This window comes from Neomonachus schauinslandi, chromosome 10, assembly GCF_002201575.2.
Source record: "Neomonachus schauinslandi chromosome 10, ASM220157v2, whole genome shotgun sequence".
In the NCBI taxonomy this organism is placed as follows: Eukaryota; Metazoa; Chordata; class Mammalia; order Carnivora; family Phocidae; genus Neomonachus; species Neomonachus schauinslandi.
This window is the reverse complement of record NC_058412.1, coordinates 87,430,563-87,555,819: the sequence shown is the minus strand read 5'-3', so window position 1 is coordinate 87,555,819 and position 125,257 is coordinate 87,430,563. Positions and strand designations below refer to the sequence as shown.

Sequence of the window (125,257 nt, the reverse complement as noted above, 5' to 3'; positions counted from 1 at the left end):
TCTTTCTTTCTTTCTTTCTTTCTTTCTTTCTTTCTTTCTTTCTTTCTTTCTTTCTTTCTTTCTTTTCTTTCTTTCCTTCTTTCTTTCTTTTTCTTTCTTTTGTACTTTTTCCCCCTTGTGCAATATTTCAAACAAACAAAAAAAAATGGTAAACAAATATATATACATCACCCAGCTGTACCATATTTAAACATATTGCTATGTTTGATTCTGATTTTTTTAAAATATTTTATTTACTTATTTGACAGAGACACAGCAAGAGAAGGAACACAAGCAGGGGGAGTGGCAGGCAGAGGGAGAAGCAGGCTCCCCACTGAGCAGGGAGCCTGATGCGGGGCTCGATCCCCGGACCCTGGGATCATGACCTGAGATGAAGGCAGACACTTGACGACTGAGCCACCCAGGCGCCCCAATTTCTGATCTTTTTTTAAAGAAACAGAACACAACGGATATAGTTATTTCTCCACTTCATTCTCCTTCCCCTGCAAAGGTAACAACCATTTGGTATATATCACCCCATGCCTTTTTTGTGCTGCATATGTTTGTATCCCCAAATGAAACAGTATTATTTTATTTTCAAATCATATAAACTGCATCATACTCTACATTTCAGTCTGCAATTTGCTTTCTTTTTTCACTTAACACTACAATTTTGAATTTAATCCATGTTGGTATATATGGCTTTATTTCATTTATTTATTTATTTATTTATTTATTTATTTATTTTTTAAAGATTTTATTTATTTGAGAGAGAGAATGAGAGAGAGAGAGCACATGAGAGGGGGGAGGGTCAGAGGGAGAAGCAGACCCCCTGCTGAGCAAGGAGCCCGATATGGGACTCGATCCCGGGATTCCAGGATCATGACCTGAGCCGAAGGCAGTCGCTTAACCGACTGAGCCACCCAGGCGCCCTCATTTATTTTTAATTGCTTTATACTATGTCATTGTATGGTAGTACTACAATGTATCTGTTCTCCTCCTGTTGGAAATTTAGGTTGTTCCCTTTCTGATTGTTATTAGAAAAAATACTGCAACAGACAGGAACTTTCCCTTGCTTGAGTTCCCTAGAGCCAAAGCTAACCAATTCCTGGGATCTTATTGAAATGCAAATTCTGATTCAGGAAGTCTGGGTGGGGCCTGAGATTCTGGGCTTCTAATAAGCTCCAAAGTGATGCTGATGCTTTAGGGTTAAAGACTATCATCCACTGGGGTGCCTGGTGGTGCAGCCGGTTAAACTTCCAACTCTTAGTTTTGGCTCAGGTCCTGATCTCAGGATCATGAGATCAAGCCCTGCTCCATGCTTACGACTCTCTCTCTCTCTGTCCCTTCCTGCACTTGCACTCTCCCCTTCCCCTCTCAAATAAATAAATAAATCTTAAAAAAAAAAATAGAGGCAACCTCTTGAGTAGGGTATGTATTGAGAAGTGGAATGGTTGGCTTAAAGGGTATAGGTATCTTCAACTTCATTCCATTTTTCCAAATTCCTTCCATAGTGGTTCTACCTTACACCCTTTCTGCATGACAGTTCTCTTTGCTTTACATTTTTTCTTAACACTTGGTGTTATAAGAATATAAAGCTGTTTAGATGATTATATAGTTTTTCTCCATACTGGATTGTGGTATATTATATCAGATTTTCTGATTTTGAAGCAGGCTTTCACTGCTGAGGGAAGTACCTTACTTGAATTTGCTGAATTTGATAAGCTATCATTAAGGATTTTTAACTCTAGTTTAACAAGTGAGATCGGCCTATAATTTTGTTTTCTTGTACTCTGCCAGTCTGATTTTGGTATCAAATTACATTAAACTCATAAAGTGAGTGTTTCTTTTTACATTCTCTGAAACAATGTATGTTAGAAAGTATCTGTTTATGTTACATTTTGTTTGTTTTGAGAGATTACAGTGTTTTGGGGAAAGAACGACTTTTAATTAACAGCTCAATTTCTTTAAAAAAATTTTTTTAATAATTTATTTATTTATTTGACGGAGAGAGCAAGAGAGCACAAGCAGGGGGAGCAGCAGAGGAAGAGGGAGAAGTAGGCTCCCCGCTGAGCAGGGAGCCCAACATGGGGCTCGATCCCAGGACCCTGAGATCATGACCTGAGCTGAAGGCAGATGCTTAACCAACTGAGCCACCCAGGTGCCCCAACAACTCAATTTCTTGAATGGTTATTTGGTTTTTAAAGATTTTCTATTTTGGCAGGCACAATGGGAAACCTGCTTCTCCTTCTCCCTCTGCCCCCCCCCTCCCCCGCTCATGCTCACTCTCAAAATAAATAAATAAAATCTTTTTAAAAAAGATTTTCTATTTTTAAGTCTTTTTCCCCTTAAAACATTATCTATTTAATATTATTTCTCAAATTGTTACTGTAAAGTCACTATATTGTTTTTGTATAATTTCTTATCACCATCTTTAAATTTACTATATTTCTAGTTTGATTTGAGTGACTGACCTAGTTTCATTCAGATAACATGAATTGATGAAAAATCTGAATTATAAGATGTTATAAATGCAATTCATTTCCATGTATAAACTCAAGCTAGGCTGACAAATTTCTGCTTCCACATAGGTCCCAGTGTTAATGACTGCCTGCAGCTAGGCTGGGGCATGAGAATAAGCAACTGTATCACAGAATTTTCTGATTAAAATGACCTCAAAGTTTATCCTGTCCAACTTTCCACTCAGTTCAGAATTCTCTCCTCAATATCCTACACTAATGGTAGTACTCGCCTTGAATGAGAGGCACATGATGATGGTTTACAGTCTTCACCTACCAATGTTTCCTTTAAATACTCCTTTACTCTGTTCATTTGCTTACCAAAATATCACTGCAGCATTAGTTAAGAGCTTAACTTCAGTGCAGCCCAAATCTGAATAGATTTTCTGTGTATACCCAAGAGATAAAGATGTATGCAAGGGCACAAGGAGAGAGTGAATCTGACCAGTCAGCATAAGAATTACACATGTCTAGACTATACTCATTAACTACCTCCCCCTTCCCCCCCAAACACACACATAGGGAAGGAAAAGAAGAGCAGACCTCAAGTAACATTCCCCAGGTAACTTGCAGATGGCTTCAGAAGGAGACCTGAAGGAAAGTTTAGGAGATTGAAAAAATGTTTATGAAATGTGCGAGGTGGATTGAAAGCATTATCAGGGTGAGGTGGGAGGCAGGGAGGGCAGTGGCGGGAGATGAGGCCAGAAAGAAGAAAGTGGACCCCGGAAGATTGTGAAAACCTTGTCAGTCCAAAGCCTAGGAATGGCATGGTCAGGTGTTTCATTTGCAAATCTCCCTCCAGAAACGGTGCCGCGGACTGGCAGTGCGCACATGGAGACTGAACAAGCAAGCATCTTAGTGAAGCTTCCTGTGGTATCCAAGCTGTAACAGGTCCTACTCTCATCTCTGAAGCCTTAGAGTTAAGGTGTCCTTAGGCGAGAATCTAAATACTAGCTTTTTTTCACTTTTTCAATATCTGTATTAGGTATAACCCAGTAAAAACTGAATGAATTATTTTAGACCAAGGAGAGAAGATAGCCTAAATTAAAGAAAAGTCAGATACCCCAAAATACAGAAGGAACCATTAAGTTGGAGTTACACTGGGGAATGTAAATGGGGTGAAATGAGTAGTTTTTACTTTTTCCCCTATCTGGTTCTATCCTGTCATTTGTTGAAATCGTGAGCATACATTACATTTTTTAAATAAAAATAGTTAATAAATTAAAGCAAGGCATTTTTATTCATTTGAAGCCTATATGTTGTTAACTGGGTGTCAAAGTTATAGGAGGTGACTCATTTTTAAGAGCAATTTGCAAACAAGGGGCAAATATCCTTAACGATTCTGTTCTTTAAAACATATAAATATCACCCTTTGTAATACAGCAAAGGCAAGTTAATTTCTATTCCAAAATGAGTTATCAAAATTCAGAGTCATTGGGTTAAAAATTGGAAAATTTATGGCAAGGAAAATGGATGATGTATTGCTGGTTTCCTTCGAGGTTGACCTTTAATCTTATGATTGTGGAAGCAGCAAGCCTTCCATTAAAGCTTAGTGCTCAAAGTGGGAGGAGAGGCTGGGGAGAGGGGAGGTGAGCCTGAAAAAAGAAACATAACCATACCCTATACATTTTAGCAACTCTATCATTCTGAGCTAAGAAAATAATCTTTCTCAACCCAAATGAATTTTATCCTAGGCGAGATAGAAAAAAACTAAATACCTAAAAATCTAGTTTTAATCTTTTTCCTGTGCAGCAATATCAGGTATTAAATCAGTATTTGCCTCAATCATCACTGCTTGCCTGTGGTTTTTGTTTGGTCTCTTGTACAGGGACTGTGAATGTTCTACATCATTTCTACATCACTAGGTGGTAGCCTTGTAAGCTTATGGCCAGTTGACTATAACTTATGTTCCCAGAGAAGTGGCATAGTTTAGTGCTTACCACAAACCCAAGAACTAAGTTGCCTGAGGTTAAGACCAGGCTTTACTACTAACTAGTTTTGTGAACTTGGACAAAGAGCCAGTTTCTGTATCTCAATTTCCCATCAATAAAATGGAGACACTAGAATCTAATGGGGAGGAAGCTGGGAGAATTAAACAGCTTACTTCTTATTAAGTGCTTAAAACCTTGCCTGGCACACACAGTAAGCTTCCTGGAAGTATTAACTGTTTTCATACAGCCAAAGAAAACCCTTTGCCAGGTTGAGAATCTCCTTAGTGCAGACTCAGCATGCAGCCATAGGATTGAACTGATGACCATAACCAAACCATTGCCTCTTGAATACACACTTGTTATGGACTGAATGTTTGTGTCTTCTCAAAATTCATATGTTGAAACCTAATCCCCAATGTGAAGATATTAGGAGGTAAGGCCTTTGGGTAGTGATTAGGTCACGAAGATAGAGCTCTCATGAATGGGATTAGTGCCCTTGTAAAAGAGACCCCGGAGAGCTCCTTTGCTCTTCTGTCATGTGAGGACACAGGGAAGAGACTACTGCCTACATGAAGCAGGAAGCAGATTCTAACCAGACACAGATTCTGCCAGAACCTTGGTCTTGAACTTCCCAGCCTCTATAACTGTGAAAAATGAATTTCTGTTGTTTATATGCCACCCGGTCTGTGGTATTCTGTTATAGCAGCCCGGACAGACTAAGAGAAAACTCAAGGATCACATTTACCAATATTGGAAACTTCTGGACAAATCTCAGGAATTCAGATCTTCTGAGAGACCCATAAGAGTATTCTAACACATGCTTCTGGGTTCTTTCATCAGAACAGCATAAATTTGGGTTAAAAAATTATATAATGCTACTTCACTGGATAACTTACTTCATTCAAAGTCAGGCCAGTTTTAGTTAAACCTTTGGTCAGAATGGATATGGCCTAGAGCAGTGTTTATCAAGACAGAACAGTCACAAAGGCGCTTTAGATCTATTTTAACTTCTCAGGTGCTCCTATAACCTCTGATTAATTCCAAGGGCTGTGTTGGGCCTCCTGAGACAGTCCATGGCATGTTTAAAATGATTATTAGTAAGTCCTCTAAGCTAAACTTCACCTCTCTATTCTTTTGCTTTTTGGGGTTACACAAAGTAGTCATTTGTATACATGATAATCCTTAGAATATTTAAAGTCAGTTAAAGTAGATTCTCCTAGGGATTATGTACTTGAATTAACTTGTAAGGTAAAACTTTCTTATAATCAAATTTACTCATGAAAATCTTTTAAGTTGCTCACAAAGTAAAATCCTATTAAAGCTGATTTTACCTCCTGGGTTGGAGGATTGTTCTTTTGGCTGGTCTGTAGATGAAGTGGTTGGCTAGCAGTTAGGAGCCAGATCCCATGAAAAATACTTACCTTTATTCATTTGGCGTAAATGCGTATCATTGAAATTATCTATATGATGTAATACTATGAAATATTTTAGTGTTTTCCACTAAAAAAACAAACAACAACACCCACTTATCTTCAACACACCAGGCATTGTGCGAGGGTGGGGACTTGTCCCATATTCCTCACCAATAAATGTGGAAAAAGAGACAATTTTTTAACTGAATGGGGAAGCCACTCCTAAGATGAAACTGAGTTTTAAAGAGAAGATTAAGGAGAAAAAAGTATAACGTGGAAGTGATATTCTTCAGAGGAAAATAATCAGATATGACACAAACAACTCTACTGCCAAATCTTGAAAAATGAGTTCACAAAGTGTCATTTTTCAACTTAACATCTAATGTTATTCATGAAAATTTGACTCATCTCTGAAGGAACAATGGTTTGCAGTAAATTCCCAGAATATTTTTTAGGATTAACTTCCGGGAAACTCCAAATAATTGCCATTTATTTAGCCAAATACAGTTTTTCACTAGGACTAATTACAAAGATCTTCAAGTGGACTGTTCAATGAATCCTTCTAAGATACGTACTTCTAAGGAAAGAAGTCATTCTAGAAACAGAAACTAGACTTATTTAGTCCTTCAGTTGTACGGGAAAATATTTTATAAGTTGTCATAAAGCAAGAGTGACAACAAAAATCCCCAGCAGCAATGATAATTGGATCTTCCCAGGAGAGCAACGGCAGACAAGTACATCAAAGCTTCCCACATATCCCTTTGACATCTGAATAGAGGTGAATTTTGTTAAAATAAAGATCTAAGTATTTATTTGGTGAGGAAATGAGCTCACTAATGATCAAAGCTTAATGGATATTGAAGAAAAGAGAAAAAGGCATTCTTATACCTTTAAGATCTGGTCTGGGTAGGAAGGGTTCAGGTTAGTTGGTGTGTGCATGAACTATACGTTTTTTGTTTTTGTTTTTTTTAAAGGTAGTGGTGAAGGTACTACCTTCTGTCCAAGTTGATTCCTTCATCACTGAAGCCAAACTACAGTAGTTTTGCCCAAACTCGGCAATTTGAAGTGCTGAAAATATTGTAGAAAAGCACTGAATCTTAAAATCTTACTAGCTGCCATTTACTTCGTGACCCTGAATAGCCATCAACCTTCATTCCCTTATCAACTTTAAGGGACAGGAAAGGGATTATATAAATGGAAACTTTGAAAAGCGTTGTGTGAACTATAAAACACTACACAGTTAAGAAGTATAAAGGACTACAATGATTTAGACAATTCAGAGAAAAAATGTAGTGTGAACCTTTTATTTTGACGAAACAAACTTTTACAAATTATACACTCTATAAACTCCCAAAGTTTCACTCATTTAAAAAATAAGAGACAAGGCATCCTGGACTCACAAGATTTCAGTCATGAATAAAATAGTACCAGATTTTCAAGTTATATAAACTAGCTGCATTTTACATACCGTAAAAGTGTAGAGAATTGTGACCAAACATTCACTAGTTTCAAGTGTACCTATAAGAAACACATGGATATACTTGGGTTGTCTACCCTACACAGTTTCCTATCAACAAACATCTAAGTAATTGACATATATGGCAGACACAACTCCACAAAATCAAATTACACAGATCATTTGCTTTTAATAATCTCAATTTGGAAACTGAAAAATAAGAGGAATGTAGAGTTTAAGTAGATGAAAATGCTATACTTATTGCACACAAGCACATAATGACAAGGAATGTTAGAAGTAGTTCCCCTCAGGAATGATTTTTGAAAATTTAGTTTATTGGAAAATTTAAAATCTTTAGTGTGAAAGGCAGGTTAAATGAAGTATTGACTCAATCTCTAAAAATCCGGTAAATTATAGATTTTGTGTAATTAGTTACTAATATAGACGTTTTGAGATTAATACTGACTTTAATAGAACATTTAGATGGCTCTGAAGTATCTACTTTTTATAGTTCACTTTGGCTTTATATGTCAATGAAATATAAGATTCCAGGGCGCCTGGATGGCTCAGTTGTTAAGCCCCTGCCTTCGGCTCAGGTCATGGTCCCAGGGTCCTGGGATGGAGCCCCACATTAGGTTCCCTGCCCCACAGGAAGCCTACTTCTCCCTCTCCCACTCCCCCTGCTTGTGTTCCTTCTCTCACTGTGTCTCACTCTGTCAAATAAATAAATAAAATCTTTAAAAAAAAAAATGTCAGATTCCTTGGTGGGAAGTTATATAGCTTGTTCTGCACTAGATACAGGTAATGTGTATATGATTCCAAACAAATGACTGCTTTTCACCTTCAAGGAACCTCTATTTATACAAAATTAGACTGTTTTTATCCATATGTATGGATAAAAGTGCTTCTCAAACGTACCTAGCCCACTTCCATAATCCTAAAAAAAAAAAGCACACAAATGGATAATTGTTTCTATATTTTATGTGAATATTTTTGATATGTCTTTAAACAAATTCAATTGCTATCTAGAAAGGTTGACAAACTTGGTACAAATTTCTCCGACTTGGGAAAGTAAAGATCTAAGAACTCTCTTTAAGTCTCCAGTTCTGCGCCATTTATATACTGGTTCATTCACATTTATACACATCTTATGTACCTCTATGGGCTGCAGGTACTTACATTTCAGCAGTTAGGACACCAAAAAAAAACTGAGAGATAAGGACTTGTTAGAATTAGTCTCCCACAAAGTTGTTTTGAATCTTGTTACAAATTGATTTAATACGCTTGTGAGTTAAATTTTATATTATATAGACGTTTACCCTAACAAATTTTAATGAAATGTGATTAAGAACTACACTTAACTCTGTAATCTTAATGAAAGGTATTTTTCACTTATATACAAAAGAATTCAATAGCCAGCAGCATTTAAATAAATAGTCCCATCTCTTCTCTTTTCCCTTTTATAAAGTGCTATTTTTAACTGGGTAGATTTACTATCCAGCTTTTCAATAACTTCACTGTACGTCTCTAACAAATTCAGGGAAACATTGGAAAATTGAAAGTCTTTAGTATTATAAACATTTGCAAACATTGCTACAAAGCACAGACTATGAGCACAATGAGTGTACTTTATTAGTAAAATAAAAAGTGTACCTTATGTGAGAATCATTGATTTAATAATTACTCCAATTTTTGCTAGTCGTCTAAATCAGAAACAGATTCTGTAGGCAATTCACATCTAAGTACCACCAAATAGGGTCAAGTCAAATAGAACCAATGGTTATATGATCCCTAGAATTAAAACTCTGGCAAATTTAGACTTATAATAGCAAAACAAATTAGTGAGAATCAGAACCAAAGGCAATGTTTTACTTAAAAGTACCATAGGTTGTTAAGTGTTCTCTTTAAATAAAAATTTGTGTAGTTATTAATAATGTACCTTAACACTGAGTGCAGTGATACTAGAGATAGTTAAGAGGAAACCACACCATAGATTACCTCAAAAATGAATGTTGCCTGTATCTTTAGTTCAGTGATTAAAGTTGAAATTGCTTTTTAAAAAAATAGTTGAGCACTACTTACAATACAAACAGGATACCATTTTTATTCACATTATTCTCTAAATAGTATTGTCGCTTTTCAACTTTGACCTGACCTTCAGTAGTATTTTAAAAGGTAAATGCAATTAGTAAAAAACAAAAAACTAGAGCAGTATGTAGTTTTGTTCACACTTACAATTTCATTACAACTTGCATTTCTTGTTGCTCTTGGAAGAGTAATCACTTTTAAAAACAGAAACATGAAAGTGCAATATTCCTTATTTTGCATGGCATCCAGTAATGGTAAAATCAAAGGAACCCTCAATCATCAATTCTGTACACCCAATTTAAATACATTTCCAGTCCTCAGAAACAGGGACTCCAGGGCGGAGGGGTGGCATAGGGAAAAGAGGCCTAGGGCATGGTTTGATGAAAAAAATCACTGGAAACCTACTTCACACAGAATGCTAGGGGGAATTCCTCCCACCCATTCCAACTCCCCAAGTAATAATGCAGAATTTAGCCTCTTTTCTGGTCTCTCTTCCTTGCCTACACTGTGTATTCTATTCCTGAAGACCAATAAACCTAGAATTTTCTAAAAGGAATTATTTTTACCCAAATACATTGGACTTCGGCCTCAGTTTGAATGAGGATGAGTGGCCTTTAAGAGGCCGGTCCTCCTCTTCCTCCTCCCCCTCCTCCAGTGGCTGCTCCGGGTCTCTGAAAGACGGTGTAGTGTGGATGATCTGGGTGCGGAAGCGGATTTTGTTGAGTCTGGGTTTTATTCGTCCACTAGAGCTGCCGGGGCCCTTGCGACCTGGATCCTTTGCTTTGGCTCCAGCCCATCCCTCAGTCAAGTGGTGGTGGTGGTGATGATGGTGATGATCCCCTCCATCCTCCAGAACATGTGAGAGTTTGTAGGTGATGAGGTGTGAAGGGAGCACCTTTGAAAGCCTCCAACGCCCACCCCCGCTGCCAGTGGCACTCTCTCCATCGTCCTCGTCCAGGGCTCCCACCAGGTTCTTGATTTCCTCCGCGATGCTCTGACTCAGGTACTGAGAGGCCTTTTTCCCACTGTAGTCCCTGATGTCCACGTCTGCGTCGTAAGCCCCCACCAGCAACTTCACCACCTCCACGTGCCCGTGCATGGCAGCTAAGTGCAGGGCAGTGTAGCCTCCGCTTGTCCTGGCGTTGATGTTCACTGCCAGCTGGTGTTTGTTAGCGAAGTTGACCAGCATGGCCAGGAGCTCCTGCCTGCCGTGCTTGGCGGCCCAGTGCAGGCAGGTGAAGCCAGTGATAAAGTCTCGCTTGGCGAGCAGGCCGGGCTCGCAGGTGAGCAACCCTTCCAGGCTGTCCCACTTGCCGTCAGAGGCTGAGAGCATCCAGGCGTGTTCTAGAGGGTCCAGCGTCACTGAACCCCCGCCGCTGCTCTCCTCCTCTGCCGACGACGAAGCGACTGATGCGCTGTCTGAGTCGCCCCCGCCTTTGCCGCGTAGTCCCCCAGAGGAGCTGCCCGGGCTGCTCCCCCCGGGACAGACGCTCCTCTTCAGCTGCGGGGAGCTGCCCATCACAAGGTCCCGGAGGTTCTGGCGGGTAGACCTTGGGGTGGTTACGCCCCCGGGTGAGCTGCCCGAGTCCATCTCGCCGCAGCCGTGGGGCGGGGGCGCCAGGTCCTCGCTGGGCCCGGGGACCGGTCCCCGGGGGGGAGGTTGCATGTCTCGCCGCGAGTTTTTCCTCCGGGCACCGCCGCTCAGGGGCGGCCCGTTCCGGCTCTCGCCCGCCGCGCTTGGCCGCCCAGGCGCTGCGGCCGGGGGCTCCTCATCGCTCGGCTCGCAACGCGGACTTGGGGACGCCTCCGGGGACGCCGTCTCTGCGCACAGGCCGCTCTCCCGGGTCTCGACCAGGCCGTCGGGCGCCCCAGGGGCGCAGCTGCTGGACTCGGGCTCTGCAGTCACCGAGATGCTGGGGAGGTCCCGTGGGGGCACGGCTTCGGACGGTGGGGCCTCCTCCAAGAACCTCTTCTTAAGGTGCACGTACTTAGAGCCGTCGGCAGGGTCGGTGCGCACCGTGGCCACCGCATTGACCAGCTCCTTGAAAAGGGCGCGGGCGCGGGTGCGCTGCTCGGGCTCGCCGCCCAGGGCACCCCTGAAGTGCCGCACCAGCTCGGCGTGCCGGGCCCGACCCCCGCGCTCCAAGAGGAAGCGCAGCACGGCTTCGGGGCTGAACTCCGCCGGCCCCTCCATCCTTGGCCGCGCTGCTCGTCCGGCGGCGGGCGGTTCAACCCGGCCCCATCTCGGCCGGCTTCCAAACGCTGGCTTCTGACCGACGTACAGTCGAATCGGCTGGCTCCTCAGGGTCCGTGCCTGGCTGTCCGCGGCGGGAGACGCCACCACCGCCTTACTGGGGCCGCGCCCCGGGCGAACACGCCCCCGCCGGCCCCGCCCCCGCCGGCTGCACCCCGCCCCCGAACCCACCCACTTCCGGTCCCCGCGCTGGCCGCAAGCTCGGCTCCCGCCGGCCGCCGGCGGGCACGCCCCCTCCCCGCCCCATGGCCCGCCCACTTCCGGCCTTCGCGGGGGCCCGCAATCAGTGCGCCCGCCCGCTGCTGTCCGCTGGCCGAGGTTTGTTTCCTCGCATTTTCTTCCTCAGGTCCCGAATCACCTCCAGTCACCCTCCCCCTGCATGGATTTGTCGTTCTATGAGACGTCGAGGGGCACTCCTATGAGAGGCTCGCTTCGCGCGCCCGCTTAACGATTTGGCGCGGTTAATGGCGCGCGCCCCGCGTAGTGGGGGCCTCCGCCCTCCGGCTCTGCGCCCTCGCGTCACTGAGGCCACTAGGCTTGGCTCCTCCCCTTTCCCCGAACACCCCCTCCATGCTACCCCCCTCCCCCAGCGGAGGCTGGTCCCGCCCGTTACACCCGCCTCCGGCCCGCGCCTCGCGCGTTCCACCCGTTCCGGCCCCCCCTTTGCTCCCTTCGTGGTCCGGACGCTCGCTCGGGGGCCGGGGCTGAGACCCCCGCTTCACTGGGACCCCCGCCTTCGCTCAGCTCTCGCTCGGGACCATGACCTCTGAGGTGGCGCGGCACCTGGTGAGTCCCGGTCGACCCCTCAAGCCCCCTCCGCTGCTCAGCGCTGTCCCCTCCCCCAAGGGCCCAACTCCCAGGACCCCCGCCCCGTCTTTCCCGGGGTCCTAGCGTAACTTCCTTAGCCCGGGGCTCAGGGCCGGCAGCCCAGTCCCGGCAGCCCAGTCCCGGCCCCGTCCAGTTCAGGCGGCGATTGTGAGCCGCGCCCCTCCCCAGCCCTTAACTGCCCACTCTCCGGGCTCCCGCGGCCGGCTGGTCCAACCCGGTTGGGGATGGGGGGATTCTCTTTCTCCTGCTGCAGCGGAGGAGACGCCCGGCGTGGCTGTACCTCGCCTCCAGAAGCGGGGCCCAGGGCGGACCCCCACAGCTCGCGGAGAGCGCGGTGCTGGAGTGGCTGGAGGTTTTTTCATTGCTTCCCTGTCTCGCCAAAAGTTAAATCTGAAACTGATTGTGGGTCCATCATTTTTATAACGGTTTTGGACGCACAGAGCAGATTAATGCAATAGTAGTGTAATATTTTATGGTTGTACACTCTTCCCTGACTATACTCACTGGAGCCCAGATTCCTTGGACTTTCAAGAAGCTCCCTCTTTTTACCAACTGTGCGCTTGTCCAAGTTGTCCTCCATTAGGATTTGAGCTTTTTTTTTTCCTTTGCCTTGGCACCCTTGAACATTAAAAGAATGTAAGTTTTGTTCAATGATTTGTTCAGTGTTTTATACTTTTAAAATCACTTAAATATTTACCTCATTTGATAGTAAGCCAGTGGTTCTCAAGGTGTGGTCACAACTATTTTCATAACAATACCAAGCAGTTATTTGCCCTTTTCACCCCCTTTCTAAGTACACATTGAATTTTCCAGAGACTGCATGAGGTGGGATGACCTCACCATTCTGAGGGCTAATGTGTGTACTTGTCTTCTAAAAAAATTCTCTTTTAATTACTAATGCTGTAAATATTAATGTTTGTAATCCAGGTAAGTGAAAGCTCTTTGGGGGCCTGAGACCAAAATGTTTGGGAACTACTGGTCTAAGCAATCTCCTAAATTAGTTTAGATAGTAGGAACAGAGTTCAGATTGTAGCCATAGAGGTAAGGTGATGTGTGGAAGTTATACATCGTTTCTTTGATAGAGCCTGGATAAGGACTTTTCTCCCTGATACAGCCCAGGTCTCTTTCCACTTTTATCACGTGTTTGGAGAAATCTGTTTTTCTGTCTGAACTGTGCTACAGTTGCTTGGTGTGCGTATGTAGGTGAGGAAAATGTATTTTATAAACTCTGATTCAGAGTAATCGTCAGAATTAAACGTGGGCTAAAGAGAGCACTTCATTTAATTGGTGTTGGATTTCTTGTCAGTTGCTGTACTTATTTTGCAATAATGCTACCTTTATTTTCTAATTTAACTTTTTATTTTGAGGTAATTGAGGATTCAGATGTAGTTTTGCAGTTAGTAAATAATAGAGATCCCCTGTACCCTTAATCCAGTTTTCTTCAATAATAACATCTTGCAAAACTGTAGTACAAGACCACAACCAGGACATTGCTACTGATAACTGTGAAGATAGAGAACGTTCCATCACCACAGGATCCCTCAGGTTGTCCATTTATACCACATCCACTTCATTTCTACCCCACTTCCTCCTTAACCCCTGACAACCAGTAATCTGTTTTTCATTTCTATAATTTTCTCATTTTAAGACTGTTATATAATGGAATCACATAGTATGTAACCTTTTGGGATTGGATTTTTTTCATGGAGCAAAATTCTCTGGAGATTTCGTCCAGGTGGTTGCATGTGTCATTAGTTTGCTCCTTTTAATTGCTGAGTGGTATTCCATGGTATGGATGTACCACACTTTGTTTGAAGGACACTTAGTTGTTTCCATTGTTGGGCTACTATGAATAATGTTGTAAACATTCCAGTACAGTAACATGTCATGTCATATAAGTCTTCATTTCTCTGGGATAAATGCCCAGGAGTATAGTTGCTGGTTCACAAGGCAGTTGCATGTTTAGTTTTTTTGTTTGTTTTTAAAAAGATTTTATTTATTTATTTGTCAGAGAGAGAGAAAGAGAGAGAGCAGGGGAGCGGCAGAGGGAGAAGCAGACTCCCGGCTGAGCAAGGGGCCCGATGCGGGACACCATCTGAGGACCCTGGGATCATGACCTAAGCTGAAGGCAGACGCTTAACCGTCTGAGCCACGCGGGTGTCCCGCATGTTTAGTTTTGATGAAAAACTGTTAAAATTGTTTTCCAGAGTGTCTGCACCATTTTACATTCCCACCAGCAATGTACGTGGGGTCAGTCTCCCCACATCCTCATCAGCATTTAGTGTTCCTATTTTTTATTTAGACATTTTGATAGATATGTATGTATGTATGACAGGTATGTGGTTTTAATTTGCATTCTCCTAATGGTTAATGATGTTTAGCATCTTTTCATGGGCTTATTTGTCATCTGCATATTCTCTTCAGTGAAATGTCTCTTCATTTCTTTTTTTTTATTATGTTCAGTTAGCCAACATATGCAAACCCATGACCATCATTAGTTTTTGATGTAGTGTTCAATAATTCATTAGTTGCATATAATACCTAGTGCTCATCACAAGTGTCTCTTCATTTCTTTAGCCCGTTTGCTAATTGGATTTTTTTACTGTTGATTTTCAAGGGTTTTTTTTTCTTTTTTAAAAATTTGTCTGGTGCCAGTCCCTTCTTGATACGTAGTCTGCAAATGTTTTCTCTCAGTCTGTTGTTTTTTTTTTTCTTGTCCTCTTAAAAGACTCTTTTGCAGAGCAAAAGTTTTTAGTTTTGATAAAATCTGTTTTAACAATTTTTCCTCCAATGGATTATACTTTTGGTGTTAAGTCATAGAACTCTTTGCCTAACCTTAGATCCCAAACGTTTTCTCATTTTTTTCCTAAAAGTTTTATAGTTTATTATTTTACATTAAGCCCATGACCCGTTTTTTTTTTTTTTTAAGGTTTTGTTTATTTATTTTAGAGAGAGAGTGTGAACGGAGGAAGGGGCAGAGGGAGAGGGAAAGAGAGAATTCAAGCAGACTCCCTGCTGAGGGTGGAGCCCCGCTGCAGGGCTCCATCTTATGACCCTGAGGTCATGACCTGAGCTGAAATCAAGAGTCAGACTCTTAACTGACTGAGCCACCCAGGAGCCCCAAGCCCATGACCTGTTTTGAGTTAGTTTTTGTATAAGGTTTAAGACTAGATCAAGTGTCATTTTTTGGCTTGTGGGTGCTCCAACACCATTTGTTAAAAATGCTATCTATCCTCTGTTGAATTGTTTTTGCACTTTGTCAAAAAGCAGTTGAGTATATTTGTGTGGATCTATTTGTGGGTCCCTATTAGCACACAGCCTTGATTCTTGTAGCTGTATAAGTCTTGAAATAGAGTGGATTGGTACTTCTCACTTTTTTATTTTTCTTTTCTTTTTTTTTTTTAAGATTATTTATTTATTTTATTTATTTAAAAGAGAGACAGAGATAGCAAGAGAGAATACAGGTGGGGAGAAGAGGGAGAAGCGGGAGAAGCAGGCTCGCCACCAAGCAGGGAACCCGATACGGGGTTCGATCCCATGACCTAAGTTGAAGGTAGATGCTTAACCGACTGAGCCACCCAGGTGCCCCTATTCTTATTTTTTCAAAAATTGTTTGGTTATTCTAGTTCCTTTGCCTTTCATTATAAATTTTAGAATATTCTTGTCAATATCTACAAAGAATTTTGCTAGGATTTTGATAGGGATTACATTAAATCTATCAATTTAGGGAGAATTGAAATCTCTAGTATGTTGAGTCTTCCAACTTACAGACATGGTGTCTCTCCCCATTTCTTTATATTTTCTTTCATTTCTTTCTTCAGCATTATGTAGTTTTCAGCATACAAGTCTTGCATGTTTGATTTACACCCCTTTCATTTTTTTAAGCAATTGTAAATTATATTTTTAATTTTATCATCCCTATATTCATTGTTAACATATAGAAATACAGTTTATTTTTGTATATTTATCTTGTGTCCTTTGACCTTGCTGAATTCATTTATTCTTGAAGTTGGGATTCCTAGTGGATTCCTTGGGATGGTCTTCATAGAAAATCATGTCATTTGCACATAGAGACAGTTTTATTTCTTTCTTTCCAATCTGTTTGTCTTTTCTTGCTGCCTTATTTGTGCTGCTTAGGACTTGTAGCATTATTTGAAAAAGAGTGGTAAGAATAGATGTTCTTGCTTTGTTTGTGATGTTGAGGGGAAGGCATTCAGTCTTTCATCACAGACGCAGATTTTTTTTGTAGATTTCTATCAATTCATGAGGGATATTGGCCTGTAGGTTTTTTTGTATTGTCTTGGTCTGGTATCAGAGTAATAATAGCTTCATAACATTAATTGGGAAGTGTTCCCTCCTTTTCTTTTTCTAGAAGAGTGTGTGTAGAATTGGTGTTAATTCTTTTTTAAATGTTTGATAGCCTTCTTCAGTGAAACCATCTGGGCCTGGAGGTTTCTTTTTTAGAGTTTTAAAATTACAGATTTTATTTCCTTAGTAGTTATGTGGCTATTAATATTATTTCTTATTGGATGAACTGTGGTAATGGGTTGTTTGATGATCCATTCCTTCCCAGTTGTTAAATTTATGTGTATAGAGTTGTTCATAATATTCCCTTTATTATCGTTTTGATGTCTTCAGGGTCTGTAATGATGTTCCCTATAACATCCTCATAGGGTTAATTTGTGTCTTCTTCCTTTCTTGGTCCATTTTGCTAGAAGTTTGTCAATTTCATCTTTTCAAAGAACCCGCTTTAGTTCATTGATTTTTCTCTATTGTTTTTGTATTTAAATATAATTTATTTATCATCTTACCTTTATTTATTTATTTTTGCTTGTTCTCAGTTTCTTTTGCTCTCCTTTTTCTCAGTTTTTGAGGGTAGACCCGAGATCACTGATTTGAGACTTTTCCTCCTTTCTAATAAATATATGGACTTGGTGGTGTGAATTTCCCTCACAGCATGGCTTTAGCTGTGTCCCACAAATTTGGGTATGTTGTATTTTCATTTTCATTTTACCTTTATTTTTTAAAGAGCTATGTTAAATCTCAGTTGATAGGTTTTCAGACTTTTTTTTTAAGAGGAGAGAACATCAGGACTTAGGGAAGTTTCATATTTTGCTCAGGGAATTATAGCTGGTGATGGTGAGATCTGCTCTTGGCCATATTGTTTCTGCCACTGTCTCCAGCATTGTCCCTTATTAGTAATTGCGTAAATGTTATGATTCAAGAGATCTTGACTGTATAGTTATTTATTGCTGACTGCAATAGTAGATCTTGAAATAACGTTGACTATCTTTTCCTTTCTCCTGAGAAAAGCACTTGGAATTTGCCGCTTTTCCAGATTGTCCTTACCAAAACTTTTAAATGGTGTCTGAATTTTTTCAACTTTTATCTGCATTTGTGATTTCTTCTTTCAGCTGTAATGCTTCTGAACTCTTTTATGTTTCTTTTTTAGTTATCCTTCAGTGAAGAGAATGTATCTTAGAGCCTTTCCTCATTTGTTTTATTTTCTGTTTCGAAGTTGTGATTCTTAATTTTCTACTTTCATGTCCTGGAATTAATTACCACCTCAGTGCCTTGTGTATTTCCATTTCTCCATATGGAGAAACATCCTTTTTTTCCCACTGATCCAGATCCTATAATCATTATAGGATAATGAAAGACCAGTTTCCTGTCCCACCTTCTCTGAAGCTTTCCCAGAGAATCCTAATCCTTGACAATCTGTCATACTGCTCATTTGCCACTTAGTCATATGCTACTTTGTAATACCTCCTAACTTACGTTTTGTATTGTTACTTAACTTTTTGCATCAATTAAGTTTTAATGAGCCTTGCATTTTCCCCCTCTGTCTGTCATTTTCCCCCCTCATGATCTGTCTTCAGGAAGAGCAACCTTTAATATTCTTTGTATCCTTCATAGCCAGGATTATATATTGTTGAGGACAGATGTTGATTATTCTTTATATGGAAAATAAGTTCACCTTGAATCATTTTATTCTTGTTGAATGTTAAATGCAGAAATTATAAATTCTTACAGGCAGCCAGGAGCTATTTATTGGTCTACATTTATGCTTTCATGAAGCTCCACCTTCCACCAGGCTGGACACAGATAATGTCATACCTTTTAGGCATTCCCAGACCGGTTTTGATCCTAACAAAGTCCCAGACTACCTATTTGTATTGGTATGTACGTATGTATGTATGTATATATGTATGTATTTAATTTAGTGTGTGGGAGAAGAGGAAGGGCAGTACTTTTAAAATTTTATATTTTACTACAGAATAGATTTCCTCTCTTCAGGAATATGTATCAACCTCCATTTTTAACCATATTAAATCTGATTTTCTCTGCTTAAGATTTTAAGTACTTCTAATACAAAATACCTGATTTTCAAAGCTCTCTCAGAACTTTGATTTTACACTTTCTTCTCATATCTGGAAGGAAGTTTGATGCTTTATTTCAAAAATTTATTTAACACCTTGTAATATTTGTTATCTACTACTGATTTGAAGATCACGGAAATAGGAATCACATTTCTTATAGTCTCAATAACATAAATAAAAGATGAAAAACTCATTTTAAATACCTTAAAAATAAATATGATTTTGTAGACTGGGACATAGCACTTAGACTTTGTTAGTATTACTTTTAGTAAATATGCATATTTTGTTCCAATATTCTTTTCTCAGCAAGTCTTGAGATTTTTCACTGAGAATTTAGCTGAAACAGTTCATTCCAGAACATGACATTTTGAGGGTGAATTTTGTTCGCCAACCTTATATATTTTGGCACCCCCCCTTTTCCTTGTTTGCTTTGCTTAAATAATGTCGCATCAAATGTACAGGTTTCCCTTTGGCTACCTACAAACCTTATCATAGATGAATGAAGGTGTGTGATTACAGTTTTACCTAGTTAGAAAAGTCTTGAGTCCTGGATTTTCTGCAACAGTGCCAGTTATCTTTCTAAGTACCATGATCCCTTTAGACCTTGTGTTTAGAGAAACATGGTTACCATATTCTCTCAGTAACCATGAATTGACTACCTTGGGAATTCTAGAATTTTCAGATTTCTTTCAGTCTGTTTTTTTCAGACACTAGACAGTTTTAAATTATGGAGTAAATAAATTGTCAGGCCAAATTTTAAAAAGTAAACTGGGTATTGAGACTAGAAAGGAAGGTAAATTCAAACAGCATGTGAACGATTTTTGAAATTCACCCTTGGGGATATATAAACTGAGGAGAATGACCCTAGGCTTTAGAATTTCACTCCCACTTCTTTCTGTTACAAGGGAAGATGCTTGGAGACTCAAGTGAGAGAAAGTGGTAGTTTCTCTGATAAGAATAGGGGAGAGCTAAGGCTATAGAGTCTCTGTTAGAGGAGAGGGATAAAGATAGACCCTCTCAGCCATGTTCCATTTAAGGCTGTCCCACATCTTTTTCCATTTAAGGAATCCTACATACTCTGATGTCTAGGCCTGAGACAACTGACAGAAAAGTATACAGCAGTATAGTGGAGATTGCAGAGTAATCATTTCGTTAACAAAAGTTGTGTTCCAAAATCCTTATGACCAGAGGTAGAAATTATATAGGAGGCCTAGGGTTATTTGCTGGGATGTCAGACCAGAGTAATATATTAAATTGAAATATAAACTAAAATGATGCTGTATGTTGAACAAAGTAATATATACATAGGAAGAAGAAGGGGCCATGGTTAGGGGAAAGGAGAAGAGACAGTTGTGTTTGAGATTTGGGTGTGGGGTGAGACCAGGATGACCCAGCCCTGCAGGTCCTTGCCAGGTATGATGGGTGCCTCAGCCCCTTCAAGCTAGTTTTAAGCAGCCTAGTGTCACATGACCAAGGGGTTTACCAAAGAGAAGATGGGAGAATCGTCAGACATCTCTGATCTCCTTTCCCCTCTCCTCTTAAGAACCAGGTCAAGTTTATCCTACTCTCTGTGTGGGCTATGCTTATAGAGACACTAAGGAGTCCTGTTGTTTTGGTTAGCCTTATATGTGTAGAAAGATATTTTGTGAGTCATCTGTATGCTGGTTTTTTGTTTTTTTTTTAAGATTTTATTTATTTTTTGACAGAGAGACAGTGAGAGAGGGAACACAAGCAGGGGGAGTGGGGGAGGGAGAAGCAGACTTCCCGCTGAGCAAGGAGCCCTATGTGGAGCTGGATCTCAGGACCCTGGGATCATGACCTGAGCCGAAGGCAGATGCTTAACGACTGAGCCACCCAGGCGCCCCTGTATGCTGTTTTTTTCATAGACAAATATAAGTTGTGCTCAGCAATATTTTGCCTAGTTGTATGTATACTCTATAGCTGGAACATTACTTTGAGCTGTGGATTAAGCCAGAATTGCTCAAATGATTTTTGAAAATCAAAAGATGTCTTTGTTATAAAGGAGTTTTATTTTAAGAGGTGTTGTTAACTAGGGTGGTCCTGTATATGTGGATGAGAAATTGTCCTCTTTGACATATTCATAGCTAGTACTGCTCAGTATGCAGAGCAGTGAGTCAGGGCTTCAAAAACAAAAACATTGAATTATCCCCCCCCCTCCAGTATGATCTTCAGCATTTTCCCATTTATACTGCATGAAATCCACTTATTCTCTTGTGAAAGTATAGCTAGCTCTGGGAAGTCAGTGGGTAAGTATAGCTAGCTCTGGAAAGTCAGTGGGTCACTTTCCTAACACCTAGTGAGGTCTTGGGAATCCAGAAAGGGAATCCATTAGGAGTGAATACGGGTGGGCAGTTTTGATTTAGGGCCAGATTGGGGGAAGAGACTGGAGTGGGAAAGACAGCATGGGAGAGCGCTGCAAAAGCAAGGTGGGAAAAGACCAAATGGCAATCATGTCCTGTCCCAAGGTTTACCTAGAGTAGTAGTTCTCAACCTTTTATTTTCGTTATTGCCCCTTAAGGTGAAAAATTAAATTTAAATCAAATTTTGTTAATAAGAGATTTAATCAGTCTTTTAAAATTAATCTAATTAATTGAATAACTTTAAGTTCTCCCTGATAAGAGGAATTCAATACCAAAGAATAATTCTTTTAGGTAGGTTGAGCTTAGGAGGGCTACAAACCATTGACTTTGGGGTTTTTCATGCCCCAAGGGCTGATTTCCACCACCTTTCTGTGGGTTAGGTAATATCTCCACTACAAATGCATGACCTAGAGTTGGTCTTTCTAGGAAGAGGGCAGCAAATATGCTTTCTTCTTAGTTAGCTGCTGGATTTGAAAACTTAGTCTCGGGCTGTAAATTGTTTGTATATCATAGGTAAATAAATAAGGCATTTGTGAGCCTACTCAGGACTGAACTCCATTTATAATATTGTTTCTATGGAAACTGTATTCTAAATTCAAGAAGCTTATTACTGAAATGAACTTTTGGAAAATACAACCTATTTGTAAGATTATGATTTGTACTAGTTTTAAGTTATATAGTGAAGAGTTTGCAAGAGTTCAATATTGAGCTAAAGAAGAGATGGCTATAGATTAGAAGAACTGGCTATATATTTTAGGTAGGAAGAAGATTCAGTATCTCAGACTCAGTCTGTATACTCAATCTTAAAATAACATGAGATACCTTTTAATTGTATTTACTAATCATGAAAAAATTCCCTTTAAATTTTTTTAGGTATAGTTGTAAAAAACTAAAGGGAACTTTAGCCATTACTTTCAACTTCTTTGGACATATTTTTACTTCTTTTAGTGGTCTAATAATTTCTAAAGATCTTTGCAAACATTAACGTATTCAAGATGTGTTTTTACATTTTTTTTCCTAAAGATTTATTTATTTATTTGCCAGAGAGAGAGAGAGAGAGCATGAGCAGGAGGGGCAGAGGGAGAGAGAATCTCAAGCACATACTCTCTGCTGAGCGTGGAGCTCAGTTGGGCTCAGGCCTGGATCCCATGACCCTGAGATCATGACCTAAGCGGAAACCAAGAGTCGGACGCTTAACCGACTGAGCCACCCAGGTGCCCCTCAAGATATATTTTTATATGGATTTCTCCTTTGCTGCTTTGAGTATATCCACCGGGATAATTGAATGTTACCAAATGCTAAGGTGCTTTCCCTGTGACAAGTACTTAGGTTGTATTATCACATTTATCCTCCTAACCCCAGGAGCTCAATACTGTTATTCATTTTGGGGGGTATGAGGGTTAACTTTCTTAAATTTTACTGAGAAATCTTTTTTTTTTTTAAAGATTTTATTTACTCGAGAGAGAGGCAGAGAGAGAGAGAGAACACAAGTGGGGTGAGGGGCAGAGGGTAGCAGGGAGCCCTATGCAAGGCTTGATCCCAGGACTCCAGGATCATGACCTGAGCCAAAGGCAGGCACCCAACTGACTGAGCCACCCAGGCGCCCCCAGAAAAATCTTGTTTTGTTCATGTTTTCATTGTACCTCCTTGTCCCAGACCCTCATACAGGGCTTTGGCAGTTACTTTGTGCTCCAGCAGTTTGCATCTGTTGCCACCATAAGCAGTTAATTCTAACAGCCTTCTTAAGCCATACATTTATACTGATGTCATGTTAACTCTTCTCTGCTGTGACATGGACCATTGAGATCATTTCTAGGGCTCTCTCTTTTGGGAGAAGATAGGCTGCTTGTCATATAGTAACAGAGATTCTGTTGTATAGAAAAGAAATATAATTTACAGTTTCCACATAATTCTGAGAGCCAAAAGAACCTAATGCTGAATTGTAATTTGAACAGTTGGAGAGAATATTTTAATCTCCTTTTGCATTTGCTTATTTTGGTGTATATTTACTTTTTTATTGCTGCTTACAAATACGTTGTCTTAATTAGTTTATCCTCAGATGTTCTAAGTTTTTGTTAGCTACTGCTTTCCCATGTATTGATTACTTATGTTTAGTTAGCAAATTTTGTTATAACTTCATGAATTAAGTTTTTTTGTTGAGGTATAGTATATGTGTAGTGAAATTTACCCTTTTTTTTTACTATAAAGTTCCATGAGTTTTGATGAACACAAGCAGTTGTGTAACCATAACCATAATCAAAGATATAGAACAGTTCTATCACTGTCCAACCCCCTATTCCTTTGTGCTTCTTTGTAGTCTTTCTCCTGATCTCTGACAATCACTGATCAGTTTTCTGCCCCAATTGTTTTGCCTTCACCAGAGTGTCCTATGTATGGAATTACCATAGCTTTTGAGCTGGCTTCTTTCACTGAATGTAATACTTCTGAGATTTGTCCCTGTTGTTGCATGTTCCTTTTTATTGCTGAGTATTAGCCCATTGTATGGATGTGTTAACAGTTGAGTTTGTTCATTCTTTCTCCATTTGAGGAACATTTGGGGTGTTTCCAGTTTTAACAGTTTTGAATGAAGTTACTAGTTACATTCACATACAGGTTTTTATATGAATATAATTTTTCATTTCATCTGGGTTGATATCTAGGAGTAAGATTGCTGAGTGGAATGGTAAGTGTTTATTTAATTTAAGAAACTGTCAAACTGTTTTCCAAAATGTTTGTACCAATTTGTATTCCCACCAATACTGACTGAGAGCCCTTGTTGCTCTGCATCTTTACTGGTGTTGTCAGTTTTTTAAAAAGTCATTTTGATAGGTATGTAGTGATACCTCGTGATTTATTTGGCTTTACCTAATGACTGATGATGTTAAGCATCTTGTCATGTTCTTAAAACTTTTTTAAGTTAAGTTATTGTGTAATTATTGAGTTGTACAAGTTTTAAATATATATGTATTTCTCATATAAGTCCTTTATGAGATAAATGACTTACAAATGTGTTGTCAAAGTATGTGTCTTGTGTTTTCATTCTCTTAACAGTGTGTTTTGAAGAGCAGATGTTTTTTAGTTTGTTAGGTTCAATTTATCATTTTTTCTTTATGGATCACGCTTTTGGTGTTGTAGCTAAGAAATTTTTGTCTAACCTAAGGACACAGAGTTTTAGGTCTACAATCTATTTTGAGCTAATTTTTGTATATAGTACAAGGTTCCTTTTTTTTTTTTTTTTCCATATGGGAGTCCAATTGTTCCAGCACCATTTTTTAAAAAGACTTGCCTTTCTCCATTGAACTGCACCTTGTTGGAAATCTCCCCCTCTCCCGCTTTGTGCTTTGACTGCTCTGGATCACATCACTCTCTTCCCTTCATAACATTGACCACACTCTGCTTTCCTCTTTAACTGTCTCCTCTTCACTAAGCTCCTTGAAAGTAGGAACTTTTATATGGGACTGAGGATGGAAAGGGTATCCAGGCAGAGGGAATGACAGTTGCAAAGGGCCTACCTGTGGTGGGGTGGGGCTTTGGCATGTCTGAAAACATGCCCGAAGTGGGGGCATCAAGAACAAGGTGAAGCTGGAGAGATAGAGATAGATGGTGGAGAGTATGGCCCAGGGCAAAAGGATTGCCCTACAGAGGGAACAGGGCATCATCACAGCATGATATTCCTCTTTGTCAGTAGAGATGAAAGAGGAATAATAAAAATTTTCACCTATTTATTGCTTGTGTCTTTTTCCACAGTTCCCCAGAGTTCCTCCCACTGCTTTTCTTAGGTTAAGATGGATTAAGCCTTCCTATGTATTTGTTAATTTAGTCAGAATATAGTAATATTTTACCAATTTTACATGTGACCAAACTTCCCAGAGGGGATTTGTGGGAGCTTTGTTTCAAGGTTTACTGTCATTAATGGACACCCCTTGTAGTGTGGAACCTATTATCATAGCATATGCTTTATGCCTGTCTTCCCCTAACTGGAATGGAAGCTTCCTGATGGCCAGGACTTTTTTCTATTTTGTTAAGTTATACTTCCCCTGTACCTAGGACAGTTCCTCGAACATAGTAGTCATTCAATACATACCTGTTGAATAAATGCATTTTTATAGATATTTGAAAAATACTTACTTCTTTTTTTCTTTTAGTCTTTGTTAAATTCACATAAGTGAAGGGGTGCCTGGGTGGCTCAGTAGTTAAGCGTCTGTCTTCGACTCAGGTCATGATCCTGGGGTCTTGGGATTGAGCCCCAAATCGGGCTCCCTACTCAGCGGGAAGCCTGCTTCTCCCTCTCCCGCTCCCCCTGCTTGGTTCCCTCTCTCGCTGCCTCTCTCTCTGTCAAATAAATAAATAAAATCTTTAAAACAAATTCACTTAAGTGATAATATTAATGGATATCAAGAAAAAAAAGAGTCAGACTCTGTATATGCTTGTTCATATGCGTAAATAACTTGTAACCATGGTGTCAATACAGTGTTAAATTCTTATTTTGCCACTTAATATCACATCATATCATTTCTCTTAATTTTCATAATTATTGCTTCCAATTTTTGTAATAATATTGCCCATAGTCAGTATTTCAATGTAGACTTATATGCAACTTTTCCCTTTTTTTTAAACATTTCTTTTTCTGACTTATAAAAATGGAAACTACCTTCTAAACTGCAGCCTGTTAGTAGTAATACAGCATTAACTATGTTCAGTCTAAAAAGTAAGCCTGACTGGGTAAGTGACTTAGGCTAAGTTTTTAGTGCTCTAAAATGTAGAATTACCAATATGGATGAATTCCAGTCTTAAGAGAATCAGTGGAAACTTCAAGAGAAATGGGAATTACCACTGTATTTTTAATAATCATGTAAAAATTACCCTAGATTAATTATATACTTGACTAAAGATTTGGGTGATTAGACTCTCCGTGAGGGATCCAGAGTGCCCATGAGAACCTTAAACTCAGTATTTCCAAAGTTTCATCAGACCTGTGCTGATTTATCTCATTTCTTTCCTGCCTCACAGTAATATCTACCAAATTACCTTAGGTCAAGACACTTGAAGGTGGGCAGGGCTTCACTCTAAGGCAGAGTGGATGTCCAGCCCCCTCTTGCCTTGTCCAGGCTCACCTTTTGTGTCCTCCTTGCACTTAACCTTAAGCCTCTTTAGGCTTAAATGATAATGAGCTTACTGCTGTTTTCCAACCATTCCACCTGCTGTTTCCAACCATTCCAAGTATACTTGCATGTTTTGCACACATCAGTTCCTCTAGTTTCTTTTCCCATTTGCTAGGAATATTTGTATTTCTCTTTCAAGTCTTTGCTCAAGCCTTTTCTTGGCAGTGTCTTTTCTGACCATGCAGGGTTCATTATACCCTGAGCTACTGTTGTGTCCTGTCCATAAGTTGAAAGACTGTTTTCTCACTGTACTAAAATTTAAATTGCAGGGATATTTGACTTATTCATTTTTGATCCTCAGTGCCTGGCGTTTGTTATTATGTCCTGGAAATGGAAGGCCTTTTAGTTAAGTATTGTGTGTATTTGTGGAACAAATAAAAAGCAGTTGTGTATTGATAGTCTTCACACTGATTCCTCAGTATTCTTTTTTCCTCAGGTATTCCTTGTCGATTTTAAGTCTTTTTAATGAGTTTCTTCTGCCTTCCCGCCCTTTTTCAGCTCCTTTTCCCATTTGCTTTTTCTGGGTTAAATAAATGACTTAAAATTTGATTGGCTTTTTTATCACCTAGTCTGCATGGAACATACTCCCTCTCTCAGGAATTCAAGCTGTTTACTTTTCATTTAAGTAAGCCTTGAGATGCAGTTCCAAGAAGTCTTTTCACATCAACTAGCAGTTTTGTTGTGCCTTTCCTTACTTCCCTTTGTCTGAGCATGCAGTTTCCATGACTCATTCTTCATTCTCCAACACATCACATACTTTTTCCTCATTGCTCGCTCATAGGTATGCAGTCATAAAATTGAGTTGAAAGAGACCTTAGAAGATCATTATTATTATTATTATTTTTTAAAGATTTTATTTATTTATTCATGAGAGATAGAGAGAGAGGCAGAGGCAGAGGGAGAAGAAGGCTCCACGCAGAGCGGGGAGCCCGATGCGGGACTCGATCCCAGGACCCTGGGATCATGACCTGAGCTGAAGGCAGACGCTTAACCGACTGAGCCACCCAGGTGTCCCAGAAGATCATTATTTTTGCTTCCCACTCAGTGCAGGAATTGGCTCTACTGTTTGCCTAGTTGATGACTGTGTCACTGTTTAAACCCCCCCACGGGGTGGGGGGCAGTAGCTGAATCCTTGCACTCTTGCTAGGCAACCCTAGTCCTTTAGTAATTTCTCCTCACTGTGTCAGATTGGCCTCTCTAGTCCATTCATGCAATTCTAATTTTTCCCTGGGGATTCATTTCCCTAAAACAGACTATGGATGTTTGAATATACTTTGCTGTCCCTTTATGGAGAAGTAGGCTAAGGATGTTGGGAAAAAGTCAGATTGCCTTGACTCACACAGTGCTAGAAGGTAATTTTTAGAAGGCTTGAAAACTTATGTGTAAGACATGAAACCCTAAAAGAACTTGGAAAAAATTTAGATGCATTTTTTTAAGCCTCAGGGTGTGAAAAGATTTTTTAATCTTTACATTTTTGGAAGAAACCATAAAGGAAAGGATTGATAGATTAGGCTCTATGAAAATTGAAAAGGTCAGTGACAGATCAGGAGAAGATATTTGTAATACACATGACAAGCACAGAGTTATATCCAACAGCTTTTGTAAATAAGAGGAGCAAAAAAGGGATACCCTGATAGGCAAATGGGGGAAAACATGAACTGACGACTTACGAAAATATGCTGAAAAAAATGTTCGAAATACTGGATATCAAATTAAGATGTCAGTGTTTGCCTGTCAAATTGACAGACACTTAAAAAGTGTTAATATCCTGTATTGCTGACTACATAATGAACATACAAATTTTGTTTTTTGGTTTTTGGAGTTTTTTTTTGAACATACTAAATGTGAACAGGTATAGCCTTTTTGAGGGGCAGTTTGGCAATATGTTCATACCTTTGACCAGTAATTATATTCTAGGAATTTATCATGAGGAAATTATCAAATGTACAAAATGATTGTTGCTTATACAGGTATGTCCCTTTGGATCCTCCAGGAAGCAGATGCTGAAGTTAGGAGTGTTAGAGGTAGATTGGGGGTAGGAGGTAGGGAGGGGAGGTAATGCCTATGAAAGAGAAAGGGGGAGGAAGCAGGACTGGAAAGGAAAAGCCTTCAAGCTCTGATGCAGTTGCAGATAGCTGTGATAAGAAGCTGGGAAACTAGAACCTGGTGGAGAGAGCCTCAGAGGCCATGCAGGTCTGGCAGAGTCTGGGCCAACCCAGTAGAGAGCTCTCTCACTGACTGTTAGGGCTGCCCACCTAGCACAGAAGGGGCCAGGCCCTGACACCCTCACTGTGCTCAGTCCTGGGCTAGGGGCTGCCAGGGAGGAATGGTCTCCGGTGGAATACTGTGCAGATCCTGAAGGCTCCGCAGCTGGAGGCTGTCAGCCAGCTTCATTCTTTGTAATCAAAGGGCAAGTTCTTGCTAGACGGGAGATCTAAGTAGTGTACCACAAGAGGGATGTTCGTTGCAGTGTTATTAAAAAAATGACATAATTAGAAATGGTATTTTTCCCTATAATAAACATAAAATACTCCCATTTCTAATTAAAGGGAGGAAAGTAATTTCAAAATAAATTGCATTTATTATTTTAAGCAGCCTTCTATTACTGTAAGCTTTTGTTAAGCTTGATACCCCTAACTCTTTAGTACATGAACCACTCTCAAGAATTTCCATGTCCTGATCTTTTGAGGCTGAATATTAGACTTTGTAGTTATCCTCTAATTTTTATATTTATTGGAGATGATGGTAACATTGAGGTGATATTTTGATGGGACTTTGACTATCCCAAGCTGCCCTAAACTGAGACTGCCCTGGGGGAGATCCAGGCAGGACACAGGAGGCTGCTGTGTTGCTTTGCCTTACACTATCCAGTCTTACTGGTTTCAGTTGAATTCTTTCTTTTTTCCCCTGGGTTGTAATTAGCATCCACTTCTAGAATCAGGTAATGTTATTACTTGTTTTTAGTAAAAGTTTAGATCAAGACTCTTTATTTTAAAGTTTCCTTAACCTGAAGAGTTAATAAAATGATTTTAAATAATGAGTTTGTGGAATCTTTCAAAGTATTATTTTAAGCCAAAGAACTCTGTCATCTTGAAACCCATAAAATAGACCCAGGTAATTATTTTGACCACTCTCTGCTTTTCATTCTCTTACTTTTTTTTTTCCCCCCTCTTAACTCTAGGGAACAGCAGGGAACAATTTGAAAACTTTCGTTCTATTTCTTGGATTGATTTTATAAAGAAAAAAATTGTGGGACAGTAAAGTTAAAATGAAACTATGGTAAAGCCAAGTCACATTTCTGTTCCTCTAAGGCTCATTGTTATACCTAGAGAGAGGGGCAGTTTCAAGAATGTTTACAAGTAAGGAAACTTGTTATCTGAGGTCCTATTGTGAAAGAATCACCAAATGTTTCCCATAATTGGCTGATAGGAAAAAGGTCATCTACTCTATGTCTCCCAAAGGACCCCAGAACAAATTGTGTGCCACCTATGTTGTATTTCCCATACTCCCCAAACTGAAATTTTATAGAAAGTAGAGCACCCATCTCTTCCTCCAGCTACCCCAAAATGTTGTGGCACTTTTTTCTATGATTCATTATATATTACAACTTAAGAAAAGTGTGTTAGAGTTTGCCAGGAGTTAAAGGTACTGTATTTTTTTTCCCCTGTAGGTAATGTGTGTACAGATTTAAATATATATATGTTTGTGTATGATGTATATATGTATTTAAAATAAAGTAAAAACTATAGAAAAAGCAAACAGTAATCAAGTGTAGGTGGTGATTTTGTTAGTCTTCCTTGGAATGAGATTGATCAATGACTTTGTGTTTCTCTGAGGCAGGTTCTTAAGATCAAGGGTTCTGTCTTACTCCTCCTGAGACCCCAGTACCAGGCACAGTGATTTACACATAGTAAGTGATCATTGATATTGCAGACTGGAATTCCACTTCCAATTTTTTTTTTTTTTTTAATTTAGGGTTTGCCACTAGAGGGACTTGGTCAGCTCTTGTCCCCTTGTTATTTTACCTTCAATAATGTCTTGTTAATTTGTTAAAAACTTTATTCTAAAACTTGTTTTGGAAATTCGACTAGTCAGGTAGTGGCAGAGGAAAAATTAAAAACTATTTTTAATACTTCTATGTGACTCATTCATACTTTCTGATCAAAACATTTATCCACAGAGATATTAAGTAGACTTTTTTTGGCAGGTATTCAGAAACACAGGAAATGAACAATCAAAAGCAGATCTTTGAAATGAACATATATAAATGACAGAAATATAACCTAGGTTTTATTAGTCAAAATTTAGTGATGAACTAATACAAAACCAATCCTGTTTCTTAAGCAATTTTTTTTTTTTTTAAGATTTTATTTATTTATTTGACAGAGAGAGACACAGCGAGAGAGGGAATACAAGCTGGGGGAGTGGGAGAGGGAGAAGCAGGCTTCCCACTGAGCAGGGAGCCCTACGCTGGGACCTGAGCCAAAGGCAGATGCTTAACAACTGAGCCACCCAGGCGCCCGTAAGCAAATTTTACTTATCAACCAAATTGCTTACTAAGCAAGTATTTAACAAAAATATGCTAGTCATTATATTAAAACTGTGAAGCTACTTTCTTAACCATAATTTTTTTGACATCAGCACTAGGCATGGAATATTCTACTCTCTTACTCAGTTTATCTAAGGCGAGGCTCTGAACAGGGCCCCCAAACAGTTATTTTCAGACTCTTGAGATGGACACTTCAAAATTCCTCAATCAGCTAACTCATCTGTTGTACCTAATCATTTTCTCAGCCTCATTTATAACCTCATTCATAACTACAGCAGGAGACCAATGAACTTTTTTTTCCGGCACCAAACTCTTATATTCACTATTTTCTTTCTCCAAATACTGAATTCTACCTCCCTCTGGTACTCAGGGATTTTTTTTTTTCTACCCTAAATGCCACCTTCTCTCTTGCTATATATGCCACTTTTCCTGACTCATTGCAATATCATTGTCTTCTCTGAAAACTGCTCTGGCCTGTAATGATCTCTTTCTCTACATTTCCATAACTACCACTGCTCTTTTCCCTTAGCTCTCACTTTTCTCTTCTGGCATAGAGAGGGACATGAGCTACTGCCTACATGTCAGACAATGACTGGGGGCAAGGGAGCTGGCTGGGGGGAGTAAGGTGAAGTATATATAGTTAAAAACAAAAAACAAAACCTTAAGCCAATTTGATGTGCTTATGTATTTTTCACTTTTTTAAATTGTGAAAATACAGCCAGTACGTAAGTGTTCATCACAGAATTTTTGTTGTGTGCTTTATATAAAGGACATCTTCCAATTGACAAGAGTCATTTCATGTTGAAACAATGTGTTCAATTAGGTACTCAGGATTTGGAAACACTGTATATGTAGTGATTAAGTCACAAGGCCAGCTTCAATAGCTTATATTACCCAGAATGTACAGAGGGAGATTGTTGTTAGTATTCTATAAAATCCAGTCATGATACATACCTGTGTATCTGTGAGATTGCATTCACAATCCCAATGTGTGTGTGTGTATGGTGGGGGAGCACTTGAAGGTGCCAAAAGCACTACTCTCTTGCTGCAGTGGTAAGGTTCTCCCTTTCATCATACATGTGGTCAAAGCTGTTCATTGAAGCATAGTTTATTGTAATTAAAGACTAGGGACTGCTTAAAGAAAGATAGAGATCCACATATATTGTCATATATGAACAATACTATACTACTGAAGGAATGAGGTAGATATGCATAACAGTGAAACAGTCTCCGTGAGAGATTAAGGGGAAACATCACAATGCAGAGCAATAGGCCACTACCATTTTTATAAATTAAGACACCTGCATATTCACATATACTCATACATGCATGGTCTGTCTCTGCAAAGGATACATAGGTCTGCTGAGGTACTAGTAAATCAAGGGTAGGAGAGGAACTTATTTTGCACTGTTTTCTTACTGGCACTGTTTACATTTTTCTTACTACATGCATATGAATGCTACTTTTTAAAAAATGCCACATTTCTTTAGTATCTTGTGCTGCACTGAAAAGTAGGATAGCAACTTTTGAGGCAGCATTGCTTTGAAATTCCCACTTCTCTTTTACTTCTCTTCCCCCATTCCTCACTGTTGGAAACGGTGAATATTTGTTTGGTTTGTAGCTTGGGACAGTAGTGGAAGGAAACATCAGCTTTGCAGGCAGATCAGACCTGTGTCTACAGCTTATTGGCTTTTATGATTTGGGGTATGTTCTTTAACCTTTCAGAATCCTAATTTTCTCATGTAGGCTGTCAGAATGAGAATATGTATAGCTCAGAAAATAAGAAATGTACTTAAATAAGAATATGTACTTAATGAGCTATATAATGATTGGCATATAACAGGAACCCTATAAATGATAATTATTTCTATTTTAATTGGATAACTAAGGGACTTGTTCAAATTTTTAAATACCTGTTTTCCTAACTATACTGAAATTGGATCATTAACATTTGTATTTACCCTGGCATGCTTCTGGGGAATATACCTAATTTTGAGTATCTTCTTGGCTCCTAGAATATTTTTTTAGTAAAATAGCTCATTTTCCCTTTTTAATCCTGTCTTTTGTTTTTTTAATTTTTAATTTCAATTCAATTTAATTAACATATAGTTTATTATTAGTTTCAGAGGTAGAATTTAATGATTCATCAGTTGCCTCTAACAACCAGTGCTCATTCCATCAAGTGTCCTCCTTAAAGACCAACACCCAGTTACCCCATCCTCCCCTCCATCAACCCTCAGTTTGTTTCCTATGGTTAAGAGTCTCTTATGGTTTGTCTCCCTCTCTGATTATGTCTTATTTTATTTTTCCCTCCCTCCTCCATGCTCCTCTGTTTTGTTTCTTAAATTCTAAGTATGAATGAAATCATATGATAATTGTCTTTCTCTGATTGACTTACTTCATTTAGCAAAATACCTTCTAGTTCCATCCATGTCTGTATATATATATATATACATATATACACATACATATATATATACCCACAATGTGTATATATATATATATACACACATCACATCTTATGTATATGTATATATATATTGTTTATCCATTCATCTGTCGATAGACATCTGGGCTCTTTCCATAGTTTGGCTATTGTGGACATTGCTGCTATAAATATTGCGGTGCATGTGCCCCTTTGAATCACTATGTTTGTATCCTTTGGATAAATACCTAGTAGTGTAATTGCTGGGTCATAAGGTACCTCTATTTGTAGCTTTTTGAGGAACCTCCATACTGTTTTTCAGAGTGGCTGCACCAGTTTGCATTCCCACCAATGGTATAAGAGGGTTCCCCTTTCTCCGCATCCTCGCCAACATCTGGTGTTTTCTCAGTTGTTCATTTTAGCCATTCTGACTGGTGTGAGGTGGTATTTCACACCTGTCAGGTGGTTTTGATTTATATTTTCCTGATGCTGAGTGATGTGGAGCATTTTTTCATGTGTCTGTTGGCCATTTTTATGTCTTCTTTGGAGAAATGTCTGTTCATGTCTAATGCCCGTTTCCTGACTGGATTTTTTGGTTTTTTTGGGTGTTGAGTTTGATAAGTTCTTTAATGGATCTTGTATACTAGCCCTTTATCTGATAAGACATTTGCAAATATCTTCTCCCATTCCATAGGTTACCTTTTAGTTTTGTCAACTGTTTCCTTTGCTATGCAAAAGCTTTTTATCTTGATGAAGTCCCAGTAGTTTATTTTTGCTTTGTTTCCCTTGGCTTTGAAGACATGTCTAATAAGAAGTTGGTGTGGCTTAGGTCAAAGAGATTGCTGCCTGTGTTCTCCTCTAGGATTTTGATGGGTTCATGTCTCAAATTTAGGTTTTTCATCCATTTTGAGTTTATTTTTGTGTATGTTGTAAGAAAATGGTCCAGTTTCATTCTTTTGCATGTCATGGTCTAATTTTCCCAACACCATTTGTTGAAGAGACTGTCTTTTATCCATTGGATATTCTTTCCTGCCTTGTTGAAGATTAGTTGACTACAGAGTTGAGGGTCCATTTCTGGGTTCTCTATTGTGTTCCATTGATCTCTGTGTCTGTTTTTATGCCAGTACCATACCGTCTTGATGATTACAGCTTTGTAATATGGCTTGAAGTGTGGAACTCTGATGCCTCCAGCTTCGGTTTTCTTTTTCAACATTTCTTTGGCTATCCGGGGTCTTTTCTGGTTCCCACTGTAAAGTCTTCTAAGTAAAAGTAATGTTCTTTGTCTTCCTGGATGTAAATGGGAGTTTACTCTTTTATAGAATTTTTGAATATTTGGGTAAGTATGTTGATTGTAAATTATATGTTGAATATTATATATTATTTACTTTTGCATATATTTATCCAGCAGGAAAACCATGTTTTAAGCATGAGTCAGTTGTATAGATTGCAAGTCAAAACTTGGTGATAATGATAATATTAGAATTCCTCTTTAACATAGATATGTTATTTAGATATAAGGTTTTCTGGAGTAATATCTGTTTTAATTTTTTTTTTTCTTTTTCAGCTCTATCAGTCTCACATGCCAACAAAAACAACTTGTCTGTCCTCACAAGTATCTGATGATGAACAGAAAGTGAGTATATCTTTTAAATAGATCCATATTGTACTCTGCATACCTCTCGGATTTCAAAGTAACTACTCAGAGACCTGAAAGACTTTTGTTTGTACCTTGAATATAAATTAACTTTTATGTTGATTGAAATTAAAAATCAATAATGGATTGAATAATTATTGAGTGTTTTCAGTGTCTCTTTCTTATGGGACCATGAAGCAAATTAAAACTCTTAACTGCTTCCACAGCATTCAGTAGGAAGACTAGCACTGCTTTTGCTGGGCATACTTGCAGAACTTGGTGGATGGAGAGAACTCCTTTAATGACAGAGTGTAGAAAGTCGCTGGATGGCCCTGTCAGAGCCTTCCTGAGTGCGAGATCAGCCCTTAAAGGTTCTTCTAAGTGTGCCTGCATAGGAGAGATGTGTTTTGGTAATTCATACAAAAATTTATATTTAAAAAGAGGAGTAAATTTAACTTGGTGAAAGGTGAGTTAATGATTCTTTAAGTAGAAAATCTCAAATACAGGTTAAGCATCTGCCTTGGCTCAGGTCATGATCCCAGGGTCCTGAGACTGAGCCCTGCATTGGGCTCCCTGCTCAGCGGAGAGCCTGCTTTTCTCTCTCCCTCTGCTGCTCCCCCTGCTTGTGCTCTCTCTCTCTCTGTCAAATAAATAAATAAAATCTTAAAAAACAAAAACAAAAACAAAAATCGCAAATACAAGCATGGATAATTCAATAAGATTAAATGATTTTCTTAGTTTTGTGCTCATTAAGCCTCTTCTTGTTTTTCCCTCTTCCTTCACACATGCTAAAGGCTCCATGGTTTTGATAAATTGTAGTTTGACCACCAAACTACCATCCTTTTTATCTTTTTTTCACTCTTTGGTAATAATAGTCTGCCCCATCTTTATTTTATCACCTTGCAGACCTTTGGAATTACTCTTTATCTGCTTTCTAACACATTGCTCTGCTGAAACTGCTGTCACAGTCACTAATACTTTAGTGACTAATCCACTGAATGAATGGTCATTGCTTAATCCTCATTTTCTCTGGCCCCTCTTCTTCATTTTTGAAAAGCTTCTTTTAACATGACCCTAAAATCTTATTTCGACTTTTATCTGATAAGCATGTGCTTATCAGGTAAAAACTAACAAGTATTACTCTAATCTTCTTGAATACTTTCATGACTGGGAAGCATGGTGTTTCTTTTCTCTTAATAATAAAGACAACATACTTACATGACTAAAAGGTATTCAAAAGGTAGAAAAGAGAAGAATATAGTGTACTAGTTTTCTATTGCCCTGTAACAAATTGCCAGAATTTAGCTTCTTAAAATAACACCTATTTATTAGCTTATTGTTTTGTAGGTTAGAAAGTCAGACCAGCACAGCTGGCTTCTCTGCTCAGGGTCTCCCTCAGGATGTTGGCTGGCTAGGTTCTTATCTGAGGCTCCTCTTCCAAATTCTTTCAGGCTGTTGGCAGGATTCAGTTTCTTGATGGCTGGTTGCTATCAGCTCCTAGAGAACATTCTTATGTCCTTGCGCTATAGCTCTCTGTCATCCATACAAGAGGGGAGAACCCAAATGTCAAATCCCTTTCAGATTTCAAATCTCTTTCACCTGGAAGCTCCCAGTCCTTTTTAAGGGCTCACCTGATTAGGTCAGGCCCACCCAGGATAATCTCCCTTTCTCAGGTTAACTGATTTGTGACCTTAATTACATCTACACAATCCCTTCATAGTAGCACCTAGATTAGTGTTTGATCAAAAAAAAATAGAAAGTGTGGGTACACGAGGGACCGTCAATCTTGGGGTCCATGTTAGAATTTTACCCACCATATATAGTAAAAAGTGAATCTCCTCTACCTCCCAGACCACTCCCTCCAAGTCCATTCCGCAGTATAACCACTCTCAATAGTCTGTCACTACCCTTTGAAAGATTTTTATCCATATTCATATATATGAGAATATATGAAAAAATATACTTTTATTTTTTTAGTCAAATCACAATAAATATATCACTTAGTTTTTGAGATTTACCCATATTGTGGCATATATCAGTAGTTTAGTATTCCATTGTATGGATATACTACATTTTATTTCTCCATTCACCAATTGTTGGATATTTGGGTTGTTTCTGGTTTTTAACTATTTGGACTAAAGCTGCCAAGAACATTCATGTGTATTTTTATTTATCTTGGGTATCTACAGGTAGAGTTTTTTGGTTGTATAATAATGTGTATTTAACTTTATAAGAAACTGCCCACCTGTTATCCAAAGTGGCTTTCCAAAGCATTTTGCTTTCACACCAGCAAATGTATCAGCCTTTTAAATTTTTAAATTTTAGCCATTTTGGTGGGTGTTCAGTGATATCTTACTGTAGTTTTTTTTTTTTTTAAGATTTTATTTATTTTTGAGAAACAGAGAGAATGGGTGAGAGCATGGTGGGGGCAGAGGGAGAAGCAGACTCCCCATTGAGCAGGGAGCCCAATGTGGGGCTCGATGCCAGGACCCTGGGATCATGACCTGAGCTGAAGGCAGACGCTTAACTGACTGAGCCACCCAGGCACCCATCTTACTGTAGTTTTAATTCACATTTCCCTAATAACCAGTACTGTTGAGTACTCTCTCATTTGCTCATTGGCTATTTTGTTATCTTCTTTGTGAAGTTCTATTCGAATCTTTACCCATTTTTTTAAAAACTGGATTGTTATTACTAAATCATTTGAATTCTTCATGTATTCTGAATATAAGTGCTTTGTCATGTATATATGTCAAATATATAATATTTTCTTTTAATCTGATTTACATATTTCTTGATGATCACAAGTTTTTAATTTTGATGAAGCAGACAAATAGGTAATTTGATTGTCACAGTACCACACTTCCTGGCGATTGTAGCTTTACCATTAGGTAGTGTAAGTCCTTCAACTTTGTTCTTTTGCATAATTGTTGTAGTTGTTCTCAATCACCTACATTTCCATACAGATTTTAGAACCAGATTGTCAGTTACTATATTGATAGCATAGAGATGAGTCTTGCTCTTTTATCCAGTCTGACGATTTCCTTCTTTTAACTGAAATGTTTAGACATTCATTGTCCAGAATGGTAGCCACTAGCCACATGAGGCTATTTAAATTTAAATCAGTTAAATAAAATTTAAAAATCAGTTCCTCAGTTGGATTAGTCACATTTGAAGTCCTCAGTATCTGAATGTGGCTGGCTAGTGGGTTCCTGTTGCACAGCTCAGATGTAGAACACTTCTACCATCATAGGAAGTTATGTTGGATATCACTGGTTTAGACCATTTACATTTAATTTAATTATAGATTTGGCTAGGTTTAAGTCTCCCTGTTTGCTGCTATTTTCTTTGTCCCATTTGTTCTTTCATTTTTCTTTTTTCGATGCCTTTTGGATTAATATTTTTATGATTGCATTTCACCTTAACTATTGACTTATTGGCTATATCTCTTTGGTCTTTTATTTTTTTAAAATAGTAATTGGTGTAGGCTTTAATTTATCACACATATTTTCAAACAGTATTATAATACTTCATGTATAGTATAGAAACCTTACAACAGTAGCTCTTCATTTCCTTTCCCATGTGTTGTGCTGTCACGGTCATACATTCTGCTTCTCTGTGATTACAAATTCTGCAATACATTGTTGTTATTGCTTTAAACAATCATATTTTCAAGAAATTAAAACTAACAAAAAAATTCTCTTACAATTACCCACATTTCTACCTTTCTGGCAATTTTTATTTCTTTTTGTAGATATGATGTCATTTCCCTTTCTCTTGAATAACTTTTAACATTTCTTATAGTATAGGTCTGCTCTTAGTGAATTATGTCAGTTTTTTTTTTTTTTTTGGTCTGAAGATGTCTTTCTTTGGCTTTCATTTATGAACGATATTTTCATTGGATATAGAATTCTAGGTTGTCATTTTTTTTCTTTTGCATTTTATTGATGTTCTGTTGTCTTATGCTTTGTGTTGTTGTTTATGAGAAACCCGTAGTCATTTTATATGTTTCACTAGTGTGTAGTATGTCTCCCCACATTTGGTTGCTCGTAAAGTTTTTCTTTATCTGTGTTTTGAAACATTTTGTTCTAATGTGCCTAGTTGTGGGTTGCTCTGGATTTTTCCTGTTTGTAGTTTGCTAAAATTCTTGGATCTCTTAGTTCATGTTTAGAAAATTGGAAAATTTTTGGTCACTATCACTTGGATATTTCCTTCCCTCCCCCAGTCTCTCCCCATCTTTTCTATATGGCATTCCAATTACAGGTATGTAAGACCATTTGATATTGTCCCACAGTTTTTTTGGACTCTATTAGTTTTATCTTTTCTATAAGAGATTGGCTTGGATTGATAAAGATCTTTAACTTGGATATAAGTATTGAACAAGTCTTTCCTTTCATTGTTTGATCTGCTGTTAATTCTGTTCAATATGTTTTTTATTTCAGATGTTGCATTTTTCCTTCTAGGAATTCCATTTGTTGCCTTTTGTTGTTGAGAGCTTTCATATCTCTCTTGTAATTCGCCACACATTATACCTATCTCCTTTTCCTGTAGAAAAAGAGGATATTTTTTCTTCTTCAGCGTATTTATCATAGTTATTTTAAAGTTCTTATCAGCTGATTCAATATCTGGTTAATTTGTGGATCTTTTTCTGTTGACTTTTTCCCCCTGACCGTGAATCACATTTTTCTGCTTCTTCCTCTGTAGTAATTTTTTATTGTATAGTAGATGTTGTGGATGATACATCATAGCGGTGCTGGATTCTGATTTCTTCTTCTGAAGAGTGTTGACCTTGGTTCTAGCAGGCAGTAAATTACCAGCTTCTTGCATTGTTCATGTTGAGCCTTGGTTATACACTTTGTTAGGGCAGGTCTATTTCATTTGTGTGCTAGGGAACATTTCTGATTCCTGGGATGTGATCCTTACTCCTAAAATGTCCATAAAGGTTTTTGATGGAAAGCCTGAAATGTTTATTAAGCCCCTTTAACTTACAGAGTTAAAATTCAAGCTTCCCAGGATGGCATTCTTGAAAACTCTACATAGTTCCTTCCAATTTCCATTTCCCCCTTGCTAGGCTCTTTGTGTTCCCCCTGTTCTTGTGCAGTTCAGCAGTCAGCCAGAGATTTGAGGGGAGTGCACTTGCAGATTTTGGACTCCCTCCTTTCTGTAATTTTCTTCTTCAATTTTCAGCTGATCTACGTGCCCTTATTTCCAACTTCTCAACCCAGTAAGACTACCACTTCCATCCTGAGGTCTGTCTTTGAGCAGCAGTGACTGGGGTATGCCCTCAGAAAGACCTAGAAAATGTGCATCTCACTTTACATGGTTCCTACTCCCAAGAGACCTCCAGTGTCTGTTGGCCTTTGGTTGCACTCCATTGACTTGGAAGAATAGATTATAATTGTTATTAGCAGCTGACATAAGTTACTCTGCCATTACTGGGAGCTGAAACTGTAATTTTGTATTGTACTTTTTTCATGTGACATTTTAATGTAAGATTTAAGTTACTAAATACTTATCATAAACATCTATAATAACTTTAAACATTCCATTTTGTGAATGACTGCCATAGTTTACATGAGTATTTTCCTAATTTTTGGAAATCAAGTATTTGAATGAAGAGAATAAGAAATGTGTATGTGTTTTCAGGGTCTGGAAACAGGTTTCTCACAAATTTACTTAATATAGTTGTATCTTGGTGAAGGTCTAATGATCATAAAATCTTTAGTTTCTTTGGTAAAGTATATTTATCCTTTCAAATGTGCCTACATCCTATTTTAGTAAGTTTTTTGTTTTTAATTTTAATTAAAAATTTTAATTTAATTAATTTAATTTAAAACAAGTAATTAAAATTGTTTTAAAGTATTGCCATTGTCTTTGTTTTCCTTTAGCAAAAAAAAGAAAATATTCGTTCTTTAACTATGTCTGGCCATGTTGGTTTTGAGAGTTTGCCTGATCAACTGGTCAATAGATCCATTCAGCAAGGCTTCTGTTTTAATATTCTCTGTGTGGGTAAGTGCCAAACTCTTCCTCTAAATTATTCCTTGTGTTCTCTTCACTCTTGGAAGCAGTATGATGCTCATGTTATTAATTTGAGATCATGATTGCAGATTTTTTTCAGTTACTTAAATTCTGTCAGTTTTGTTTTTCTTAGCTGTACTGCTTTAAACTTTTTTGTTCTTTAAACATTTCAGTGCTTTCTTCAGAGTTCTGAGTAACTTAGCATACATACTCACTTTTATGTTCTGCTAATGACTCAGTGGATCAGCCTTAACTTGTATATCTTTCATAGACAACTCAGCATTTGGAATGTTTGAGATATTTGGGATCCTTGAAACCAGTCTAAGAGTTCTATTTTTTTCTCATTTGTCCTCTGCACCTGTGAAGATGTACCTTTGTTTCTTTCAGGGGAGACTGGAATTGGAAAATCAACGCTGATTGACACATTGTTTAACACTAATTTTGAAGACCATGGATCTTCACATTTTTACCCACATGTTAGACTTAAAGCCCAGACATATGAACTCCATGAAAGTAATGTTCGATTGAAATTGACCATTGTGAATACAGTAGGATTTGGTGACCAAATAAACAAAGAAGAGAGGTACATGTTTTCTTATTGTAATTGTTTTATTTCAAGACAGTTGTCTTGTCCCATAAGCCATGATTTGGTTTTCTACTCTGGAAATTCATACCTTTTCTTCCCAGACTTTAACTTTTTTTAAATAAATCAGCAGTGTTTTATTCTTAACAAATTGACATTTTTCTATCCAGTTGTCTTAAATTTTTTTTAGCATAATTTGACTCACATTATTGAAATGTGTACTTTGACAGAAATTGTTTTAATTATTTCCTCACATGCCAGTTTGGTGTATAATAAGTGATTTGTTCTAATTTTGAGGCAGGACTTATTTTGTTGAGGGGAAAAAAGTAAGACATACAATGGCAAATATATAATGGCCAAATCCATGGTGCATGAATTTTTCTGTGTGTGAAATTCTGAGCAAATCAGCCAGGTCCATTATTAAGCATTGCAGGAAAAGTTTGATAGTGAAATTGTTACTTATATTTTATATTATGTCATTCTTTCTCCTATGGTATTATAAAGAATGATTATAGACTTATGAAATTTAAAATATGAAACAGGGAAATAGTTTGGGGTTAAGCAATAACTTCTTGTTCTTTTTCCTTTTTGAAATTCATATATTTTCATTGTTAGAGGTAATTTTTTAATTTCCTAAAGTTTGCTTTAGAGGGGAAATAGTTTGCATAATTGATTCCCTTTATGTGACTTAACGTTGGCCTTTCAGCACATTTATGTGGACTTTCGAAGAAGCAGATTAGTGGTAGAGTCAAAGGGCTGTGACATGTTGCTTTAAATCTTCATAATTTCCTTATAGTTTTCAATGTAGTGATCTTATACAGCTTTACTTAAATTTATTATTAGATATTTGGTGTACTTGATGCTCTCATAGATGATATCTTTTAGAAATACTTCATTTTCTATTTGGTGTATAGAAATATAATTGATTTTGCATACAGTGACTTTTGTAAATTCTCTGATTAATTCCAGCAATTCATCTCTAAATTTGTGTAGATTTTCTATGTATGTATAATAGTGTAATCTATGAATAATGACATATATATATTTTTTTCAGTTCTTTTGTTTCTTTTAAAATAAGTTTTACTGGGGTGCCTCGATGGCTCAGTCATTAAGCGTCTGCCTTCGGCTCAGATCATGATCCCAGGGTCCTGGGATCGAGCCCTGCATTGGGCTCCCTGCTCGGCGGGAAGCCTGCTTCTCCCTCCCCCACTCCCCCTGCTTGTATTCCCTCTTTCGCTGTGTCTCTCTCTGTCAAATAAATAAATAAAATCTTGTAAAAAAATAAATAAATTTTATTGATGTATAATTTACACAGAATAAAATGCACTTATTTATTTATTTATTATTTTTATTTTTATTTTTTAAAAGATTTTATTTATTTATTTGAGAGAGAGAATGAGATAGCATGAGAAGGAGGAGGGTCAGAGGGAGAAGCAGACTCCCCGCCGAGCAGGGAGCCCGATGCGGGACTCGATCCCGGGACTCCAGGATCATGACCTGAGCTGAAGGCAGTCACTTAACCAACTGAGCCACCCAGGCGCCCTGCACTTTTTTTTTTAAGTGTACAATTCAGTTAATTTTGACAAATACATAGTTTTGTAACTACCACCATGATTATAACATAGGAAATATCCATAGTCTTGGGTTCTTTCCTCACATGTATATGCAGATTAGTGCTTCACCACAGACTGGAGGGAAGCGCTGTCTGTCTAGATCATTAGTACTTCTGTTGGTGCAGCTGCCTTCTATTCAGTGTTCTTGCCTACAAATTCTAGTTGCCTTGGCCTCCTTGAACTCCTGTTTCTGTCTCCTCAACTTGGTGAGTCCGCCAGGCTCTGTGCTCTTTTGTGCTGTGCCCTGGAAACTTGTCTTCAGGCAGTAAGCTGGGAGAATCATAAAGCTTTCCTCATTTATTTCCCTTCTCAGTGAACACAGTTTTATACTGCCTGTTGTCCAATGTCTGAAAGCCTTTTTCGTGTATTTTATCCAAGTTTCTAGTTGTTCATAGTGGGAGAGTAAATCCAGTCCCGGTTACTTCATTATGGCTGAAGACAGTTTTAATTTTTCTTTCTTCCATTTTTAAAACCTGACTGCACTGGGTAGGACTTAGAGTATTATGTTGGATAGTCAGTGGTATTAGTGGGTATCTTTGCCATGTCGTGATGCAAAGGGAAAGCTTTATTTTTACCATTTATTATGCTTGCTTGCTTTTTTTTTTTACGTTGGAATGAGGAAGTTCCATTGTATTACTAGTAGAGTTTTATTTTTTATCATGAAAAATATTATCAGATATTTTTTGTTTTTGCATTCTGTAGAGAAGATTGTACATTTTCTTCTTTAATCTTTAACAAGATGAATTTTAGTAACTGATTTTTCATTGGTAAATTAGCCTTCAATCTTGAATATCATTTTGTATTCTTTTTATATTATGCATAAAATTAGAGTTATTTTTCCCTGAAGTGATTGGTGGAACTCACTAATAAAACCATCTCGGTCTGGAGTTTTCTGAGGTTTTTAATTACTGACTAATGTTCTTTAATGATTATAGGCCAATTTAGAGTAGTTTCTAGAGACAGTTGGAATACTACAGTGTACCAAGAATCTGTCCATTTCATCCAAATTTTCAAAGATATTTACTTAAAATATTTGATAATATATTCCTAGTATCTTTTTATTGCTTACATCATCTGTGATGATATCTGCATTTCCTTTTCTGATTCTGGTTATTTGTGCTCGTTTTCCTTTGATCAGTCTCAACAAAGCTTTGTTGGTCTGTTTTTTTTTCAAAATTTGGCTTTATTATTTGTCCTCTCAATTTTATATTGTTTTTTTTCCTACTTATTTCTGCTCTTACACCTATAATTACCTGTCTTTGGGTTTTGATCTAATTTGCTCTAATTTCTCATTGATTCTCAGCCTTATGCATTACTTACTGATGTTTGTTTTTTTCCTTTGGTTCTCATTCATTGTGCTTTTTTTCTTACATGCTTGGTTATTTTTTTAATATAGTTCTCATGGTCTTTGGAAAAGTTTTTGCAGAGATACTTTGAGGTCTAAGATGAAGTTGTCTTCCTTTGAACAGATTTGGATATGCTTATGTTAGGCCCCTGTTGGCTTTAATACTCTGAGGATCCTTACACTCATTTCATGGCTCAGGGTTCTCAGCATCAAAGAGGCATTGTGAACCTGGGCTGTGGATATGTGTGAGAGCAGACCTGTGGCTTCAAGTTCTCAAGGACTTTTTTTTCCCCTTTTATTTTCCCTGCTTCATTTAGTGCCAGGGCAACCTTTCCTATAGAAACTTGGGGAGAGGGGAGGAATTGTAGGTTAATTTCTAGTTCATTCTTACCCTGAAGGTGTGGCTTTTAGGATCTCAATTTAGTTTCTTAATAGATTCCTACCTGTGTGGGCCCTGGGCTTTGATTTTTTCCTTCTTGTCCTGTGAGTCCTTCAGAAGTGAAGCTCAAGAACTAGATTGACAAGTGGCCTCAGGACGAAACTAGCACTGATGCTTTTAGTGCAGGGGTTAGTAAACTCTTTCTGTAAAGTGCCAGATAGTAAATATTTCAGACTGCGGGACTTATGTTTTCTGTCCAAACTACTCAACTCAGCCATTGAAGCACAAAGCAGCCATAGGCAATACATACACCCGTGAACAGAGCTGTGTGATACAGGCATCATCTGGACTTGACCCATTTACTGACCCCTCCTCTAGTCCTCTGCTCACCTCTCTCAGGCTCCACTCTCTCTTCAATTTTTTTAAATTTTATTTTATGTTATGTTAGTCACCATACATTACATCATTAGTTTTTGATGTAGTGTTCCATGATTCATTGTTTGCGTATAACACCCAGGGCTCCATGCAGAACGTGCCCTCTTTAATACCCATCACCAGGCTAACCCATCCCCCCACCCCCTCTGCTCTAGAACCCTTAGTTTGTTTCTCAGAGTCCATAGTCTCTCATGGTTTGTCTCCCCCTTCAATTTCCCCCTTCCATATTTCCCTTCCTACTGTTTTTTGTTTTTTTTTTTTAACATATAATGTATTATTTGTTTTAGAGGTACAGGTCTGTGATTCATCAGTCTTACATAATTCACAGCACTCACCATAGCACATACCCTCCCCAGTGTCCATCACCCAGCCACCCCATCCCTCCCACCCCACCACTCCAGCAACCCTCAGTTTGTTTCCTGAGATTAAGAGTCTCTTATGGTTTGTCTTCCTCTATGGTTTCATCTTGTTTCATTTTTTCCTCCCTTCCCCTATGATCCTCTGTCTTGTTTCTCAGATTCCTCCTATCAGTGAGATCATATGATACTTGTCTTTCTCTGATTGACTTATTTTGCTTAGCATAATACCCTCTAGTTCCATCCATGTTGTTGCAAATGGCAAGATTTTGGGGTTTTTTTGATGGCTGCATAATATTCCATTGTGTATATATACCACATCTTCTTTATCCATTCATCTTTTGATGGACATCTTGGCTCTTTTCATAGTTTGGCTATTGTAGACATTGCTAGTATAAACATTGAGGTGTACATACCCCTTCGGATTACTACATTTGTATCTTTGGGGTAAATACCCAGTAGTGCAATTGCTGGGTTGTAGGGTAGCTCTATTTTCAACTTTTTAAGGAACCTCCATACTGTTTTCCAGAGTGGCTGCACCAGCTTGCATTCCCACCAATAGCATAGGAGGGTTCCCCTTTCTCTGCATCCTCACCAACATCTGTCATTTCCTGACTTGTTAATTCTAGCCATTCTGACTGGTGTGAGGTGGTATCTCATTGTCTCTCTTCAATTTTGACCTGGTTAATTCCTTATCACTTTATGAATACTTGGAGGTTTTTAAGGAGGTGATTTTTATATTTTAAGCCATTGTCTTTTGTTTCATTGGAAGACTGAGTATGCAGTGTATTAGAAATGGAAACCTAGGGCAAATTACTATGGAAGAACTCCTAATGGTATGCTATTTATTTAGCAGAAAATGTTTTGGTCTTCATTTATGACAAGTGTAACGCAGCACAGTCAGGTAGAGGACCGTTTATGGATATTAGGTCATAAAATGGGTCATGTTACTGATCTCTTTCAGGTCATTAATAAATGCTTCTTTGGATTTTTTTTATGTTAAATATGTACTTACAGATTAAGTTTTACTATTTTATTATTTTGGGGAGGGAATCATGTTGGATCACATTTAGACAAGTTTCCCAAGGATAGTGTTCCTGATAGTGAATACTCGTGTTCCTAATACTCTCTCTGATAATGTTCAAAGTACATGCTAGGTGTCATGGAGAACAAAGAAGTATAAGATACTGTCTCTTTCCTCACATTGTTTACCATCTGCATGGGAAGAATAAGGTATTCCATGACATTAAAAGAGGTGATGATCCTTAAGGACTAGAAGGATCAGGCAACTTTATGGAACAATTCAGTTCTATGCACACGTATTGAGTACCTCAGCTGCACAAACACTGCTCCATTTGGGCTACAAAGATAATTATAAAAGTGTCCAGGGAATTTGATAGAGGAACTATTTGCTATTATTTTCACTTGGACAGCCAGATTTACTTAATAAGAATAGTTAAGAGTAGAAAGTTGAATTGTGTAGACAGTTTTTAATATATCAGAATGAAGTGGAACATTCACAAACTAAGTTGAATGCCCATGCACATGCAGTGTGATATGATTTGCATCTTGAAAGATGAATAGAATGAAATAGCTAGTGGGAAAATGGCATGCCAGGAGGAGAAGTGATCTAAGCAAGGACGCAGAGCATAGAGTGTGTGTGCCTTTCCTTTGTTTATAATTAAACAAAGATAAAATCATGCCTGCATTACTAGTTACTTTCCATTTGATGTACGCCTTTCCTCCTTACTTTGTTGCTGTTCTTCATGCCTTATGAATCAGATTTAAGAAGCAAGGAGTCATAGAATTTGACTTAAATATCTTTTAACTTATTAATACTCATGCCTTTTCTCAGTTGAGTGATATGTCCAGTTTGGTTATAGTTAAGTGCCTGGCCTCATTCAGCAGTCTGACAAGTATGGGAACCCTTATCAGAAAGGGGAGCAGTGTATGAATGAATGTGAGAATGACTCCAGGTACCTTCATTCAGTGTCTATAAAGCAATTTAAAGTACAGGTTATACTGATGGTTTTGAAGTACTGTCTGTGCGTGCATATTCTGTGAAATTTGTTTTATTACTAAAGTTCTCTGTTTAGCAAAGATAGTAGCTGTTTATTAATTGGTAAAAATATAGATCTCACACCTTAGAATTACATAAATACCTTACTAAGGTAGAGTGAATATATTCTATTAAATACTTTAATATTTATTTTTTCAGCTACCAACCGATAGTTGACTACATAGATGCTCAGTTTGAGGCCTATCTCCAAGAGGAGCTGAAGATCAAGCGCTCTCTCTTTAACTACCACGATTCTCGCATCCATGTGTGCCTCTACTTCATCTCCCCTACAGGTCACTCTCTGAAGACACTGGATCTCTTAACAATGAAGAGCCTTGACAGCAAGGTGGGCTTGGAAAATGACTCGATTTATCATGCTTTAATATTTATTTTGAACTGTTAAATACCTTTACAATATGTATATGTATTTTAATTTTTATTCTGTGCATTTTTAAAACATTTGATAAGTTTTAATCTTAGGTTATTTTCCAGAGAAATTCAGTTTGGAAGATGAGCTGCAAAGAAAATACATTAACAAAACTTTAGTCCTTTTTTTAGTGATTAAATTGCATGGCAGAATTTATTTGACACTAATTTCACTTTATGACACTGGTGAGAAGAAGTTCGTTGACAAAGATTAAGGTCTAATGTTTCATCATGTGTTATAATAAATTATGTTTTAATTTGAACCATACCAAGAAAACCTATTTTTGAATTTCTGAGCCAAGGAGTGATATATAAATTCAGGGAGCTTAAAAAAATAATATCTACAAATTAACTTACCTTTTTTTTTTTTTAACTGTGTAAAAGGTGGTTGAAGATTACTATCTTGTACTAAAAAAACTAGTTTTCCCATAACCTCTGATGGTGTGAGAAATGCAGCTTTCATTATCCTACCTAATGATTTTATGAGATAGGATTCAAGAAAAAGGGCATTCTGGCCAGTACTACTTTCTATATAGAAATCAGTATGGAAAGCATAAAGCTGCCAGTGAAGTTGTGATTGATTGACTTTTGGCTAGTTGCACAGTCCTCTGGCTTTAGCAAAAACTTGATGAAGCTTACATGATAGTCTCCTCATTTGCTCAGATATTATAACCATTTATCCGTATTCTCATAGTTGAGTCTGATTATATGGAAGCTCATAAAATCAACATAAAACCAAGCGTGTGCGAGTTTGTCTTAGCTAGACAGAAGCAACATGATGTAATCTGTATAAACAGCATAGAATTTGGTGTCAGTGGAGGCTGGTTTTAAATACTGGCTCTGTCACTTAATAGCTTTGTGTTCTTTGGCAAGTTTCTATAGTCTCCTGAGCCTCAGTTTCCTCACATCTAAAATAAAAAATTAAGGAGAATAATACCTACATCAGGGGGCAGATGTGAGTGTTAATTAAATTGATAGCTTGTCTTTTGTTCCTAAAAGCAGGATACTCCACTGCTTGACATGAAAGTTACCTTATGCAAACAGTGACAGCTTACCATCAGTGTGAAACATCATTTTCCCTCCCCCCAAGATACAAATAAACATATGTATAGCTTTCAGTGTAGCTTTCAGTCTGTGATGTACACTCCCAGCCTAATTATAGTGATATTCTTGGCTAGGAATGCCTGAGGTACTCCCCGCAACTATATTATTCATAGCAAGCCCCACAGACATCCTCCCCAGGGCCAGTGTCATGGCTGGGCCAGCCCTTGTGGCTCTTACTACAATCTTAGGATACACTTCAGGCAGATACTATCAGGGAACTTTGAAGAACGAGGTCTATATTACTTACAGGTCCTGGAGGGTACATAGCATGCTGAAGGGCCACACAATGAGGTCGAGTGTGAACCTGGGCTCTGCCTTTATTAGGGTTGAGGGTTGGGTGTCTAGGGTTTCATAAGTTCACTCTTTATCGGCAGATTTAAAGCATAAGAGTGGGATTAGGGCATGCTCGAGTGGTCAGTTATCCAGGTCACCAAGGTTTTTTAAAAGGGGAATGTTATGGGTGGGGGTGGCTTTGTGCCTTATTCATTTGCTAGTAGCTGTGTCATATGGCTGGCAATATGTTTATTTGACATGGATGTCTTTGAAATGAGTACCTTGACAATCAAAAGCTTAATGTCAGACACACTACAGCGTGGTTTTGCTATTTATTGTGGAAGCAATTATAAGTTATTAACTTGGTATAATTTATTGACAGTCTAAGTATATAATGAAACCAAGAACTTGGCATCAAATTTTTATGTACTTTAATTTAGCATGAAAGCTTGTAAGTTTTCATGGGTAGATGAAAAAATCTTTATCTCCTGTGGAGCATATTTATAAGACTAATAAATCGAATATACATAGTAAGTCAGTGTGAAATTGGAGAAGAGCAAGAAATTTAAGAATAGAATTGATTTTTACTTTTCATTCTGAAAATTACATTGATATTTCACTCTCTTGATACTAGTTAGCTTGAAATTTTTCACTAAAACCAACTAAATAACCAAAAAAACCCAAAAAACAAAAAAACCCACAAACCTACAAACCCCTAGATTTGCAGAGACATCAGTCTTTTGTGGGACTAATGTTGCAAAGTTAGTCTTCATGACCCCACATTTTTTCCTCTCTGGCCAGTGATAGGACTTTAAGGCTGAGAATGTCATGAACACTTTCAATTGGTATTCATAAAATTTCCTTCCTTCAACATCTAGGTAGGAGTCTTTCACACAGGGTGCAGATTGGATGGAGTCATTGGGGAGAGGATCTGCCAAAATAAGAGGGGGAAGAAGAAACTCGCCTGCTTCAAAGTTTTGCCGAGGGATCAATTACCCTGATTATTTAGTGCTTAGATTATTATTTTTTTTCATTTTCTTTCTTTCTTTCTTTTTTCTTTTTTAAATTTTATTATGTTATGTTAGTCACCATACAATACATCATTGGTTTTTGATGTGGTGATCCACGATCCATTGTTTTCGTATAACACCCAGTGCTCCATGCAGTACGTGCCCTCCTTAATACCCATCACCGGGCTAACCAATTCCCCCTTCCCCCTCCCCTCTAAAACCCTGTTTGATTCTCAGAGTCCATAGTCTCTCATGGTTCATCTCTCCCTCCAATTCCCCCCCCCATTTTTGCCTTCCTTCTCCTAATGTACTCCATGTTATTCCTTATGTTCCACAAATAAGTGAAACCATATGATAATTGACTTTCTCTGCTTGACTTATTTCACTTAGCATAATCTCCTCCAGTCCTATCCATGTTGATGTAAAAGTTGGGTATTCATCTTTTCTGATGGCTGAGTCATATTCCATTGTATATATGGACCACATCTTCTTTATCCATTCATCTGTTGAAGGGCATCTCGGCTCTTTCCACAGTTTGGCTATTGCGGACATTGCTGCTATGAACATTGAGGTGCATATGGCCCTTCTTTTCACTACATCTGTGTCTTTGGCGTAAATACCCAGGAGTGCGATTGCTGGGTCATAGGGTAGCTCTATTTTTAAATTTTTGAGGAACCTCCACACTATTTTCCAAAGTGGCTGTACCAACTTACATTCCCACCCACAGTGTAAGAGGGTTCCCCTTTCTCCACAACCTCTCCAACATTTGTTGTTTCTTTCCCTGTCCATTTTGGCCATTCTAACTGGTGTAAGGTGGTATCTCAGTGTGGTTTTGATTTGGATTGCCCTGATGGCTAATGATGATGAACATTTTTTCATGTGTCTGTTAGCCATTTGTATGTCTTCTTCAGAGAAATGTCTGTTCATCTCTTCTGCCCACTTTTTGACTTGATTATTTGTTTTTTGGGTGTTGAGTTTGAGAAGTTCTTTATAGATTTTGGATACCAGCCCTTTATCTGTAGTGTCATTTGCAAGTATCTTCTCCCATTCTGTGGGTTGCCTCTTTGTTTTGTTGACTGTTTCCTTTGCTGTGCAGAAGCTTTTTATCTTGATGAAGTCCCAAAAGTTCATTTTTGCTTTTGTTTCACTAGCTTTTGGAGATGAACCTTGAAAGAAGTTCCTGTGGGTGATGTCAAAGAGGTTACTGCCTATGTTCTCCTCTAGGATTTTGATGGATTCCTGTCTCACATTGAGGTCTTCCATCCACTTTGAGTTTATCTTTGTGAATGGTGTTAGAGAATGGTCGAGTTTCATTCTTCTGCATGTGGCTGTCCAATTTTCCCAGCATGATTTATTGAAGAGACTGTCTTTTTTCCATTGCATGTTTTTTCCTGCTTTGTCAAAGATTATTTGACCATAGAGTTGAGGGTCCATATCTGGGTTCTCTATTCTGTTCCATTGGTCTATATGTCTGTTTTTGTGCCAGTACCATGCTGTCTTGGTGATCACAGCTTTGTAATAGAGCTTGAAATCGGGCAACGTGATGCCCCCAGCTTTGTTTTGCTTTTTCAACATTTCCTTGGCGATTTGTGGTCTTTGATTCCATACAAATTTTAGGATTGATTGTTTTAGCACTTTGAAAAATGTCATTGGAATTTTGATCGGGATGGCATTGAAGGTATAGATTGCTCTGGGTGGCATAGACATTTTAACAGTGTTTATTCTTCCGATCCATGAGCATGGAATATTTTTCCATCTTTTTGTGTCTTGTTCAATTTCTTTCATGAGTGTTTTGTAGTTCCTAGAGTATAGATCCTTTACCTCTTTGGTTAAGTTTATTCCAAGGTATCTTATGGTTTTTGGTGCTGTTGTAAATGGAATTGTTTCTCTAATTTCTCTTTCTACAGTTGCGTTGTTAGTGTATAAGAAAGCAACTGTGGGCGCCTGGGTGGCTCAGTAGGTTAAGCGACTGCCTTCGGCTCAGGTCATGATCCCGGAGTCCTCGGTTCGAGTCCCACATCAGACTCCTGGCTCAGCGGGGAGCCTGCTTCTCCCTCTGACCCTCTCCCCTCTCATGCTGTTTCTCTCTCTCTTGAATAAATAAATAAATAAAATCTTAAAAAAAAAAAAGAAAGAAAGAAACTGATTTCTGTGCATTGATTTTGTATCCTGCCACATTACTGAATTGCTGGATGAGTTCTAGTAATTTGGGGGTGGAGTCTTTTGGGTTTTCCACATAAAGTATCATGTCGTCTGCGAAAAGAGAGAGTTTGACCTCTTCTTTGCCAATTTGAATACCTTTTATTTCTTTTTGTTGTCTGATTGCTGTTGCTAGGACTTCTAGTACTATGTTGGACAACAGTGGCGAGGGTGGGCATCCTTGACGTGTTCCTGATCTTAAGGGAAAGGCTCTCAGCTTTTCCCCATTGAGGATGATATTCGCTGTGGGTTTTTCATAGATGGATTTTATGAACTTGAGGAATGTTCCCTCTATCCCAATACTCTGGAGAGTTTTAATCAGGAAAGGATGTTGTATTTTGTCAAGTGCTTTTTCTGCATCAGTTGAGTAGCCCATATGGTTCTTCTCCCTCCTCTTATTAATGTGTTCTATCACATTGATTGATTTGCGAATGTTGAACCACCCTTGCATCCGGGGATAAATCCCACTTGGTCATGGTGGATGATCCTTTTAATGTATTGTTGGATCCTACTAGCTAGGATTTTGTTGAAGATTTTGGAATCCATATTCATCAGGGATATTGGTCTGAAATTCTCCTTTTTGATGGGGTCTTTGCCTGGTTTGGGGATTAAGGTAATGCTGGCCTCATAGAATGAGTTTGGAAGTTTTCCTTCTGCTTCTATTTTTTGAAACAGCTTCAGTAGAATAGGTATTATTTCTTCTTTGAATGTTTGGTAGAATTCCCCAGGGAATCCATCAGGCCCTGGACTCTTGTTTTTGGGAGGTTTTTGATCACTGCTTCAATCTTGTTGCTGGTTATTGGCCTATTCAGGTTGTCAATTTCTTCCTGTTTTAGTCTTGGCAGCTTATAGGTTTCCAGGAAGGCCTCCATTTCATCCAGATGCTCAGTTTATTGGCATATAGTTGTTGATAATAATTTCTAATAATTGTTTCTATTTCCTTGGTGTTAGTTGTGATCTCTCCCCTTTCATTCATGATTTTATTAATTTGGGTCCTTTCTCTTTTCTTTTGGACAAGACTGGCCAGTGGTTTATCGATCTTATTAATTCTTTCAAAGAACCAACTTCTAGTTTCATTGATCTGATCTGCTGTGTTTCTGGTTTCTAATTCATTGATTTCTGCTCTAATTTTAATTATTTCTCTTCTAATGTGTGGCTTAGGCATCGTTTGTTGCTTTTTCTCTAGTTCTTTAAGGTGTAGAGTTAGTTGGTGAATTTGGGATTTTTCTGTTTTTTTGAGTGAGGCTTGGATGGCTATGTATTTCCCCCTTAGGACCGCCTTTGCAGTATCCCATAGGTTTTGGACCGATGTGTTTTCGTTCTCATTGATTTCCATGAATTGTTTAAGTTCTTCTTTGATTTCCTGGTTGACCCAAACATTCTTGAGCAGAGTGGTCTTTAGCTTCCAAGTGTTTGAATTTCTGCCAAAGTTTTTCTTGTGATTGAGTTCCAGTTTTAGAGCACTGTGGTCTGCGAATATGCAGGGAATAATCTCAATCTTTTGATACTGGTTGAGACCTGATTTGTGACCCAGTATATGGTGTATTCTGGAGAAAGTTCCATGTGCGCTCGAGAAGAATGAGTATTGTGTTGTTTTAGTGTGGAATGTTCTGTAAATATCTATGAGGTCCATCTGGTCCAATGTATCATTCAAAGCTCTTGTTTCCTTGTTGATTTTCTGCTTAGATGATCCGTCCATTGCTGAGTGTGGACTATTGAGGTGTCCTACAATTAACGTATTGTTCTCAATTTTGGTTAACAGTTGGCTTATGTAGATGGCTGCTCCCATGTTGGGGGCATAGATATTTACAATTGTTAGATCTTCTTGTTGGATAGACACTTTAAGAATGATATAGTGTCCTTCTGTGTCTCTTATTACAGACTTTAGTTTAAAATCTAATTTGTCTGATATAAGAATTGCTACCCCAGCTTTCTTTTGAGGTCCGCTGGCATGGAAGATGGATCTCCATCCCTTCACCTTCAGTCTGGATGTATCTTTAGGTTCAAAATGAGTCTCTTGTAGACAGCATATGGATGGGTCCTGTCTTTTTATCCAATCTGCAAGGCTGTGCTGTTTTATGGGAGCATTTAGGCCATTCATGTTGAGAGTGATTATTGAAAGATACGAATTAATTGTCATGTCGCCTGTGAAGACATTGTTTTTATAGATTGTCCCTGTAGATTTCTGTTGTATGTCACTCTTGGGGTCTTTCTCCTTTTATAGAACCCCCCCTTAATATTTCTTGCAGGGCCGGCTTAGTGGTCACATATTCTTTCAGTTTCTGCCGGTCGTGGAAGCTCTGCATCTCTCCATCCATTCTAAATGAAAGCCTTGCCGGATAAAGTATTCTTGGCTGCATGTTCTTATTTAGTACCCTGAATATGTCTTGCCAGGCCTTTCTGGCTTGCCAGGTCTCTGTGGATAGGTCTGACGTTATTCTGATGTTCCTCCCTCTGTACGTAAGGGATCTCTTCCCCCTAACTGCCCTTAAGATGGTTTCCTTGGTTCTAAGATTTGCAGGTTTTACTATTACATGCCAGGGTGTTGGCCTGTTTTCCTTGATCTTAGGAGGGGTCCTCTCTGCCTCTAGGACTCGAATGTTTGTTTCATTCCCCACATTAGGGAAGTTCTCAGCTACGATTTGCTCAAATACATCTTCTAGTCCTCTGTCTCTCTCTCCACTTCCTCTGGGATTCCAATTATTCTGACATTTGAACGCTTCATGGTGTCACTTATTTCTCTGATTCTATTTTCATGGATTCTGAGTTGTTTTCCCCTGGCCTCCTCTTTTCCCTTTTTATCTATTATATTGTCTTCCAGGTCGCTTATTCTCTCTTCTGCCTCAGTTATCCTAGCTGTTAGATTATCTAGATTGGATTGGATCTCATTGATAGCATTTTTAAGTTCTGCCAATTCACCTTTTATTTCTGCCGTTAGAGACTCTATGTTGCCATTAATTGATTTCTCCATTCTAGCCATTGTCTTCACAATTGCTAGCCTGAATTCCATCTCTGACATCTTGGTTATATCTGCATCCATTTGTAAATCTGCAGCATAAGTCATAATCTCTGAGTCTTTTCTGTTTTGGGGGCTCCTCCTCCTAGTCATTCTGTTGATGGATGTTTGAGGGAATGTATAGAGTCCAAATTATTGACCAGAACCCAAGCAAGATGCACCTGTTTTCTTGGGACCTTAGGGTTGCTGGCCTCTTGTTTTCCCAGCCTGTCTTCTGTGGGAGGGGCCTGCTGCACTGTTACTCAGGCAACCCCGTTTGGGCGGAGTTGCCCTGTGCCCCTGTGGTGGGGGATGGGCTCAGCGGGAATCAGTTTTGGGGGCTTTTGTTCTCTGGCGCCTTTCCCTGGCGGCTTTCCGTGTCTCTTCCACGAGTCAGAGCAGAAGAGACTGTTTCCAACCCTCTGCCTCAGAGCAGAGAGATCGCAGTCTGTTCTTCAGTGTGCTCTCCAGGCCACACCGTCTCCGTTTCTGTCTGTGCTGCCATAAACTGCAGCGTCCTGGGTTGTGCGCCTCTCCGCAGCACTCTCAGTCCTGCCTCCAGGTCGGAGCATGTCTCTGCCCTTTGTGCTGCCAAAACCGCCAGCTGCTCCCAATTCGCAGGCGCGTGACCCCACCACTTCGGGTTTCTGCCCCAGGAGCTGCAGTTTGCAGGCGCGACCCCGCCACTCCGGGTTTCCACCCCGGGGGCTGCCCTAAAGTCCTTTCCCTGCTGCTACTGGTCTGCGAGTCTGTGCCTGTCTGCATCGCGCGAGGCTGTCACTCACCGGCCGTGTAGGATCCCCACGGCCAGGCACCCTCCCGCTGCCGTTTATCCTCTGATATCTGACTGCGGAATCACGGCTCCCCACTTCGTACCTCAAAACCAACTGCCTGCCGTATTCTGCTTGTAGAGATCCAGATCTTCTTACATCTCCCGCTGGTTTTGTGGGTCCTCAGAGTGGTCTGGTAGATATCCAGCTCAATTCCGGGGACCAGTTGAAATAGGGTCCCCTACTCCTCTGTCATCTTTCCCCCCTCCTATGCTTAGATTATTAAGAAATAAAAAATACTTAGTGAATTAAGCAGGTGATCTCAGCTTCCTGCTTACATTTTGTATGTGATAAAATTATAAGAGACTTTGAGAAACAGAAGAAAATATAAGATTTCTAACCCTAAATTCAGATGTAAGATTAATCTTATAAGAACTCTGCTTTTTAAAAGCAGTTACTATTAAGGCCAGCATCTGTAGGAATGATTGTGTAGGGGAATATGGTGGTAGTGACAGCCAGCGATGATCTGGGTTAGGAGTTGGCAAGCTTTTTCTGTGAAGAACCAGGTAGTAAATAATTTAGGCTTTATAGGCCATATGGTCTCTGATGTAACTACTAATCTCAGCTATTGGAGAATGAAAGTGGCTCTGGATAATATGTAAATGAATGGGTGTAGCTGTGTTCTAGTAAATATTTATATCAGCAGACAATGAGCTGGCCCATAGTTTATTCATCCCCTGATCTAGGTTATGGAAGTTTGTCAGAGACTGAGTGGTTTTGAATGCAAAAACTACAGAATTAAAAAATAAATCCTCAATTATGAGATTTTGTTTTTCTTTATTGTCAATAGGTGAACATTATACCAGTGATTGCCAAAGCAGATGCAATTTCTAAAGCTGAATTACAGAAGTTTAAGATCAAGCTCATGAGTGAATTGGTTAGCAACGGTGTTCAGATATATCAGTTTCCAACAGACGATGAAACTATTGCTAAAATCAATGCTTCAATGAATGTAAGCTCCTAGTTGAATGTTAATTCTGTTTACATGTGAAAAGAGTAACTTGTAAGTGACATTCCTACTAACACTTTAACTTGTGTCTTCTAAAAAGACTTCACACAAGGTGAATTTTCAGAAAGTTTAGTATAGGAAAATGTGTTATTTTCTAGAGTTGGAAAAAATATATGAAAATATATTTTTGAGCATATTTTCTTTCCTCTACTTTCACCTAAATAAAATGATACATTGGTGAGGCTGGGATACTCCTTTTGTGGCACCATACTTACTAATTGCCTTAGAAAGATACCTTTTTTATCCTGTCTTTAAAAAACATGTGAAGTCTTTATATTCTCCCTCGGAATGCTTTGGAATCTTAAAGTCCTTAAGGATATCTTTCTAATCTGATATTTAAGCTCAGTGTCCCTTATAGTGTCACACGTACATATTAAACATTCACATAACTTTTCATTTAATACGACTAAAGATGGCTAAGTTCTTTGTGATACTTTCTTCAGGCTACTGAATTTCTTAAATATCTGGTTATATTTTGAAGGGTCATTGGTTTTGACTTAACTGTATGTTCTTGTGGGAGATATTAACCTCCCTGAGACTCTTAACTTACCTACAAAATTGGGTTAATACGTACAATTGGGTTGTTGTGAGGATATAGTCTTTGTTCACTGCCCAACACAGTGATACTCAGTAACCGTTCATGCCATGTCTCCTTTTCCTTTTCTGATTTTTCATTAAGATACTTTAAATTAAAAAAGCTGACGAATGTAAATGAAGTGATCTCAATACCTATGTGTTACATTGTCTTTAGATCTAATTTTATTTTTTGTGCCCACTTGGAATAATTTTTCAGAAAGGGACAATAAGACACCAAATGTCAATTATTAAATATTAAATATAATACTTAAAACTTTTACATTAGACTTTTCTCTTATATTAATCCTCAGCTTCAGACAGACCAGTCTACTCACTGTTCTCTACATCTAGCTATTATGTATTTGTTCAAAATCTTCTCCTTACCAAAGTTAGTTCTTACTCTCCTTGATCCATCTCTGGTTTGGGTTATATCTTTCTGCTCACAGTGATCCCTTACTCCTCTAAGTTTATGTAACATTTACTATCTTTAGCACTAGTTTGGGACTTAAATATTACTTTGTATTAGTATCATATATCTGTGCACACACTAAATATAGATATATATTTTAGTTATTTATTTTGTGTGTGTGTGTGTATGTGTGTAATTTCCTCAACATTATTTTTGCCTTTTAGCGCAAAAATTCTATACTAGAATTTTTTTTATTCTTATAGCATGATACCTTGCATGTGGGGGATGCTCAGTGAATAATTTTCTTTACAGAGCCTGAAATTTACTTTTATAGAACAGTTGGCACATATTCACTGCCAAGTTTTAAAATTGGAGGTATAGGGGCACCTGGGTGGCTCAGTTGGGTAAGCATCTGCCTTCAGCTCAGGTCATGATCCCAGGGTCATGGGATCGAATCCTGCGTCAGGCTCCTTGCTTCACAGGGAGCCTGCAGCTTCCCCTACTTGTGCTCTCTCTCTCTGACAAATAGATAAGTAAAATCTTAAAAAAATAAAATAATTTTAAAATAAATAAAATCAGAGGCATAGCAGATCATGTGATTTTAATAACTCTGTTATTTAGTAAATTTTCTCTAATCTGTTATTTTCATAAAACTTTTTAGTTGGTCATTTATCACAATAGCGTGAGATATGATTTGATATCATGGTTCCCTTCCAGGGACATTTGCCGTTTGCTGTTGTAGGAAGTATGGATGAGGTAAAAGTTGGAAATAAGATGGTCAAAGCTCGCCAGTACCCTTGGGGTGTTGTACAAGGTAAATGAGGTGAATGATGACTAGGAAGGAATATGTTTGTCACCTAATAGTCTGAAAGTTGCATTCAGTGCATTCTCTGAGTTGATGCTTATTTTGGGTTATGATTTGGTTATCAGAAGAGTGGAATGTGTTCTGTTTTGGCCAATTATGTGGAGGCTGGGCAGAGTGTCCCCATTTTCTCCATTATACCACACACATTTTGTGCCTGGTATGCCAAGACATTCAGAAAGTGGAAAGCACTAGTCAGAACAGAATTTGAGTATAAATACTAGTGTTTAGACATGATATATAAATTAATTACTAGGTAATTCTAGGCACAATAAACCATCCTGTACATTTATGTATTTCTAATCACCAAAGTATCGCCAGCTGTTTCCAAAACAAACTAGTCAGCCAATTAAAAAATTTTAGGATTAATGTAGCATTGTAATGAATAAGTAATTAGTACTATCTGGTTCATTCACTTACTTGTGCTTTTATTACTGGGGAATGGATTCCCTACTAGTACTGGTTTCCCAATACTGCTGCTTTTTTAAATTGACAGATTTGTAGTTAATAAAAAATATTAACAAAACTTAACATTTTTAATATATAAAAAATACAAAAATAGTAATTGTACTTAAAACTGTTGGTTACAGTTACACAATTATTTGTAGTCTTTTGGTTACCATAACCCTAGAAGAAGGGCTATGTAAGGAGAACTAAGTGTATTTATTCACTAATCTTGAATGGTGTCAAACACAGCATCATAAATGTGGCATTGTATAAAAAGAATTTGATAATTATAGCATGTACAGATGGCATCTTGAGTATGCAGAATTACTGCTTTGAAGTTTTAGTAAAATAATGTTACAGACTCGTTTTAAGCACTTTGTAAAATGTCCTAAGGATGGTTTGTAAACTGCCAACAAAATACTTGTGAAATAACTGGAGCATATGGTAACATAATATAATGTATTTCTTTCCTGTTTATCGATTGCCTACTAAATTTAAAGCAATTTCCCAGTCTGTTCATTCAAATTGCCTATAATTCAGTGTGTATAATGCAAGAGTTTCTTCCTTGGTTACTTATATAAAACAATCATAGGTATTAGGCTGATCATTTCACTGTTATTTCGGATGTGTTTTTATAGATTCTTTCAACAAATACCGTGTGTCAGGAATTAAAAATTGGTATTGCTATTTTCTTTTTTTTTCTGGCTAGTGGAAAATGAAAACCACTGTGACTTTGTAAAGCTCCGAGAAATGCTCATTTGTACAAACATGGAAGATCTGCGAGAACAGACCCACACTAGGCATTATGAACTTTACAGGCGTTGCAAACTGGAGGAAATGGGCTTTACAGATGTGAGCCCAGAGAATAAGCCACTCAGGTAACAGGGGATTTCTGTGAGAAGCCAACCAAAGAGGAAGTTAGAGAGGATTGTACCTTGTTATATATCCAGGATGTTGGAGAATGTGGTTTTCAGAAATCTGGCAAACCATGAAGTAGAATCATTTGCTTATGATTAATTATTGTGCTTCTCAGATCACTTGAGTCCTTCTTGCTTTTGAAGGGTCTCTAATACCTCATCTGACTCAAAGAGTTTAAGAAAGAACATAATCGGGCGCCTGGGTGGCTCAGTTGTTAAGCATCTGCCTTCGGCTCAGGTCATGATCCCAGGGTCCTGGGATCGAGTCCCACATCGGGCTCCCTGTTCAGCGGGAGACCTGCTTCTCCCTCTCCCACTCCCCCTGCATGTGTTCCTGCTCTCGCTGTCTTTCTGTCAAATAAATAAATAAAATCTTTAAAAAAAAAAAAAAAGAAAGAAAGAACATAATGGCAGAAGCCCATTATCTCAATACATGCTGAAATGAATAACTAAAGGAAAGAACTCTCATTATTTGGTTTTATGTTGTATTTTTCTGAAAAAGATAAAAGCATGTTTATCTGTTCTTCTAAAAGAAAGTTCGAATGTGAATCATATTAAACCAAAAACAGAACAACCTTGGTTTTTATCTTGATGAAAGTTTGAAATTAGTTAAACTTAGGAAAATGTCTTATAAAGGAAGAATGAAAGTGCTTGTAGGGAGTCAGAGATTAGACTGTTTCTTAAAATATTACAGGGTACTTGTAAGAATTTTAGAGCCTGATGACCTTCTTGTTCAGTAATTACAGCATTCAGTGTTATAAACTTGCTGGGTAATTTTATGTACTGCCACATTCCTGACTTTTTTTATTATTAAGGTATGTAAACATGAAACTCTAATCCTTAACCTACTACATCAAATTTGATTTGATGTAACATTCCAGAATAGTTTTTGCATGGAGGAAAGCATGAGATCTTTAGGCAAAACACTCTTTAAAACTCTGTTGTGGAACTAAGGATTTCTTTTCTATTTCATTATTTGTATTTCTGTCATTTCCCTGACTGTTAGTATTTGTAGTAGAGTAAACACAAAAAGAAGGAGAAGGAGAACCTTAAATCAGTGCTGCCATTGCATATGACCTTTGGGAAGATTTAATAGTAGATGAGGTTAAATTTTTAAATTTTTTAATCTATGGATTTAATTAGTGTTTTAGCTCTAGTAGTATGATAAATTAAGAATTATATGTACTTAACCCCTCCTCACCAATTTCATGCATGCTATGCTTTTGATGACAGGCCAATCTGATAAAATTATTTTCTCTATTGAAGATTTGGCTTCGCTAGTGTTTCCCAGAGGAGGCTTACTTCTCATTCTTTCAAATTTGAGGGTCAATTCAGAGGTCTCAATGTACATTACTAAGACATGAATCCTGAGTGAGAGCAAGTGGGACAGCCTTGAAGTACTCTGAGAAGAGGGATTCAGGTTGCCTGGTGGGTCAGTCATCAGGCATCTGTGGAAGATTAAGAAATGTGGGTTCAGAATTTCCAGGGATGGAGCCCAAGAATCTGCATTTAAGTTAAAATTTCAGTCATTCAGTAGATATTTGCTGTTTGCCTCCCATTGGTTCCACACACTGCTAGTCAGTGGTATGTAAGTACTGTGGGATTAAACAGAAACTCTACCTTACAGAATTTCTGGGATGGAGGTGGGAGTCCTCGAGGACACTCTGGCCCTTTGTGGAAAATAGAGTCAGGGTGCTGCTACAGTAGTCCTGGTGAGACCATAAAGGCTTGGGGTAGAGTGATAGTGTAGAGGTGGTCAGAAGCACATTTAAGACATCTAATTTGAAGGTAAAATTCATAGGACTCATTGATGGTTTGGATATGGGATGTAAAGGACAGAAGAATCAAGGATGACTCCAGTCACTGAAAAATGACCTGAATTTGGCTGAATGGTGGTAATGTTTACTGATATGAGCAAGACTGGGGAAAGGATAGATTTTAGGGGTTATGGTTGATAATTGAGAGGTTTTGGACATGTTAAATTTAAGTTGCTTATTAAATACTACAGTGAAGAGACGCCTGGGTGGCTCAGTGGGTTAAACATTCAACTTTTGGTTTCTGCTCACGTCATGATCTCATGGGTCGTGGGAACAAGCCCTGCGTTGGGCTCCACACTCAGCGGGGAGTCCGTTTGAAGATTCTGTTCCTCTGCCCCTCTGTCCACTCATGCACGCACATGTGTTCTCTGTCTTTCTTTAAAATAAATAAATAAATCTTTTAAATAAATGAATATTCCAGTGAAGAGTTTCAGTAGGTTATTACATAAATGAATCTGGCACTTAGGGAGAAGTTAAGGCTGTGATGATAATTTGAAAGTCAGCAGTGAATAATATGAAAAATCATAAACATTTTTTTTTAAAGATTTTATTTACTTATTTGACAGAGATAGAGCCAGAGAGCACAAGCGGGGGGAATGGCAGAGGGAGAGGGAGAAGCAGGCTCCCCACTGAGCAGGGAGCCTGATGTGGATCTCCATCCCAGGCCCCTGGGATCATGACTTGAGCCACCCAGGTGCCCACAAATCATAAACATTTTAAAAAGTGTCTCCTATTTGCAAGGCTCTGGGCTAAGTGCTGGGGATATAATAGGAATAAGATCCTATAGACCTGGCTGTCATGGAGATTACATTCTTATAGGGGAGGCCAAAATCAAATTGCACAATTAATCACAGTTGTGAAATGTGCACTAAAGGAGAGATGGTATATAATGGGGGAGGGTTTCCTGACTTAATCTGGAAAATTAGAGAAGATTTTCTTGAGGCAGTTACTTTTTGAGCTAATAATTTGGGGAAGTCAGAGCAAGACATGAAAAGACTGCAAGCAGAGAGAGAATGACATCTTCAGAGCTCTGTAAGAAGGTTAGTGCAGCTGGAGAGCAGACAAGTTGGGGGCATAAGATTGAGAGAACAGGTAGGCAGGAGTCAAACTGTGGAGGACCTGGTTGGGATTTGGGCTTTGTTTCAAGGGAAAGGCAAAACCATTCAAGGAGTTATCATACCATATTTGCATTTGAAAAATCACTTTCAGCTCTAATGCAAAGAAAGTATTAAAATGGTGTGCAAAGATGTTTAGGAGACACCAGTAGGTGAGTATTGCTTGGATGAAAGCAAAAGTGGTGAAAATAGAACTGGGTGTGTTTGGGACATATCTAGAAGATGAAATTGAAAGAACTTAGTGACTGTTTGGATATACTGAGGTAAAGAAGCAGGAAATGCCAGAAGTTGCTGCTAAAAAGAAAGACTTCTAGTTTCTGGGTATTATGGTTTCATTGGCTAGGTAGATGGTTGTACCTTTCCTCGAAATAGGTATCTCTGGAAGGACTGGCTTTTTTGTGGAGCAGCAGTGCTGGGCATGATGGAGCATAAGCTTGGTTTGGGACCTGCTGACTTGAGTTTCCTCTGAAACATACAAGTGACAATGTTGAATAGGCACTTTGGGTATTTTTCTGGAGCTCAGAGGAGAGGGCTGGGCCAAAGGAATGAACTTAAGAGTCATCAGCATTTAGATGGCTAACTGAATGTTTGAATATGGATGAGATTGCCTGAAGAGAGAAGTACATCTGAAAAGAAAGGTGCCTTGGAAACAGACTTGAGTCACTCTAATATTTGTCAGCTGGAGAAGCAGATAGAAGAGACTGAGAAGCCTTGGGTAGAGGAAGGAGGAAAACCAGCAGTGACATGTCTTGGAAGCCAAGTGAAGAGAGTTTCAGGAAAGGAGAGGTCAGCTGTGTTGAAGCTAAGGATCAGGTTCTTGCTATAGAAGTACAGCAGTGTAATACATTGCAGTTGCTTCCTTTACAGCTCTTTGAAAATAAGACAAAAAGGGCAGTAGTTCTATGGAAGGCTACATCAGCTAAGAATTACAGATTCAAAGAGAAGACTTAGAACAGGTAGAAACCAGTTTCATTCTATGCTGGGAGTGGAGTGAATGAACTGAAACCATTTCCAGCCTTTTTATTCTCTGCTTGACAATTTATAGTCTAGTCCAGTAGGCCTACCTTAGGACATGTACCCTTGTCTTGGCCGGAGTGGGCATGAATCTAATTAATTGTCCCACCAGACTGTATCCCCAGGGGGAAGAGGTAGCTCTCCAAAAGGTAATCAGGTTAACAATACCAAAGGGAAGTATAGGTAGATGGTGGACATTCAGAATCAAAGATTGCTTAGAACATCCATTTTTTTGAGCATTTCTTCAGTTCGGGAAGCATCTGCTCACTGATCAAATGAAGAATGGAAAATTGGAAAAAGGAGGTTCTTCAGTCTACACCAGGTAACAGATTGGGTAGGGAACAAGCAAGAAAGGATGGGGAACTAGATCTCAGTGTCAGGGAGGCCTCTGCCTGCCTGAGTCTTCTACCCTTCCTAGGCTGCTCTCCTTAAGAGAGAAGACATTTTTTACTGGATTTCTTGAATCAGGCATGGCAGAATGTTTCTTCTCCTGCTGTTTTCTTATTTGTGAATAAATTATTTGGTAAAGCTTCTATAGTTCATTATAGCTTGATGTCTTAGGAAGGTTTTACAGTTTCAAGAAGTTACATTCTATTTTCTGGGCAATATTTCCCATTTAATTTGGGGTGTACCTAACAGTAGTCACTATGGTTTGGTTGGCATGTAAAATCCATCCCTCAATATTATATCTATCAATTAAAAAAACAGTTATATGAACATGTTAGGATGACTTTTATTTCTCTTTACTACCCAGTCCTCTACATTGCCAGACCTTCAGCTTGTTTTCCATTTACATTTTATTGTGAACAGTTATGCTGAGTCGTAGTTAGTGTCTTAATCTCGCAATACTATTCATGTGCTTATCATGAGGTCCCAGTAAATGGCATTATACTCTCCTCTAGCCTTAACTAACTGATCTTTAATTATTTAAGCTAGATCAGAAATAACTGATAAACCTTCTTAAATCCCTAAGTTATTTTAGATTAACATAACCATTCTCATTCCAACAGTTAATCATCTTTAACGTTTGAGTATAAAATCACTGCCATTTGAAGTGTCGAGGGACCTGTAGTTTTGAAAGGAAGATTTTTGTAGTATTTTAGAGTTGCTTAAGTTTGACATAATTTTTTTTGTGTTGTAAAATTTGTGTCTTTTAAACTCTCAAGAAATAAATAACTTTCTGCATTTAGTCTACAGCAGAAATGGAAAAAGTTCAGCAGGCTTTTAAGAACTGTATATGAAACACAAAGAAGTCCTAAGTGAAGGGACTGCAGTGATTTTCTTGATGAATATGAGCATTTGAAAAAATTTTTTCTTCCTCTTTGGTTTTAAACTTTGCTTTAAATCAGTGATATTTGCAAGTATAGTAATATGTTTCATTGAATATTTGTGACAACAAGCTTCTTTTATACTAGAAAAAGCAAGAATTTTATACTAGCATAGCAAGAAAACTTTTTCATTTTCGTTTAATGAATAAATCCATGATAGTAAACAGTAGTTGCATTAGTTTTACAACACTAACTATGTGAATTGTTCCCTTACAGATCTTCTAGGAGTTTTTTTACCACCTTTTGAAAGATAGTGTGGGTTTTTTAACTTACAATTGGTTTTACTTAAAATGGACTTCTGGTTGTCAAAGTTGAAAAACCATGTGACATGATGGAAAATATGCAGGAGCAGTACATGACTTTTTAATCTTTTGATAAAACAAAAACCTAACCTGGTTCAAATTCTAGCTTTTTACTTAATGACTATGTTGCTTTGATTACTTTTCCTCTCTGAGCTTTAGTTTTCTTATCTGTAAAACAGAGTATTAGTGCTTATTCTTCATGGATGCTATGGGAATTAGGTAGAGAAAGGATTCCAGAAAAGTACCTTGTTGGTAGGAGCTATTCAACAAATGTTAGGTCTTTTCCCTTTGCCAGGTAGATTTATTTTCCTCTTAAGCAACTCAAGTGCTTATATAAACAGATAATGGGAACTTTTTTAAGCTTACATTTGGTATGAATTCAGAACATTATTTAAATCAAGTTTGTCATTAAAGACTATCAATCCAGTGTAGGATCAGCAAAATGTAGTGAGGTTTCTGAAAATGATGAAAGTAGCCTGATAGATATAGAGGTTTCTTTAAAATAAGACCAAAACAAACACAGAAAAGCAAAAAGCCTGGTAAAAAGTAAAATGTTTCCTTGAGATTTTGAGCATTTATGTGGTTATCTAGGGCAGTTTGTACATTTTGCTCTTACAGACAATGTTTAGGATCTGTTCCTCCTCAGAACACCTGCTATGCATACCCCATACAATCAGCTGTAATAGCTGTTGTGCAACATTTCTTACTCTAATTCTCCTTGAACTTCTAGAATTCTATATTTATAAGATTTATTTCTCCAGTTATAGGACCAGTGAATAGGTTGGTATGGCTGGAACCTTAAGAGGATTAGTTTATTTGGTAAGAGATGAATCTGGAAGGGTAGAATTAGGCCAGATTGTGAAGTTTCTTAAGTGCTATTTAAAGGAGGTGGGACCTTATTTAAGACGGTAAAATTCCTTAATTCATCATATTTATATCTACTTAGATATAAAATACTTTTGTAAGCAGTAGAAATTTCTTACTCTAACACAGCTGGAAAGTACATTTGTGTTCCCTGTTAAATCTTTGTGATAGTCTCATAGTGAGCTGAAATGGAAGGGCTTGGTGTTTCTGACGTATAAGAAGGTCTGTTATACCTCTGAAATGCTATAAGTAAAACAAAAAATATATATAAAAAAAGGGGCAGCTGGGCATAGTGTTCCAGGACAATCCTTGCTCTGCTTGGTTAAATCAGGCTCTACTTCCTGGCAATTTCTGTCATTAAATGAACAGTTATGAAGAGCCTGAAATGTCTAGAGAGTTTTGCTGGATAGTCGGGTTACAAAGATAATGATCTATTAGAGAGACAAGTAGGATATAAATGCCAAAGAATAGGTACAGAGTGCCATGAGAGTGCTTAGAGGGCATAGTTAGTTCCAAATGGGGAGACCAGAGAAGGCTTTTTTTTTTTTTTTTTAAAGATTTTATTTATTTATTTGACAGAGAGTGAGAGCAAGCACAAGCAGGGGGAACTGCAGAGGGAGAGGGAGAAGGAAACTACTCTCCACTGAGCAGGGAGCCGGATGCAGGGGTCAATCCCAGGACCCTGGGATCATGACCTGAGCCAAAGGCACTTAACCGACTGAGCCACCCAGATGCTCCCAGAGAAGGCTTTATAGAGAAAGTGGCATTTGAATTTGGCCTTTCAAATTCAAGGAGTAGAGGATTAGCTGGGTAGAATGGGGGTTGGCAGGTGGGCAGTAATGTTGGAAGCACAGAAGTTAACACAAGCTAAAGCATGAAATGTGTGGTTTTAGGAACAACGAATTGGTTGGTATGGCTGGAACCTTAGGAGGATTGGATTTGTTTGGTAAGAGATGAATCTGGAAAGGTAGAATTAGACCAGATTGTAAAGTTTCTTAAGTGCTATTTAAAGGAAGTGGGACCTTATTCTGTAGATAACATAACTAATGCAGTGGAAAAAAAGATAATGAGATCTGTGGTGTTTTTTGGAAAATCTTAGGAGTGGCAAGATTAAGAAAGTGAAAGAAGAACTAAAAGCCCAGAGATCAGTTAGGATATTAATTTGTAATAGTGAAGGCAGAAAATCACTTATGATTGAGTTGGGCTGTACCAGAGTATCTGTAGAAATCAGAAGACTGGATTAAAATGATGTCAAGGTCACAGACTGAACTCCCAGACCTTGGTGATCAGATACAGAGATAAGGTTATGGGAAGAGTCATGGATGACTTAAAGACTTCAAGGTTTCCAGACACAGTGATGCTAATTAACAAAGACTGAAAGAGGAATTCATTTGGGGTAAAATGAGAATACTTCTTGTAAAGGACTTGACAAGTCAGAGATTTCAGAAATCTAGTACTCTCTATTAGCTGTAGCACTGGTGGCTTTTTAAGTCTCATGCTGTAGGAAATGTCGTTTTCGGACTGCTCTATATAAGAGGTATTGGTACATATTGTTATAGTTACAAGGCTTAACCCAAGAAGTTTGAGTGTTTGCAAGTTTCCTACATCATTTTTTAACATGAGAGTACCACAAATAACTTTTTAGTCTTCAAGAAACCTATGAAGCCAAAAGACATGAATTTTATGGTGAACGTCAGAGGAAGGAAGAAGAAATGAAGCAGATGTTTGTGCAGCGAGTAAAGGAGAAAGAAGCCATATTGAAAGAAGCTGAAAGAGAGGCAAGTATGCTGGTTTGATACGATTTGCATTTGTTTTTTAGGTGTCCTGTTGGGGAGATTTATCTCAAGAATTTAGCTGAGATGCTTTTGGAGACTACTTCTTCAATAAGTAGCTATTTTAACACATAGTCTTTGCATACGGACTTTAAAAAGTCTGAATTCAGATAAAAATTTTGGCCTTTTTGCATAGTCTTCCATTAGAAGTGGTTCACCAAGTACTTGTATTGGACTAGGTTACTAAGAAGTGTTTTAAATGTCTTCAGTTTGAGCCAGAAATGTTTTAGCTGTGGCTTTATAAAGCCTTTCTTGAGAGTTCTTGAGAGTTGTTGGGATTGATGCTTGCTATGAAATGGGTAACTATAAAGCAGTTAAGTAGCTCAGTTTGAAGTCAGGCTTTCCACATGAGCCAGGTGGTCAGATGACCTTTGGATAGCCTTGGTGCACATGTGCACATGCATACCTATAAACATCACAGTTAATTTCCATAGTACTGTTTGCTTCTAGTTCTTCAGGCAATAATTTTACTTTTATTCGAGTTAAGCTATTTCCTATAGACCTAACCACAATGGCTACTTTTAAGTGAAATGGCCATATTCAAGATGATGATCAAAAAGGATTAGCTCAAAAGGGAATTTGCCATCTGTATTTTATAAATGCGTGTGTATGCATTTGAGGGGAGGATGTATATTTTTCCCTGGTCATCTGAAAGCTGATTATAGACATTATGATTATGATTATGACACTTTATCCCGAGGCCCTTCAGTATGCATCTCTGAAGCTTAGGCACATGTCCCTCCATAACCATTGTACCAGTATTATACCTAAGAAAATTTTTTTTTTTTTTTACACCTAAGAAAATTAATAAGAATGCCATAATCTCACCTGATCTCCAGTCGACATTCATACTTCCACAGTTGTCCCAAGATGGCCTTTTATTGTGTGGCTTTTTTTGTTTTGTTTTGGTTTTTTTGGTGATTTTTTTTTTTTACTTTTGTTTTTGAACTGGAATTCAGTTGTAGGTCTCATGTCACATTTGGGTATTCTCTTTGTTTAGTCTCTTGTATTGGAGAATAATCCCCTAGTTTTGAGTTATTTTTAAATATAAATATTGAGGAAAGAGTTGTGATGAGTAGGAAATAAGGATGCTGATTTTTTTTTTTTCATTAGTAGATTCATCTTTAAGATGGTAGTAGAGTAAAACTCTTTATTAAAGAGTTTATCTCATGTATCATGAGTCTTAGTTTCTCCCGTGAGGAGAAAAGACGTAGAAGTGGTTTCTAGTTGAGTTTTTAATTTTTAAAATCCCACATAAGAATATTTTGCTTAAATGTGTATTGTTTAAAAGGAAATTAAAAATTCAGGGTAACCACATGGTTAAAAGAAAAAAAGAAAGACTATTTGTCAGCAGATCTTTTGAAGACTTTTATTTTTATGGTTCAAGTGCTTTTTTGTGAAGCACAAAAAATGAAGTTAATGTAAACCTAAGGCATCAACAACCAAAATTCTCACAAGAGTTCTAAATTTTTTATTATATAGTATTAGAGGCAGTAGATTCCAGGCCCCTTTATTAATATTACAAGGTACTTCGTGACCAGTTTTTATACTGTAAAGTCAGTGTCATTAAATACTTTTATAGAGTCAAGGTCAGAAAAACAGACCTCTGTGCTGTTGATAACTTGTGCCCTTAACACAGTATCATCAGTATGGTACACTGCTATATCTTATGTAAACACTACTTCTGAATATTTGAAAATATGTTTGAATTAAATCCCTATTGTAGTGAATAGTGGAACCATGAGTGAATCTTGTATATGGTGTAGACTGTTGGTATCAAAAGTTGTGAACTCCACGTGATGTGATGTCACACCTACCCTGCCTCCCCTTTTATTTTTTTTAAAGATTTTATTTATTCATTTGAGAGAGAGAGAGACAGAACACAAGGCCGGGGGCGGGGGAGAGGCAGAGGGAGAGAGAGAAGCAGACTCCCCCCCCCCACCCCCCCGAGCTGGGAGCCTAACGCGGGGCTCAATCCCAGGACCTGGAGATCATGACCTGAGCCAAAGGCAGACACTTAACCATCTGAGCCACCCAGGCGCCCCGCCCCCCCCGCCTCCCCTTTTAAAACATTTTTCTCTTTATAGTATTTCTGTAATTTTTAGTCAACCTCATGAATGATATATGAAGTACCCTATAACCTTTTAAGATATTTAACTATGCATATAGAATATGCAGCCTCCACTTAAGTAATCAGAGATGTCTTTATTAATATAATATAAATCCACTCCTGTATCCTGTCTTTCCAGGCTTTACTCAGCTCCTCTCCCACATTTATAGGAAATGCACACATACTCAGAGACTTGTGACTCTCTTGTTTATACCACTGATTTGAATGACAACTAGATTACCTCACCCTTTAAGCGCACACACACACACACACACACAGAAACAACTTTTTGCAAAAGCAGGAACTATTTAAATAAGCAAATACTAAGGAACTGATGCTTCGCTGAAATGCCATCCTCAGGAATAAAAGAATCTTAGCGTAGAAGGGTCTTACTTAATCTGTTTCAGTTCTTTTCTCTCTCCATTTAAATACATCTCCAGTCAGGCTTTACTGGTGTACAACACAACCTCTTCCATATTTGGAACAGTTAATTTTTATTAGGATGGAGTTTAGCTCTTCAGTTTCCACCCTCAACCTCTGATTTCTTTTTTTAAAAGATTTTATTTATTCATTTGAGAGAGAGAGCACAAGCAGGGGGAGAGGCAGAGGGAGAGGGAGAAGCAGACTCTCTACTGAGCAGGGAGCCCGATGTGGGGCTCCATCCCAGGACCCTGGGATCATGACCTGAGCCGAAGGCAGATGCTGAACCATCTGAGCAACCCAGGTGCCCCTCAACCTCTGATTTTTAGCAAAACATTTCTTCAGTTATTATATGCCATCTTTTCTAGAAACCAAGTCCTACTTTTTTTTTAGAGAGAGATTTTATTTATTTGAGAGAGAGGGAGCACCTTCGTGCACATGCGCAAGGTGGGGAGGGGCAGAAGGAGAAGCAGACTCCCCACTGAGCAGGGAGCCTGATGTAGGGCTGGATTCCAGGACCCCGGGATCATGACCTGAGCTGAAGTCAGATGCTTAACTGCCTGAGCCACCCAGGCGCCCCAAGTCCCACTTTTTTATATGAATGCTGCCCAGAACTGAAAATACTAAAGTTAATCTAACTAGATTAGAGAATTTTAAAAGTTGCCTTTTTTGCTCTAGATTCTAGATGCTGTACTTGTGTTCTTGGCAGGCAAGGCACGCAGCTGATTCATGTGGGAATCTGCTCATGTCCCTAGATTTTTTTTTCCAGATAAACACCAAACTAGGGAAATTTCACCTTGTAATGTTATAACCTTTTACAAACTCATTTTAGTGACTGAATTGAGTGTACTTTGCATAAATTTATTCTTGACTTTATTAGACACAGGCTATTTTTTCCCATTATGGTGTAAATTCTACTACAGTTAAGTATTTTTATGAATAACACTCGGTTTAGGATTTCTTGATTTACTTTAGATTTCAAGAAGGTGAATGGCTGGAGAAAAATGTAATAGATTTTTAAGGTTCTTGATTTAAATTGATAATTGGCACTTTCCAGATAGGTTTACCAATGTAACTTTTTACTGTTTCACTATACTTGGTAACTTTATTTGGAAAATAAGGTGTTTTTTTGATAACTTGATTTTGTGATTAATGTCCCTCATTTTTATTGAACATGGATTTTAGAAAGTGAAGCCTTTGAAGAGGCTTTGTGGGGAAAATACAGAGCAAGAAAATAAAAACTAAGAAAAGGTCAAATGTTTTAAAAACAGGTTTTTACATGAGGCTGTGGCTTTTTATTTATTTTTTTTGTTCATTTTTTTTTGCATGGGAACTCATTTAAAATTAAAGTTACTTGGGCGCCTGGGTGGCTTAGTCATTAGGCGTCTACCTTCAGTCAGGTCATGATCCCAGGGTCCTGGGATGGAGTCTCGCATCGGGCTCCCTGCTCAGCGGGGAGCCTGCTTCTTCCTCTTCCTCTGCTGCTCCCCCTGCTTGTTCTCTCTCTCTAATAAATAAAATCTTTTTTTTTTTAAAGATTTTATTTATTTATTAGAGAGAGACACAGTGAGAGGAGCACAAGCAGGGGGAGTGGGAGAGGGAGAAGGAGGCTTCCCGCTGAGCAGGGAGCCTATGCGGGGCTCGATCCCAGGACCCTGGGATCATGACCTGAGCCGAAGGCAGACGCTTAACGACTGAGCCACCCAGGTGCCCCTCTAACAAATAAAATCTTTTAAAAATAAAAAATAAAGTTACCAAGGCAGTTTCATATGTACGTTTTTACTTCAAGCATGAACTTTTGAGACATCAGGAAAATTTGTAGATTACTGTGTAAGGTTAGTGTTAGCAACTGTTGCTAAGCTCGAGAACATTCCTGTGTGTGTGCTGCCACACTGTGTCATTAATGGGAATTGCACCTTTATTTCACAGCTGCAAGCCAAATTTGAACACCTTAAAAGAGTTCACCAAGAAGAGAGAATGAAGCTTGAAGAGAAGAGAAGACTCTTGGAAGAAGAAATAAGTGCTTTCTCAAAAAAGAAAGCTACCTCAGAGATATACCAGAACCAGTCCTACATGGCATCGGGCAGCAACCTGAAGAAGGACAAGGACCGTAAGAAGTAAGCTATTCCCAAAACCCCCACTCTGGTGGTCCCCTCCCCCATTACTTTCTGTTTCATTGCCCTCTTTGATCTTGTGTTTATCACAGTCTGTTTCCTTATTATCAGGCTCTGGCAACTAAAATGTCAGCTTCTTGAGAGCAGAGACCTGTCCCTCTTGTTCACTGCTATTTCCCCAGCATCTAGCACATATTAGGTGCTCAGTAAATATTTGCCAAAATGAGCAAATGAATGAATGAACAAAATATATCATAATGTAAAAAGGCTCATTTACCTGAGGGGAAAAATGGCTGCTCTTATTTCATTGTCCAGCCTGTGTTTCTAGCACACATCTAATAGTAACTGCTGACCTACCGTTAGTTATGTTAAATTTCATGTCTAAATGGAAGCTATATACTTTGTTGGGGAATCATAGAAGTAAAATAATATTTGATAAGAAAAATTTAGTTCATTTTTTTAACAAATTCTACTGATGATGATTTTGTGAGAATTTTTATTTTAATAAGGGAACCAGGCTATCGATTCGAACTCCTGTGCTTTGATGTCAGAGCTTGTGAAACCAATGGTGGACGTAAAGATGCAGAGGAAGGTAGAGAGGGCCCCTGTACAATGGGGCGGCCATGAGTAGCATTTGGATGATAATCTCAAGACTTATAGGTTTGGGGTATGTGTTAAAATCAAAGTTACCAAAGTTTTAGAAAATAAGTTCTTTTTCCTTTTCTATACTTTATGTCCTTTATTTCTCCCACTTAAAATGTCCGTGTCCTTTTGCCTATTTGACTGTTCTTGAAATTCATCACTGACTTGTTTTGTTGAGTGCTTCTTGGTGACTCTTTGCCTTAGTTTACTCCAGCTACCTCTGTTTTGGCAGCATCTAGCTCTCCTTTTGTTCCTCACAGAGCAACATTTCTGGTTTAATTTTATCATCACATCTTATTTCAAACCCAGCATTTTCAGAATACTATAACTTAAAAATAATTAGGAAAACATGATGTTGGCCCATGGCAGCTTTCCATTTTTGAACTATGGAGAAGTAAATCCACAGAGTTTGGGTGGGTTTAACTGACCTGTGGATTTAATGGTTTGTGGGGAGAAGAAAAGGAATGAATTCTCACATCTGATCTTTCAATATAAGTTCTACATGGGCATGGATCTTGTTTTGTTCATTGATGCATCCATCCCCAGAGCCTAGAACAGTGCCTGCTATATAGTGGACATGCAATTATTTGTCAAAAGAATGAATATGACTTCTAATAGTTATGTTTTATTCAATCATTGAATTTCAAATGATAAACTATAGTTTATGACTGCTTTAAGATATGCTTTGAATTATAAAGCTAAGGGACCTTTTACCTGTTCTTATCCTTTCACCTCAATCCAGTGTTACTAAAATTGGATTCCCCAAGTTTCTTCCATATATGAAAGACAGTTTACATTTGCTTTGTAAAAATTGTTGCCCTGCTCCACTTAAAGACCACTGTTAGCATGTGCTCTTGTTTATAAAGTTGGGACCAAGCCCATAGTTTTTTTGAGAGCTCAAAAGAATTCGTATTCAAGAAAATGGAGTTTGATGTTTTTTTTTTTTATTTTCCAAAGATATCTATAGTATATTAGATGTATATTTGCTCTTTCTGTAAAAGTTTACCTTGTAAAACTAATGATTCTAGTAATTTTTATTTCCTATGTAGTTTTTTTTTATTGTACCAATCAAAAGGTTTTTTCTTCTCTTTCCAGCTCCAATTTTATGTAAAACAAAGGTTCCAGATCACAGAAGGTCATCACAAGCAAAAATTATTAAAATGTTAGAAGTATACTTTGATTTTCTTGCTGTTTTTATTTGCTGTATCATTTATTCTATATCTGGCAAATGGCTGTAGTTACTGCCATTTATGGAAAAATATTTTTAAGTATAAGGTTAATACATAAGCCACAGTGGATGAGACCACTTTTATATTCACTGTTGTTAGAAGTTTTCAAGTTGCTGGTTTGTGATGAATATAAATCATTTCTCCTGTTGCTCAGTTATTGTCCCTTACATGCATTGTACCACAGAGCAAAGTGTCAATGCCATTGAAAATACAGAAGTCATTCATTATATGGCTATCTGATTGCATTTATATTCCAAGATGAACTCCTTTTTTGTACATACTAAAGGTAAATTTTGGGAAATATGTTTTAAAATGTATTATGTACCTGAAGGTCTAACCTCTTAATAGTTTCATAGAACCTTTTTTTAGTTTTTGATACCATTATCCAATTGGTAACATGATCCTAAGCTTTTGTATCAAATTATGTAACATGGCCTTCCACAGTTCAGTGTGCCTTATTGTGGTTGATGTATTGTTGTGATGAAACAAGATGTGTGTAAAAGTAAAAACATCTAGGTATAAATCATCTAGTGATGAGTACCTTTGAACCTGAGGTATTGCCACTCTATTTCATTAGAATGTTTTACATTCTTGTTGTTTAAAACTCTGTTTTCCAGGGGAAAAATCATAAGGTAGAATCATCTTATTAAAAATATTTCTTAAGAAAATAACTGTGAGCAATTGAATATTAAAGATGAAAATTTAGATAATCCATATATTAAGGGATATTTGAATTCAGTGCCTTTGTAGCATTCTTAGAACAATTTAATGCCTTCTAATTTTTTCTTAACAGTCATTGGTATATAAATTTTCATTTTTTGTACTTGAATACCCTAAATAAAATTGACACTTACTCTTGACAAATAACATATATACATCTATATATTTACTCAAATGTGGTTAAATAACTTTTCTTTTTGCAAACTGTCATCTTAAACATTTTATCAAAATTCGTTCATTTAATCATGTGTTTGAATTATTTTAAGACAGGTATATATTACCCGTATTTTTCAGAAAACAAAATGTTTTACTTAGCGTATGTCAGATTCTGAGCAGTGTATTTTTTCATGAAGTTGTGTAAGTTGCAAATAAAACCTTTCATTTCATAGTACAATTTATCTGGACAAACACTTTAAATTCCAGTTTTACATTTGAAATTCACAAATGTCTCTTAGCCTTTTAAAACTTTAGTAAAGTAAGTTATAAATATCACAGAAAAAGCTCTGAACTTTCTTCTCAGGATCAGGAATGCCCAAGTTCTGGAAGGTGGGAGCAGGAGAGCCCGTGAGTCCATGAGGGCAGGTAGCCTGTCGTACAGAGCCCAACCACTGCCACAGCACTGAGCGTTAGCCGAGGAGCGTGTCATCCCAGAAGCTCAATTATGTGATGTGAGTGGTGGCTAGCTGTAGATTTATTATATCAAATTGTGTATTAAACAGCTATCCTCAACTTTAATAAAGTTACTTTTAAATGCCAGATTGGTCATTGGCATGTTAAAACAAAGTTATTCAGTTCTCTAGTTGAAGAGATTATGGAAACCTGCCCAAACTCTGAACTTAGCAGAGGGGTAATCATTTTGTGCTGCTAGTGACTCTGTTTTGAGAAAGACTCAGCACATGTGCTTCATTCACAACGTGATGTTACATATTTGGGATTCCAGGTAAGATTTTATTTTAAAAGAGTTATCCTGCAAAGAACAAAATTTTTAGAACAATTAACAACATTCAGATTCTCCTTACAAAGCTGATATATTTTTCACTGTTCAGGCACAAGGTGACAAAGTAAGTTATGATCTCCTGATACTTAAATTTCCTGGGAACAAAATAAAGCTAGACATGTTTTGTTTAAATTTTTTTTCCATAAAGCATGTGAAATAGTTACCACTAGCTACCTACCATTAATCTTTACATACTTATCTGATTTTTCAAGCTCTTTCACATAGACTGTGATTTCAGCTTCAGAACAACACAAAGGGAAACAAATGCATTATGGGGAGTATAATCCCCTTTTGGAGGATGATCTCAATTTAGGCCCCATTTTCCTGTTGGGCTAGGAAATGGGGATATGCAAGGTTAAGGCTAGTCCTGCCCTCATGGAGCAACCAGAACAGTAACAAGAGAGCAGATTTATGCACAGAGTACTCTCAGAAGGGCTTTGGTCTCCACCCACAGAGCACAAGAAAGCATCCAGGGAAGTGACTAGGTCTTGAAGGATTAGAAGCAGTTTTTCAGATACACAAATGGAGAATGGCAATCCAGGTACAAGGAATAGCATGTTTTTGATAAAATGTGGGTACTCTAGAAAATCACTAACTATGAGTAGAGAGTATAGGGCAGATGTGGGACATAAGTAAGGATGAGATTTTAGAATTAGGTAGGGGACAGATCAAGAAAGAGTTTATAAACCTAATCCAGTAGGCAGTAGGAGCCATGGAAAGATTTGACCTCACCTGGTCAGGTACTCCTCCAGGGTTCACAGGAAAGATGTACTGGAGGAGCTGGGACTGGCCCGGGCTGGCTGACTCAGTAGACATACTGCAGTCCAGGCAAGCAGTTCTTAATACAGCGTGCAGTAGAATAAATAAGTAGTGTTTAAAAAAATACAGATGCAGAAAGGTAAATATGGTAATGGAAATGGTAACCATCTGGATAAATCAAAATGAATAATGGCTGCAAAACAATGTCTTGTGGAGATGGAAATACAGAGAGAACTAAAATACAAGACTAGAGTGGCATATAAATTGGGGGAGGGGGATAAATTGAGTAATCTAAAGTTCTTGCATTAACTGAGAGTCCCAGTCAGCTCATAACATGAGACTTGGAGTGCACGTAGACATGGTAAAGTGTGTGACTTTCAAGTCAGTAGAAGGAACACTAGTCCACTAAATGATCATCGAAAAGCAAACAAAGGAAATAAAACAGGTATGACAACCAGAAAGCATTTAGTAATATGGTAGATTTAGACCCAAATAAGTAAGTAATTACATGGATTATATGCTGTAATTTTTTTTAGGTGAAAGTCTTTAAAAATCAGCTGTGAGCGTTTGACAAGAGAAGTCTGAAACTTTCTGTCTTCATAGACAAAAGATAGGAAAAGGTACATCATGCAGACTCCAGCCAAAAGCTAATGTGTACCTGTATTTTCTATGTATTAAAAAAATTTTAAGGCAAAAGCATTGTTAGAGATGGAGATAGATTTCTCGAGTACGAGAATATATAAAAATTCCAAATTTGTATGTACGTAACAGCCTTAGCGTATTTAAAGCAAAAATGATGAGAATACATGGAGAAGTATGCAAATCCACACTCGGTGGGAGATTTTCACACACCTTTTGTGTATGATAGACTAAGCAGACCAATATTGGTACAGATATGGGAGCCTTGAAGAAAACATTCAGCCGCATTGGCCTGGTGAACAATTACAGAGCAGTGTATCCCAAATCACAGAACACACACTGCTTTCAGGCCCACCAGGAACATTTATGAAAACTGACTAGGACATTTGACTACAAAGTGAGCCTGAGTACTTCTAAAGGAGTTACATCATGTAGACTGTGTTCCCTGATCACATTATAATTAAGAGAAATCAGTAATAACAAAAATGCTCATGTTTGGAAACTAATAAATACACTTCTAAGTAACCCATTGGTCAGAGAAGAAATCAAAAAGGAAATTAGAAAAATATCTTGAGCTGAATGATAATGAAAATATTATACATCATAACGTGAGAAGCAGCTAAAGCCATTCTTGGAGTCAAAATTTATAATCCTAAAGGCTAGTATTAGGAGGGGAAAAGGCTGAAGACCAGTGCTGTACACATTCATCTCAAGAAGTTAGGAAAAAAATAGTAAACTAAATCCAAAGCAAACAATAAAGATGAAAACAGGATTTCAGGAATTAATGAAATAGGAAAAAAAATCAAAAGTTCTTATATTTTTAAAAGATTATTAAAATTGATAAACCATGGGAAGAATGACCAAGAAGAAAGGAAAGAGGCATAGAATGGCTAAAGTTGAAAACAACAACAAACCTGACAAAAAAAAAAAGGGGGGGTTGTTGTGGAATGATGACCATTGCTGGTGGGAATGCAAAATGGTTCAGCCATTTCAGGAAGTCTGGCAGTTCCTGAACAGTTTCCTGTTCCCTCAGTGTGTGTGTTAGTTTTCTACAGCTGCTATAACAAATTGCCACAAACTTAGTGGCTTGAAAAACAGTATTACAGTTTTGGAGGCCAGAAGGCTGACATGGGTCTCATGTGGCTAAAATCAAGGTGTGGCCAGGGTTGTGTGCCTTCTGAAAGCCCTAGGGGAGAATCCTCTACCTTTTTCTGCTTCTAGAAGCTGTCCACATCTTGACTCATGATTGCTTCTGCCATCTTCACAGTCAGCAGTGGTGAGTTGAATCCTTCTCACATGGCCTCAGTCTGACCTTTTCCTCTTGCCTCCCTCTTCCAGCTTTCAGAGGCCCTGGTGATTGCATGGGGCCCACTAGCAACATCTCTCTATCTGCTGGCTAGCACCCTTAGTTTCCCTTTGCCATGTAACCTAACCTTCAAACGTTCCAGAGAGTGAGATCTAGGGGGACATTGGTCTGTCATGTTGTACAAGCCAGGAATTCCAGTCCTAAAAAATGTATTCAAGATAAATGAAAATGTTTGTTCATACAAAGACCTGTACTGAAATGTTTATTGCAGCTTTTTCCATAATCTGCCAAACTGGTAACAACCCAAATGTCCATCAACTGATGAGTGTATAAACAAGCTACACTGATACATGTAGACATGTGAATAAATCCAAAAGTATTATGCTAAGCCAAACACAAATGGCTCTGTGACTCCATTTATGTGACATTTTTGTCAAAGCAAAACTATAGGGACAGAAATAAGCTGTGGTTGGTTACCAGGCCTGCTGAGGCAGGGGGTGGGGGGTGTGTGGATTGACTTCAAAGGCACACAAGGAAACCTCTTGGAGTGGTGGAAGACGTTCATATACCTCAAATAAGCCTGATATTTTTTCTTAAAAAGTAAAAAAAGGCAGAAACAATGGGAATGAAAAAAAGAAAATGTCACTCTACAGATCCTGTTAGACATTAAGATGTCATAAATAAAATTGAAAATAGAGAAGAAATGATAAATTCATTTAAAAAATAACTTACTGATAAAAAATTAATACAAAGTCTCATAATAATAGATAATCCATAATTAAGATCCTCAAAGTTTAGGCCGAGATAGCTTCACCCAAGAATCCTACCAGATGTGTAAGGAGCAGAGTGTTCTTTTACTCCTCTCCCTGGGGCAGGTAGGGGCAGCGCTTGCCTCTCCCGGACCACTGAGGATGTCTGTGCCCTAATGCCCCAAACCTGGGAAGCTGAACCCTACCTGGCAAAAAAAGACTAGTTTTAAGTGAGCTCTAGCCTGGAGGTGGGAAGATGGGCCTGGATTGTCAGGATGGGCCCAGTCTAATCACTTAGTTCCTTAGACCTGAGAGCCTTTCCTGGCTGTAGTCAGAGGGAGGCTCAGAGGGACGGACCACTGTTGGCTCTGATGACAGAGGAAGAGGCCACAGCCAGGAACGCAGGGAGCTCCAGAAGCTGGAAAAGGCAAGGAACTGATTCTCCGCTGGAGCCTCCAGAGGGAACTCAGCTGTTTTTTGATTTTAGCCCAGTGAGACCCAAAGGAGACTTCCGACCTTTGCATAAATTCCTGTCTTTCTTAGCTACAAGTAGCTGTCACCCACAGGTCAAAGCAGCAGGTGCTCTAAACTTCTGCCAAGTCTAGAAGTGTAAAGCCAAGTGCACAGCTAAAAACAGCCTACAAGACACCAAGCCACAACACCCACCCATGTCAAATCTGTGTAGCTAGAAGTCCGGATCATGGTCATTGCAGGGGAGAAGTAAGTGGTAGCTGAAGGGAGCCTGAAGGAACATTCTGGCGTCCTGGTAAGTTTCTTGATCTTGGTGTTGGTTACATGGGTGCCACTGTTTTGTGAAAACTTGTCAGGCTGTACATTTACATGTGCACTTTTTGTAATACTTTAAAGTGTTAAGAAGGGGGGGGGGAAGTGCCACATTCTGAGCCCCATACACCTGGTCCCACAAAACCTCACCATGAGTTCCTTGGTCTGCATCATCCATTCTCTGTTATTTCTCAATGTTTCTGACCAGTTAAAATTTTTCAGAGGCTAATTGCCCCCAGTTTCCTCACCTGAGTTCTGAAAGAAATTGAAAAGTAAAACTGGCAGCGGGAGGCCAAAATAATCACCTTTATTGCTGACAAAGTCTAAGCTTAATGTGAGAGCCAGATGAGCTTGTTAAATGAAGCCCATAATTAGGGGGAATCACCCTCCCTGCGCCCCCACCCCAGGCTGTGCTGGATGAGTGCAGGCCTTCTTAGAATTCTATCCACTACCACCTCACCTAAATTGCCTGATTCAATTAGGTAAAACACAAGAACAAGAAACTTTTGGTCCTAGACATTTCAGTAGCATTGGCTTAAACATTGTTTCAGAGTCTGGTGCCCTCTCAGCAATCTGTGGCTTTTAAAGCACTTAGTGATTTTCAGCTGCTCTAATTAATGTCAGTGCGCCTGTTTGACTCAAGGAAGCAGGTGGGCGGGTGTTACTGACCCTCCTTGTCTCCTGCTGTAACGCCCTGCACTCCCCGATAAAGAAACCAGATATTTCTATCTTTCCCAGTGAACAGTGTAGCTGTTTGTCCACAAAACTTGGCTCTGACAGTCTTAACCAACACAGCCTTGTCAATAGAAAGAATGTCTCCAGGAAGATGTGAGCTGAGGGGAATTTCTTTTTGGGCATCTGGAAACTGGAAACTGATTATAATGTCCCTCAGGTTAGACACCTAAGGAGAGAGGGCAGCTCACCGGCCCCTCCCCACCCCCGCCATGCCAACACCTGGTAGTATTCTCCAGGGCTTGACCCTGTATTCCTCAGTTATTTCTGTTTGTTCCAGGTTTCTTATTGCAGAGTTGTTAATTTCAGTGTTTTAAAGTGTTACCTGACATAAAGAAAAATCCTAGCTTTAAAAAGATGCTTAAAGAACGGAAAAATCTTAAATGATGGGATTTCAGAAATATCAGTAGATGGGAAAATTTTTTTTAAAGATTTTATTTATTTGAGAGAGCGTGTACACGAGTGGGACGGGGCGGGGGAGAGGGGAGGGTCAGAGGGAGAGGGAGAAGCAGGCTCCCCCCCTGAGCAAGGAGCCTGATATGGGGCTGGATTTCAGGACCCTGGGATCATGACCTGAGCCAAAGGCAGACACTTAACCTACTGAGCCACCCAGGCGCCCCTAGATGGGAAATTTTTTAAAGCACCTTCCAGGATCTCCTATTCTCTAATTTGATCATAGTAAAGGCTGTTTTTCAGTGCCGGTTAGAAATTGTATTTACATGAATTTAGTGGATTCATAGTTCATATGACATTGTATCACTTTAATACTCACCTGTTTCTATTTGCTAAGAGTTTATTTCCTTCTAAAAAATGTTTAAAGGCGGGCGCCTGGGTGGCTCAGTTGGTTAAGCGACTGCCTTCGGCTCAGGTCATGATCCTGGAGTCCCAGGATTGAGTCCCGCATCAGGCTCCCTGCTTGGCAGGGAGTCTGCTTCTCCCTCTGCCCCTCCCCCCTCTCATGTGCTCTCTCTCTCTCAAATAAATAAATAAAATCTTTAAAAAAAAATGCTTAAAGGCTGTTCTGTAAAAAAAAATTGATACATGAATGTGACATTGAGTGGAGAATATTATTGGAATGCAGACATTACCTCACACCCATGTTATCCCATTGGACAGCCTTGGTTTGATCAATATTTCCCATGGAACTCCACATCAAAATTTCTGCTTTAGAAGATAGATGTTTTGCTGTTCTTCAGTAGCAGATGCAAATAAAAAACTGTTTTCTAAGAGAAAAATAAGTGTCTAATATTTCTTTTGAAAATACAGAGAATAGCACAATAACAAAAAGGATAAGTCACTGTCTTGCTATTCTTTTTGTGGGCTCCAGTTCACACATGTTTGCACACATATCACAGTGCACATTGGTATATTGATTTTCAAATGCTTACATCTTAAGAACCATTCATTTAAACGTGAACCATTTTCCTTTTTTTCCTCCTCATTCAACAACAACAAAAAATAATACAATCCTTCTGAGGTGCTAGACTTTTCCTAGTGAATATATAAACAATTTGCCATAACTAAAATAATTTCCTTTTAAAATCCGGGTGTTTATGATTCCCACCAGCAGATGCTGCTAAGTAATCACTCTGAGTTGTATGTGGCTGCATGTCTTAGTCATGCTGTTAGGACAGCTATCTTCTTGACTATCAATAGTTTTGTGCAAATTTCTGAACAAAGGTAAGGTTTACCCAGTGTCAAAGTGGTTAATGCCAATTTAAGAGAGGTGAGAATTTAGTAAATCACTTGAGACTGTCCAGAAAATACCTGAGAGGTTTTTAAGAGTATTCTAAAGTATGATGGGATATTCAGAGATGTCTGATTTAAGGAAAACTTCCCATCTCTTTTAGAAATCTATCATTTGGGTAAAGATAAGATGTGGCATTACTTTATACCTAAGTGCTACATATGACCTTAAATAGTGCCTGGTGTTCATAAGCGAAAGTAATGACAGACCAACCATAAAAATAATCTCTAGCTTTAGATAAATTTTTGATCTTGATAGTTTTCTCTGATGTCTTGGGATGGACAGATTATCATCTCTACTTTGGGATGACAGGACTGTGACCCATTTGCTAAGTGGTTTATTCTATTCCCACATCCAGATATGGAAGAAGTCATCCATTCAGATCTTCCTGAGGCCCAGCTGTCTTTGTGGTGCCTTCAGGAGGAATAGGAATGAGTGAGTGGAAGCCCCTGCTTTTCCTGAGCTCGGCCCTGTGTGTTATTTAATGTAATGAGGTTAACATGCTCTGTGTGAGGCACCATCTGGCTGCATTATGTTGTCATATTATTATTTCACTTATCTTCAGAATACTCTGAAAGATAGTTGTTTTTCTCTCCCCTGTTAAGACGCTGAGGCAGGTTCAGGAAGATGAAGCTCTGTTCTCACCTACTTCCCCTTCTCCACCTTCTGTGCTGGGCTAGCTTCCTTAATCACTTGAAAGATGGCGTCACCATTTCCATCCTCAGCTTTCCTTCCCTTCCCCTCCTCAGTCCTCCTGTGTGTGCTCAACCTCCACTCTTCACTTCAGCCACATGCCGATGGTACCATATTTGTACTGTGGCCTTCATCTCTCATCCAAGCACCAGATCCATATTTCTAACCATGTGTTGGAAATATATCTAGCTGGGTGGCCAACAGGTACCAACACTTCAGCAGTCCCAAACAGGCCTCCTCATGTCCACTGCCCACCCTCCTCCTGGGTACCCTAGTCTGGCTAATGGAACACCCTCTGTCCAGTTGTTCAAACCTGTCTCCAGAGGCTCCCACATGGGTTCCCCAGAACCTCAGTTTTGTGCCCAGGAGGCTGTGAGGCATTGGGTACCTACCCTACCAGCCTCTGGTAGCACCTTGCCCAGAAAATTACCCTCTTGGTCCACATGGTCTTGTAACTGTAGCTGGTTCAACTCGGGAGGGCTCCTGACCCATGACAGCCATGGGTGGCTAGCAGCCTGTGGGATTAACCTGTTTGGCATGAGAGAGTGAAAGAAGGGCCTGATTGCATTTAACAGCAATTTAGCAGTCTGGGTCATTAGGAAGAGGGGAACCCAGGGAGTTCACAAAGAATGTTTTGTGGGGGACTGGTTATACAGGTGTTGCAGAGCACAGGGGAACCCTGAGTAACATGGAAATGGCAGCTCCCAAGGGCCATGCTGTTGAGAATGGCAAGCAATTGGCACTTTGCCCCTCTTGCCCCGCGGTGCTCCCCTGGCTCCCCTCTGCAAAGCCTAATCAGAAGCTGCTGCAAAGCTAAAATATGGGCTACAGAGTTGCGAAGGAGGAGATGGAAGGGAGGCTGTGGGCTGTGGGCCACATAACCTAGTCGGACTCTCCCTAGGAGTTTGAATATGAAGGTGGTGGTCCGCAGCCACAGCAGGGGCTGAGAAATCAGGACACAGTGAGGTCAGCATCAGTCTACTGACCCTCCTCTCTTTCTCTGTCTCTCTCTTCATGTGGTGAAATCCCAGAGAACATCAAAAGTAAAAGTGATAATGTCAAGCTTTACCCAAGCTTTGTGATCCTGGAAAACTGAAGGCTGGGAAAACCCCTGCCCTTTGTGTTCCAGGAAATGACTTTCTGCCAAGATCCCCCTTCCCATACAATTTAGAGTACATTCACAATGTCCCCTTGTTTGCCATGGACAAGATTTGACCCAGACTGGTCCCCACTGATTAATCAGAATAAAGTGCTCCAACTCTGACCCACCCTCAGCTGGACCCAGCCTCTCAGCCCCTCCTTGGGCCCTCCTGAGAATAGGCTGGCCTCTGGGTGAGTCATTCTCTGATTTTCAACCAGATCCTGCCACTCCTCCACCCCACTTCCCCACAGCCCGCTCTCTCCAGCTTTGTTCCCTACTCCCTATAACAGGAAAGCCCTTTTTGCCTGACCCTGAGCTATGCAGATGCCATGATCAGAGCGTTCCCCCTATCGCAACAGTCCCTATCTCCAGCCCTTACAACAACCCTTTGGAATAAAGTCTTTCCTTACTATGTCTGTATTTGTTTTTTATTTGATAAATCTTACTGGAGTGGGGAGGGGATGCAGGGAGAAGAATTTCCCAGGTGGGAGATGGAGGCAGGGCATGTCAGGCATATATAAGGCAGGGGGACATGAGAGCAGTCAGTGCTGTGGGTATAGGGACTCAGGGAGAGGCTCGGGATGATTTGGTGCCTTTGGGCAGGAGGACAAATGGATACCAGTGCCCTGCAGCCTGCCCCTCAATGTTCAGACCAAGGGTCCTTATATGCACAGGACTGTGGGTCTATGGCCCAACAACCCCATCTTACCTCTCCCCACCCCCCATGTGCACACACAAGTGCTCTTTGTCCAACCCTCAGCTTACTCCTGGAGACCTGGCTGTCCTGGGAGGTTGTATCCAGGGCAGAGACCTGCAGAGGTTCTGGGAGCCAGCTGGGTCTGAGCTCTCCTCACCTGTGGAGAGGGGCAGGCTGGCAGTGCCCAGTGCAGGGGTTCACGTGTGCAGTGCTGGGCCTTGAGCAGGCAGGCTGGCTAGGGATGCGGAAAGGGACAGAATAGCTGGACCAGCAGGGGGAAGGCCCCTGATGTTGAGAGGACTCCCTTCTTGGAACTCCCACAAAACATATTGCTATATCATGGTGCTTAGATGGCTTACGTGCTTGAGCTTTTCACTACACCACAAAATCCTTCAGGTCAGGGTCCATGTCCAATTCATCTCTGGAGTTCCAGGGTCTGGCATGCAGTCCACTCAGCTGTCAGCTGGATGGATGATGCCAATCTGTGGGCATTACAAATGGGGTTCGTGTGCTCCATACAAGATTGTTTTTAGTGGCTGGAGAAAATGCTTCTAGCAGTTTCTATATACATCAGTCAGGAGCAGTCAGGAGAGAGAAACCACATAGTGAACAGGGAAAATTTAATATGAAGAATTATCAACTATAACAGAATTAAAGAGGATCTGGATAGTAAGAAGCAGAGAAAATGCCAGAGAGTACAGCAATAACAGCTACAAGGAGCGGCCACTGCCCCTGGGGCTGAGAAGGAGCTCCTGGGGAAGTGGGGTGGAGGAGTGGCAGGATCTGGTCGAAAATCAGAGAATGACTCACCCAGAGGCCAGCCTATTCTCAACCTATTCTCTATTAATTGCCCTCCCCACCCCAAAGCCCCTGCCAGGCACACGGAGCAGTTTCTGTGGTGCTGCCCTGGGAAACCTGCAGGAAACCCACCCTATAGGGTGCTAGGAAGGCTGTTCTCAGGGAGGCGTCTGAGAAAAGGCACTCCTCTCTACAACCACCTAAGTGCTGCAGGAGCCTGCTGGAACTTGGAAGGAGAATGCCTCTTCCCATTGCCCTCAACTAACAAAATTTAATGTGGTGCCAGCTGACAAAGAAAAAATATGTAAAGGGCCCATCTTAATTTTCATGAGCAGGCAATGAAGGATGAATTTGAAGTTGAGAGACAATATATTGATAGTTGACAGTATAAATTATTTAAACAAGAAGTACACAAGATCTATCAACTAGGCAGGGCAGTTTACTGCTATTGTTGTTATTTACTGATTTACCTTCAGAAGAACTGACCTTGTTCTTGACCTCCTTCCTCTATGAGAGAGGTCCCTTGCACTTAGATCTTCCCCTGCCTGTGGCTCCCTGAGCTAGCTGGGCTGCACCCCTACTGCATGAAGTACAGAGGCCATCCCACCTGCTCCTCTTGGAGGAAAGTGGTAGCTGCTGAAACCCCACCTTGCCCAGGCTAGGAACTCGATCCTCTTTTAGTAGAGATCCAAAACATAAAAGTAGATCTGGTCAACAGACTCACACATCACTTCTCTCCCATGGGCCTCCATACCCCCATTTTAAAATCAAGACTCCACACAAGCCCTCTCTATCCATCCCCTATGATTTTCTGTAAAATCTTCCACATTGACTTGCTTTTGATCATGGCACATGAGCTCGGTGCCCCCCAAGAAGCTGGCTCCTGTCCTGCCCATCCATGGCTGTGTAGAGCAAAACCTTGTCATGCTCAGTGAGGTGCCAGTTGATCAGTTTAGCAAGCATAGATTTGTAGGTAGTATTGCTGTATGAAAGGTTCCCAGTTGTTGATGTGGCAATCATATAATTCTTGAGTAATTTGTCCCCATCTATTTATCTCTATAAGCAGCTTGTTTCTGCTACTAATCAGGCTCTGTCTTCCTTTATGAGCCAGTGAGAATTCTACATATCATCTGATATCTGATATCATCCTCTTTTTGCTTTGGCTACTAGGGAGCTCAAAGTTCAATTTAGTGCCAAAGAAGAGTAATAAGCTTGTTCTTAATTCCTGGCACATTTATCTCCCTGCTTCACCTGTACGTTTTCCAATAGCTTAAACAATTAGCTGCCATGTTTACATCTGTATGTGTTTTTACTATAAAGCTTATATCTCTTTTTGTTTTTGAATTTGGCAGACCATACATTTTAAACCAGCATACATCGTTCCTATATAGGTCTTCTAATTATCTTTTTCTTCTGCTTTGAGAATGTTTTGTAAAGCTTAGCCTATAACTTTATTTATCCATTTACCCAGCTTCCAGATATCTGTGTGGCCTCTATGGGCCACACAGTGGGCTAAAGTTCAAGGCATGATAACCCAGCCAGCAGGCACAGCTCAGAGCTCTGCTGTTTGAGGGCTCTGATGGAGAAGCTCAGGATGCTACTGAAGCTTGTAAATGGAATGCCCAATCTGGACTTGGTGGGGCCTCAAGCAGTCTTTCCAGAAGAAGTAACACCAAGCCTAAAGGATGCTGGATTAGCCTTCTTTTGTTTTAATCAGGAATGGAGGCTGGATTTTGTTAAATGCTTTCTCTATTGAAATAATCATGTTTCTTCCTTTTCAATTTATTTTTAAAAGTATTTTATTGAGATGTAATTGACATAGTGTAAGCTCAAAGAATACATGTGTTGATACATTTATATATTGTGAGTGACATAATTCTCACTGTAGTGTCACCTAACACTCCTATCACATCACATAATTATCATTTCTTTTTGTGGTGGGAACAATTAAGATGTAGTCTTCTAGCAACTTTGAAGTTTATAAAACAGTATTGTTCTCTATAATCTCTATGCTGTGCATTAGATCTCCAGGACTTATTCATCTATTAATTGCAATTTTCATCCTAAGACAACATCTCGCCAGTTCCTCCAGTCCCTGGTAACCACCACTCTACTCTCTGTTTTTAGGAGGTCAGCTCTTTTAGATTCCACATGTAAGTGATATCATACAGTATTTGTCTTTCTCTATCTGACTTATCTCACTTAGCATAATGCCTCGAGGTCCATCCATGTTGTCACAAATGGCAGGATTTCCTTCTTTCTCATGGCTGAATAATATTCCATTGTATATATGCATACACCACATCTTCTTTATCCATTCATCCACTGGCAGACACTTAAGTTGTTTCCATATCTTGACTATTGTGAACAGTGATGCAATGAACATGAGATTGCAGATACCTCTTCAATATTCTCTTTTCATTTCTTTTGGATAGATATCGAGAGGTAGAATTGTTGGATCATACTTTAGTTCTATTTTTTTATACTTTTTAAAATTAACATATAATGTATTATTTGTTTCAGGGGTACAGGTCTGTGATTCATCAGTCTTACACAATTCATAGCACTCACCATAGCACATACCCTCCCCAATGTCCATCACCCAGCCACCCCATCCCTCCCACCCCGCTCCACTCCAGCAACCCTCATTTCTTTCCTGAGATTAAGAGTCTCTTATGGTTTGTCTCCCTCTCTGGTTTCATCTTGTTTCATTTTTCCCTCCCTTCCCCTGTGATCCTGTCTTGTTTCTCAAATTCCTCGTATCAGTGAGATCATATGATAGTCTTTCTCTGACTGACTTATTTTGCTTAGCATAATACCCTCTAGTTCCATCCACGTCATTGCAAATGGCAAGATTCATTTTTCTGATGGCTGCATAATATTCCATTGTATATATATACACCACATCTTCTTTATCTATTCATCTGTTGATGGACATCTAGGCTCTTTCCATAGTTTGGCTATTGTGGACAGTGCTGCTATAAACATTGGGGTGCATGTGCCCCTTCGGATCACAACATTTGTATTTTTGGGGTAGTATATGCCAAATATATACTGTATACTGGGGTAGACCCAGTAGTGCAATTGCTGGGTCGTATGGCTCTATTTTTCAACTTTTTGAGGAACCTCCATACTGTTTTCCAGAGTGGCTGCACCAGCTTGCATTCCCACCAACCCTTTCTCTGCATCCTTGCCAACATCTGTCTTTTCCTGACTTTTTAATTTTAGCAATTCTGACTGGTGCGAGGTGGTATAGCATTGAGGTTTTGATTTGTATTTCCCTGATGCTGAGTGATGTTGAGTATTTTTTCATGTGTCTGTTGGCCATTTGGATGTCTTCTTTGTAGAAATGTCTGCCCATTTCTTGACTGGATTATTTCTTCTTTGGATGTTGAGTTTGATAAGTTCTTTATAGATTTTGGATACTAGCCTTTTATGTCATTTACAAATATCTTCTCCCATTCTGTCGGTTGTCTTTTGGTTTTGTTGACTGTTTCCTTTGCTGTGCAAAAGCTTTTTATCTTGATGAAGTCCCAATGGTTCATTTTTGCCCTTGCTTCCCTTGCCTTTGGCGATGTTTCTAGGAAGAAGTTGCTGTAGCCGAGGTCAAAGAGGCTTCTGCCTGTGTTCTCTTTAAGGATTTTGATGGATTCCGGTCTCACATTTAGGTCTTTCATCCATTTTGAGTCTATTTTTGGGTGTGGTGTAAGGAAATGGTCCAGTTTCATTCTTCTGCATGTGGCTGTCCAATTTTCCCAACACCATTTGTTGAAGAGACTGTCTTTTTTCCCATTGGACATTTTTTCCTGCTTTGTCGAAGATTAATTGACCAAAGGGTTGAGGGTCCATTTCTGGGCTCTCTATCCTGTTTCATTGATCCATGTGTCTGTTTTTGTGCCGGTACCATACTGTCTTGATGATTACAGCTTTGTAATAGAGCTTAAAGTCCAGAATTGTGATGCCACCAGCTTTGCTTTTCTTTTTCAACATTCCTCTGGCTATGCGGGGTCTTTTCTGGTTCCATACAAATTTTAGGATTATTTGTTCCATTTCTTTGAAAAAACTTGATGGTATTTTTTTTTTTAAGATTTTATTTATTTCACACAGAGAGACACAGCAAGAGAGAGAACACAAGCAGGGAGAGTGGGAGAGGGAGAGGGAGAAGCAGGCTTCCCGCTGAGCAGGAAACCCGATGTGGGGCTCAATCCCAGGACCCTGGGATCATGACCTGAGCTGAAGGCAGATGCTTAACCATCTGAGCCACCCAGGCGCCCCAAAAAGTTGATGGTATTTTGATAGGGATTGCTTTAAATGTGTAGATTGCTCTAGGTAGCATTGACATTTTCACAATATTATTCTTCCAATCCATGAGCATGGAATGTTTTTCCATTTCTTTGTGTCTTCCTCAATTTCTTTCATGAGTATTCTATAGTTTTCTGAGTACAGATTCTTTGCCTCTTTGGTTAGATTTGTTCCTAGGTATCTTATGGTTTTGGGTGCAATTGTAAATGGGATCGACTCCTTAATTTCTCTTTTTTCTGTCTTGTTGTTGGTGTATAGAAATGCAACTGATTTCTGTGCATTGATTTTATAGCCTGCCACTTTACTGAATTCCTGTCTGAGTTCTAGCAGTTTTGGGGTGGAGTCTTTGGGGTTTTCCATATAAAGTATCATATTATCTGCCAAGAGTGAGAATTTGACTTCTTTGCCGATTCGGATGCCTTTGATTTCTTTTTGTTCTCTGAGTGCTGTGGCTAGGACTGCTCGTACTATGTTGAATAGCAGTGGTGATAGTGGACATCCCTGCTGTGCTCCTTCCCTTAGGGAGAAAGCTCTCAGTTTTTCCCCATTGAGAATGATATTCGCTGTAGGTTTTTCATAGATGGCTTTTATGATATTGACGTATGTACACTCTAACCCTACACTGTGAAGAGTTTTAATCAAGAAAGGATGCTGTACTTTGTCAAATGCTTTTTCTGCATCTATTGAGAGGATCATATGGTTCATGTTCTTTCTTTTATTAATGTATTGTATGACATTGATTGATTTGCAGATGTTGAACCAACCTTGCAGCCCAGGGATAAATCCCACTTGGTCCTGGTGAATAATCCTTTTAATGTACTTTTGGATCCTATTGGCTAGTATTTTGGTGAGAATTTTTGCATCCATGTTCATCAGGGAGATTGGTCTGTAATTCTCCTTTTTGGTGGGGTTTTTGGTTTTGGGATCAAGGTAATGGCGGCCTCAAAAAAACGAGTTTCGAAGTTTGCCTTCCATTTCTATTTTTTGGAACAGTTTCAGAAGAATAGGTATTAATTCTTCTTTAAATGTTTGGTAGAATTCCCCCGAGAAGCCATCTGGCCCTGGGCTCTTGTTTGTTAGGAGATTTTTGATGACTGCTTCAATTTTCTTGCTGGTTATGGGTCTGTTCAGGTTTTCTATTTCTTCCTGGTTCAGTTTTGGTAGTTTATATATCTCTAGGAATGCATCCATTTATTCCAGATTGTCTAATTTGCTGTCATATAGTTGCTCATAATATATTCTTTTTTAAAAATATTTTATTTATTCATATGAGATACAGAGATACAGAGAGAGAGAGAGAGAGAGAGAGAAAGCATGAGCAGGGAGAGAGGCAGAGGGAGAAGGAGAAGCAGGCTCCTCACTGAGCCAGGAACCTGATGTGGGGCTCGATCCCAGGACCCTGGGATCATGACCTGAGCCGAAGGCAGATGATTAACCATCTGAGCCACCCAGGCGCCCTGCTCATAATATATTCTTATAATTGTTTTTATTTCTTCGGTGTTGGTTGTGATCTCTCCTCTTTCATGATTTTATTTATTTGGGTCATTTTTCTTTTTGATAAGTCTGGCCAGGGGTTTATCAATCTTATTAATTGTTGCAAAGAACCAGCTCCTAGTTTCGTTGATCTGTTCTACTGTTCTTTTGGTTTCTACTTCATTGATTTCTGCTCTGATCTTTATTATTTCTCTTCTCCTGCTGGGTTTAGGCTTTATTTGCTGTTCTTTCTCCAGCTCCTTTAAGTGTAGGGTTAGGTTGTGTATTTGAGACCTTTCTTGTTTCTTGAGACAGGCTTGTATTGCTATATACTTTCCTCTTAGGTCTGCCTTTGCTGCATCCCAAAGATTTTAAACAGTTTTGTTTTCATTTTCATTTGTTTCCATGAATTTTTTTAAATTCTTCTTTAATTTCCTGGTTGACCCATTCATTCTTTAGTAGGATGCTCTTTATCCTCCATGTATTTGAGTTCTTTCCACCTTTCCTCTTGTGATTGAGTTCTAGTTTCAATGCATTGTGGTCTGAAAATAAGCAGGGAATGATCTCAATCTTTTGGTACTGTTTGAGACCTGATTTGTGACCCAGGATGTGATCTAGTCTGGAGAGTGTTCCATGTGCACTAAAGAAGAATGTGTATTCTGTTGCTTTGGGATGGAATGTTCTGAATATGTCTGTGAAGTCCATGTGGTCCAGTGTGTCATTTAAAGTCTTTATTTCCTTGTTGATCTTTTGCTTAGATGATCTGTCCATTTCAGTGAGGGGGTGTTGAAGTCCCCTACTATTTTTGTATTATTGTCTATGTGTTTCTTTGATTTTGTTACTGATTGGCTTATAATTGGCTGCTCCCATGTTAGGGGCATAGATATTTAAAATTGTTAGATCTTCTTGTTGGATAGACCCTTTAAGTATTATATAGTGTCTTCCTCATCTCTTATTATAGTCTTTTGTTTAAAATCTAATTTGTCTGATATAAGGATGGCCACCCCAGCTTTCTTTTAATGTCCATTAGCATGATAAATGATTTTCCACACCCTCACTTTAAATCTGGAGGTGTCTTTGGGTCTAAAATGAGTCTCTTGCAGACAGCATATTGATGGGTCTTGTTTATTGTATCCAATCTGATAGCCTGTGTCTTTTGATTGGGGCATTTAGCCCATTTACATTCAGGGTAACTATTGAAAGATAGGAATTTAGTGCCATTGTATTGCCTGTAAGGTGACTGTTACTGTATATTATCTGTGTTCCTTTCTGGTCTATGTTACTTTTAGGCTCTCTCTTTGCTTAGAGGACCCCTTTCAATATTTTTTGTAGGGCTGGTTTGGTGTTTGCAAATTCTTTTAGTTTTTATTTGTCTTGGAAGCTTTTTATCTCTCCTATTTTCAGTGACAGCCTAGCTGGATATAGTATTCTTGGTTACATATTTTTTCTCATTTAGTGCTCTGATTATATCCTGCCAGTCCTTTCTGGCCTGCCAGGTCTGTGTGGATAGGTCTGTTGCCAATCTAATGTTTCTACCATTGTAGGTTACAGACCTCTTCTCCCGAGATGCTTTCAGGATTTTCTCTTTTTCTCTGAGACTCATAAGTTTTACTATTAGATGTCGGGGTGTTGACCTCTTTTTATTGATTTTGTGGGGGGTTCTCTGTGCCTCCTGGATTTTGATGCCTGTTTCCTTCCCCAAATTAGGGAAGTTCTCTGCTATAATTTGCTCCAATATACCTTCTACCCCCCCTCTCTTTCTTCTTCTCTGGGATCCCAATTACTCTAATATTGTTTAGTCTTATGGTATCACTTATCTCTCGAATTCTGCCCTCGTGATCCAGTAGTTGTTTATCTCTCTTTTTGTCAGCTTCTTTATTTTCCATCATTTGGTCTTCTATATCACTCTTTCTCTCTTCTGCCTCATTTATCCTAGCAGTTAGAGCCCCCATTTTTGATTGCACCTCATTAATAGCCTTTTTGATTTCGATTTGGTTAGATTTTAGTTCTTTTATTTCTCCAGAAAAGGATTCTCTGGTATCCTACATGCTTTTTTCAAGCCTAGCTAATATCTTTATAATCGTCATTCTGAACGCTGGTTCTGACATCTTACTAATGTCTGTATCAATTAGGTCTCTGGCAGTTGGTACTGCCTCTTGTTCTTTTTTTTTTTTTTTTTTGAGGTGAGTTTTTCCGTCTTGTCATTTTGTCCAGAGAAGAATAGATGAATGAGAGACTAAATGCTAAAAGGGTAACAATGACCCCAGAAAAATATACACTAAACAAATCAGAGCAGACCAAAACTGGGGGGAAAAGAAAGAGGGGAAAAAAAAAAAAAAGAATATGATCAGGCTGATGAATAGAACAGAGCCACACACTAGATTTTGGGTGTATTTTGGTCTGTTAGAAGAAAGTGCCTCCCAAAATTTTAAAGAAGGAAACTTATATGTGTGTGTGTATATATATATATCTCCATACAAAATATATATCTCCATACAAAATATATACATATCTCCATACAAAAATAAGGGTAAATACAATGAAGGGATGGAATATGACTGTAAAGATGAAAATTAAAAAAGATTTAAAAAAAGGAATTGATAAGAAGTTGGTTGAAAAAAGAAAGAAGAAAAAATAAAAAAAAAAAAGAAGAGAATGTGATCAGGTGGGAGACTAGAACAAAGTCATACAATAGATTTAGGGTATATTTTGGTCTGTTAGAAGAAAGTGTATCCCAAAATTTTAAAGAAAAAAAAACTTATATATATACAAAAAAAGAAGGTTAACTACAAAGAAGGGATAGAATATGACTATAAAAGTGAAAATTAAAGATTTAAAAAATGAATTGATAAAATAATATGTTGGTTGAAAAAGGAAAGAAGAAAAATTTTAAAAATATAGAAAAAGAAAAAATAAAGAAAATTAAAAAAATTAACTTTGAAATATTAAAGGATCATGGGAAAAAAGTCACGGATTCTATGTGCAGTATTCCAATAGCACTGGAGTTCTGCCGTTCTCATTGATCGCTAAACTTGGTCTTGGCTGGCTGTTCTTGTGGATCTTCTGGGGGAGGGGCCTGTTGGTGTGGTTCCCAAATGTCTTCCCTGGAGGCGGAATTGCCCCACCCTTGTCTGGTTCGGGCTAAGTAATCTGCTCAGGCTTGCTCTCGGGAGCTTTTGTTCCCCGCAAGCTTTCCGTCCAGCTTTGGAGGAGGAGAGTGAAAATGGCGGCCTCCCAATCTCCGCCCCAGAGGAGCTGAGAACTCAGGGCCCCACTCCTCAGTGAGCACCCAGAGAAAAGCAGTCAGTCACTCCCGTCTCCCTGGTCTCTGGCCGCACTCTGTGCTCACTCAACCTGTGACCGAGCATTTCTATCTCTGGCACCCGACTTGGTGTGGAGTTTCCAAACCCAGCAGATCCCTGCGGTGCGCTCCCACGCTGCTCCTCCTGGGGGAGGAAGGGGAGTCTCCCCAGATCTGCTGCTTGTTGGGTCCTTGCTGGAGGAGCAGTGGCCCGACTGTGCCGCGGATCTCAGTTTATGGCAACCCCGAGCTGAGAGCCTGCGCCTTGGCTCCGTCTCTGCAGCCGGCTTCCCTGCTCCGATACCTGGGATCTCTGCCGCACTCAGGCACCCCCGGTCTTTCTGTGACCCCGAGGGTCCTGAGACCACACTGTCCCACGAGGGTTCCACCCCCCGCTTAGCCACTGGAGCAACGTCCCTCAGGGGAGCCGACTTCCAAAAGTTCCGATTTTGTGCTCAGCTGCTCTATCACTTGCCAGAAGTGGCTGACGGAGGCCCTCTCCCCCGCTGTCTATCCTCCCGAATATCGCCTTGGATTCTCTTCTCTGCACATCCTACCTTCCAGAAAGTGGTCGCTTTTCTGTTCAGAGAGTTGTTGCTATTTTCTTCGATCTCCTGTTGAGTTCATAGGTGTTCAGAATGGTTTGATCCTTATCTAGTTGAATTCCTGGGACCAGACGAAATTTAGGTCTCCTACTCCTCCATCTTCTTGCTCCTCTCTTGGTAGTTCTCTATTTGCTGAATCATATGGTAGATCTATTTGTAATTATTTGAGGAAGGTCTGTACTGTTTTCTGTAATGGATGAACCAATTTACATTCCCACCAGTACCGTACAAGGATTCCCTTATTTCCACATCGCTTGTTATCTCTTATCTTCTTGGTAATAGCCATTTTAACAGGTGTGATGTTTTGATTTGCATTTCCCTGATGATTAGTGATGTTGAACATTTCTTTCATTTACCTGTTGGCCATTCAGTTGTCTTCTTTGGAAAAATATCTACTTTCTTCTGCGGCCCATTTTTAATTGTATTGTTTTTTGTTACTGAGTTGTAGGAGTTCTTTCTATATTTTGGATATTAAAACCTTATCCCATATGTACTTTGCAAACATTTTCTCCTATTCCAGAGCCTACCTTTTCATTTTGTTTATCATTTATTTTGCTGTGCAGAAGTTTTAAAGTTTGATGTAGTCCAACTGGTTTATTTTTGCTGTTGTTGCCTTTGCTTTTTTTGTCATATCTTAAAAAATCATCACCAAGGTCAATGTCATAGGGAGTATCTTCCCTATGTTTTCTTCTAGGAGTTTTATTGTTTCAGGTCTTATGTTTAAATTTTTAATCAGTTTTGAGTTAATTTTTGTAAGATAGTTGTCCAATTTCGTTTTTCTGCAAAATTTCATTTTCTGCATCCAGTTTTTCCAACACTGTTGTCAAAAAAGATATCCTTTCTCCACTGAGTGTTATTGGCTCCTTGTCAAATGTTAGCAAATTCCAGGGTTTATTTTTGAACTCTGTATTCTGTTTCATTGGTCTATGTGTCTACTTTTATACCAGTACTATATTGTTTCAATTACTATAGCTTCATAGTAGTTTAAAATTAGGAAGTGTGATGCCTCGGCTGTGCTCTTTCTCATGACTTCTTTGGCAATTTGGGGTCTTTGGCAAGTTCTTTATAGATTTTGGATACTAGCCCTTTATCTGATATGTCATTTGCAAATATCTTCTCCCATTCCATAGGTTGCCTTTTAGTTTTGTTGACTGTTTCCTTTGCTGTGCAAAAGCTTTTTGTTTTGATGAGGTCCTAGTAGTTCATTTTTGCTTTTGTTTCTCTTGCCTTTGGATATGTCTAGCAAGAATTTGCTGTGACTGAGGTCAAAGAGGTTGCTGCCTGCGTTCTCTAGGATTTTGATGGATTCTTGTCTCACATTTAGGTCTTTCATCCATTTTGAGTTTATTTTTGTGTATGTTGTAAGAAAGTGGTCAGTTTCATTCTTCTGCATGTCATGGTCCAATTTTTCCTTTTTTTTTATTATGTTATGTTAGTCACCATATAGTACATCATTAGTTTTTGATGTAGTGATCCATGATTCATTGTTTGTGTATAACACCCAGTGCTCCATGCAATACATTCCCTCCTTAATACCCATCACCAGGCTAACCCATCCCTTCACCCCCTCCCCTCTGAAACCCTCAGTTTGTTTCCCAGAATCCATAGTCTCTCATGGTTAGTCTCGTCCTCTGATTCCCCCCTTTATTTTTCCCTTCCTTCTCCTAATGTCCTCCTTGCTATTCTTATGTTCCACAAATAAGTGAAACCATATGATAATTGACTTTCTCTGCTTGACTTATTTCACTTAGCATAATCTCCCCAGTCCCATCCATGTTGATGCAAAAGTTGGGTATTCGTCCTTTCTTTAAAAGATTTTATTTATTTATTTGACAGAGAGAGACACAGCGAGAGAGGGAACACAAGCAGGGGGAGTGGGAGAGGGAGAGGGAGAAGCAGGCTTCCCACCAAGCAGGGAGCCCGATGTGGGACTCGATCCCAGGACCCTGGGATCATGACCTGAGCCGAAGGCAGACGGTTAACCGACTGAGCCACCCAGGCGCCCGGGTATTCGTCCTTTCTGATGGCTGAGTAATATTCCATTGTATATATGGACCACATCTTCTTAATTTTTTTAAAAGATTTTATTTATTTATTTGACAGAGAGAGGCACAGTGAGAGAAGGAACACAGGCAGGGGGAGTGGGAGAGGGAGAAGCAGGCTTCCCACTGAGCAGGGAGCCCAATGTGGGACTCGATCCCAGGGCCCTGGGATCATGACCTGAGCCAAAGGCAGACACAACGATTGAGCCACCCAGGTGCCCGGACCACATCTTCTTTATCCGTTCATCTGTTGAAGGGCATCTTGGCTCTTTTCAGAGTTTGGCTATTGCGGATGTTGCTGCTATGAACATTGCGGTGCATGTGGCCCTTCTTTTCACTACATCTGTGTCTTTGGCGTAAATACCCAGGAGTGCGATTGCTGGGTCATAGGGTAGCTCTATTTTTAACTTTTTGAGGAACTTCCACACTGTTTTCCAAAGTGGCTGTACCAACTTGCATTCCCATCAACAGTGTAAGAGGGTTCCCCTTTCTCCACAACCTCTCCAACATTTGTTGTTTCTTGCCTTGTCAATTTTTGCCATTCTAATGGTGTAAGGTGGTATCTCAGTGTGGTTTTGATTTTTATTTCCCTGATGGCTAATGATGATGAACATTTTTTCATGTGTCTGTTAGCCATTTGGATGTCTTCTTTGGAGAAGTGTCTGTTTATGTCTTCTGCCCATTTTTTGACTTGATTATTTGTTTTTTGGGTGTTGAGTTTGAGAAGTTCTTTATAGATCTTGGATACCAGCCCTTTATCTGCAGTGTCATTTGCAAATATCTTCTCCCATTCTGTGGGTTGCCTCTTTGTTTTGTTGACTGTTTCCTTTGCTGTGCAGAAGCTGTTTATCTTTTTTTTTTTTTAAGATTTTTATTTATTTATTCAACAGAGAGAGAGACAGCGAGAGAGGGAACACAACCGGGGCGGGGGGTGGGGGGAGTAGTACAGGGAGAAGCAGGCTTCCTGCTGAGCAAGAAGCCCAATGTGGGGCTCAATCCCAGGACCTGCGATCATGACCTGAGCTGAAGGCAGATGCTTAAGGACTGAGCCACTCAGGTGCCTTCAGAAGCTTTTTATCTTGATGAAGTCCCAAAAGTTCATTTTTGCTTTTGTTTCCCTTGCCTTTGGAGACATGTCTTGGAAGAAGTTGCTGTAGCCAATGTCAAAGAGGTTACTGCTTATGTTCTCCTCTAGGATTTTGATGGATTCCTGTCTCACATTGAGGTCTTTCATCCATTTTGAATTTATCTTTGTGTATGGTGTTAGAGAATGGTCGAACTTCATTCTTCTTTATATAGCTGTCCAATTTCCCCAGCACTATTTGTTGAAGAGACTGTTTTTTATCCATTGGATATTCTTTCCTGCTTTGTCAAAAATTAGTTGACTATAGAGTTGAATGTCCATTTCTGGGTTCTCTATTCTGTTCCATTGATCTATGTGTATGTTTTTATGCCAGTACCATGCTGTCTTGATGATTACAGCTTTGTAATAGGGCTGGAAGTCAGGCACTGTGATACCATCAGCTTTGGTTTTCTTTTTCAACATTACTTTGTTAATTCAGGGTCTTTCCTTGTTCCATACAAATTTTAGGATTGTTTGTTCCAGTTCTACGAAAACTATTGATGGTATTTTGATAGGGATTGCATTGAATGTGTAGATTGCTTTGAGTAGCATAGACATTATAACAATATTTTTTCTTCCAATCCATGAGCATGGAATGTTTTTCCATTTCTTCATGTCATCCTCAATTTATTTTATGAAAGAGAAGTGTCCTATAGTTTTCTGAGTACAGATCTTTTATCTCCTTGGTTAGGTTTAGTCCTAGGTATTTTATGGGTTTTGGTGCAATTGTAAATGGGATTGACTTCTTAATTTCTCTTTCTTCTGCCTCATTGTTAGTGTATAGAAATGCAACTGACGTCTGTGCATTGATTTTATATCCTGCCATGTTGCTGAATTCCTGTATGAGTTCTAGCAATTTTTCAGTTGAGTCTTTTGATTTTCCACATAAAGTATCATGTCATCTGTGAAGAGAGAGTTTGGCTTCTTCTTTCCCAATTTGAATGCCTTTTATTACTTTTTGTTGTCTGATTGCTGAGGCTAGGACTTAATAGTACTATGTTGATTAATAAGAGAGTGGGCATCCCTGTCGTGTTCCTGATGTTAGGGGAAAAGCTCTGTTTTTACACTGTGGAGAATTTTAATTGAGAAAGGTTGCTGGAGGCACCAGGATGGCTCAGTAGGTTAAACATCTGCCTTCTGCTCAGATCATGATCCCAGTATCCTGGGATTGAGCCCCTCATCAGGCTCTCCACCAAGCTTCTCCCTCTCCTTCTGCCTGCCGCTCCCCCTGCTTGTGCTCTCTCTCTCTGGCAAATAAATAAATAAAATCTTAAAAAAAAAAAAGGAATGCTGTATTTTGTCAAATGCTTTTTCTGTATCGATTGACAGGATCACATGGTTCTTGTCCTTTTTCTTATTAATCATGTTGATTGATTTGCGGATGTTAAACCACCCTTGCAGCCCAGGAGTAAATCCCACCTGGTTGTGGTGAATAATCCTTTTTATGTACTGTTGGATCCTATTGGCTAGTATTTTGGTGAGAATTTTGGTATCCATGTACATCAGGGATATTGGTCTGTAATTTTGGTGGGTCTGTATCTGATTTTGGGATCAAGGTAATGCTGGCCTCATAGAACGAGTTTGGAAGTTTTCCTTTCCTTTCTATTTTTTGAAACAGCTTCAGAATAGGTATTAGTTCTTCTTTAAATGTTTGGTAGAATTCTCCTGGAAAGCCATCTGGCCTTGGACTTTTGTGTGTTGGGAGATTTTTGATTACTGCTTCAATTTCCTCGCTGGTTATGGGTCTGTTCAGGTTTTCTATTTCTTCATGTTTCAGTTTTGGTAGTTTATGTTTCCAGGAATGTGTAATTTCCATTTCTTCCAGATTGCCAAGTTTGTTGGCATATAGTTGCTCATAATATGTTCGTAAAATTGTTTGTATTTCCTTGTGTTGGTTGTGATCTCTTCGTTTTCATTCACAATTTTATTGATTTGGGTCCTTTCTCTTTTCTTTTTGATAAGTCTGGGTAAGGGTTTATCGATCTTATTAATTCTTTCAAAGAACCAACTTCTAGTTTCATTGATCTGTTCTACTGTTCTTTTGTTTTCTAGTTCATTGATTTCTGCTCTGTTCTTTATTATTTCTCTTCTGCTTGGTTTAGGCTTTATTTGCTGCTCTTTCTCCAACTCCTTTAGGTGTAAGGTTAGCTTGTGTTTGAGACTTCTAATTTTTTGAGGATGTATTGTATTGTTACATACTTCCCTCTTAGGACCACCTTTGCTGTATCCCAAAAGTTTTGAACAGTTGTGTTTTCATTTTCATTTGTTTCCATGAATTTTTAAAATTCTTCTTTAATTTCCTGATTGACCCATTTGTTCTTTAATAGGATGCTTTTTAACCTACAGTGTGAGTTCCTTCCAAATTTCCTTTAATGACTGAGTTCAAGTTTCAAAGTGTTGTGGTCTGAAAATATGCAGGAACTAATCCCAATCTTTTGGTACCAGTTGAAACTTGATTTGTGACCCAGTATGTAATCTATTCTGGAGAAAGCTCCATGTGCACTCACGAAGGATGTGTATTCTGTTGCTTTAGGATGGAATGCTCTGTATATATCTGTGAAGTCCATCTGGTCCGCTGTGTCATTCAAAGAACTTGTTACCGGGCGCCTGGGTGGCTCAGTTGGTTAAGCGACTGCCTTTGGCTCAGGTCATGATCCTGGAGTCCCGGGATCGAGTCCCACATCGGGCTCCCTGCTCAGCGGGGGGTCTGCTTCTCCCTCTGACCCTCCCCCCTCTCATGTGCTCTCTCTCTCTCAAATAAATCTTAAAAAAAAAAAAAAGAACTTGTTACCTTGTTGATCTTCTGCTTAGAGGATCTGTCCTTTGCTTTGAGTGTGGTGTTGAAGTCCCCTACTATTAATGTATAATTTTCAATGTGTTTCTTTAATTTTGTTATTAATTGGTTTATATAATTGGCTCCTCCCAAGTTAGGAGCATAAATATTTATAACTGTCAGATCTTCTTGTTGACTAGACCCTATAAGTATGATATAGTGTCCCTCTTCATCCCTTACTACAGTCTTTGGTTTAAAATCTAATTTGTCTGATATGAGGATTGCTACCCCAGCTGTCTTTTGATGTCCATTGGCATGATAAATGGTTCTCCTCCCCCTTACTTTCAATCTGGAGGTGACTTTAAGTCTAAAATGAGTCTCTTATAGAAAGCATATGGATGGGTCTTGCTTTTTTATCCAATCTGATACCCTATGTCTTTTGATTGGAGCATTTAGCCCATTTATATTCAGAGTAACTATTGACAGATATGAACTTAGTGCCACTGTATTATGTATAATGTCCCTGTTTCTGTTTATTGTCTCTGTTTCTTTCTAGTCTATGTTTCTTTAGGCTCTCTTTTTGTTTACAGGATCCCCTTTAATATTTCTTGCAAGGCTCGTTTAGTGATCACTAATTCTTTTGGTTTCTGCTTGTCCTGGAAGCTCTTTATTGCTCTTTCCACTATGAATAACAGCCTTGCTGGATAAAGTATTCTTGGCTGCATGTTTTTCTCATTTATCACCCTGGATATATCATGCCAGCCCTTTCAGGCCTGCCAGGTCTCTGTGGATAGGTCTGCTGCCAGTCTAATGTTTCTACCATTGTAGTTTAAGGATCTTTTGCCTTGAGCTGCTTTCAGGATTTTCTCTTTATTGCTGAACTTTGTAAGCTTCACTGTTATATGTTGGGGTATTGATCTGTTTTTACTGATTTTGGGATGCATTCTCTATACCTCTTGGATTTGAATGCCTGTTTCCTTCCCCAGATTAGGGAAGTTCCCAGCTATGATTTGCTCAAATATACCTCCTATCCACCCACCCGCTATATTTCTTCTTTCTCTGGGACCCCAATAATTTTAATATTGTTTCACTTTATGGTATCACTGTTTTCTTGAAGCCTCCCCTCATGGTCCATTAGTTGTTTTTCTCGCTTTTCCTCAGCTCCCTTCCTTTCCATCATATTGTTTTCTATGTCATGGACTCTTGCTTCTGCCTCATTTACCCTAGCTGTTAGAGCGTCCAATTTATTTATTTCTCTTTTTAAAGATTTTATTTATTTATTTGAGAGAGAGAGATAGCAAGAGAGAGCAAAGTGGGGGGGGGAGATGGAGAAACAGGCTCCTCACTGAGTGGGGAGGCTTGAGCCCAGGACCCTGAGGTCATGACCTGAGCTGAAGGCAGACACTTAGCCAACTGAGCCACCCAGGTGCCCCTACAGCAACCAATTTAGACTGCATCTCAGTTAAATTATTTTTAATTTCAGCCTGATTAGATTTTATTTCTGCAGTACGAGATTCTCTAGTGTTTTTTATGCTTTTTTTCAAGCCCAGCTAGTAACCTTATAATCATTATCTTGATTTCCAGCTCTGACTTTTTACTTATATTCATATCAATTAGATTTGTGACAGAGAGTATTACCTCTGGTTCTTTCCTTTGTTGTGAATTCCTCTAGTTATTTGTCCAGAGAAGAACAGATGAATGAGAGAATAAGATCAAAAATATCAACCATGACTTAAGCTAAATACACACTAGACAAATCCAAATAGGTCAGAAACCAAAAAAGGAAAGAAAAAAAAAAAAGGGAAAAAAGAGGAGTATAATCTCCCAGGTGGACAAAACAGGGTGATCCACTTGGTCCTGGGTGTATTTTGGTCTGTTTGTTAGGAGACCCTAATCCCAAAATTTTAAAGAAATTAAAACTTATATATATGTAAAAATAAAAATGAACATGGTGAAAGGAAACAAGAAATGAAGAATATATAAAATGTAAATGTAAAAATGGAAGTTAAAAAAAGACTTAAAGGGCGCCTGGGTGGCTCAGTTGGTTGGGCGACTGCCTTCAGCTCGGGTCATGATCCTGGAGTCCCTGGCTCGAGTCCTGCATTGGGCTCCCTGCTCGGCGGGGAGTCTGCTTCTCCCTCTGACCCTCCCCCTTCTCATGTGCTCTCTCTCATTCTCTCTCTCTCAAATAAATAAATAAAATCTTAAAAAAAAAAGACTTAAAAACAAAGAGTTGATAAAATAAGAAACTAGTTGAAAAGGAAAAAAAGAAAAAAGAAAAGGAAAATTTTAAACTGAAAGATAGACTCATGAGAAAAAACCTCAAATTCTATATGCTATTTTCCCCTAGCGCTGGATTTTTGAGGTTCTGTGTGCTTGGTAAACTGATGTTATAGCTGGTCTACTGGGGGAGGGGCCTGCTGTGCTGATTTTCAGGTGTCTTTGCCTGGGCAGAGTTGCACCACCCCTTGCCAGTTGGCTGGGCTCAGTGTAAGCTGCTTTGGATTCTTCTTTCTGGCTTTTATTCCCTGAAGGCTTTCCACACTGCTTCAGGGGATGAAAATAAAAATGGCGGCACCCTGATCTCCAGCTCTGGAACTGAAAGATCCCGTCCCTCTCTCTTCAGTAAACCCTCAGGAAAAAGCAATCTTCACTTTTGTGTGTGCCAAACTCTGCAGACTCCTTTGGTGCACACCTGCACTGATCCTCCTGGGGATGGGAGAAGGGTCTCCATGTTTCTGCCCTTTGCAAGGCCACCACACAGAGAGCAGTCACTGGATCCTGCTGGGGCTCCCCGTTTATGGCAAACTGAGCTGAAAGCCCACTCCCAGGCTCACTGACCATAACCAGCTTCCCCTCTCCAGTGCTTGGAACTCTGCCAGCTCAGGCAACCATGTTCTTTCTGTGACCCCAGGGATCCTGAGACCACACTGTCCTACCTAGGATTCTGCCCCGCTTCACCACCTAAGCACCTTTCAGGCAGGGACATCCCCCACTGGAGCAGACTTCTAAAGGTTCCAATTTTGTGCTCTGCTACCATATCACTTTCGGGCAGCTGGCTTACAGAGGCTCCCTCCCCCTGCTGTTTATCTTCCAATATCTCCCCTCAGATTCACTTCTCTGCACCTCCTACCTTGCAGAAAGTGGTTGCTTTTCTATTTGTAGAATTACAGCAATTTTTTTCTTACATCTCAGGTTGAATTCATAGGTGTTCAGAGTGAGTTGATAGTTATTTAGCTAAATTCAAGGTCCCTTACTCTTCTGCCATCTTGCCTCCATCCCATTGTTTCTTCTTTCTCCTTTGGATTAATTTAGTATTTTATTATGTTTCCATTTTATTCCCCCCCCCTTTTTTTTTTGCTTAGGAAAAGCATATTTCTTTGTTTTAGGATTTTGTAATTGCATTAGAGTTTACAATATACATCTTTAATTATCCATGATAATTAAATTAGCATGATATTAAATATAAATATTGTACCACTTCACATATTTTCTAAGCATTTTATTACAGCGTGCTTCCATTTTACCCTTCTCAGCCATTGTGTTATTGTTTGCATATGTTTTACTTCTACACATGTTATAAAGTCCGTATATCTTTTGATTTTTCTTTAAACAATTGATTATCTTTTAAAGTGTTTTTTAACATGAGAAAAACAGTCTTTTATGTTACATATTTACCATTCCCAACACTCTTTATTACTTTGTCTAGATTTGAATTTCCTTCGGGTGTCATTTTCCTTCTGCCTGAAGAACTTCCTTTACCAGTTCTTGTAATCCAAGAGTGCCAGCAATAATTTTTTTCAGTGTTTGTCTCAATGTCTTTCTTTTGACTTTGTTTTTGAAAGATATTTCCCCCAACATGGAATTCTAGGTTGACATTTTTTTTCACTCAGTACTTAAAAGGTGTCATTGTCTAATGGCTTGTATTCTTTTTCTTTTTTTTTTTTAGATTTTATTTATTTGAGAGAGAGAGAGAACATGAGTGGGGGAAAGGGCAGAGGGAGAGAATATCCAAGCAGAATCCCGCTGAGCACAGAGCCTGACATGGGGCTTGATCTCATGACCCATGAGATCAGGACTTGAGCTGAAACCAAGAGTCTGATGTTTAACTGACTGAGCAACCAAGGTACTCCTGGCTTATATTGTTCTTGATGAGATGTCTTTCTTATTCTTAATTTAGTTCCTCTCTATGTAATGTGCTTTTATTTTCTCTGACTGCATTTAGCTTTTCTCTTTGTCACTGGTCCTCTGGAGTTTGATTATGATTTGTGTATGTATGGTGTGTGAATGTGCATGGGGTTTTCATGTTCTTTCTACTGGGTGCTCACTGAGTCACTTATATCTGGACACTTATAGTGTCCAAATTAAGCCTTTAATTTTTCAATTAAAATTTGTTGAGTGTCAACTTGGTGGCAAGCACTGTACTGATTAGACCCTATCCCAAGTCCTAGAGAAACGACCAATAAATCAATGAGGCAGAGTCCCTGACTTGGGGTGGGGCAGTCTTTTGTTGGAAGCCAAGGCTCACTGGTTGGGGCAGACATCAGGGCTCTGGGAACACAGAAGCAATCAAGGAGGGCTTCCTGGAAGAAGTGACATCTAATTGAGACCAGAAGGTTGAATGGGAATTAACCAAGAGTGAGGGGGTGATGGTCTAAGGCAAAGATGAGAGAGGGTGCATTTGGGGAACCACAAATCAGAAATAGAGTCCCTCTGTACCAGCTCTCACATCAGACACATTCTGCACATTTCCTTTAAGCCTTACACCCCCAGAAAGTAGGCATTATTGTCCTCATTTAAAGATGAGCTGAAAGTAACTCAGAGAGGTGACTTGCCCAAGTACCCAAGGCCAGCAGGAGGGAGCCCCGAGGTCTAAACTCAAGAAAAAGAAGCCTGTGCTTTGAATTTGAGGTCTCAGAGGATGACAGATGAAGCCTTTGTGAGAAGTAAAAGAAGGGATCTGTAGAAAGACATAATACAGCTTAATTTTGTACTCACTTCCCCCCGTTTCCTGACTGCTGGAAGCTTGGCTCTTTATTGGCAGTGGGGGCTCAGAAGCTATGGTTAGCAGGTAGCTCCTCCCCGCCGGGTGCTCACGGCCTCGTGACCGTGAACTCTGACCTGCGACCGGGTTGCAGACACAGGGCGAGGCATGGGCCTGGCGTGGCCTCCTCCGTGCTCACGTAGCTACCCAGAGTGGTCGTTTTAGAGGTTGCCACCAAGGCCTCTGATTAAGCTGGGAGAATCAGCAAGAGCAGCATCTGCTTCTGATGACAAGTGGTAGGACCAGTGAGAGCCCAGATAACTGAGCTAAGATGGGCAAGTGGAGCCGGTGAGCCAGACACGCAGCTGCGGTCTGGAGCACTCAGACATGCATCAAGCAGGCAAGACAGTGGGGGAGGAAAAGCGTTTAGGTTTTAGAAAGGGAGCCTGATTTTTATAATAAGAGCAACAGTCAGTCATGTGACCTTTCTCCTGGCATTTTATGACTAATGGGCCCTTAAGCAGGCTATCCTGAGCTACTCCGGCAGGCGACCCAGATGTCACTGAGGGTCTTTCCATCCTCTGACTGCAGGAGACGATGTGCCCTGAATGCCAACTACACTGTGCTGCTTTGGGGACCTGGCACGTTGTGGGGCCCACATCACCAGCCCAGCCACCGTCCCACCAGCATACACCTGTTGCTCGCTCAAGACCCGACTCACATGCACTGCTTCCAGAAGGCCCTGGCATGGAAGATGGTTAGTTTTAGACATTTGTGTAGGGCTGGGCTGGGTGGCATGAGAGGTGGAGAGCAGCAGTTCCAGAGAGCTGGAGACACTCCCATATTTTCCCCAAGAGCTCAGTTAGGAGGTGGATAGAGCGGACACCTGCCAGAGAACCCCCAGAATCGAGGGCCTTCGAATGTGCACAGGCTGCTGCCCCTCCAGGGCCACTGGGGGCATATTTTCTTGCAGCCTGTCACTATCCTGGCAGGAGAAAATGGAGTCAGGTGATTTTACTTTGCCTTTTTCTTAAAAGGGTGTTTCTCAGGACTAGTCAGAGGTGGCCCCAGAGGACCCAGAGCTGGGGGTAGGAGGGCTGCAAATTCAGTAAGTGACTGAAGTCAGTGAGTAGGTGGAGCTGGCCAACTGGTACAGAAAGATTTTGGTATCCCACCTGTGGGTCTCAGGCGGGCCCTGGGGGAACTGTCCGGGCCAGAGGATCAAAGGGCTGAGAGGTGCCATTGCTGGTTTGTGAGCTGGCGAAGGGAGGTGGGGGGGACTGGGATGGGACAATCTTGATGTAGGTGTGAGGAGGCCACAGGTGGGTCAATCTGGTGTGGCCTAGGGGTCCGCCTCCCTCTGGCCAGGACATGGCTCAGGGCTACTGAGGTGCTGAACTCTTCCAGGAGGTGGGCATTCTGACCAGGCATTCCTGGTCAGAAAAGGCCTCTGGGGACAAGTGGGAGCAAGGGAGGTGGGCAGTGCAGCACAGCTTCCAGGTAAAGTGCCAGGGGACGCATCCCAGAGGGAATGCGGATGAGCTGAAAGTAACCCTGGGGTTACCCAGCCCCACCATTTGGCTCCTATATAGCTTGATGGGTCCTGTGTGGGCCCGTCGGGGCAGGGCCTGTTTCGGCAGGGGACCTGGTCCATGGAGCGGAACACACTGCCCCCCCACCTTGCGGATAAGACCGCACCAGGCCATGCACAGGTGGTCTCCTCAGGAGATGTGCTATATGTAGATGCACACTGTTCCGTTGATTTCTCTTATTCAGTGCTTACTCCCTAGGAGGCACCTGACAGCTCTCAGCATATTAACTCTCTAGAATAACCTGTGGGGTGGAAACCTCAGCTGCCTCCCCCATGTAGCCTCCTGTCCTCCCCAGGACCCAGGCTGACCCAGGGGCTGAAAGCCATGGGCAGCTGCCTCCCAGTCCTCCTGTCTCCCTGAGCTGCCTGGGCATGTTCCTGGCAGGGCTGGCAAGCACCAGTGTCACCATTGTGGCTAATGCCTCGGGGACTGGAACGTCCCTGTGGGCTACCACTCAGCTGGAGATTTATCCTATTTCAGATTTTTCTATTTGCGCCTCACAGCTCTGCTTCTCTACTCTAATTACAGCAGTTTCTACTGAGCCAGCACCTGTAAATTGCTGTGGCACATAGCCCTGCCTGGCGTGCTGTTTCCATCACAGCTGCTGACCTGCAGGAGCTGGGGACAGCACAGATCCCCACCCTCCAAGGACATGGGCCAGCTCCCGCCTTTGCAGTGAGACAGAGCTGGGGCTGTTGCATGTGCACCTGCCCGGTCTCCTGGGCCTCTGGGCCTCTCTACCCCCACCAAGTGCCTAGGCTCAGCGAATGAGGCCTCACACCCACCCCCCCTCCCTGCCCGGTAAGTGGCAGGGTTTGATCTTCTACTTTAGTTGTAGTAGACAGCAGTAGTACCACAACTACTTTAACAACGACTAAAAACATCCACCACTTATCTGCCCGTAAGGCTGCAGTTTGGGCTGGACTCAGCAGGACAGTTATGCTGCTGGCTTCTGGGGTCCCCCGTGGGGGGGGACCATCTGTCAGCTGGACTGTATGTCCCCTGCAGGGTTTTCAACAGGTGGTAGATGAAGCGCCAGCAGAAAGAGAAGGTGTACCCTAAGGAGCAAGTTCTTTTCAACCTCTGCTTGTATGACACTGGCTGATGTCTTCTTAGGCCAGCTCCAAGCTGGATGTGGTCCTGGGAGGTGTGGGTGACTGGCCACCACTGTGAGGATGGACTACACTCCTTATAGCAAGAAATAAAATAACATGGCTGAATTGCTTGTGGTTGCCTGAAGATTGCGCACTTGCGAATCCCCGCTAGCTAATGATGCTGGCTTTCTGAGCAGGCATGTCTAGTGGCCATGCATATCGCCGGCATGCCAGGTAAAGATGCCTTTTACTTTTAAAATTATTAAGGGTTTCTCAGGGTGCCTGGGTGGCTCAGTCGGTTGAGCATCCGACTCTTGATTTCAGCTCGGGTCACGACCTCAGGTCCTGGGATCAAGCCCCAAGATGGGCTCTGCGCTAAATGGGGAGTCTGTTGGAAATTCTCTCTCTCTTTCCCTCTGCCCCTCTCCCCTCTCACATTGCTCTCTCCTTCTGTCTAAAATAAATAAATCTTTAAAAAATTATTAAGGGTTTCTAAATCAGAGAAGAACTCATGGAATATATGGAAAATAAAGAAAAAGAATCAAGAAGAAAATGAAAACCACAAGTGATTCTCAAGCTGAGGGGTGAGTATTTTCTCTGATTATGTTTGTCTTCCATTAGTTTACTCCAAGCATGGTTTTCTCTATCAGCCTATCACAGAGTTTACCTGCCTGTTCACTTACTATTATATCTTGAACCTGGCCCTATAGACACAGTGTCTGGTGGCTGCCTGATACTCTTGCACATCACAGATGAGTTAAACAATTACCTGTGCATGGGCATTTAAGTTCCTTATCATTTTTTTTCATTATTATGATAATGCTTCAGCAAATATCTTTTGACATAGTCTTTTGTGCCCATCTGTGATTATTTCTTTTGTTAGATTTCCCAAAAGGCCAAAGAGTATGAACATCTCAAGCTTCTTAGTACATTTTGCTGTACTCTAAAGCCACTCCTTAAAAGGTGAAATTTCGGAGTTATCGGTCAACCTTTCCGGGAGGTCCTGCCTGTCACGGGGCTGTCATTGCTCTCTTGGAGACCCCAGCTAGAGTCCTGCATGGTGCAGATGAGTCCCTCTGAAGACAGGCCTCCCCTGGTGCTCTCGGACACTGAGGACCTGTCTGCTTCAAGACAGGGCCCAGTGAAATGCTCAGGAACTGCACAGCCTGACACTCCAGATGGCAAGAGGGTGGGCACTCAGAGGCCGAGAGAGCCCCCCGTCCAAGTGCTTTAGGGGACAGATGGCATTTTACATATTGTGTGTCCCCAGAGCTGTGCCCAGAAAAGGTGCTTGATAAAACCTAAAAAATAGAGGCTGGAGGAGAGGAAACCAGCAGTCATGAAAATGAGCCAGGGCAACCTGTCAGTGGGAGCGTGCTAACAAAGCAAATGTCTGAGGGTTGGAGATCCATTACCAGAGGAAATTTAGTGACAGCTCATTTACATATCAATGTGTGTTTGTTCCTTTTAGCACTTATTCTAGTTTGGGCAATCTACAATTCATAAATGGAACTGGAATTTCTGCAGCTCTGTCTAAATGCATATCTATTTGAACACTCTTCTCCATCATTCTCGTGAGCCTGATTGCTCTACGTTAGCAGCCTTGAGGGCCAAGTTGTTCCCTGAAATGAAGGCATTGAACAAGGGTTCTTAATCTTGGTAGCATGTTAACGTCCCTGGGAAGCTTTAGAAGATGCCGACGCCTGGACTGACCCCAGGCCCACTGGACCATATTGATGGGGTAAGGCTGGACACTGGTACTTTTTCCCAGGGATGCTTCTATGTGCTGGGGCCGAGGATCACAGGTGCAGACAGCTGGAGAGACAAAGATGCCTCCTCAAAACTTACTTGGCTAACTTTTACTGATCTCAACTGGTAGGAGACTCAATTCATATTGAGCATACGCTCATTTAGCAGTTTCTTTTTTAAAATTAGATTTTGAAGAAAAATTCCGTTAAAACGTTGAGCATTCCGAGTAAAATGCTGCCATCTTGGCATGCCGGCCGCCCAGCTGGGCGGTGCTGAGTCAGCGCTGTGCTAGACCTGCAGCTCTGGAGCCTGGCTCATCCACAGCCTGCCCTGCCCCGCAGAAAAGTCACCTTCAATTAACACCTACTATAACAGTACTTAGGTAATGAGTTGATTTAGTCTGTATTAAAAGTGCTAACAGCAGGGGCCCCCAAGGAGCTAAGCTGCAGCTGGGGCTGCTAAAGGGAACCACCTGTTACCGTGGATGCAAGCCTCCTGTTGGAAGGGCTGTTCTAGGTGACCCTTCCAGCCAGCGATTTCTTTGGATTGTCAAAAACATCAGGACGCAAATAAAAGGGGTGAGAACAAATAGAACAGTGGAACAGAGTAGACTTAAGGGAGAGTTAAGCTGTCAGACAGTCAGCACGCCCTGAAGGCTGGCTCAGCACCACCATTGTCATCCATTCCAGCATGAAGCCTCCCTAGCTCTGCTCAGACACTTCTAAGCATAAGGAGAGCCCTGACCCCAGCAGCCATGCCTGGCTGGATGGTGCTACCAAAGAAGCTTAGGAAGCTCTGGACTTTCCCAAGCATGTTCTCAGCCGTACTGGGGAGCCTAAGCCAGCATAGCAGGCTTGTAGGACAGCAGGAGGGCAGGCGAGCGTGTGGACCTGACCCTCAGCACACCTAGCTCAGCGCTGCACGGCTAGCCCTTTGGGTGGCACCTTCCTCCCTTGGCCCCCTTTTCATCTGACATTTACTCTCCTTGATGGAGAGGACGATGTGAAGTTGGGGTGCAGGTGTTGAGAGCACCCCCTCCTTCAATTTGTCATCTTTAACATCACAATTCTACAGCAGGGCTATCCCCCACCCACTTTCTTAGCCTTTTTGCTCTAAACTCAGTTCCAATTCTGCCCCTCCTTTTAAAAAAATTTTTATTTTGAGATAGCTGTGGATTCACACACAATTTTAAGAAGTAATTCACACAGATTCCATATACCCCTCACCAGACCTCCCCCTAGTGCTGGCGTCTTGCAAAATGACAGTACCGTATTCCAGCCAGGAACTCGAGACTGGTACATCCACTGGCCTCATTCAGACTTCACCTGTTTGACTGGCACTTGTGTGAGCGTGCGCGTGTGTGTGAGCGTGGGCGTAGTTAGTTCTATGCAACTGTATCACATGTATAGACTCATGTGACTCCCACCAAGATACAGTACAACCCATCCCCATCCCCACAAGCCTCCCTTCTACCATTTGTAGCCACTCCCACCTCCCTCCTGTAACTCCCCACCCCCTTGCAACCACCAATCTGTTCTCCAACTCTATAATTTTATGATTTCAAACCTGTTATATAAATGGAGTCATATGGTATGTGACCTGTTGAATTTGCTTTTTTTTTCCAATCAGCATAATGCCCTTGAGATCCATTCAGGTTGTCGCCTGTATCAGTCAATAGTTTGCTTTTTACTGCTGACCAGTGTTCCATAGGATGGATGTACCACAGTCTGTTTACTACTTGTCCATTGAAGGACATTTGGGTCTTTTGCAGTTTGGGGCTATATGAATAAAGCTTCCATGAACGTTAGTGTACAGGGTTTTTTTGTGTGTGAATGTAGTTTGCATTTTTCCAGGATAAATGCGCAAGAGTGTGCAATGTCTGGGTCATATGCCAGTTGCATGTTTAATTTTTTAAGAAACTACCAATTTTGTTTATCAGAGCCATCTCTCCACATCCTCACCAGCATTTGCTGTTGTGACTAGTTTTTATTTTAGCCAGGTGTTCATTAGGTGTGTAGTGGTATCGCGGGGTTTTAATTTGCATTTCCCTCATGGCTAATGATACTGAACATCTTTTCATGCACTTATGTGCCATTCATATATCCTCTCTGGTGAAATGTCTCTGTGCCTTTTGACCATTTTCTAATTCTTTGTTTTTCATTCTTGAGTGTTGAGATTTCTTTATATATTCTAGATATAACTCCTTTGCTGGCTATCTCCCTTTTCCCACTTTAAAAACAACAACAACAACAACAGCTATTCTTAATGTGCTTCCTTAACTTCAGTTTGCCTGAGGCTTTTGTTCACAGGCTCCCTGCTGCCCTTTGGAGCGGCTCCCGCGCTGTGTGCTCTCCCCCTCCGCCAGCAGGACCAGACCTTACCCGTTCCCAGCCTCTTTAGCCTGCCCCACCCAGCCCTGCATCACAATCTGCACCAGAGGCAGAAGGACACCAGAGTTCTGGCCAGGCTGTGAGCCCGGGGGGGGGGGGGGGGGGCGGGCGGTTTCCAATGGCGGGCCAGCCTGTCCCCCATCCCCTCCTCTCCCACAGCCTTGCTTCTGGGACTGGGCATGTGACAGGACCTCCACCTCCAGTTATGCAGCAAACCAACCTTTGCCTCCTTCCTAAGTCAGGAGCCCCACTGGGCACTTCCAACAGGTTCCCACCTGATTTCTTGGTTCTTGGGCCTCTCTTGTAGGTACCTGGGTCCCAGGGTCCCTAAAACAGGGACATGCACTGGGATGCTGGAACTAGAGGCCACCTCTGAGCTCTGGAGAGCATCTCCCTGACTCTAGTGGCCTCTCCTCTAGAAAACCTTGTTTTCACTGGAACAGGTTCTCTCTCTGCGAGGCTGCCCATCCTCAGGGGCCAGAGCTCTTTCTTGGCTTGCCGGGCTGGCCTTTCCCAGGGAGTGCAGGGTTATTTGTTTATTTATTTTTTTTAGATTTTATTTATTTATTTGACAGAGAGAGAAAGAGCATGAGCAGGGGGAAGGAGCAAGGGGAGAGGGAGAAGCAGACTCCCCGCTGAGCAGGGAGCCCCATGCGGGGCTCGATCCCAGGACTCTGGGATCATGACCTGAGCCGAAGGCAGACGCTTAACCGACTGAGCCACCCAGGCATCCCAAAGGGTTATTGATCCTACTCTGTCACTGGCACTGAGGTGGGGCTGAGAAAGATGAATAAATGCATCTCCATCCCCAGAAACATCATTGGACCATGGACCCAGGCTGTGATGACGCAAGGGGAAGCGGGGGTGGGCAAATGAGGCTGGGAGCCCTCGGGTGGTGGGGGCGCTTTGCTGGGGAGGCAGGAGCCTCTTCCCCATCCCTGGGTTCCCCGGCAGCCTCCTCTGTGACAAACTTCAAAGGGAGTTCTGTCAGTTCTGGCCTGATCATGCTCCTCCTCAGCTGAGAAGCCTCAATGGCAACTCGTGCCTGAGGCCCTGGTGGTGCTTGATAAGTGGTCACTGGAGGACCCCGTGGATGGCGATGTTTGGTGCGTGACACACACTGCTTCTCTCCTCATCCTATAGACGAGAAAAGGCCGACTCAGCGCTGAGGAAACTGTCCCAGCAAAAGGGGTAGTGGCCGGAACGTTTGCAGGGCTGCTGAGCTGCCTGATGGGCACATTCTCCCTGACTAGTGTCCTTCACTCAGTGGGGCCAGAGCAGCAGAGCCCCCTCTCTGCGCCCTGTGTGGCCAGCTGACCACTTGCATCGCCGTCTCCATCCTCGCTGACAGAAGGGCCACCATCACCTCCCCCAGTCACCTCCCACCAGGACTGCAAGGGCCCTCAGGACAGGGGCCAGGGGTCCTGTTGCAGCTGTCCCTGTGGCCCCATCCATGTGGGCACGGTACTTGTTTGTGGGTCCGTGGGCCTTCCTCCCCCAGCGGCTCCCCACTGCCCACGCTTCCCACACCTGGTCTTGCTGAGCTGGGAGGCATGCCCACCCCTCCTCCCATCTGCAGACTCTGACTGTCTATGAGGAGATACGGTGTGGCACAATCAGTGCCCTGGCCTGGGCTACGGAGCAGACAACAGCATTAAGAGAGCAACACCCTCTTAACCCTTGACAAAAACATGTGGAACACCCAGTTGTTTTCTACATATCAGAGTTCTGGGACATCTGTCAACCAAATGATAACTAACTGCGTGGCATCCATGCATATGTGATTAGTACATTTTTAATGCATGTCTGTTCTTTTTTTTTTTGACACTGGCTGAAAGAACTTTTTATTACTTTTATGTACAGAAAACTCAACAGCATCCACTTAGTCCAGTTTGGTGGCCATTTCTTTAGCCTGTGCCTTTCCCAACTTGGCAATGTGAGCCACTGACTTTGGACCCAGGACGCTGCCTCCCCAGTGATGGCGGGTCTCATCATCTCTGTCATTGTCATTGGTCTTGCTAACTTCCACTAGCTTAGCCAGAGCCCCTTTGTCTTCTGAGTTAACCTGCGTGAAGGCGACAGTGGTGCAGGTCTTCCTGAGGACCAGATGCCCCAGCCGGGCCTTCCCCCCTGATAATGCAGTAGGGAACCCCCATCCTATGACACAGGGCAGTTGGGAGGACAACCAGCTCGATGGGATCCACATTATGTGCAGTCACTACCAGCTGAGCCCTCTTGTTTTCCACCAAAGTGGTGACAGTATGAAGCCCCGCTTGAAGGACAGGCCATGTCTTAGTGGGGACATCCCCTTTGCTGGCAGCTTTCTTCTCAGCCTGGGTTGACAATCTCTGCTGCTTCTCTTGCTATCTCTGGTCTGTATCTGTGGGCCAGCTTAAGCAGCTGAGTAGCTGTGAGGTAGTCCAAGGCCTGGGTGAACTGGTTAATCACAAGAGGCACTTTTTTTTTTTTTAAAGATTTTATTTATTTATTTGAGAGAGAGAGAATGAGAGAGAGCAAGCACATGAGAGGGGGGAGGGTCAGAGGGAGAAGCAGACTCCCTGCCGAGCAGGGAGCCCGATGTGGGACTCGATCCAGGGACTCCAGGATCATGACCTGAGCCGAAGGCAGTCGCTTAACCAACTGAGCCACCCAGGCGCCCAACAAGAGGCACTTTTAAATGTTTATAGAGAATAGCCCTTTGCTGCTGCAGCCAGATGTAGTGGGCCATTTGACAAAACGGGTGAGGTCCCTTTTGGCCTGGATCCCCCCCTCCGATGCCAAAATTCTTGGGCCTCTTCTCAAACACGGATTGACCACCTCCTTGGCCTCCTGCTGCTTCTTGTCAGCAGGGGCTGGGGCCACCTTCCCCTTAGCTTTCTTCCCTTTCGGCATCTTGGACGTCTGGAGGAGAGAAGCATGTCTGTTCTTTTTTAAAAAGGGGTGCAAATATAGCATTTTGGGTCAAAAGCGACTCTGGAGACCAGTGTGATCTCCGCAAGCACAGGAAGGGCCCAGCTGGTGCTGAGCTGTGGAGGAGCCCTGGGCAGTTTCTTGTGCTAGGACTGTTCTTTTAATGGTAGGAATCGCATATGAGTCAATGATCAAATAAAGTTTGGGTGGATTGTGGAGTAATGTATTGGAATGGATTACTGGAATACAAAACACTCTGTGAGAATGCATTTTTAAAATCCCAGCAAAGTTCAATGGGAGATTTTCATTCAGTGTATTTGCAATTCACTTACTAATGTTAATCATGAGAATGCCCATCAGAAATCATAGTGATGATTCTTAAAGCAGATGCCTTCCCTCTCAGAGTAGACAAACTATGGGTGCATCCTGTGTGTGTGGCTCTGAATGCACAGGTTCTGGAAGCTTCAAGGAGGGTCTCAGCTCTCAGCTGAGTTGGTTGTGAGACCCCTGAGAAGCTACCTGGCCTCCCTGCCCTCCACTTTCCCATCAGTAAAACAGTACAAGAGTGCTTGTGTGCAGAGAGCTAATAAAATTAAATGAGATCACTGGTAAAATGGTGGGAGCAAGTTGCTGACAGCTAAGATCATGTGTAATGCTAAAAAGGGGAGGGGTAGCCAATGCTCCCCTCCCTCTAGAGGCATACTATTTAGCAGGAGAAATAGACTTGTATGCAAAGAGCTCTTGCATAAGGGTTAGAAACAGATGCGTGCTAGATAGATTGAAACTAGAAAAGTAACACAATTGCCCATATGTAATTGCCCATATTTATTTTTCTATCCTGAAAGTTATTTGTTAGGAATTTCATTTAAGGACTCTAATGAGACCAATTAGAGAAACAAACTGTTGGGTTGAGAACACAGTTATAGACCAGGTGTGGTGAATTTGCAGCTCATGGGGCAGCCCACTTGGCAGCAGGACCTCAATGCGCCAGCCACTCTATTTTTAACTGCATCTGCCTCTGAAGTCATAGCATGAGACTCAGTGCCAGGGTCCTTTGATCCAGCCTTCCTCGACTTCCCTTAGGGGACATATATATGCTCAGCCAGCGTTCGCAGACTGTGGAGCTGCAACCACACAACTACCCCCAAAGAATCTGAGACCCACCCCATGAGTTCACCCCAGACACGTCACAGTTTGTGTGCAACATCCGAACCCATTTTTGTAAGTGTGTCCCTGGAGTTGCTGTATACACGCAGAAGGTGTCACCCTGAATTGCACATTAGGTCATCTGGGACGCTTCCACCCCAGACCCCTAGTTTCAGGAGCTCAGGCAGGGATCCAGTGTTGGGACCTTGGGAAGCTTCCATTGATTTCAGCGAATGGCCAAGGTGCAGAATCAGTGAGCGAGCAGACAGGTGCCAGGTCCTAAGGGCACCCTTACAGTCCACAGGTGGGTCTGGGGAAGGAAGAGAGCCCGCCCCCTCCGATCCCACTAATGGACTTCAACAAAACAAATGGCCAGGACCTCCGCACTGTGGGCACCAAACCTGCAAGTTTTCTGTTTCTGGTTTCCATTGACCTGTCTGGCCTTCCTTGTTGAGGTAGCCCTGAAGCTGTGAGGAGAAATATTCCAGCGGAGCTTCCTATGAGCCCTCAGATCGACCCAGCAGGCTACAGGCGGCACCAATGGCTTCCAGAGGGAGGGTGGGATCATCAGGGCCTCTGCAGCTCTTTGTACACGAGGGTTACCCTTTCCAGGGCAGGGCACAGTGGTTCTGGGTGGTTCTGGGCCTGGGGGGCCAGGGGTGGGTCTGGCGTTCCTGGAAGGCCTTTGCTGGGGAGGTCAGCTCAGCGGTGTCTGCCACCACTGTTCCCTGAATCGTGAACGTCAGGGGCCAGGCTGTGACTCACTAAGCTGAGACCAGGCACTTGGTGAGGGATGCTGCGCACACCACCCACAGCAACCAGGATCCATTTTGACCAATGAGGAGAAATGGTGAACTATTTTTTGCACTGAAAGAAGTTATTATGGGAAAATAATTGGACTGTCTGTTTTGGAACATGCAACCATTGTTGAGATCGTCGTCTGAAGGCAGGAGACAAGGAAATTTGCATTAATTACTTGGTGAGCGGAGAGCCAGCTCCGCGGTTAGCTGCCCCTCACACTCCTGGCCCCGTTTCGAAGCTTGGGGGCTCCTGTAGGGGGGCCAGCCATGATTTTCACCTGCAGGACAGCTTTGCCTCCTTTCTGCTGCCTTAGTGTGGTGAGTAATGAAAGCCTCACCCCTGGCTGTCTCGGGGCAGGCCCTGGGGCAGGGGGCGGGAGCTGCGAGCAGCAGGCTGCCATCCCCAGGAGCAGACATGGGGTGTCTTCTCTCCTGAGCAGGGGCCAGGCTCTCTATGCACACAGCGGCCATAGCCTGTGAGCCCTATTATCTGTATCTGACCAGTTTCTGTTCTGGGCCTGAATTTCCATTCAGCCCCAGCGGCGGGGGTGGGGTCCCGTGGTCCTCGTGCTGGAGAGAACCCGAAGGGCCTGGGAGGCCTCTCCTGCGGGAGGCACTTTACAAAGATTGTGCCACTTCATCTTTAAACTGAGAGTAGGTCTGTCATATCCACATTTCCTCGACTCACATTCTAGCACCAGGCAGGGCCCGGCACACGGAACTACCCAGAAGGGGTTGGCTCGGCGTTCTGGGTGTCTCTAGGAGAAGCTGTATGTGGGAGGGGGGAGGAGTGGGAACCAGAGAGGAAGGGAGGGGGCATGTCCCAAACTGGAGAGGGGGAGGCCAGCTGAGGCCTCGCAGCATCTCTGCGAGCAGCCGGGCTCAGACGGCCTGGGGTCTGGGGTGGGAGGAGACATCCTTCTCCCACAGGTCCAAGGCCCCCACCATGACTTCACACAGTGCAGTAACACAGCAGGGGGCTTCCAGATGCCGGTCGGTCCTATGGTGACAGGAAGTGGAAAGTGTGGGGAAGAAAACACCAGTCCAGCTGTGACCATGCACAAGCCCACTGTGGGGTACTGGCATCTGTCCCCTCTGGCTGGAAGCACAGACTATGGGCCTGGATACGAAGTACATTCCACGCCCAAGACCTGCGGGTAGAGGAAACTGCACATGGTGGGGAAGGGTCCACCTTAAGGGACAGTCCCCATGACCCGCATCTTCTCCCCAGTTGCCTGGCTGGCCTGGGTACAGGCCGGCCCCCAGACACCACCCGACATCCTGAACATAATCCTCACAGCTCCCTGAGTGTTGGCCTTTCACTGAAGAGGTCAGAGCTGTTTGCAAGTCTTCATTCCCTTGAATTGGGGGTGGCAGGGATGGATGGGTGGCTGTGGGCAGGTAACACCCCCAGAGCCACCTCTTCTAACAGCTCTGGTCTGTGCTTTATAGCGTGGGTCTCTGAGTCCAAGGCAGATGCTCGTATTTACCAGGTCAGAGCTGCACTGAGGCTCCACATCCGGAACCAAGTTATGAATCATAATAAGATTCTAGGAACAGCCAGCCCAACACATGGGAATTCCCAGGGAGTTACATAAGCTCGGAATCTGGCCCAGGGAGCTTGATACAGAGTTTAAGTTTCAAGCAAATCTCAGAGCACTGAGAGCATTTGATGGAGGAGACAGAAACTGGGCTTGCTGCCTTCCTGAGGGACATGGGGATGTGTCCATATGAAGGTCCTTCTCTCGTGCTCGCTCCAGGTGGAGCTGAGAACTCTGACAGGGGCCAAAGACTCCCTGGGGACAGGAAGGCCTACCAGCCCTGAGGCTGCCAGGGCCTCGGATGGGCTGCCAGCATCCAGGCATCCTGTGGGCCCCTGGGGTGGCGAGCGAGTGACCACAGGACGGACTGTGAGTGAGGGCTTGGCCTGCTAGTGACGCTCCGTTCCCCACACCTCTGGCCACATCCTTTGCAGCTCTGGGTTGGCCCTGAGCAGGGGAAGGGCACAGAGTACAACCTCCATGGTTGCCCGGCCTCTCCTCCTCCCGCGTGGTCCTCTTCCTCCTACTTTTCATCCAATACGGGAGTACTGGAAGGACACAGGTCTGTGTGTGTGGTTGGGCAGGGCAGACTTTGTGCTGAGATGGGGCAATGGTGTAGGTGCTTTCTTTTGGGCAGTAACTCTGGGGAACAGGAGTGGAAGACATGGACAGCCAGCCAAGGAAGAAGGAATGTCTCAGAATTGTCCCCCAGAAAGGGGGATTCCACAGGGCATCTGTCCAAGTGTCCCCTTCCACTCCAGCTTTCTGAACATTAAGTGCCCTGTAGGCTCCCTCACTGGGGTGACAGGAAAGCTTCTGGATACAAAGGTGTAGCCTAGGGAAGGCACGGCCAGTGACAGTCACCAAAGCTGGAGATAAAGAGACACACAGCAGAGGATAAGGGGAACAGGGAGGGTGACTGCAACAGACCAGGAGAGAGGCTGCACGGGGGTGAAATGAAAAATCCTTAGTGACCAGGCACGGGAGAGAACACACCCCAGCCGGTTGCACTGTGCTGTGTACACCTGGGGGGCTACACCAGGGCACCCCCAGGGCGGGGGCGGATGGATGGAGTGGGGGCTGTTAGAAAGGGTAAGTGGCAGCCGAAGGTGGAGAGTGGCCAGGCTTTAGGGGAAGGAGGGAGGGTATGTGGAGGGCAGCCCCTGGAGCCTGCCTGGACCCTACTAGCTGAGACCGGGAGGGGTGTTCACCTCGGGATGTGCAGGGTGCCTGGGCCGTGCTGAGTGGACGTGTCCAGCCAGCAGTCAGATCCAGCAGTGAGGCTCAGGAGAGGGGGAGGCCGAGGCACAAGTGTGAGAGCCTCAGACAGCAAGGATGCACAAGGCCATCACGGGAACACGACAGGGAGAGAGGAGCCATGGGACCCCAGGCAGAGAGTGTCACAGCCAGAGCCAAAGGGAGAGAGAGCTTCCAGAAAAAGGGGGGCACCTCGCAGAGCAAACGAGGCAGAGCAGGCTAAATGAAGTCAGGGCAACCGTACCTAGAATTGGTTTGTATGTTGAGACTCATGTCACCCCACTTCATTCTCACATGAGTGAGGCTTTCGAGAGGCGCAGGGTGGCCATGAGCTCTCCCATGGCCAGGAGGCAGGGATGCGCTGGGGTGGGGGGCATGTCCTATGGAGCCTTCCTCTCTGTTTCTGTGGGGCTTGACAGCAGTCAGGTCAAAGTGGCCATGGGCACTGGTTCCTGAATCAGCCTCAGACTAGGACCATGTTGCCTGGAATAGATGTATTCTTTCTCTCCCCTTTGTACGTGAGGACCCAGACTCTGTCCTATGCCCTCAGCAAGGCCTTACCTGGGCAGCGAGGGCCTGGGCAGGCTTGGGGAGCCTCCTGCCTGGTGTTCCGTGGCAGTCGTGGTCGCGAGAGCTCTGGGTGGAAAGCCAAGACCTAAGGGGATGAGGATCCAGCCTCTGCTTCTCTCTTCCATGTCACCCCTCAGCTGGGCCGACTGACTTGGGGTGTGTCCTGCTTTCTAGACACTTAGAGTGACCACAGACGTGCAGATGGACAGCCAGTGTCTGTGTGGGCTTGCTGGGTGGGAGGAGCCTGAGGGCTGTGCACTCTGAAGAGTTCTCGGGTGGACAGCTGGAGCCCAGTGCTCCCTCAGGGCATCCGACGGGGTGATAGCCAGGGGTATGAAGTAGGAGCCAACAGGGGTCCTCAAGGCCCTCTGATGGAAGAAAGCAGGGTCAGCTTCTTAGAGGAGAGTAGATGGCCCAGCTCCGCAGATAGCTGCCCCCTCTGGGGCCCACTCTGTCTGGTCTCCAAGGTGGTGTTGGGATGAGTGTCTGTGCCTTGTGCCGGCCTGACAGCAAGGTGGCGGTGCTGTGAGCAGGGCATCCTTCTAGCATACATAAATCTCCCTGGTCGCTCCCTATCTGTAGGGAAGGGAGCCAGGCATCCAAATACAGAGATGGCGTCAATTCGGATGTTTAGTCAATTTGGCAGAAGTGAATGGAACAAATAGGAGCCCTGGCCCCAGTTTCACCCAGAGTCACAAAAGCCAGTGGGGGCAGATGTGGGGCTAGAACCTGGCCCCTGACCCTCAGGCTCCCCTGCTTCCCCCTCTGCCTCCCCTCTTCCCTCCCCTATGGCACCCCTACCCCCACGTGGGTGCCGTAGCCTCGTCTTGGTCCTGAGCCCCAGCAGAGTGGCGGCTGACTTGAACAACTCAAGGTATGGAGAGCAGTCTCTCTCAGGCTGGTTGAGAGGACACCACTCCCAGGTCCCCAAGCACCAGCCTGTGGGCCTGAGCAGAGGCACACCTGCAGTGGGGAGGGATTTTCATTCTTTCTGACTGGAAGAGCTAGTTGTTACCCAACTGGGGGCACCTGGCACTCTGGGCCATCGAGGTATCTGTCATCCGAGGCCACAGAGGGACAGCCAAGAACCCACTGTGGCTGTTGGGGACATCATCGTCCAGCCCCGAGTAAGGCTTCAGGGAGCAAAGAGACACACGGGAGGGCCCCCTGGTTAGTGCCTGTGTGTTGTTACAGAATGCGGAGGTCAGATGGGGACGCTGCCAACGACCGCTCAGCCAAGCCACCCTGGGCTGGAATGTGGGCTTTGGAGCCGGACTGCCTGGGTTTGAATCCTGGCAACACCACTTTGGCCTCCACAGAGTTGTTTAGTTGCCCTCTGCCTCAGTTTTCCCATCTGTGAAATGGTCATATAACAGTTCCTGCTGCATAAGGCTGATAGGAAGACAAAAATGAGAAAGTGTGTATAAAGCACTACGTGTGGGTCAGCAGAGTGAACACTTGTACTTCACACGCACTCACTGTCATCACGGTCTAGCACCCAGGTGTCCACACCTCCGGCATCGAACCATTCTCCGCCTTTGCTCTCGCCTGCTTCCCTGGCCGTCACTATCTCCGTCTGTCTTGCATTCTGTTCCCCCCGGAGGGAAACTTCTTGTTTTGGTAGTTTGATCAGTAAAGAGCCTCCATTGCTGTTGCTGGAAGGGCCTAGCTTCTGGTCAGATGGGCTGCGGTGGGGACGGTGAGGGGTGTCACCTGGCACACAGCAGTGCGACCACCATGGAGGCTTTAGTAGCTGCTTTGCTCAGAAGGGGTTGTGGGCCATCAGAGCCTCTGTCCTCACCAGGAAGAGGAAAGAAGCCTCGGAACCCCATGGGCATCTGAGCCAAAGCATGACCCAGATGAACGGCAGGTGAGAGGCAGAGGCTGAAGGATGGAGTCTGGCCTCTCCTTTCAGCAAAAGCACCCACCATCGTGTGAAGAGAGTCTCCTGGCAGCCACAAGCCAGGGGTCCGTTGGGCCTGCTACATGGGGCACCCTGAGGGGCTATGGTAGCTGGGATGGTTAATTTCCTGTGTCACCTTGATTGGGTGAAGGGAGGCCCAAAGAGCTGATAAAATAATCTTTCTGGGTGTGCCTGTGAGGGTGTTTCTGGAGGAGATTAGCATTTGAATCAGTAGGTGAGTAAAGAAGATATGCCCTCATCAACGTGGGTGGGTGCCATCCAATCTGTGGAGATGGAATTTAACAAAAAGGC

General features: G+C 41.0%; 2 protein-coding genes and 1 pseudogene across 4 annotated transcripts; 1 reads left to right on the top strand and 2 right to left on the bottom strand.

Annotated features, from left to right (window-relative positions):
- Positions 1-7,980: 7,980 nt before the first annotated feature.
- SOWAHC (sosondowah ankyrin repeat domain family member C) lies at positions 7,981-11,740 on the bottom strand. The gene has a single exon (XM_021680270.1). It carries the CDS (start codon positions 11,577-11,579, stop codon positions 9,948-9,950), a length of 1,632 nt encoding a protein of 543 aa, XP_021535945.1. The 5' UTR covers positions 11,580-11,740; the 3' UTR covers positions 7,981-9,947.
- A 127-nt stretch (positions 11,741-11,867) lies between these two features.
- Positions 11,868-76,496, top strand: SEPTIN10 (septin 10). Of its 3 annotated transcripts, XM_044918487.1 has the most exons (12): positions 11,868-12,425; positions 34,929-34,997; positions 40,886-41,006; positions 41,403-41,598; positions 47,945-48,131; positions 57,413-57,574; positions 59,334-59,430; positions 60,635-60,803; positions 68,928-69,060; positions 73,574-73,761; positions 74,268-74,350; positions 75,496-76,496. In XM_044918487.1, the coding sequence occupies exons 1-12, from the start codon at positions 12,399-12,401 to the stop codon at positions 75,636-75,638; spliced, it is 1,575 nt and encodes a 524-aa protein (XP_044774422.1). In that variant the 5' UTR covers positions 11,868-12,398; the 3' UTR covers positions 75,639-76,496. The 3 variants fall into 3 exon arrangements, with proteins under 3 accessions (XP_044774422.1, XP_021535985.1, XP_021535983.1); XM_021680310.1 differs by lacking the exon at positions 74,268-74,350; XM_021680308.1 differs by lacking the exon at positions 75,496-76,496 and having other exon boundaries at positions 74,268-74,525.
- Positions 76,497-116,700: 40,204 nt separating this feature from the next.
- Positions 116,701-117,728, bottom strand: LOC110572052 (annotated as a pseudogene).
- Positions 117,729-125,257: the final 7,529 nt, after the last annotated feature.

Coding starts and splice junctions, on each gene's coding strand:
- SOWAHC (XM_021680270.1), bottom strand. CDS start 11,579: ATGGAGGGGCCGGCGGAGTTCAGCCCCGAAGCCGTGCTGCGCTTCCTC.
- SEPTIN10 (XM_044918487.1), top strand. CDS start 12,399: ATGACCTCTGAGGTGGCGCGGCACCTG. Junction 12,426..34,928: donor CTGAGGTGGCGCGGCACCTG/GTGAGTCCCGGT, acceptor TTTCTTTTTCAG/CTCTATCAGTCTCACATGCC. Junction 57,575..59,333: donor AAATCAATGCTTCAATGAAT/GTAAGCTCCTAG, acceptor GTTCCCTTCCAG/GGACATTTGCCGTTTGCTGT.